General features: G+C 36.8%; 12 protein-coding genes and 2 long non-coding RNA genes across 30 annotated transcripts; 10 read left to right on the top strand and 4 right to left on the bottom strand.

Moving 5' to 3' along the window:
- Positions 1-20,922: 20,922 nt before the first annotated feature.
- On the bottom strand, positions 20,923-25,996 carry LOC126593160 (two-component response regulator-like APRR7). 4 transcript variants are annotated; one of them, XM_050259073.1, is made up of 10 exons: positions 25,731-25,996; positions 24,730-25,351; positions 24,205-24,366; positions 23,950-24,083; positions 23,463-23,630; positions 23,066-23,237; positions 22,676-22,900; positions 22,450-22,597; positions 21,536-22,343; positions 20,923-21,284 (listed from the first exon to the last, which is right to left on the bottom strand). In XM_050259073.1, the coding sequence occupies exons 2-10, from the start codon at positions 25,058-25,060 to the stop codon at positions 21,177-21,179; spliced, it is 2,256 nt and encodes a 751-aa protein (XP_050115030.1). In that variant the 5' UTR covers positions 25,061-25,351; positions 25,731-25,996; the 3' UTR covers positions 20,923-21,176. The 4 variants fall into 4 exon arrangements, with proteins under 4 accessions (XP_050115030.1, XP_050115029.1, XP_050115028.1 ...); XM_050259072.1 differs by having other exon boundaries at positions 22,450-22,900; positions 24,730-25,071; positions 25,200-25,351; positions 25,731-25,980; XM_050259071.1 differs by having other exon boundaries at positions 22,450-22,900; positions 24,730-25,071; positions 25,230-25,351; positions 25,731-25,980.
- Positions 25,997-37,341: 11,345 nt separating this feature from the next.
- LOC126593675 (adenylate kinase 1, chloroplastic-like) lies at positions 37,342-39,082 on the bottom strand. The gene is made up of 4 exons (XM_050259780.1): positions 38,675-39,082; positions 38,438-38,578; positions 37,942-38,214; positions 37,342-37,799 (listed from the first exon to the last, which is right to left on the bottom strand). The coding sequence occupies exons 1-4, from the start codon at positions 38,996-38,998 to the stop codon at positions 37,656-37,658; spliced, it is 882 nt and encodes a 293-aa protein (XP_050115737.1). The 5' UTR covers positions 38,999-39,082; the 3' UTR covers positions 37,342-37,655.
- Positions 39,083-39,203: 121 nt separating this feature from the next.
- On the top strand, positions 39,204-41,515 carry LOC126593676 (thioredoxin-like protein AAED1, chloroplastic). Its single transcript, XM_050259781.1, has 9 exons — positions 39,204-39,460; positions 39,550-39,691; positions 39,795-39,840; positions 40,115-40,174; positions 40,313-40,349; positions 40,436-40,515; positions 40,592-40,683; positions 40,767-40,827; positions 41,335-41,515. The coding sequence occupies exons 1-9, from the start codon at positions 39,256-39,258 to the stop codon at positions 41,395-41,397; spliced, it is 786 nt and encodes a 261-aa protein (XP_050115738.1). The 5' UTR covers positions 39,204-39,255; the 3' UTR covers positions 41,398-41,515.
- A 2,290-nt stretch (positions 41,516-43,805) lies between these two features.
- On the top strand, positions 43,806-50,516 carry LOC126592013 (putative disease resistance protein RGA3). Its single transcript, XM_050257763.1, has 3 exons — positions 43,806-44,991; positions 49,105-49,280; positions 49,679-50,516. Exons 1-3 carry the CDS (start codon positions 44,031-44,033, stop codon positions 50,513-50,515), a joined length of 1,974 nt encoding a protein of 657 aa, XP_050113720.1. The 5' UTR covers positions 43,806-44,030; the 3' UTR covers position 50,516.
- Positions 50,517-50,791: 275 nt separating this feature from the next.
- LOC126592014 (putative disease resistance protein RGA4) lies at positions 50,792-54,407 on the top strand. Of its 3 annotated transcripts, XM_050257765.1 has the most exons (7): positions 50,792-52,322; positions 52,550-52,655; positions 52,760-52,858; positions 52,932-53,075; positions 53,249-53,365; positions 53,459-53,550; positions 53,798-54,406. In XM_050257765.1, exons 1-2 carry the CDS (start codon positions 50,792-50,794, stop codon positions 52,567-52,569), a joined length of 1,551 nt encoding a protein of 516 aa, XP_050113722.1. In that variant the 3' UTR covers positions 52,570-52,655; positions 52,760-52,858; positions 52,932-53,075; positions 53,249-53,365; positions 53,459-53,550; positions 53,798-54,406. The 3 variants fall into 3 exon arrangements, with proteins under 3 accessions (XP_050113722.1, XP_050113721.1, XP_050113724.1); XM_050257764.1 differs by having other exon boundaries at positions 52,953-53,075; positions 53,249-53,550; positions 53,798-54,407; XM_050257767.1 differs by lacking the exon at positions 52,932-53,075 and having other exon boundaries at positions 53,249-53,550.
- A 3,422-nt stretch (positions 54,408-57,829) lies between these two features.
- Positions 57,830-58,350, top strand: LOC126592016 (uncharacterized). Its single transcript, XR_007612572.1, has 2 exons — positions 57,830-57,992; positions 58,198-58,350. It is a non-coding gene; the product is annotated as an uncharacterized LOC126592016 (long non-coding RNA).
- A 2,013-nt stretch (positions 58,351-60,363) lies between these two features.
- LOC126592015 (uncharacterized) lies at positions 60,364-64,598 on the top strand. 4 transcript variants are annotated; one of them, XR_007612570.1, is made up of 10 exons: positions 60,364-60,516; positions 60,653-60,714; positions 60,866-60,979; positions 61,399-61,462; positions 61,568-61,639; positions 62,438-62,506; positions 62,912-63,171; positions 63,370-63,473; positions 63,637-63,737; positions 64,466-64,598. It is a non-coding gene; the product is annotated as an uncharacterized LOC126592015 (long non-coding RNA). The 4 variants fall into 4 exon arrangements; XR_007612569.1 differs by lacking the exon at positions 62,912-63,171; XR_007612568.1 differs by lacking the exon at positions 62,912-63,171 and having other exon boundaries at positions 62,438-62,555.
- A 7,592-nt stretch (positions 64,599-72,190) lies between these two features.
- LOC126592010 (disease resistance protein RGA2-like) lies at positions 72,191-91,873 on the top strand. 6 transcript variants are annotated; one of them, XM_050257756.1, is made up of 21 exons: positions 72,191-73,382; positions 74,889-77,463; positions 78,128-78,213; positions 78,377-78,486; positions 78,585-78,666; positions 78,890-78,990; positions 79,137-79,264; positions 79,704-79,829; positions 80,090-80,161; positions 80,261-80,316; positions 80,551-80,699; positions 80,821-80,947; positions 81,121-81,210; positions 81,388-82,134; positions 82,344-82,408; positions 82,754-83,906; positions 84,064-84,111; positions 85,529-85,696; positions 90,883-90,945; positions 91,059-91,259; positions 91,353-91,873. In XM_050257756.1, exons 1-3 carry the CDS (start codon positions 72,249-72,251, stop codon positions 78,166-78,168), a joined length of 3,750 nt encoding a protein of 1,249 aa, XP_050113713.1. In that variant the 5' UTR covers positions 72,191-72,248; the 3' UTR covers positions 78,169-78,213; positions 78,377-78,486; positions 78,585-78,666; positions 78,890-78,990; positions 79,137-79,264; positions 79,704-79,829; positions 80,090-80,161; positions 80,261-80,316; positions 80,551-80,699; positions 80,821-80,947; positions 81,121-81,210; positions 81,388-82,134; positions 82,344-82,408; positions 82,754-83,906; positions 84,064-84,111; positions 85,529-85,696; positions 90,883-90,945; positions 91,059-91,259; positions 91,353-91,873. The 6 variants fall into 6 exon arrangements, with proteins under 6 accessions (XP_050113713.1, XP_050113714.1, XP_050113717.1 ...); XM_050257757.1 differs by lacking the exon at positions 81,388-82,134 and having other exon boundaries at positions 83,775-83,906; XM_050257760.1 differs by lacking the exon at positions 81,388-82,134 and having other exon boundaries at positions 83,775-83,990.
- Positions 91,874-91,980: 107 nt separating this feature from the next.
- Positions 91,981-97,258, bottom strand: LOC126592012 (pentatricopeptide repeat-containing protein At5g02830, chloroplastic). The gene is made up of 13 exons (XM_050257762.1): positions 96,606-97,258; positions 96,127-96,214; positions 95,736-95,940; positions 95,080-95,187; positions 94,739-94,903; positions 94,311-94,593; positions 94,030-94,214; positions 93,781-93,846; positions 93,561-93,641; positions 93,159-93,256; positions 92,882-93,092; positions 92,673-92,733; positions 91,981-92,512 (listed from the first exon to the last, which is right to left on the bottom strand). Exons 1-13 carry the CDS (start codon positions 97,168-97,170, stop codon positions 92,169-92,171), a joined length of 2,460 nt encoding a protein of 819 aa, XP_050113719.1. The 5' UTR covers positions 97,171-97,258; the 3' UTR covers positions 91,981-92,168.
- Positions 97,259-104,976: 7,718 nt separating this feature from the next.
- Positions 104,977-108,479, top strand: LOC126591882 (zinc finger CCCH domain-containing protein 21-like). Its single transcript, XM_050257590.1, has 8 exons — positions 104,977-105,271; positions 106,291-106,375; positions 106,477-106,617; positions 106,721-106,812; positions 106,954-107,142; positions 107,276-107,406; positions 107,586-107,688; positions 107,982-108,479. Exons 1-8 carry the CDS (start codon positions 105,101-105,103, stop codon positions 108,147-108,149), a joined length of 1,080 nt encoding a protein of 359 aa, XP_050113547.1. The 5' UTR covers positions 104,977-105,100; the 3' UTR covers positions 108,150-108,479.
- Positions 108,480-113,347: 4,868 nt separating this feature from the next.
- LOC126591739 (uncharacterized) lies at positions 113,348-114,883 on the bottom strand. Its single transcript, XM_050257423.1, has 2 exons — positions 114,599-114,883; positions 113,348-113,769 (listed from the first exon to the last, which is right to left on the bottom strand). Exons 1-2 carry the CDS (start codon positions 114,849-114,851, stop codon positions 113,486-113,488), a joined length of 537 nt encoding a protein of 178 aa, XP_050113380.1. The 5' UTR covers positions 114,852-114,883; the 3' UTR covers positions 113,348-113,485.
- Positions 114,884-119,628: 4,745 nt separating this feature from the next.
- On the top strand, positions 119,629-122,831 carry LOC126594302 (protein REVEILLE 8-like). 3 transcript variants are annotated; one of them, XM_050260545.1, is made up of 8 exons: positions 119,629-119,978; positions 120,436-120,493; positions 120,572-120,695; positions 120,790-120,948; positions 121,053-121,160; positions 121,269-121,331; positions 121,511-121,570; positions 122,291-122,326. In XM_050260545.1, the coding sequence occupies exons 1-7, from the start codon at positions 119,791-119,793 to the stop codon at positions 121,561-121,563; spliced, it is 753 nt and encodes a 250-aa protein (XP_050116502.1). In that variant the 5' UTR covers positions 119,629-119,790; the 3' UTR covers positions 121,564-121,570; positions 122,291-122,326. The 3 variants fall into 3 exon arrangements, with proteins under 3 accessions (XP_050116502.1, XP_050116501.1, XP_050116503.1); XM_050260544.1 differs by having other exon boundaries at positions 119,630-119,978; positions 121,269-121,378; positions 122,291-122,831; XM_050260546.1 differs by lacking the exon at positions 121,053-121,160 and having other exon boundaries at positions 119,630-119,978; positions 121,269-121,378; positions 122,291-122,831.
- Positions 122,832-123,911: 1,080 nt separating this feature from the next.
- LOC126593202 (60S ribosomal protein L4-like) lies at positions 123,912-125,903 on the top strand. Its single transcript, XM_050259139.1, has 2 exons — positions 123,912-125,078; positions 125,606-125,903. Exons 1-2 carry the CDS (start codon positions 123,975-123,977, stop codon positions 125,717-125,719), a joined length of 1,218 nt encoding a protein of 405 aa, XP_050115096.1. The 5' UTR covers positions 123,912-123,974; the 3' UTR covers positions 125,720-125,903.
- Positions 125,904-134,001: 8,098 nt separating this feature from the next.
- Positions 134,002-137,487, top strand: LOC126594374 (APETALA2-like protein 3). 2 transcript variants are annotated; one of them, XM_050260676.1, is made up of 10 exons: positions 134,002-134,793; positions 134,892-134,917; positions 135,011-135,041; positions 135,152-135,239; positions 135,336-135,481; positions 135,741-135,785; positions 135,893-135,996; positions 136,097-136,233; positions 136,373-136,489; positions 136,875-137,487. In XM_050260676.1, the coding sequence occupies exons 1-10, from the start codon at positions 134,330-134,332 to the stop codon at positions 137,148-137,150; spliced, it is 1,434 nt and encodes a 477-aa protein (XP_050116633.1). In that variant the 5' UTR covers positions 134,002-134,329; the 3' UTR covers positions 137,151-137,487. The 2 variants fall into 2 exon arrangements, with proteins under 2 accessions (XP_050116633.1, XP_050116634.1); XM_050260677.1 differs by lacking the exon at positions 135,741-135,785 and having other exon boundaries at positions 134,005-134,793.
- The last annotated feature ends 1,087 nt before the right edge of the window (positions 137,488-138,574 follow it).

Raw genomic sequence — 138,574 nt, 5'->3', positions numbered from 1 at the left:
TCAAAAATTCAGGATGAACTAACGGTTAAATATTTCCAGATCTTCGAAACATCACAACAGCTTCGAAATCTGCAAGAAGCCGACTATCATGTTTGGAGCTTCAACACTGTAATTTCCGTCACTCAAACAGAAATGGTTCCTTCTTGAAAGTTGTTCATATGCTCAAGAACTATAGGGTGTCTAAAATTCAGCTCCATTGGAGAAGAGCAGAGGTTGCAGAAATTTGATAGATGAAAGGAGGCGGAAGAGGGAGAGAGAGAAAAAGTCTCTTGGGTTGGATTTCTATTTTGGGGCAGATTCCAATTGTTGTAGCACCTTCATTATTGATGAATTGCTTGTACCATTATGAAACTTGGGACTTTGGCTTGTTGTTGGATCTATTATAATATGTTTGGGAACATATATAAGTGAATAAATAAGAAGGAAAATTTTGGACCCTTGTGGGTGTAAAACAAAAAATGTTTATGTTTACCCAAGTGTTTTTGTACAAGTTCAAGGGCATCTTGGGTTTTGTGAACAAAATTTGTTTATTTGGAGCAAGGTTTTGTGTTGAAGCTTTATAGGTGAAGCTTTGGTGTTGAAGCTTTCTAGGTGAAGCTTTGATGGTGAAGCTTTGTAGATGAAGCTTTGTAGATGAAGCTTTCTAGGTGAAGCTTTGATGGTGAAGCTTTGATGGTGAAAGTATGTAGAGGGAGCTTTCTAGGTGAAGCTTTTTTAGGTGAAGCTTTGTAGGTGAAGCTTTTTTAAGTGAAGCTTTTCGGGTGAAGTTTTTTTTTGGGTGAAGCTTTGTGGGTGAAGCTTTGGAGGTGAAGCTTTTCGGGTGAAGCTTTTTGGGTGAAGCTTTTTAGGTGAAGCTTTGTGGGTGAAGCTTTGGAGGTGAAGCTTTTCGGGTGAAGCTTTTTGGATGAAGCTGTTTTTTTTTTTTTTTTTTTTTTTTTTTTTTTTTTTTTTTTGGCGCTTGACACGGTCTTCATTTGCTTGTTTTGTAGTGACTGTGGAAGACGGATTGCTTTCTGATTGAGAAGGGTTCCGGCATCGCTTGCTATGAATGTAAAAGAGTGAGGGCTGAGTTGGCTAAATTACCTCTTTATTGAATTCATTGCCAAATGGCCTTCATTACATAGGATGCCGAACGGCTATAGCTCAACACTTGTACATCGTGAGTCTATTTGTAGTAGTACTTCAAGTGATCAGCGTTCCATGGATGGCCAAGGGTCTTGCCATTGGAGCTTCTAAGTGTGTAAGAGCCAGGGCGACTGATGCCAATGACTTCATACGGTCCATCCCAGTTTGGACTAAGTGTGCCTTCACTCGGGACTCTGTCGCAGAGTAATCTTTTCTTTAAGACCCAGTCTCCTATTTTGAAAGAACGAGGCTTGACCCTAGAGTTATAATAGTTGGAGATGCGCTGCTTGTAGGCGACATTCCTCAAGTGAGCTTGGTTTCTGTGTTCCTCGACTAAATCCAAGTTGAGGGTGAGTTGTTTGTCATTTTCACTTTGAATGTAGTTCTGGACTCGGAATGTTGCTTGCTCGAGCTCAACAGGGACAACCGCCTCTGTGCCAAAGGCAAGTGAGAATGGAGTTTCTCCTGTTGAAGTCCGATATGAAGTGCGATATGACCAAAGAACTTGGGGTACAAATTCTGGCCAACAGCCTTTAGCTTTGTCCAAGCTGGTTTTCAAAGTGCGCTTGATTATTTTGTTGATGGCCTCAACTTGTCCATTAGACTGGGGATGAGCTGGAGAGGCAAAGCATAAGTTGATGTTGAACTTAGAGCAGAACAACCTGAACCTCTTGTTGTCAAACTGTCGCCCATTGTCAGTGACTATCGCATTGGGAATGCCGAATCTACAAAGGATGTTCTTCCACACGAAGTCTTCTATCTTTGCCTCAGTAATGGTTGCCAAGGGTTCTACTTCGGCCCACTTTGTGAAGTAGTCCACTGCAACGACTGCGTAACAGACTTTGCCCTTCCCTGCCGGCATTGGGCCGATCAAATCAAGTCCCCACTGGGCGAAGGGCCAAGGGCTGATCATATGAGTAAGAGGCTCTGGAGGGGAATGAGGAATAGCCGCATATCGTTGACATTTGTCACATGAGCGGGATACTTTGATGGCATCCTGGTGGAGTGTTGGCCAGTAATATCCTTGGCGAAAAGTCTTGTGTGTTAGGGACCGAGATCCAGCATGATCTCCACAGACTCCCTCATGTATTTCCCGAATGACGATTTCCGCCTCGGCAGGCGTAAGACACCTTAAGTATGGCAGGCTAAAACCTCGCTTATAGAGTTGATCATTGATGATCAGGTAGCGGGTAGACTTGTATCGAATTTGCTTAGCCTGGACTTTATCATTTGGGAGGATGCCATGAGCAAGGAAATTATAGATCGGGGTGATCCAACTATCCCCCTGTTGTAAGTTGCATACTTCTGCGGCCATGGTGCTTGGTGTTGCCAACAGTTCGACATGAATTTTTCTTCCAATCTTGTCTTCCACAGCCGAGGCGAGGCGAGCCAGGGCGTCTGCATGACTGTTTGCCGCTCGAGGAACTTGGGTGATCTGGTAGTGGAAGTGCTTGAGCAAAAGTTGTGTTTGCGCAAGATATGCTGCCATGGAGCTGTCCTTAGCATCAAAGTTGTTGGTAACCTGGTTGACCACCAATTGGGAGTCACTGAAAATATCAATTTGTTTAACCCCGAGGTGTTTGGCCAAACGTAATCCTGCTAGAAGGGCTTCATACTCGGCCTCATTATTTGATGCCTTGAATTTGAAACGAAGAGCATACTCCATTGCTACTTTGTCGGGTGTAGTCAAGACTAGTCCCGCTCCACAGCCCTGTTGGTTGGATGAGCCATCAACATACAGACTCCATGCTGGGGTTGTTGGTTCTATCTTCTGAGCTTCCGGGGGTAATGAAGCCACTGCTTCAGGTGTAGAAGCAATGTCAACCGGATATGTGAAGTCGGCAATGAAGTCTGCCACTGCTTGGCCCTTCTCAGCTGGCTTTGGTTGGTAGGAGATGTCAAACTCACCCAACGCTATTGCCCATTTGATCATTCGCCCTGAAGTGTCAGGACTTTGGAGTATCTGTCGAAGAGGATAATTGGTAAGCACGATGATGGAGTGCGCTTGGAAGTAAGGGCGGAGTTTTCGAGCAGACATGACCAATGCCAGAGCCAATTTCTCAATGTTAGAGTACCGTGTCTCCGCATCTTGTAAGGCTTTGCTAGCGTAGTAGACAGGTCGCTCAATATTCCCATCCTTTCGAATGAGAACGGAACTTACGGCTGAAGCTGATACCGATAGGTAGATAATGAGAATGTCTCCTACCTCGGGCTTGGAGAGTAGAGGGGCTTTACTCATGTACTCCTTGAGGTTTTTGAATGCCTCGGCACATTCATCAGTCCATGTAATGTACTTCCTACTTCCCTTAAGTGCTTTAAAAAAGGGAGCACATTTGTCTGTGGCCTTAGAAATGAACCTGGTTAAGGCTGCCACCTTGCCAGTAAGGCTCTGGATGTCCTTTGAAGTTACCGGTTCCTTCATGTCGAGGATTGCTTTGATCTTCTCGGGATTAGCTTCAATGCCTCGTTGGCTAATCATGAAACCTAAGAATTTGCCAGAGCCTACGCCGAAGGCACATTTGTTGGGGTTTAACCTCATTCGATACCTCTTCAAAATAGTGAAAGTTTCAGATAGGTTGGTGATGTGTTGGTCAGCATGTTTGCTCTTGACTAACATATCATCAACGTAAACTTCCATGCTCTTCCCAATCTGCTCGGTGAACATTGAGTTGACTAGTCTCTGATAAGTCGCTCCTGCATTCTTTAGGCCGAAAGGCATGACTTTATAGCAGTATAGTCCTCTGTCGGTAGTGAAGGCTGTGTGTTCTTGATCCGAAGGGTTCATGAGGATTTGGTTGTATCCTGAGTAAGCATCCATGAAGCTCAGGAGTTCACACCCGGCCGTAGAGTCTATAAGTCTGTCAATAAGAGGAAGAGGGAAGCTATCTTTCGGACACCCTTTGTTTAGGTCGGTGTAGTCAACACACATTCTCCACAAGACCTTTTGAAGCAAAAGACTTTCTTTGGTCGGATTTTTCTTAACAAGGACCACATTTGCTACCCATGTCGGGTAATTGACTTCGCGGAAAAAGCCTATGCCTTTGAGTTTTTCAACTTCTGCTTTCATTGCCTCGTATCGTTCAGCGTCATAAGATCTTCGCTTCTGTCTTACCGGCTTGATCTTGGGGTCAATACTCAAACGATGACAGATGACATCGGGAGAGATGCCTGGCATGTCCTCGTATGACCAGGCGAAGACTTCAGTGTTCTCTTTCAAAAAAGATATCAATGCTAACCGAAGGGGTGGTGACAATGTGGTGCCAATCTTCACCATGCGATCTGGATAATCTCTTGAGATAGGTACCTTCTCCAACTCTTCAACAGGTTGGGCTTGCTGGGTGAAAGAGTCATCTCGAGGATCATCGGGTTGATTGTTGCTATCAGGAAGATCCAAGTTCGCTTCATCTTGGCTGGTCTTTGTGACTTGGTCATGTACAGACAGGGTTTCCTTGGGTCCGGGCAAGTGTTGTTGCTTAACTGAAGTGTTGTAACATGATCGTGCACTAAGCTGATCTCCTCTGATGTAGCCGTTGCCATGGGGGGTTGGAAATTTCATCAACAGCATATGCGTGGATACCATATCCTTGAGATCATTGATGCATGTGCGCCCAAAGATGACATTGTATGCCGTTGGGCAGTCAACCACTAGGAAGTTAGTGGTAATGGTAGCCGTGTAAGGGCCTGTACCAATAGTAAAGGGTAAATGTATGCTCCCTAAGGGTTGCACGATATCACCGGAGAAGCTTATCAGAGGAGAAATCGAGCGATCGAGCAAGTGTTCAGCTACACTGAGTGCCCTGAAAGCTTCGGCAAACATGATATTGACCGAAGCCCCTGTGTCTACGAGGATTCGTCGAACATCAAAGTTGGCTATGTGAGCCTCCACGATCAATGGGTCGTTATGAGGGTAGATGATGCCTCTTTCTTCCTCAGGGTAGAAACATATCGGATCCCAGTTAGGCTTTTGATACTTCCCTCCCCTGATGTCTTCCACGTGAAACACTTGGTGACCAGGCCTCAGAATTCGTTCACTGTTTTTCATGGCCCTATTGGAAGATTCAGATATGGGTGTGCCGCCGCTTATGGAATATATGACATTCACCTGGCGTTGGTTACGGTTATCCCTTTGAGGGTGAAGGAGGAATTGATCAATTTTTCCTTCTCATGCCAAAGCTTCAATACAATCACGGAGGATGATACATTTCTCGCTATCATGGCCGTTATGCTCATGGTAGCAACAAAACATGCCCGCGTTATTCGGGGGCGTGTAATCTGGGTGCCTCGGCTTTGGCTTTGGTATCAGGTGAGCTATGCTGGGGTAAATGGCCGCGCATGTGGCATTCAAGGGCGTGTATGTCTCATACCTTGGGGTAGGGGGTATCTTGACGCGGGTTTGACCCACTGCATTGACTGCCTGGGGGCGAGCGTTATTGTGGCGATACCCTTGGTTATCGGGATAGTGTCCCTTACTCTTTTTACTGAAATGAGAGTGGTGAGGATGGAAATCCTTCCTCTTGCCTTGAAATTGATATGTCTGTTGATTCGGCGAAGCATTATGCAAGGCATGGGGAGGTGCCACTGCTGTTTGGAAAGTCGAGGTCTTCTCATTTAGGTGAGTCTGGCTTCCACCTCCCACTTGTTGATAAAGGATGGTTGCAGGGGGTTTCTCCTGATATGTCTTTGCCTCGGCGGAGGCATGGTTATAAGCCTGCGCCATCACCTCAGAGTAAGTCTTCCAAGTATTGGCATTGATCATGTATTTAAAGAAACAATCACATAGGCCTGCCGTGAAGGCTTTGAGGGCAGTCTTGTCGTCTGCCTCGGCACACCGGGAGTATTCATGGCTGAAGCGGCCAGCATACATACGTAATGACTCGTCTGGCTTCTGGCGGATAGTGTACAGGTCATCTGCAGAGTGCAAGCGATCGGTTTGGAAAATGTGTTGGGAAACAAATAGTTTCCTCAATTCCTCAAATGAGTCTACCGTCTCAGGTGTAAGACGACAATACCAATTTAGAGCTCCGCCAGAGAGGGTGGAGGGGAAGAGAAGACATCGCTCTTCGTCGGTGTGCATCCGGTATGCCATGGTGGACTCAAAGAGGTTAAGGTGCTCAATCGGGTCCTCTTTTCCAGTATAAAGTTGCAAGCCAAGCTTTTGCTTTGTCTTTGCTTGAAGGGGGGTGTTGAGGATCCTCCTTGTAAGAGGGCCAGGCCTGGGTTGGTTCCAGTCAGGTATTTCAGCCTGACGTTCAGCCTTCAACTTGTTTACTTCCTCAAGAAGTTGTAGGACAAGGGGGTCCTGAGCGGAGTTATGTGCCACTGGAGCTTTCTTTCGTAAATCTCCATCTCCTCTTGGAATTAAGAAGGTTTGATCAAGGGCATGTGATTTTTCCCTGGACTCGTTGTACTGGCTTCCAGGGTATGTCTGTCGGAACACCTCTGAGTCCCCTGTACCCTCATGTCTCTCTAGGACTTGTTGCCCCTTCCCCAAATTGGTGGCCGGCTCGGGCCGTGGCAGGGGACCGAGTCTCTCAGAAATCCTTGGGTCATTGATCTTTGAGCTTATATGGATGGAATTCTCTCGACGTTGCTTCAAGAAATCCCGACAATCGCGAAAGACGGCTTTCGATCCTTCTGCTCCTTCAGCAAAGAGGTGTCTCCCTCCACTTCTCATGGTTCGGGTCGAAGCAACTGGGTTAAGAGAAGCCTCATGTTGATTATCAAGTCGAGGGGTAATCTGTTCCCTATCAGGGATATCTATGTCGAATGCATGTGACCCTCCATGTTGGAGGGCACCCAGTTGATGGTTGACTTCCACGGGGGCAACAAGCTCGCGTGTCTGAGCTTGCCTAGCTTCGTGGAGTGTCTCGAAGAGCTTCTCATATTGCTCCTGGAGGACCTCATTCCTCATTGCTATCTTGTTGTTCTGAGCTTCCAACTCATCGACTTTAGCTTGAAGAAGAACTCGTTTTCCTTCCTTCTTTCGTTGCTTCGCACTATGTGCAAGGGGGGTGTCATTCTGTGTGCTGTGGCTTCCTTCGCTTCCCATGTTGGAGAGGGATGCCTGGTCAAAAGAAAGTGTACGAATGATAGAAACCAGCTTGACACAGCTGAAGAGAGTAGGAATAAGTGTCGTTCCCACAGACGGCGCCAAATGTTGATGCACAAAACCGGGGTGGTCTTGGAACAACGTAAATCCGACCGTGAATCTGCATGAAATGTAAATGACACAAGATGTATCGTGGTTCACCCCAAGGTTTAGGCTACGTCCACATTGATTGTATTGTATTTCTTGAAGAGGGAGAGATAGAGCTTAGAGCTTAGGGGGTGTGAGGAACTTTGAGAGGGGGTGAGAGGCTTCAGAAATGGCCTCTGAGGGTGAGAATGAGCCTTCTCCCAATTGTGAGGGTGAGGGGTCCTTTTATAGAATAAGGACTCCTCACTTATTACATATTTGCCCCTTCCTTGATCCCATAATTACATTTAAGTCCCCCGAGTATTTGTACGAGATCTAAATACGAGGCCCTAAATATGGTATAAACAGAATGCGTAACTAATATTTTCCACTTTAGATACATTTATCCAAATTAGTAACTCAATTAACAGTAAAAGTCAAATGAAACTAGTTGGTTGATAATGTTTTAAATCCGTTTAACATTTCTCGATCCATTTAATGTTTTTACTCTCCGTTAATATCTTTTTCAATCAAATACAAATGAGAATTAAACCAGTTGATGAGAAGTAAGCTGACAAACCCTGTCCACCTAAAAAGAGAAAGTATAAATATAATAAGGGATTTTAGAACATTAGTCCTTGCAAAAGATTAAAATTAAGAAGAAAAAAAAAATTGGTGCTAGATTACATATTAAATTTAATCCTTTGAAGTGTACTTTTATTAAAATTTATATTCTATTTTTGTTATTTAATGAGTATTTTTATTTAATGTCTGTTGATGCACAAAATCAGTGACGACTTTGGTACAACAAAAAGTGTTAAGTTTGTGAACTTCGCTAGATTGTTCCGGTCACTAGTGTGGATAAGTATGTAAATGGATAGAGACACGGAAGCAAACACTAGATGTACGTGGTTCACCCAGATTGGTTACGTCCACGGAGTATAGGAGTTCTCATTAATTGTGAAGGGTTTACACAAGTACATAGGTTCAAGCTCTCATTTCGTGAGTACTAGTGAATGATTTAGTACAAATGACATTAGGAAATATTGTGAGAGAATGATCTCTATTTATAGAAGAAAGTTTCTAGTTTCATTCTGACATTGATACGTGTCATATTGTGATTGGCTTCTGATGTTGACATGTGTCGCGTTATGATTGGCTTCTGATGTCGACACGTGTTGCGCTGTGATTGGCCTCCTGGTTGGAGGGAAACTCTTCTGGGTCCTTGACGGTATAACGTTGACCGGTGCTTAGTAGTTTCGGGATTGGTCAAGTATGGTACAAACAATGTCTAAAATTATAATTTTATTAATATGCACATATTAGTTCTTTCAAATATAAACGAACATAAATGAGAAAATAATAAAAGAAATTAGTAACACAGAAATATGTAAATACATAAGTGTACATAAATGACTGTATTGAAATATATAAAATTGAAGTCTTTGTACCGAAATATATTATAATAAACCTAAATATATGTACTGAAATGTATTATATTGAATTAATATACCAAAATGTCAATACCGAAATGTATGTACCAAAATGTGTACTGAAAGGTATGTCCCAAAATGTATTATATTGAATTAACATACTTAAATGTCAATACTTAAATGTGTGTACCAAAATGTATCTACCAAAATATATTATATTGAATTAATGTACCTATATATTTGTATCGATGGATATACTGAAATATATCAAATTAGATAATGCTAAGGAAACTAAATTTGTAGACAACTTTTGTAAACTAAATAACATAGAAGTTGACGATTGGATTATTGCTTAAGCGTTGATAAACGTGCTCATTTCCTATTAGTAACACGTTATTTAGTTTGAAAATTTTGTCTATAAATTTTATCTCCCTAGCATTACCCTATCAAATTAATTAAGGCACCTAAATGAAGAACATACAAATTTTACCGGAATATATTATATAAAAAAAATTAGTTTACCAAAATGTAGACATCAAAATATATTATGATGAATAAAATGAAAATGAAAATGTAATTGGTTGACTCTTTTTTAAGGATTTGAAGATTTCGTGCCTTTGGAAAGTTAGTTGGGAAGAGGCACTGTGGACACGTGGGGGGAGTGCCCGCTCCTAGGCTTCCCAATTACACTAAAACTAGAATTCTACGGCCGTGACCGGTAGTTGTGTTTGCACAACGCACGTGTCAATCAGTTTATCATTTTCAAGACACAGCTACCAGTGAAACTTGTTCCATGCATGTATGATGTATTACACTGTTAGGGTTTTGCCATGAACGCAAGCGCTTATGATGATCTGGACGACTTTTAGCCGTTGATGTAATATGCATCATACATGCACGAACGGTTTTGAATTTATAGTTTTGTATTAAACTATAAATTGCTTAATGCTTACAACCAATTTTTCATAATAGATAGGGTAATGCTATAGAGAATAAATTTTTAGATCAAATTTTGTAACTAAATGAATGAAAGTTGATGATTTTATTACTTAAGTGTTGATTAGCGTGCTTATTCCTTATTGGTGACACATCATTTAATTTAGTATGCAATTTTAGCATACAAATGTTCATGGATATATATTTGTGTCAAGATGGATGACCTACCGTGTATGTGAATAATTTGAGGAAAATGTTAGGGAGATTACATGTTTATACTACATTTGTGTACCATCTGGATGTGGCAAGTAACATGTACATGTCACGCCATTTAATGAATTTATCTCATTAATTATTTTTATTTTTTTTAGGAAATCTCAACAGTACGAGAAAAAATTTATTGATAAAAAATAAGAGTACACCTAGTTAGAGAGGATATAAACCTAACCCCTCATAATAGAAGAAAAAAAGATTAAAAATACATGGAAAATGAGGGAGCTATAAATCTTACCCCTCTAGAAACAAAAACAATAAAGATACAAGGAAAAGAGGGAGGGACATGAAACCTAATCTCTCTAAAAGTGAACCTAAAGGTTTAAGCTTACAAAACAAAATAAGCAACATTACAAGGTTAAGAAAAAAACCAAAAAATAAGACAAACATATATACCATGATGCACATTAATTTGAGAAACGAAAACCAGGAAAGCTAACGTAGTCTTAATTTGATAGAAACCTTCCACCATTCGATGGCTTTGTAGTGCAATTCCTAATCAGGTATTTAGCATTTTCAATTGGTGCAATGTGACAAACTGTTTTAATTTTTGTCTTACCAAAAGAAAAATAGTGATTTCTATTTCGCATACACTTTAGTGATTCATCTTATCTTTAGCATAGCACTTTTTCAGCAAAACGTCCCATTTAAAAATGCCAAAATTTTCCTATAGTGGAAGCTGCAACTTGCAACACATGTACCTCTTTTTTTTTTGTTTTTTTGGTCAAATGCAACACTATGTACTTTGGACTTGCATATTGCGTGATGTGTACTTTCTTTGGTGATTTAAGTGAAACAAAATTACTATCCTAAAATTTCAATAAAGTTAATTAATATTTTTTGTAAGATATTATATTTGCATTTCTTCTTTGGAAATGAGTTCATTTCATTCCCCCATTTGCAAATAACAACTTTTTACCGTAGAAATTTTATATTCAGAAATGTTCAATGTCTTAATCTTCATTTAAAGATCATTCCTATAAAAAAACATTTGACTCGAAGATCATTTAATCATTCAAATGATTTTTGTAAGAATGATATTCAAATTAAGATTAAGACATTGAACAGTTTATCAAATTTTTACTGTGAAAATACTTTATTTGCAAGTGAAAGAATGAGCTCATCCCCTAGAAGGAAATGCAAGTATTATTCTTAGCATCCTAATATAATTATGGATTTATATATAAAGTTTGGCATCACATACTACAATCTAGTAATATGTTTCTCCATTTGTAAGTGGAAAATTTTATATTCAACTCTCTTGTATGATGCATTAGATACTAATTTAATATGATGAGTACAAATCTCAAATCCTCTTAGTGTAAATTACTAAAGGAAAACACAAAATTTGGCTTTATGCATGTGGATCATGACAATTTTAAGGTGGAGATCCTTCTATTATTATTGTCTGCATAAGACAATATATGTAGGGATTTCATGTTTGTTGAAAAACATGCATATTAGAGGCCAGACATTATATGCTTTACCTTCCAACTCTACAGCGCCATAGTCGGTAGGTTAAATTGAAGAACCGCCTGCCTCCAATGCTGACAATTTCTGCATGTGAGTGTGAGTGTGTGTGTGTTTTTTTTTTTCAATTTACAATATTACAGACAATAAAGAAGAAAAAAAAAACTCAAAGCGAGTTTCGTTTTACTTTTTAATCCTTTATCAAAAGTTATAAAAATCTTTAGAGGGAAGTCTTGAAATACACGGAAAGAATAAAAAATAAGACTTGGTAACAAAGTCATTGCAATTTGTAGTTAAAAAAAATAGATGACTACAGTTTTTTTCAACGATCAAATAGTTTCGGATTTAGATATTTTTGATAGAGATGATCTTTGAGGAAAGATTTAAAAAAATGAATGGTTGAATCGTTTAAATACAATGTGGAGTGAATCCTACAAATGACTCATCAATTAAGCTTATTTGAGAGATCATCTCAACAGAGTGGAAGGAGCATTTTCGCAATGGAACTTTTCACGCACATAATAAGGGACAAATGCCACTTTGGTTGTCTAGGATAATACCGTGGAGGAACGTTCGACTCAGTTGCCCATGCCCTAGTAGTATATGTACGTTAGGTAAGATCTCTTACTTGGGCACCATGACTAGAAACCAAGCTGACGTAGCACGAAGCTTAAAGGATTACAAAGGAAATCCTTGAAGAATTGAAAATCTGGAATCCACCAGTTTTTTAGAGAAATCCCAATGGTTTTTTATTTTATTAAAGACTGAATTGATGGGAAAGATGGTTACAATGGAAACAGCTAATGGATTAAATAATAAGATTACAACTCCTTATGACAACTCAAAGGTCTTCGGTAATTAAACGACATTAACCGGAAGGCAATCGAAATGTTTGAAATTTACTACCAACTTTATTTTGAGTTTTTGGAAGCGGCAACCAACGTTATACAATGAGTCTTATTCTGCTCGCGATTCTCTTCAAAACCACCATATTATACGCCTAATTCTGACACAAGAATATTTTTTGCTGCCTTTTCTGTCGCCATATTGATTCAATCCAATATTTTTCAACTTTAATTCTTCTTTTCCATATTTTGAAACATTTTATTTTCTTTATATTTCTTCGTCGAAGTTGACCCATATCTTGTTCTACATAGACTCTTCCGCTTGAAAGGAACTCGGCCTCGACTTTGTCTTAAAATTAACTATGAAGCTAGATAAGCACATATAATCTCTAACACGAGGAGCCAAAACTTCTTCAAAACTAGATGGTACAACCATTTAGTTGATTCCATAAATAAGATTTGAATATGTAGTTGATTCCATAAATAAGATTTGAATATGTAGTTGATTCATCTTGTTGTTTGCGCTCACATGCTTGGTAGTTTATGTTCGTGTTTGATAATGGCTTATATCCTACAACCATATCGACTACAATAGTAAGAGTTTTATCAATACCTTGTTCATCATGGATGCTAACTTGGTTGTCTTCTTCAATAATGGCTTTCTTCAATCATGACATCACTTTGAATTGGCAATTCAACTTCCTTTTCTTCAAAATTTTCCTCCATCTTTGTTAGGCATATGGAATTATCAAATAATTTTTCCTTCACTACTTTTTCTTTGAAAATAATATTTTCCACTATTAAAAGATACAAATCATATTCAAACGAAAACTATAGCTTTACAATAATTTTCTTCATACTACGCCAAGGTCAGATATGATTCTTTCCTTCTTTATTCCGTGCCTTTTGCAAACTATCCTGCCAAAAAGCAATATTTTCCTTTAGACAAAAAGCAACTATCTTGACCATGTTCTCCACTAGAATAATTATTTCTTAGAAGAATTGCTCTACAACTGAAACTTTATCAAGAAAATCGTCTATGCATTCACCACCCTCAAAACGAGGAATCTTCTCAACATCAAGTTGATGAGTTTGGCTTGAGGCAAATCCTTCATCGCATTCCCCATCAACAAAAGATTGTCTACAACCACCATAGAAGATCTTTGGTGTGCCTCAAATAGTCTTCCTCCCACAATCAACGTTGAAGAGACTTTTGCATCTTCCAATATCGATTGCCAATAGAATAGGGCAAATCCCTGCTCTAATACCAATTGATGCAGCACGATGCTTAAAGAATTACAAGCGTAAATCCTTGAAGAACCAAAAATCTGAAATCCACCAATTTTTTTAATCCCAAAGTTTGTGCTTGATTAATTGATTGAAGATGAGATTACAATGGGAACAACCAATGACTTAAATAAACAGATTACAACTCCCTAGAACAACTCAAAGGTCTTAGGTAATTAAACGACATTAAACGGAAAGCAACCGAAAAGATTGAAATTTATTACAAACTTTATTTTGTATTTTTGGAAGCCAAAACCATCATTTTTGGCCTTAAACTTGACCGGCTCATGGTATACGATGAGTTTTGTTCTGCTCACAATTCTCTTCATGCAAAGCCCTGACACCAAAATATTTTTTGCTGCCTTTTCTGTAACTATATCAATTGAATCCAATATTTTTCAACTATAATTCTTCTTTTCCGTAATTTAAAACATTTTATAGAGATGCTACCACATATATAGAATCATTGTAAGTTATATAGTTGCACCCACTATGAAAATCACCCCCAATTTTTTCCGCGAAAAGGTTTCATCTTAATCAAGTAAATTTAAACAAACAAATAAATACATAAATAAATGTTCACCAAAAAAAATAAATAAATACATAAATAAACAGATTCATGCTGATCAAAGAAACCTGTCACACAATCATATAATATACCTGTGGTAATGGTACGGGTTCCACATATCATAGCAATTAGCACGAGTGAAAATTATTAGAACCTGGGAATAGGAGCATATGTCAGTAATATATTTATAAAGTTTGAGTTATATGTCAGAAATCTCAACAGTACGAGAAAAAATTTATTGATAAAAAATAAGAGTACACCTAGTTAGAGAGGATATAAACCTAACCCCTCATAATAGAAGAAAAAAAGATTAAAAATACATGGAAAATGAGGGAGCTATAAATCTTACCCCTCTAGAAACAAAAACAATAAAGATACAAGGAAAAGAGGGAGGGACATGAAACCTAATCTCTCTAAAAGTGAACCTAAAGGTTTAAGCTTACAAAACAAAATAAGCAACATTACAAGGTTAAGAAAAAAACCAAAAAATAAGACAAACATATATACCATGATGCACATTAATTTGAGAAACGAAAACCAGGAAAGCTAACGTAGTCTTAATTTGATAGAAACCTTCCACCATTCGATGGCTTTGTAGTGCAATTCCTAATCAGGTATTTAGCATTTTCAATTGGTGCAATGTGACAAACTGTTTTAATTTTTGTCTTACCAAAAGAAAAATAGTGATTTCTATTTCGCATACACTTTAGTGATTCATCTTATCTTTAGCATAGCACTTTTTCAGCAAAACGTCCCATTTAAAAATGCCAAAATTTTCCTATAGTGGAAGCTGCAACTTGCAACACATGTACCTCTTTTTTTTTTGTTTTTTTGGTCAAATGCAACACTATGTACTTTGGACTTGCATATTGCGTGATGTGTACTTTCTTTGGTGATTTAAGTGAAACAAAATTACTATCCTAAAATTTCAATAAAGTTAATTAATATTTTTTGTAAGATATTATATTTGCATTTCTTCTTTGGAAATGAGTTCATTTCATTCCCCCATTTGCAAATAACAACTTTTTACCGTAGAAATTTTATATTCAGAAATGTTCAATGTCTTAATCTTCATTTAAAGATCATTCCTATAAAAAAACATTTGACTCGAAGATCATTTAATCATTCAAATGATTTTTGTAAGAATGATATTCAAATTAAGATTAAGACATTGAACAGTTTATCAAATTTTTACTGTGAAAATACTTTATTTGCAAGTGAAAGAATGAGCTCATCCCCTAGAAGGAAATGCAAGTATTATTCTTAGCATCCTAATATAATTATGGATTTATATATAAAGTTTGGCATCACATACTACAATCTAGTAATATGTTTCTCCATTTGTAAGTGGAAAATTTTATATTCAACTCTCTTGTATGATGCATTAGATACTAATTTAATATGATGAGTACAAATCTCAAATCCTCTTAGTGTAAATTACTAAAGGAAAACACAAAATTTGGCTTTATGCATGTGGATCATGACAATTTTAAGGTGGAGATCCTTCTATTATTATTGTCTGCATAAGACAATATATGTAGGGATTTCATGTTTGTTGAAAAACATGCATATTAGAGGCCAGACATTATATGCTTTACCTTCCAACTCTACAGCGCCATAGTCGGTAGGTTAAATTGAAGAACCGCCTGCCTCCAATGCTGACAATTTCTGCATGTGAGTGTGAGTGTGTGTGTGTTTTTTTTTTTCAATTTACAATATTACAGACAATAAAGAAGAAAAAAAAAACTCAAAGCGAGTTTCGTTTTACTTTTTAATCCTTTATCAAAAGTTATAAAAATCTTTAGAGGGAAGTCTTGAAATACACGGAAAGAATAAAAAATAAGACTTGGTAACAAAGTCATTGCAATTTGTAGTTAAAAAAAATAGATGACTACAGTTTTTTTCAACGATCAAATAGTTTCGGATTTAGATATTTTTGATAGAGATGATCTTTGAGGAAAGATTTAAAAAAATGAATGGTTGAATCGTTTAAATACAATGTGGAGTGAATCCTACAAATGACTCATCAATTAAGCTTATTTGAGAGATCATCTCAACAGAGTGGAAGGAGCATTTTCGCAATGGAACTTTTCACGCACATAATAAGGGACAAATGCCACTTTGGTTGTCTAGGATAATACCGTGGAGGAACGTTCGACTCAGTTGCCCATGCCCTAGTAGTATATGTACGTTAGGTAAGATCTCTTACTTGGGCACCATGACTAGAAACCAAGCTGACGTAGCACGAAGCTTAAAGGATTACAAAGGAAATCCTTGAAGAATTGAAAATCTGGAATCCACCAGTTTTTTAGAGAAATCCCAATGGTTTTTTATTTTATTAAAGACTGAATTGATGGGAAAGATGGTTACAATGGAAACAGCTAATGGATTAAATAATAAGATTACAACTCCTTATGACAACTCAAAGGTCTTCGGTAATTAAACGACATTAACCGGAAGGCAATCGAAATGTTTGAAATTTACTACCAACTTTATTTTGAGTTTTTGGAAGCGGCAACCAACGTTATACAATGAGTCTTATTCTGCTCGCGATTCTCTTCAAAACCACCATATTATACGCCTAATTCTGACACAAGAATATTTTTTGCTGCCTTTTCTGTCGCCATATTGATTCAATCCAATATTTTTCAACTTTAATTCTTCTTTTCCATATTTTGAAACATTTTATTTTCTTTATATTTCTTCGTCGAAGTTGACCCATATCTTGTTCTACATAGACTCTTCCGCTTGAAAGGAACTCGGCCTCGACTTTGTCTTAAAATTAACTATGAAGCTAGATAAGCACATATAATCTCTAACACGAGGAGCCAAAACTTCTTCAAAACTAGATGGTACAACCATTTAGTTGATTCCATAAATAAGATTTGAATATGTAGTTGATTCCATAAATAAGATTTGAATATGTAGTTGATTCATCTTGTTGTTTGCGCTCACATGCTTGGTAGTTTATGTTCGTGTTTGATAATGGCTTATATCCTACAACCATATCGACTACAATAGTAAGAGTTTTATCAATACCTTGTTCATCATGGATGCTAACTTGGTTGTCTTCTTCAATAATGGCTTTCTTCAATCATGACATCACTTTGAATTGGCAATTCAACTTCCTTTTCTTCAAAATTTTCCTCCATCTTTGTTAGGCATATGGAATTATCAAATAATTTTTCCTTCACTACTTTTTCTTTGAAAATAATATTTTCCACTATTAAAAGATACAAATCATATTCAAACGAAAACTATAGCTTTACAATAATTTTCTTCATACTACGCCAAGGTCAGATATGATTCTTTCCTTCTTTATTCCGTGCCTTTTGCAAACTATCCTGCCAAAAAGCAATATTTTCCTTTAGACAAAAAGCAACTATCTTGACCATGTTCTCCACTAGAATAATTATTTCTTAGAAGAATTGCTCTACAACTGAAACTTTATCAAGAAAATCGTCTATGCATTCACCACCCTCAAAACGAGGAATCTTCTCAACATCAAGTTGATGAGTTTGGCTTGAGGCAAATCCTTCATCGCATTCCCCATCAACAAAAGATTGTCTACAACCACCATAGAAGATCTTTGGTGTGCCTCAAATAGTCTTCCTCCCACAATCAACGTTGAAGAGACTTTTGCATCTTCCAATATCGATTGCCAATAGAATAGGGCAAATCCCTGCTCTAATACCAATTGATGCAGCACGATGCTTAAAGAATTACAAGCGTAAATCCTTGAAGAACCAAAAATCTGAAATCCACCAATTTTTTTAATCCCAAAGTTTGTGCTTGATTAATTGATTGAAGATGAGATTACAATGGGAACAACCAATGACTTAAATAAACAGATTACAACTCCCTAGAACAACTCAAAGGTCTTAGGTAATTAAACGACATTAAACGGAAAGCAACCGAAAAGATTGAAATTTATTACAAACTTTATTTTGTATTTTTGGAAGCCAAAACCATCATTTTTGGCCTTAAACTTGACCGGCTCATGGTATACGATGAGTTTTGTTCTGCTCACAATTCTCTTCATGCAAAGCCCTGACACCAAAATATTTTTTGCTGCCTTTTCTGTAACTATATCAATTGAATCCAATATTTTTCAACTATAATTCTTCTTTTCCGTAATTTAAAACATTTTATAGAGATGCTACCACATATATAGAATCATTGTAAGTTATATAGTTGCACCCACTATGAAAATCACCCCCAATTTTTTCCGCGAAAAGGTTTCATCTTAATCAAGTAAATTTAAACAAACAAATAAATACATAAATAAATGTTCACCAAAAAAAATAAATAAATACATAAATAAACAGATTCATGCTGATCAAAGAAACCTGTCACACAATCATATAATATACCTGTGGTAATGGTACGGGTTCCACATATCATAGCAATTAGCACGAGTGAAAATTATTAGAACCTGGGAATAGGAGCATATGTCAGTAATATATTTATAAAGTTTGAGTTATATTAAATAAGACATTGATTAGATTAATCTTCAACAGTTTATCAGTTCAATTCAATTAGATTAATGCTATAAAACACCCTCATACATGTAAGATGGTCGACTGAAGTATTCGTCCTATTCTTTATAGAAAACATTATCACCACTTTGCCGGTGGAGACAAAGAAGAAATTGAACACATAACTAGATACATAGATTGTTGAGTTGCAGTTGGATATCTTAATGGCCATGTATCTAATTCAAAGACCTAAGCGATTACTTAAACTAACTACTTATTAGATCATTCTTGCCATAAAAATGATATTAAAATTAAACCGTCTTGTTTGCATCAGAAATTCAGATATATACTATATAATCTATATATATACATATATATATATATGCTATGTGGATATATCACCAGAATTTCCACTAAGTAATGCTTCTGTTTGTTGAACTTTTATTCTCTTATCTTCTGTAAGCCCTTTTGTGACTTGTTTTTTAGCTGTTAGGGTTTCCTACGTTGGTTGTTTGTTGGTGTTGGCTTGCAGTTAATCTCCACTATATATAAGCTCATTGATTAGGCAGTACCGATATTGAATTATTTGATTAATTAATTTTATTCAAACTTTAATATTATTTAGATATAATCTGAAATATATGCTTTTTTCAGTACTAGCAAATACAGCAATGCGGTGGCCTTCTTTTTCTTTTGGATTTGTTCCAACTGAATCCGACCAATGAGCAGAATCTTTAAGACATTCCCAAATACAGGGAAGAACAAAACAAAGCCAAGCATATCGTGTTTGTCGCTTGGTTTTTACACATCCTCCACTCAAACAAATCAGAGAAAAATATAAAAATAAAGGGTAAAGTCTACATTTCACCTTATTTTGAAGAAACTCTTAAATGTATGCTAAAATCGATAAATACCGTCGATGTTTTTGACACATATGTTAAATAACGAATAAATTATTATATTTTTTCCAAATCAATGTTTGACAATTCCTAAAGTTTCATTTTAAATTTTATCATTTTCATCAAAAGCAATTGAGATCGATATCAATATTCGATATATTTGTCAATATTTTCACAAATTTGCATATCAATATTCCATCAATATTGATTCAAGGTGAAATTTAGATTTCACCCCCCATTTTCATATCTTTCTCTAATTCTTTGGATATTTCCATGAAAATTTTCACTGTATCAAAGAAATTTTAACCACTGACTATAGGAGATTAGGAGGTTGTTTCTTTTCCATTTTTTTTACTTGGATACAGTGGGATCCCAAGGGCCGAAAAACAAAAATTCTAAGCAGAGACAAACCTGGGCCCAACCCATATCCTGACCCTTCCATGTACCAACACAAAAGAAAAAAAAAAGCATATATATACAGATTGCTTAAGGAAAGGGATTTCTATTTTTTTGAAAAAAATGAGGATTAGGTGTGGGGCCCACTCCACATCAAATTTCAACGATTCGAACCGTCTATTTTGTTAGTCTCGATTCATAGATCATCCTTGCAAAATATTAGCTAAATCGGAAATGTTTAAGACATCTAATTGGGTTCAAGGAAATGAACGAATACTTTGTTATATAAGAAACAATAAAATTTGATCTTGATAATTAAATAGGCAAATGGTTTCGGATTGAATTAAATTTTTGTAAGGATGATCTATGAATTGAGACTAACAAAATAAACGGTTCAGATCGTTGAAATTCGATGTGGAGTGAATCCCACACCTAATCCCCATTTTTTTCAAAAAAATGGGGATCCCTTCCCTTAAGCTTATATATATATATATATATATATATATATATATATTGTAAGCAACCTCCTACCGCCTGCATTTTAAAAGAAATAGAAGTGATTTAGGCACTTTTTTTAATCATCGCTAATTTATTAGAAAAAGCGATGAGTGCACGAGATGGAAAAGAGAATGCAGAAATCGCTGGTTTGTGAGTAATCTCATAATTCTCATCCTAATGTTTCATCCATTCCGATTTTAACATAATAATTTCCATTGATTCATGTAATCTGTGCATGTATACATTGATCAAGAAATAGCGTTTTTCCTTCAACTACTCTAATGAAGAGAGAAATTTGAACTCAGATGCAAGATGGCCGGCAAACTGCCTTGGCCAACCGGCCTGCGGTAAAGAGATATACCAGAACTCACATTATTCTCCGGTGAAAACAACCTTACCTCAAGCGAAATGTTGGCCGCCTCACGGCCTAACACCGAGAGACCAAAGTCTAGGGAAGGAATTGAAAAAGCTTTCTTCTTTCAACAAGAAAACAAAAATTTCTAATTATTGGCAGGGGAATAAAATAACACCAGAACAAATAAAAACACTGAAAGCATAAAGCTGATGGCCTCTCGTCTAGAAGAAGCAATTTGAAATCCACATTAATCGAATGCGGTTTCAAGGTGTGGTCTGTCTGGAGTTTTCACGCCCTACACCTTCAAATCTCTCCACACAAATATTTACGTAGCGCCTTGCTCGTAGGAGTTGCAAGAAAATGTACATATACATTTAACTGATAACAGCTCACAAGTAATCACCAAATTTCAACCCTACGTTACCGGAAGTGTCAGAGTTAGATATCTGTTGTCCTGCTCGTGTTCTCACTCACTGTATGCCGCACAAACTGTCCTCGAATGCGAGGCCGTTGGTCTGCCAGTTTCTTTCTGTTCTGATACCGAACCTGAAAAACCAACCGAAAATCAAATTCAACAAGCTGTCTATATTTTCTCCTATTTTTCTGTTTTGATGAATTCGGCTCAAACCATCTAAAGGAAATCAAACATGCAAATTGCAATGAAAGAAAGGGCGCATTTAACAGATTGAAGTTAATCATTTAATATAAATGTTGCACATATAGGAGGAAAGCGCAAATTTTTCATAAGCACTTACTAAGATCTACTATATATATGCAAACAACTGAATGTTAGTTACCTTTTTCCGGAAGCATCTCTCTGTTCTTTTCTGACGGAACTTGGTCAAGGCAGCTTCTCTCTGCTTCTTGTTTTCATCTACTCTATTTCCACTCTGGTTTCCGCTACCATCACCACTTCCACTTTTCCCAGCAACTCCATAATCACTTTCTAGGTTTGTACCTCCAACATTATGTCCACCGCTGCCTCCGTTTTGCCCATTGCTCCCATGGTTACTGCCTGAACCACTCCCATTGATGCTATAATTTCCAGGATTGCCTTCAACAGGCCCAGTCCCATTGGATGATCCGCAATGTGGGGCAGCTGCAGCCAATTTCTTCAAAGATAAATCATTATTGTCACGAAGATGTTGCTCTTGCTTATTGTAGACAACATGGTGATGGACCCGATGCTGATCATAATCATGATGGAGGTTCTGAATTTGCAGTTGCTTCTGGGTGTCTCCTGATTGAATTCGTATTGCTGTTTCCACATCATTAGCATTATCTACTATAACATGTTCGGTAGCACTCTTAAGGTCCTTCACAGGATGGAAAGCAGATGATGGATGCAAAAGTTGGACTGTGGATGCTGCTGCTGCTGCTGACTTGTTTGCAACTTGAGATTTCGGAACATCGTTATTAGTAGTAGACCCCATATCGTTGATATTTCTGCCTCCAATCGAGCATTGATTGGGAGGGTTATCTCTTGAATGAGATCGAATGTCACAAGAGAATTCCTTTTTTGTAACTTCTCCACTATTATCATGTGGAGAGTTGCTTCCGACATGCCCAGAAGGACCCTTGTTAGCATTTGAGGCTGCATTATACCTGCACAGGAAGTAATATGCTAAAGGAAAATATAGAAAGTTCAAGTGAACGCAGATTCAAACTTACACAGATAATAATAATTTCTAGGTTTTTCTGTTCCTAATACCTTGAAAAGGCTGAATAGTCTGAACGTCTCAAGACATTGCGGTCATCTTGTACTGTTGTCTCGGTGCCTTCGACTCCTCTAAGCCTTTTCAAACTGAGCTCCACGGATGGTAGTTCATGAGTATCACTATTCGCCTTATTGTTAACATCTAAGGCGTTATAATGTCTGTTAGAAGCTTCAAATTGTGTGTTGTCCATCTGGGAATCAGTGGGATTAGTGACAACACCTGTTACAGTAGCACCATCATACTTTAGCATGCTTGAAGGACTCTCATGATTCAAATTCAGCTTGCCCTTATCAATTTTCTCGTCACGTTTACAGGAACCTGTCTCAAGCAGATTATTCTGTCTTGTTCCTGCTAGTTTTGTTGAAAAATCATTACGTTGCCCGTGCTGTAAATCTTTAGTACCGGTCAGGCATATCTCCAGATCTTTTCCCATTGCAAAGTTGTCTGGAAATAGAAAATACAGCCTAATCACGAAGAAAGTAAAACAAGTACATATGCACAAACTTAGGTGCGCCACGCGCACACACATCTATATATAGCAAAATTGCATAATAACATTTGAATTTAGGACACGCAGAACCACACAGGTTTAAATAATTCCAGGAATACCATTTTGTTCCTTCTGTTGCTGGCACTCCCTTGTTGCAGCTGCAGGAAGCAATTTGTTACCAAGTGATTCAGCATTTGAGTGAACTACTTGGGCACAAGTACTATCAGGATGGGGCCATGAATATGCATGTCGAGGACTGTCAACTTCTACAGCTTTTTTTGTCCACGAACTCTACAAAATGAAACGCATTGACACAGTGAGACTGCAGCGTACATTTCTATGATTCCAGGTCATTCTATGAATTTATTGTTTGATATTTCTTTACGGAGATGATCATAAAATTGGTACTGGGATCCTGTAACAAAAAAGGTATCAAGGTACAAAAAGAATCCATTGTCCTAAGTGTCCAATAGGTAGGTACCATCCAAGATCTTTAGTATCCAATAACAACCATACCTGAGTGCCACTCCCATTGTCACTTCCATCTCCAATATTCAAATCAGTGCTTACATTATCTTCCTCATCATTGCTTCCACTATTGTTCCTGGACTTTTCAACACTTTTTGATCTTATGGACCTTTGAGTTTGTGTGCCACTTTCACTTCCAGTACCACTGCCACTAGACTGAAAAAAAAATAAGAAGGTTTAGATACTAGTCATACAAAAAAAAATGCGACGCAATATAAACTGCAATATGAAACAAGCATCGAATCACCGTTTAGAAAAACATATTAAATATCATTATACAATTATAAAGCTCTTCTCATCAAAATTGGCGCTGTGCAATACCAATCTCAAGACAGGATATTACTCTATATTTCAGGAGAAATATTATATATCAGGAAGAGGTAAAAAAAAAAAACCACAAAAGAGAACTAAGCAGCACTTTACACGCTTGTGGACAAACATTTGAATACCAGATCAGAAAGTCTTGAGGACTTACACTATGGCATCTCCTCCAAATGTGCTGCCAGAGGTTCTTAAGCTCATTCTTTCGAATAGGCTTCACCAAAAAGTCAACAGCACCCTTTGACAAACACTTAAAGACGAGACCCATTGAATCATGAGACGACATCACTGCACACACATCTCAACCAAAGGCATAGTTAAGCATCTACTTTCTAAACTGCCTCAAACTCAACATAGATGACTGCTCAATACAGCTGTTAATGAGATGGTCATGGGGAAAATAACTTACTAATCACAGGAACATTTTTCCGGGTCTTATGGTTCATAATCTTGCTTAAAAGACCAACGCCAGATACGCACGGCATGACTACCTCAGTTAAGACTAGATCAACATGATTAGTCAAATCTTCAAGAATCTTCCATGCTTGCACTCCATTTGCTACCGGAATCACTGAAATTATGAAGATTTTAAATGTCAAATCCTCAATTCAAAAAATAAATAAAATATATAAAGAAGATGTGATTAATGCAAAAAAGTAGTACTTATCTTGTCTGCCGACACTCACAATGTATTTGCAATCACAAAAACTCTACTAACATTATTGATTTTCAAATGCAACAATATACACATTTATGCTATTCAGCAATAAAAGACATGGTAGCATACAGATGGTAGCATCCGCATTAGTCATGAAGAAAAAACTCAACCCCATAAAGTTGAAAATGCATCTGTTCAATTTTTTCATCAACAGCGGTGCCTACACATTGTCATGCATAAGTAAGCATTAGGCGTCTCAGTAGTCAGGTCACTAACCTTCATAACTGCAATTGCGAAGCAGTGCGGTGACAACATGGCGAGTGCAATCATCATATTCCACCAGCAAAACCTTAAGAGATCTTAGTGGTAGAAACCTCTCCCAGCATACCGTTGACCCTTGAGGCTGTTGCGTAACAGTCTGGGCTTGAACAGCCCCTCCTTGCCGACCTTTTACATCTCCAGCTCTTCCATTACTTTTCGACTCATCTTCCTCCACTAACCTCCTTTCCTCATCCTCCACTCCATTGTTACCCCTCTTCCCCTCACCCTCCCATGAGCGGTGGTCCAGTTCCAACAGTTGTTTGTCCTCATCACTATTAACACTCATCAGGACACTCCCTGTCAGTCACACAAAACACTAGTAGTAACACGGCCCAAGTTCAAAACGAAAAAAATATCTTCTTGAATCCGGGAAAAGAATAGTGCATCGCACTGATTTCAAAAACAAAACATCTGCAATTACAGACCCTTCTAAACCTAACACAAAGGGTATTCACCGGTTACAGAGTGATGCCGACAGCAAATGCATAACCAAATATATACAAAATTGATGCGGAATTAACGCCAATCGTTGTTAGCTGGCTAAAAACGGCTTGAAACCCAACAAATTGCTTTCACCCTGTAAGACCAAAGCATCATATCAGTCAAAATATCCACCGCAAAACATTAACAACATCAATTGTTCTTAAAGAAAACAAACACTTCACCAGAAATTACAACTATCAGTATGCAAAAAATTCCCAAAAAAGAGAAAATTTGGTACACCAAGAACTTGCAACTGTATATAATTATTAGATTAATCAACAAATTATTCAAATATACATAATATCAATAGAAAATTATGATTTTAGATTACTAACATCTCAATTAACAATTCTTTAACAACTGAAAATAATGAAGAGCTTCCAATGAACTAATTCAAAGTAGCTAAATAAAAATAAATATATAAATAAACGGAGAATTAAAAGATCAAAGAAGCAAAACATGGAAGAAATCACCTGCAAAGCTTCATTAATCGCCATAAGTGAGCGAGATCCAAACTGAAATTCTCAAATTTCAAAAATTAATAACGACGTCAGAGAATAATCCTGAAAATCTTAGTTTGGATCTTCAAAAATGTCTTGGTTCGGATACTTTCAGATAACTTTGTGTTTCCGACAACTTGACCGGAACAAGAAACATAAACTGTGTCAACAGCTACAGATGAGAGAGAGAGAGAGAGAGAGAGAGAGAGAGAGAGAGAGAGAGATAATCGCCGATCCTTTCGTCAGGGAAAGAGAAGAAAGAGGAGAGAGAGAGAAAGAGAAGGGGGGGGGAACATATGAGCTCCGAGAAGAGCTGAACGATTGATGACGTGGACAAAACAAGGGCTGGAGATGCAGTAGAGAGGTAGAACGACGCCACGCTGGATGGAAGATATTTCCAACTTGGCGGAAAATGGGGCCGAGGGGATGCTGAGGTGGACGAAATCTAAAGCGGTGAGCGCAAGGACTCGCTTGGCGGGTCTGAAGATTTCTTAGATCGGATTGCTGACACTTGTGTGAACTGGATGGCGAGTACAGCGGAGGGGAAACATCGTTGTCCTTAGGGATTGCCTACTCGCCGAATTATCAACCATGGTTGGTAGTTGGTACCGATTGAAGTGGACTGGTTACGTGTTAATTTTTTGAGTTGACAAAAATGTCCCCCCACACACGCTGTGTAAATTTTCTTCTCTTTTATTTATTTTATTTATTTTTAAGGATGAATTGTCAATTTAGTCACTGAATTATTATTTTAGTGAAAATTAAATCCCTAAACTATTTTTTTCAGAAAAATTAGTCTTTGAATTATAAAAATCTGCCAATTAAATCCCTAATTATATTCAAAGCTACTATATTCAAATTTCCGTCAATTTAAGTCACGTTACTTGCATGTGATACACATTAGAGGGTAGATTGGTAGTTTTTCATAAAAAAAATAGTTTATGGAGTTAACATTGGATGGTAAATTGGTAGTTTTTCATAAGAAATAGTGTAAGTTAACCTTGGAGGGTAAATTAGATGTTAGATTCGCAACCTATATGACATGTGAAGGGCTTATATGAGAGAAAATGACGGTATTACACTATATCGAAAAAATAATAGTAGGGATGAAATTGGACAAAATAGCTTTGAATATAATAGTAGGGATGAAATTAGCAATTTTTAATGAATTTAGGGACTTAATTTATCGAAAAATAATTCAGGGACCTAATTATCACTGAGGTAATAGTTCAGAGACTAAATCAGTACTTCACCCTATTTTTAAAGAAGATAGCTTAGATTTTAGATATTAGATTAAGGAGCTGACGGGGTTCGAATCTACGTTGAGATGCAATGGCATAACTACTTTCTACTGCTGTGGTAAATGGCTACTTACCTCTTTTGGGTTTGAATATTAACATGTTGTAACAACCCGTCCCTAATTTTAACAATTTTATAAATTTTAAAAGTGTGAATTGACCAAAATGGCCTTATAAGAGAGATTGTTGACTTTCGTTGACCATCTTTTCGTTACGCGTATGAGCTATTAAGCATAAATTCGAGGGAAATCCACTATGAATCTGCTCGCTAAGACGTTGTGAACTACACTGTTCGGCTACATGGTATGCTTGTCACTATTGTATCTCACAGTGATGCGTGTTTTACTTCCAAGTATTGGGAAGCCTTCTTGAAGGTCATGTGTATTAAGTTTTGTCACTTACCACATTTCACTCTCAGACTAACGGCCAATCTGAATGAATTATCTTAATCTTAGAGAACATGTTGCTTTTGTTGTTTTACAGTTTTGGCCGGTTATGATAGACACCTATCTTTATTTATGTTAAGTACAACGATAGTTATTATTCTGGTTTAACTATGGTACCGTTTGAGCTGTGGTATAGAGATTTTACTCACGGAACATGATTGATAGAAGAGTATTGCAAACAAGTATTCAAATGATCGAGATTATGATGTAGCATTTTTGTGTGCTATTGATGTTGTCACCCGAAATGGTAGTGCATGAACGCGACCGAGGCTTTCATTAGACGATTTAGGTGTATTTCCCAATGAGAGGCAAGATGGTAATATTGCACCATCGGGAATCTGTTACTTATCGGGACAATAATGAGTTGTCGGTATTACAGGTTGCAGACCGTAGTATCAATAACTTATTCGTTGGATTCGTTAAGTAAGTGGACAATTTGGGCTTGACCCAAGGATACTACACTTATTCTTGGAATACGTGACACTACGAGTGCGTAAGTGAAATTTTTCTAAGTTCAGTCTTGATTTCAGTACAACTAATTTAATCCTACGTTATTGTATTTACCTATTTTTTACCTCATGTTTTCATAAAGGTATTATTTTATACTATTGTACTGATGGAGAAGGAAAGTCAAGTTTGGAGGCATGAAAGAGGAATCATTGCAATCTGATCGAGACGGAATGACATTCTCTTTTATGCAACCGCTCTAACTTGACATCTTCTTGTTATATATATATATTTCTTCTATCCTTCACTATTTTACGTATAACGAGTTGTTTCAAATTTCGGGGACGAAATTTTTTTAAGGTGGATAAATTGTAACAATCCGTCCCTAATTTTATGATTTTATAAATTTTAAAAGCATGAATTAACCAAAATGCCATTAGAAGATAGATTGTTGACTTTTGTTGACCATTTTTGGTGATGCATATGAGCTATTTTTTTACCGTATTCTCGAAGTACTCAACGGTACGAATGCATAGGCGCAAGCGGAACTAAATTTGGAGTTACAACGAGGATTTTACAAACTACGAAGTGTGATGGGCGTTTTGGTAAATTCACGTTACGGGAGATATTTTTCTGTTTCTTCATTGGTGACTTTGAGTTGTGTGCCAAGTGGGGCCCACACCACTCATCCCCTCCCTCCCGTGTCTACTCTCAGTTTCTCTCCAACTCTTTCGGACCTCTATCCTTCTAACTCTCTCATCTTTCTCACTCTCTTATTATTTTCATTCTCTATTCCTTGTCACTCGCAAACTTTCCATTCCTCTCAAACTTTCCTCTATATGTGTACAACACTGAGAGGCCGAGATGCACACCCCTACCATACACCACCTTCCATCAACCCAGGCGAGTTCGACCTTTACAACCTCACTCCCTTATCTCTCAGTCCTCATTTTTCTCTGCAAACTCCAGTTGGGTGGTCTAACAATACCATCACCGCTGCTAACTTTGTTGCCTCGACGAGATCTACGAGCTTCTTTGCCCAAAAACTAAGACTTTAAGCTATGAACACAACCCAACCATGGAATCAGCATTGTACAGTGGCTGTATCACTGTTCATTCTCTTTCCCGACCATGGTGAGCCTCAAGACCTTCACATCCTTCTTATTTCGAAGCCTTATATTGTTCTTTTAACTAGGGTGATTTAGTGCAGAAAACAAGTCGGGGGAGATTTCCCCAGATTTTTTAAAGGAATGAACCGTGGCCATTGAGCAACTTTCAAACCACTTTTTCAGTGAACTCTGATTATGGCACAGCCTCAAATGGGTATAGATCGATTCCCTATATTCCTAACTTTAAATGGGTGCTTGATTCACTAAATTTGGTTGAGAATCAAGCTCGAAATGAGCTCGGGAAGTTGGCGGTTCAACCTACAAAACACAGGTCTTCGCAAAGAATGAGAGTACTGTGGTATTCGCGGAGCGTGGGAGCATGTGGGTGGTGCCACTGTGCTCGACGCGTGGGCGCATGGCTGCATGTGCAGCCACTTTGTGGCGGCGTGTGGAGGAGCCCGAGGTCCCTCCCTAGGTTTCTCGACATGCCGAACCCGAATCTGCCATCAATTCTTCGAAATTCGACCGTTTTAAAATAGTTTCTTTATTAGCCGTACTTTGTACAAAAAACGCGTTAATACATTATATATTAACGTAAGTGATTTCATTTCTAGGTGAAACGCATTGCAGGGATCATCAATGCCCGCGAGGCAGGTTCGACCCGATGACATGATTTGTGAGTGAGTCTTTGCTTTTAAATATTATATATTTATTTAGTTTCCACTTATATATCTTATAACGAATTTCCTATGCACATCTAGATTAGATTAACATTTATAAAAATTAATGCATCAACAGAATTCATGAAATTGTTCTACGTTATACGGGATGCATGGGTAAGCATACTATAATGAGATGCCTTAAATATATTTACGGTCATGAATAGTATTATGTTGACTAGAATTGTCGAATTACTATGGCATGACTATATTTATGTTATTTGCCCATCGTGTGCTACACTGATGTCAGTACTCGCCCAGGTCAGCGCCAAGCTTCACATGTATGTTCACAATGCACCGTACGCTCACTTTGGATCCATTGTAGGTGCCAACCCTGTCCTAGATTGCAATAGGCAATTAGGACTCGTATGTGATACGCATAATGCCAGTCTTCACGTAATTGTAGTACTAGAGTGTAACTCATTATTACACGCAGTCATGTTCATGTCATAATATCTTTGCATGAACTCATGTGTCAACATATGTCAATAAGCACTCGATATGATATGTTTATTTCTGCGAGATATTGTGATTACTAGAAGTATTATGCTTATTTACGAATTACTATGAAGTATTGCATTTTCAAGGTATTGTTGGCTACAGTAAGTATTTTCATTCTATATGTAGTATGTTATGTAGAAAATATACTTGTTTTACGGCGATGAGTTATTATGTTTTCAAAAAGGTTTTACAAAGCTTTATTTTCAGGCCCACTCACCCTTGTTTTTCTCCCCTCCAGGTTTTAGTGACTAAGCTTTCGTGTCAACGAGGATTCTTGGCAAATCTTGGTATATGTGGTTACCTTCAATGGTATAATTCCCATCCTACTTGACTGTACTTTACTTATGCTCTGACATCACGTGTGAAATGAGTTCATTCCCGCTCACAAGCACTCTTATATTTATGCACTTTTAGATTTAAATTTATTCACATTTTCCACATCACCACACTTTATGGTTTCATCACCTTCCTGATGTCAGCCATCACAGCTCGATTCGGAGTTCAAGTGGTATCCTGGGTCGGGGTGTGTCAAGGTCATATCACTAAAAATGTCCTGAAACATCTAAATGTTGCAATTCTTAATTGGTTAGGAATGTGATTGTATCACCAAATAAATCTTTATAGAATTCTATAATATTATTTAGATAGGTTTGAAGTTGTAATGTATTACTTGAAAGATAAAGATTCTCACTTCTTTTCTATTACAGATAAAGGCACAATGGTGTCAGAAAACACTCCACATACTTCACCAAATTCTTTCTTTTCTCTCTTCTTGCCGCCATCTCCATTTCTGCATAATTCTTTAGTAAAATAAACTTATAACATGTTATCAGTATTCTCTTGACGTTGCACTAAAGAGAGTTTGTCTATCTTCAATTAGGGGACTATTATGTTTCAATCATTCTTCTTATAATTAACCTTTTATTCTTCTTATAATTAACTTTTTTATTTTATTGAATTAATATACTTGTTATTGATTCAATTTCTTCTTTTATGTTGAAGGAGATAAAATGCATTAAAGATGGAAATCCGACATTGGAGAATGATCTTCTACAACTAGCATTCAAAGACTTTCTTTCGTTTCTAGCAAATTAAGTTCTTTTATAACACGAAATCAATATTTTATAGGACTCTGTTAGCATGAAAACATTCACCATGAACCATGAACCCCCACCAGTCTTCCTATAATATATATATATATATATATATATATATATATATATATATATTGTATATTGCATATATTATTCAATATACTTAAGCATACACACGTGCAACTAATATTTTCATATTTTAATTATTCGAATTATCCTATATGATGCTTGTAGACATCGAAATTTCGGTAAATAAATGTTGACCGATAAATCAAAGTGTCAACGCTCATGTATTACATAAATTTTACACGTAGCATGTGACTCAACGAAAATTGAAATGAGTTGGAAAAGTCATCAAATAGGACACGTGTCAACACCTGGCAGAAACGACTTATTTCATCTGGAATATTATATTCAAAATTAGGCCTTGGAAATTTCTATAAATACAAGCCCATTTCATTCATTTGGGGGGAACCAATTCATATTACACCTTGAAGCTCTGAAGCTCTGAAACTCTGAAGCTCTCAAGCATCCAGGTTCTCGAAGAATCAAGAAAGTGTTCTTTGTTATTCGTTCATCGTTCTTCCAAGATGAAGCCCCGACGGCCCTTGAAGAAAGTGTTATTCGTTCATCGTTCTTCCAAGATCAAGCCCCGACGGCCCTTGAATCAACCATCCACCAATTCAAGATCAAGCCCCGACGGCCCTTGAAGAAAGCACCATCGTTCATCATCCGTTCATCCAAGATCAAGCCCCAACGGCCATTTGGATCAACAAACGTCGACAAATCCACACATCCAACCGTTCTTCAAGATCAAGCCCAAAAGCCCTTGAAGATCCGTTCATCGCTGTTCTTCAAGATCAAGCCCAAAAGCCCTTGGAGATCCGTTCATCACTGTTCTTCAAAGATCAAGCCCAAAAGCCCCTTTGAAGATCCGCTCAAATCCACCTTCAAGATCAAGTCCACGGCCCTTGAAGAACGTTCATCCTTAGATCAAGCCCAACGGCCCTTTGGATCAATCACACATCCACAAATACACACCTTACGAAGATCGAATCAGATGATCAAAATAGAGAGAGATTGTAACCCAAAATCATCAAATACAAAATATTTGTTTGTGCACGTTGTTCTTGTCTCTTTCGTTTCAGGAATTTTCCGTGTTCACAATGCTATACTGCTATGTTGAACTATGTGAGTAAAAAAAAAAGAACTAAAAACAAGGGTTAGATTGTATATTGTATATTGTTGAACTATGTCGAACTGTTGACACATTTTGTTGTTTCAAAGCTACTCACACTTGGGCTCATAAATCAACCTCAAATTTACTACACTTGAATTGTATTATGTTTTCTTCTAGGTACCCCTTTTAGGAATTGGAAGTTCATCTAAATTGAACTTGAAGTTTCAAATTTAGTGTTTTGAAACCTAAAGTTTTCATAAAACACCCATGTATTTAACCTAAAGTTTTTCATGCAAATTAACTAAACCATGTCTTAAGACCTGAATGTTCTAACTTTGCTGCATATTGAGGTTTTATTTCTCATAGCTCTAACTACAATCGTGTTCCCTCCATTCTTTGGATTGTCGAATAGTCACAAGTTTGATTTCACTGATTTGGACGTTTCTGATGGAAACTACTTTATGTGGGTACAAGACGTGAAGATTCACTTGACTATGGAGAAGCTGAGAAACCATTAAAGTCATCACATGGCATGAATAAAGCTGAATAAGCCTCCGACATGATCTTCATTTGAAGACTTATGCCTGAAGCATTACAAACGGAAGTACCTCGCTAAAGAGGATTCCATGGCTATTTGGCTAGCTCTATGGACCGTTTAATCATAATAGCTGATCTTGCGTGAAGCAAAAAATGATTAAAACCTTTATGTCCATGAATAGGTACCATTTTGAAGTTTATAAAATCTAATCAAAACCAAAATTGTGGTAACCAAATCACATGCTTATCTAAAGTCGTGCGCCCCTTTTATTATGTAGAAATGAATCCTTCATTTACAAGCACATAGGAAAAATAAGAAAGAAAGCAGGGAGGAGCATTACTAAAGATGGACGCATGGTGTGGAACTTGGTCTAGGAAAAGAGAAATTTTGGGCAGTGTGCTCAAACATGCATCACTAGGCTCCTAGCCTCTGCAGTGTTATACCAAAAGGAAACTTGTAGCTACAGCCATGGAAAGATGAAGGAAAACTCAGCTGATTTAGAAGAGGAGAAGAAATCAAGAGATTCTCCAGCTGGAGCCTAGAAGGATCCCTGCTTCTATAAATACAATGCACTAGTACACTGTAAAAGGGGGGGGAGAGAATCACGCGAGGGAAGAAGAACGACAAAGGCAAGTATGCATTACACAGAGCAAGCTTCCTCTAAGTGCAGGAAACCTAGTTCTTTATAGATAAGCCTTCTTTTCATCCTGAGCCTTCCAATAATCTTCCTTAACTCCTGCAAAACCACCAAACCGTTAGAAAGCCTAGATTAGCTACTTTGAAACCACACGGCCAAGAACTACCTCTATCTCATGTTAAACTTCCACATTGCACATCATTCATGCAAGTTATAACTTATTATGACTACTCAGTTGTTTCCAGTGTTTGTTAGTTTAACAAATACTCCTTAAAGCTTCCAACAGTAGCGCCAAGGAAAACACTCCATCAACACTTAGGGAAACACTCCATCAACGCCCAAGGAGACACTTCATCGGCATGCACTCAGAGAAACACTCCATCAACTAGGATTGGAAAAAAATTCTGAATTACCCGAACATGACCGAAAAATCCTGAAAAGTTCGGTAACCCATACCAAAAAAATTCCAATATTTCAGTACGGGAATTGGGACATGGTCGCCAAAGTGTTCAGTAATCCCCAACCAATATATACACACACACACACACACACATACACACACACACACATATGTGTGTGTGTGTGTGTGTGTGTGTGTGTGTGTGTGTGTGTGTTATATTTATTAGCATAAATCGTAAGCATTGGATTTTGTTGATTAAATCTCAACCGTTGGGGTCAAAAACTCACTCTCTCTCATCTCTCAAATTAGGTTTGCACTCTCTCTCACTCAAACCTCTTGAATCTCTATGCACCCTCTCCTTTCCTCCTCCGCTCTGTCAACACTCAACGGACTCAACACATGATGGAAATTTGCTCAAAAACATGAAAATTTAAAATTATTTTTTAGGGAATGTCATATGAAGACACAACATACGTATGAATCAAGAATTAATGATTAGATATTGTGTAAACAATAAGTATGTGATATGTGAGAAGAAAAACTTCCTTCTAATGACAAGTAATAAGATAAAGCATTTCACTAGAAAGAATAAATTTTACATAAGTTAATTGAAATTTTTGTCATGAAAGCAATACAAGTTTTATTGAAGTAAACTAATACCATAAAGAAAGAAATTAAAAAAAATAAAGAATACATAGGGTCATGGATATTTCCTGCAAACTTTTTACAAATTGTCTGCAAACATTGAATATTTCCTAAAAATATCAAAAATATCGAGGAAAATGACTGATTTTCGGAAATATTGCGAATATGGGGTGAAGTTCCCTTCTTTCCATATCGTTTCCTGAATTTTTGGATATTTCTGTGGAAATATCGAGCATATCCAGGATATTTCAAACAATGGACTCAACACATCAGTCGTCGAGTCATTGACCACCACACCTTTACGGACTACGACTCCTCCATATTCCAGATCCAGACTTCTACAGTTCCCACTTCCATCTCCCACCACGATCTCCAATCGAAGCTTCTTTGATTTGAACGGTACCAAGATTCATAAAATCGATTTGGATTCTGAAATTGTGAATTATGGTTTTGAGCTTTCAATTTGGGGATTTAGAATTAAAATTAGGATTTCTGTTTTGAAAACACCTCATTTCAATTACTGCTTGATGTCTTTGTATTTGGTTCAATTTTTCTACTTTTGAATTTTGATTGAGGGCTTTCTTCGATCTGTGTAAATTTGGAATTTGGGGATTGCAAACTTGTGATTTTGATGCATTCATACGATCTTTCTAAATTGTGTTAGGATATGATTTTCCTAATCTTGAACCGAAAAATCAAAACAACTTCGGAATACTGAAATTTCGGTTTGGTTTCGAGTTTTGAAATCCCATCCGAAAAGGATCAGTTTGGGAATCGGGATTTGGGTTTCGGTTCGGGATCCTGACCCGAACAAGCCTCATCGAAACACACGTTAGCGCCCAGCGAAACACTCTGTCAGCATCGAGGGAAACACTCCATTAGTGCATAAGGAAACACTCCATCAGCACTAAGGTAAGCATCTCATCAGCGCTGGAAGCATTCAACATAACACCAAACCAATCATCTAGGAGTTGTTGGAAGATCAACAAAGCATTCCCTCAAACTTGCTTTTTCTTTAAGATGCTTTGGGCCTAGCACTCGCTAACTTAGAAATAGAAAACGTGAGGGTTTTAGCTCATCTCTTTGTAACACAAGCCCATCAAAACCCTTCAACACGAAAAACCCGCCAACACTCCGATTCTATTATTCTCACTCATTTTCAAAATTTTAATAATTATTATCTTGTTATCTTGGCCCCTCATGAAAATGTCATGACAAAGCCTACACATTGACTTGTGCACTTTGGTAGGCAGCATGCTCCAATTCCGTAGTGCTTACTTTTAATAAAATATATTTTTTGCAAACCCCACATATCTTCTTTTTGTAGATTTTGGGGCCCTACTACCCTTCCAGCCTTATCCAACACTGGAGAATTGAAGCTGCCAAAACCCTAAAAAAGATGAGAAATAAGAGGTGCAAGATTACGTGGAGGCAAAGAAAGCTATTGCCCGAGAGAGCTTGCTCATATTCTTCAGGAGATGCTTATTAGTGCTAAACCATGGATATGAATGATCAGGTTGAGGCGTTTCTCAGCCTTCATCGTCCCTAAACCGACCTCAGCGATTTCGGCGAGGCAGAGTAGAGGTGGATAAAGCACACCAGAACTGGTGAGTTATTGCGTGGATTGAAGATGATGAGCAACATACTTAAGAAGACTGAAAACCATAATCACAGTTAACCCTGATACAAAAACTGAAAGTCTGAAACCATCTGATGAACGAGTCGGGGTTGCCAAGGTTGCAGACTTTAAGCTGTAGGCATAAAAATTAAGACTTCTATATGATATCCAGAAAGTCAGGAAAAATAAATTGGATTACGAGGGAGGGAGGGAGCCTGGAAAACATTTGGAATGAGAGGAGCAAAGACGATCGAATATGCAAATCTCGTAAATAGTTTAAAGATGCGACTCCAACGACATGTACAATCTTTGTCACGGACTCACGGGCAGATTCGCACCGTTCAAGAACTACAACGTGCATGCAACGTAGCTATCACCGCCATAACCAAAAATAGAACAAAGAATCGAACATGAATCTTCTCTACAATCTGATTGTCATTATCAAAGTTTCAGCTGTGATTGAAAGAGACAGTATATCACCCACTAAATAGTTCAAAAACACACAATCATTTACAAGGCATAAAAACCCCATGAAGTCTAAGCACTAGGATTATAACTACGATCTAATTGTACGGGAAGTGTAAAAAGATTTTTTACGTAAAATGTACGGCACATTCTATCTTGAAACCGCTTCAACTTATGCAGTCAAGAGCTGGTATTGTGCCGATTCAATATCTGCAGCTGATAACTTGATGATTGGCAGTACTAGTGCCAATCAATTCGGCCAGTGCAAGAAAAATCTGAAGAAAAAAAAGGTCGAACGCAGCTATATAACAGCCAACGACCCTATCAGAATGAGCATGTATCATAACATCAGATATCTTAGCATAACTCATTCATCTGATACTAAACTATGGCACAGAAATTGTCATTGTCCAAAGAAGAAAATATAAACGATAAGTAAGAATATCATCACGTCCCAGAGAACAAATGGAAAACTCATAAGAACAGGTTTTACTTGAGGGGTATCAAAACCATTTATTGAGCCCCACAGGACGCAATGTCCTACATTAATCTATTATACGTTACAAGAATACAGTATGCTCAGCCTCCTTTACCGGGGCTTATTGCTGCCAAAATTGTTAGTAAATAAATCATCCCCTCAACTAAACAGTAATAATGGAAAGACTCGCTCCCAATGCAATATAACTGAATTCTCTCCATGAGAAAAACAGTCCAAAAAATTGAAATTGTCCAAAACCCTAGCTAGCACCTTACGCATCAAGAGAATGGCGTGTTCACCTTTTAAAGGTGCAATATAATAAGTTATGCAGCAGCAGACTGCTTCTCCTTGTAATCATCGAGATTAAGAGCTTCAAGCAACTTGGGCCAAGACTCCGGGATCCCTCCTGGCAAATCAAACTCCAACAGTTTCCCTCGACTGCGGTAAAACTCCTCTACAGGCCGACTCTGGGAGAACCATTAAAAATAAAATCATCAAAATGAAGTGAATATAACATTGAAAGGAAATGTTCTATTTTCATCACTCATAGCATTTAAAAATGTTATTCAAATGTGCCCCTGACTAATCATCAGGAAAATAAAGCAATACCTTCTCATTGTAAACGTGAATCCGATGTTTAATCACTTCTTCAGTGTCATCTGCTCGAGTAACAAGCTTTGACATACAATGTGCAGGGGGGAGAAGTGGAGCCATGCTAATTGCAGGATGTCCATTTGCGCCCTTGACATTAATGGACGCCACATTAAAATTTCCTCCGCACTGACTACAAGTTCTCCTCCCAAGGCATTTCTCGAGCAGCACATCTTCCCGGAGCTTCAGATTGAGCACCAAATCAATCTCTGTCACCCCTTCCAATATTTCCTACACATACATTGTTACACACAATCAATCCTCAAGCACATTTCCACCAATTCAATACAACGTAACATTAGCAATTCCAAGATATCTGCTTTCAATCAGTCAATTGCTCATCCAGATCAATCAAATTCGTTTAAATCGGATCACGACCACATTCAATTATAAATTTAAGATCTTTTATACTACTTTGAATCACATTATACCATTCGAATGCGGAAACACTTACCGCTTGTCGAATCGTTCGAGGAAAGCCATCGAGAATAAAACCCAGTTCCCCTTTAGCTCCCCCAGCCTCCAATCTCTTCGACAACAAGTTTATTATGATCTCATCAGACACCAACTTCCCCTGGTTCACGATCTCCGATAACTGCAACCCACAATAAAACAAGCACAGAAAATCAAAACCCAAAAAAAAAAAATGCAGATCTGATGAAAAAAGTAAGCAATCAGAAGAATGAAAAACCTCTTGGGAGAGAGGGCCGGAGGAAGCGAGCTCTTCGCGGACGAGATCACCGGTGGCGATGTGAGGAACGCCGAGGAGATTCGAGAGCCGACTGGCGTACGTGCCTTTTCCGACGCCCGGCGAGCCCAGGAAGACCCACTGCACGCTGCGGTCCTTGGTGTCCTTCACCGCGAGATTGGGCGTGGACCCCAAGCGCGGGCTGTAAGACGAGGCGCCGTGAGAGGAGGTATCCGGCGCGAAGCCTGAGTACAGGGACCGGCTTATGCGGGAGACGGAGGAGAGGGAGGAGAAGGAGGATTTTGATAGGCGGGTAAGGGCCGCCATTGAAATGGCGAAGTTTGCAGGGTGTGGAGGGGACTGAGAAAGTTGGCTGTTGGGAAAGCGTTCGTTTTTATGCCCGCTCAACCCTAATGACTGATGTCGTTTTTTAACCAATTTGTTAGGCTAAACGATTTGCCGTTCCTACACCCTTGGTAGGACGGAATGCTCAGGAATCGCCACGTGTGTTCTCATTTCCCACAAATAAAACCAACGGTCGAAAGGTCGCCACTTTCCCTCGACCGCTTCTTCTCTGAGAAACTATGGCGGTTACTCTCTCTGCAACGCTCTTCTCCAGCACCCTCCAGCTTAATCGGACCCCCAATCGCAGTACTCCACGTGTATTCCCCGCGCAATCATCGAATTTGAAGTCCAGCTTCGTCCTCAATCTCAACAGCTGCAACGGACTTGTCAAGTTCTCACCGCGCCAATCCGCGGTCGTAGCATCCGCCGTCTCTGGCTCCCCCGGCAAGTTTTCCCTTTTCTAATAATCTGTTTGGTTTCCAAGAAAATCTAGAAAATAGAAAACTATTATAATCCTGTGAGGACGTGAGCAGGGATCGACTCTTCTTTGAGCGGTGAAGATGCGGCGAGTTTATTGGAAACGGTGAAAGTGTTTGATTTGAACGGGAACGGGATTCCGATATCGGATTTGTGGAAGGACAGGACAGCTGTCGTCGCGTTTGCGCGCCATTTCGGGTGAGTTTCTATTACCAATTGAACTATTTCTTTCTGTACTGAGATTTGATTAGCAATCGTTAATCTGTATTTGTTGAGAATTAAAGCGTTGTTTAATTATCAGATGTGTCTTTTGCCGAAAGCGGGCTGACTATCTTGCATCAAAGAAGGTATTTACTCATTGATCATTATATATAATTTGCAGCTTCCTTGCCATAAAAGATTAGTACGTGTTAAATTTAATTGTTGAAGGGGAACTTTGCCATTTCCGCAAGGCATACACCGAAGCCTCCCCGAGGAGGAGGATGTGCGTAATTACCTTTGGGTAGCGATTTTCGCGCTCCTTAGTTTTTCGTCAATTGAATATTAGACGATTGTTTCTGCACTTGCATTGAAATCTCTTTGGTCGCAACACAATTTTGACATTTCTTTGTATGTTGACAGGATATAATGGATGCATCTGGTGTGGCGCTTGTTTTAATCGGACCTGGTAGTACTGATCAGGTTTGCCCTTAGAAACTGTATTTGATTCATCTGCCATCGGTTGAGAGTTAATTTTTTTCCGAGGTTTCGTTATCTATTCCTTGTTTTGATTTGTTAAGTGAAATGACCGTTTATAACCATGAGCGCTAATTCGTGTAGGCAAAAGCATTTTCTGAGCAAACAAAATTCAAGGGAGGTAAATCTCGAGAGAGCTTGTGTTTTCTACCTTGAAGGGTTCTTTTTTTTTTCTCCTCCTTAAGGCATCTCAGTATTGTATTTCAGAAGTTTACGCTGATCCTACTCACTCATCGTATGAAGCGTTAAGATTTGTTTCTGGGGTCACAACTACATTCACTCCCAAAGTAAGAAACATTTCATGTTCTTTTATAAAGGTAGCTAGTGGGACTTCTCATCTAAGTTGCTTCCACCACATTCTAGGCAGGTCTTAAGATAATAGAGTTGTACATGGAAGGTTATCGACAAGACTGGAAGCTTTCATTTGAACAGGACACTGTGGCCAGAGGCGGCTGGTATATACGTATATCCATATCTTACGACAAGTTATATATCATGAGAGGATTCACCTTTTGTTACGTTCTTGTTTATTTGGCAGGCAGCAAGGTGGAATAATAGTTGCAGGCCCTGGTAAAAGTAACATTTTGTACATTCACAAGGTTAGTCTTTCCGTCCTTCTGTCTGAATGGGAGTTAATCACGTGATAGTAATTGGTTCAGATTGAAACTTCACCATGAAATCTGGCAGTATTTGCTGATAAAACACTCCACTTTGATTAGGAGAACAGAAACGAGGGGATTTTCAAATGTTCCTCAAAGTAAAAATGAACCAATATTTACAATTAGATCCGTTAAAAGATTTCCTCTTTCCTTTCCCATTAAGACAGGAACTCTTGCTCATGGCATTTTCGGGCTTCTAGATTCTCATGCTAGGAATTTCATGTTAATAAACACCCTTTTTTCTCCCCCACTTGATAATATCACACTTTAGGCAAAAACACTGCAAACTCAATTGTTTAGAGATCACTGAACTATGTAACATGAAAAGGATTTCACAATTAAGAATCAATTAGAGAATGATAATGAGCTCTTAAATGTCGTCTTATAAAAGTTATAGTTGTCAGGTCGTTTTTCCTAATTTGTTATTTCTTTTTCCGGTTGGAGTAGGATAAAGAAGCTGGGGATGATCCAGATATCAAAGACATTCTCAAAGCATGTTGTGGTTCGTGAATTCTAGTAGTCTTTACCTTTGTCGAGTGATTGTGGATCCTATGTCAAGTCATTTCAAATTCCTCATCGAATCAGTGCATTCCTAACTAATTAGCCTAAATCCCGTGATACTTGCAAACCTCTGGTCCAAACATACGCAGGAAAATCGTGTTATAGCGAGCATTGTAATGTTGTACCGATCAGTCCATGAAGTAAGGATCTAATTCTAGAAAGATGACATTGTTCTTCTGGAACACAAATTAGAAAACAAAAACTTTAATGATGAACAAATAACGGAGCAACGTGGAATCAAGAACCCGGTCTCCTGATCGAAGGATTAATTTTCTTGAAGAATGTTGTTCTTTTGTTGGGGGAAAAAAGATGAGTGATACGTGTGAAGAGAAATGTTAGTTCTGAGCTTAGGTTAGGGTTTGTGGTGGGTGTAGACATTAAGGCTGTCCTAAGGTTTCAAGGAATATGTCCTCGGTAGCATTTTTCACACAAATAGGTTTTATTTTTATTCGAAGTGGATGAATTCAATGTCTAAATAGAATTTTATGCAACATTTTTGTAAGTTTAGGTTGACCATATAAACAAAGCTTATTAAAGGTTCGAGTTTGGGTGACCTGTTAAAAATGCAATTTGTGGTCCACACGTCATGAAAAACGAAGTAAACAATGCCCAACTAGGCGAACTTAGCACGATAATATTGAGTTTGACTTGGCTTGTTTACAACCATATTGCTCGTTGGTCATATGATCGTCATATTCAAAATCTGAACTTACAAAGCATCTTCCCTGAAGATTACCTTCTCTGATGTTGACTTTAGAAAAATATGTCATGTTGTGATAAGATATTGATGTAATACCAACTTATTTCTGCGTCAACTACACAATCATTTAAAATTTATCAGTTTTTTCCACTGTTCTAAAAATCCCTACCTAGTGCCGCCTAGGCCCCGATTAATGCCTAGGCCCCAGTCCACCGTCCCGATTAATGCCTAGGCCCCAGCCCACCGCCTAGACCACCTAGGCACCCGCCTAGGTTGCAACTCACTTAGACAGAAAATACATAACTTTCATTTTGCATTTTGTTTTTTTCCAATAAATTGTAAGAGACTTGGTGCATACTTGAATGAACAAACATTATATCCTTATTTCACATGTTTTCATTATGTTCCAATACTTCATGATATATATGCATTCTATTTTGTAGTTTATGATGAAATTATATATATTTCAAATAGAAACAGACACTTATTTACCTGAAATATGATAGATTTACTTAAATCCGCCTAGTCCATCTAGGCTCTCGCCTAGCCGCCTAGGCGCTAGGCCCCAGCCCGCCGTCCGACTAGCGCCTAGCGACTTTTAGAACATTGGTTTTTTCTATTCGTGTAATTATTGTATGTCACCGGAGCACGGCCAAGTATACTTATATAATATACGTGTTATAATATGTGTCGATGTTTTTCATTTTGAGGTAGTTATTTACTATAAAATAACAAATCACACATTACAGGGAAGCTTCCTGGATGTTTTCTTTATAACATGGTTCGAGAAAGTTTGGTAAGCTTTGAATAGAATATATACAGACAAACACTGCTCCTGAGCAATGTGACATGAAAGCAATGACAAATATTGCCAGATAAATCTATCTGCAATTATTCGAAAGTTTCAAACTTAGACTAGTTCTCTATGCATGTTTGTAATTTACTAACCCGGCAGCCTGTCTGCGATTCACCATATAAGTTTTGATTCAATAGTCTTCGGTCACTCAATTTAAGTCGTTGGATCATCTAACAATCAAATATGTGTCGACATTAAATGTTACTTACTAATGAAAAATCTATGCAAGAGACATCTATCAAATTACAAGAAAATTGAGGTTCTATCATAAGATAAATTAGTTATATATGAGTTAAGCACTTTTCTATGATGTGGGCATACTCTCAACATGTTCCCTCACGTGTGGCAAAATTTTAAACTTAGCATGTGGACAACACAAATTAGGTTACACGAAGCACGTGTGCCCATTGTGCTTTACACGTGGGACAACCTGTTATATTACCATAAAAAAAGTTGGGTTTCATCATAAAATAAATTGGTAATATGAGAAGTGGTCCAATCAATTAGAAGCATATGCAATGTCCTTATTTTTTTTCTTTTTTCTTTTTTTCCGATGTGGGATTCTTTCTAAACATGCTCCCTCACATGTGACACAATTTTAAGTCTAGCACCTAAATAATACAAATCGCGTGATGTGGGGCAAGTGTGGTTATTGTGCTTCACACGTAAAACAACATGTTATAATACCATAAAAAAAGTTGGATTCCATCATTAAATTAATTAATTATATGAAAAATAATCAAATTACTTATAAATGTAAACAAATTTTTATTCCTCCAATGAATGATTCACTCTCAACAATAATTCACGGACCACTTTTCCAAAAGAAAAAAGAAAATGGCATTGACCACATAGTCCAACTCCAACCTACATAAAAATATCAAAATAATGTATAAAAATCACTCACCACACATGGTCTAACGAGCCTTCAATCTGCTTCTGGGTTTCTCTTTTGTTGGTCAACTTCTTACTGGTTTCTCCACTAGTTACTCATTGTCTTCTTGTATCAGTAAACAAGAAGGAAGGATGGCAGAATTCCTTACTTTTGCTGCTGAGGGGATACTGAAGAGAGTCGCTTTACTTGCCGAACAAGAATTCAGTCTTCTCTGGGGTTTCAAAAAAGAACTCACAAGGCTTCGTGACTCACTATCCAAGATCCAAGCTATGCTACGGGATGCACAACAATCGCACGTTCGGGGCGAGACTGTGGAAATATGGGCGAAGGATCTTGAGGACATAGCTCTTGATGCTGACAATGTCTTAGATGAATACGAATATGAAGTTCTCCGGCACAAGGTAGAACTGCAAAACCATATGAAGAAAAAGGTGCTCAACTTCTTTTCACACAACAATCCTGTTGCATTTCGGCTCAAAATGGCACATAAAATTAAGAACATTATTGCATCGTTGGCAAATCTGAAGAACGAAGCAGCTAGTATTGGACTAGTTGCTAGGTCAACATTCGTTGATGCAACCTCTGATGATATGGGAGTGCTTGACAGGGAAACAGTCTCCGGCTTTGATCGAGATGAAAAGTACATTGTTGGAAGGGAGGAGGTTGTGTCTGAGATAGTTACAACCTTGATCAACTCAAGCAAAAATAAAGAGAATTATCTTTCGGTTATGGCCATCGTGGGGTTGGGGGGCTTGGGAAAGACAACCTTAGCTAAATCGATATATCATGAATATGAGATAGATAGACACTTAGATAAAAGAATATGGATATGTGTGTCCACCCCTTTCAAAGTCAAGTCGATTTTAAAAGGGATCTTGGAATATCTTAAACCAGAAAAGGCTGCAATACAGCATAAGGCAGCAATTTGTGAAAACCTCCAAGAAGATTTGAGAGGGAAGCGATATCTTCTGATTCTCGATGATGTTTGGAACGAGGATCCTCAGCAATGGGATAATTTGATGAGTTGTTTGTTAAACGTTAGAGATACTCAAGGAAGCATCATTGTTGTCACTACTCGCAGTGTCAATGTTGTTGAATTATAAGTCTCTAGCTGATTAGAAATAAGTTGTGATGTTAATATGTGTATGCACTTATGTTAAAATACTAAGTGAGAAGATATATAGATGTAAAGGCCATGAGTGCCATGTGTGATGATCTTATAGATTAGCTAAATGTGTGGCTGAGATCTGTTATTTTGAATGTCCTTGATCCAGCACAGGTTTTTTGTAAAGCTATATATCCTTTCTTGCACGTTGTGTGCAAGTAAGAGAGACATTTAATGAAAACATTATTCTGCTGAGTTATAGCAGAGAAAAGAACCTCCACCTTCTCTCTCTGTTTTTCTTCTTCTCTTTCGAATTTGCTCTCTCTAAAACACTAACATGGTATCAGAGCCAGGTTCGATCATTTGAGATCTGGGAGTAAACTATGAAGCAATTGAGCTACACTCGAGCTCGTTCCGGTTTAGGCGAAGTCGCCGAAATTCCATAGAATCCGATTTCGATTTGTGTTCGTTTCGTCTAAGCTAAGAGATGGCTGGATTTGGAAGTTCTGAGGTGAGAACTCCAATCTTCTCCGGTGAGAACTACGAGTTCTGGAGAATCAAGATGGTGACGATCTTCAAATCTCATGGGTTATGGAGATTAGTTGAAAAAGGGGTTACGATCTCAGAATCAAAGAAGAAGAAAGTTGAAGGAAGCTCAGAGGAAGAAGAAGACGATGAGAAAATGATCGCAGCATATATGCAAGATCGCAGCATATATGCAAGATGCAAATGCCAACTGGAGATCTTGTGAATGTAGCTGGAATGAGATCACTGGTGATAGACACAAATAAGGGCAGAAAATATGTGAGAGAGGTAATGTATTTGCCTGGTTTAAAAGAGAATCTGCTAAGTGTAGGTCAAATGGATGAGCACGGATATTTTCTTGTGTTTGGTGGTGGAGTGTGCAGTGTGTATGATGGTCCATCACTGGAATGTTTAATCATGAAAGTGAAGAAGAAAGTGAACAGGTGTTATCCACTGGTTTTATTATCTGAGAATCAAGTAGTCTTAAAGGCTAGTGTCACTCACTCCACTGAGATTTGGCATAAGAGATTTGGACATCTGCATCTTGATGGTCTCAAACAGTTGAGAGACAAGGATATGGTACACGGCTTACCTCAGCTTGAAGACTACAATGGAGTCTGTGCAGGTTGTCAATTTGGAAAACAACACAGAGAAGAGTTTCCAAGAAGTCAAGTACAGAGAGCAACTTCTCCACTTGAACTTATACATGTTGATCTGTGTGGACCCATGAAAAATGAGTCAATTGCAGGAAATAAATATTTCATGCTCTTGGTAGATGATATGACCAGGATGATATGGGTCTATTTTCTGCGATACAAATCTGATGCATTCAACTGTTTTAAAAAATTCAAAGCCATGGTAGAAGTACAAAGTGGTTTCAAGATCAAGTATCTGAGAAGTGATAGAGGATGGGAGTTCAAATCATTCGAATTTGACTCATTCTGTGAAAAAGCTGGAATTCAAAGGCAGTTTACCCTTGCATATACTCCACAGCAAAATGGAGTAGTAGAAAGGAAAAACAGGACTGTGGTTGAGATGGCTAAATCTATGTTGCATGAGAAGAGTTTACCATATTTTCTCTGGGCAGAGGCAGTTCACACATCTGTGTATGTTTTAAACAAATGTCCCACAAGGGTTTTGAAAAACATCACACCTTTTGAAGCCTACTCGGGAAGGAAACCAGGAATAGCTCATCTGAGAGTATTTGGTTCATCATGTTATGTTCATGTTCCAAGTGAGCACAGACATAAACTTGAGCCTAAAAGTTTCAAAGGGGTGTTTGTGGGATATGCAACTTGTGAAAAGGGATATAGGGTGTTTGATCCCATATCAAAGAAGTTGATATTATCAAGGGATATTGTTTTTGATGAAGAAGCTGTATGGAATTGGGAAGTGAACTCTGAGCAGCCTATCTCTACTACTGAAAACCTTGTTTATGATGAATTAAGAACAGGAAGAAATGAAGGAATGATGCAGACTCCTATCTCATCAACAGCATGCTCACCTAGGAATGTTCTTAGTATTGGAGATTCTGTCCAATCTAAGGGACTTACATCAGGTGAATCTGTAAACAACTCAAACTTGAGTGAAAAGGATACTCAAGCATTTGATCATACACCATTGAAGTGGAGAAAACTGGATGACGTCTTAGCACAATGTAATCTCTGTATTATGGATCCAGAGAAATATGAAGATGCCAAACAAGATGTGTCTTGGTTAAAAGCCATGGATGATGAGATGTTCATGATTGAAAAGAATGGCACCTGGATGCTTGTTGATAGACCAACGGAGAAACCTGTCATTGGGGTTAAATGGGTGTACAAAACCAAATTAAACCTTGATGGTTCAGTGTTGAAGAATAAAGCAAGGTTAGTTGCAAAGGGCTATGCTTAAAAGCCTGGTTTGGACTACAATGAGACCTATGCACCAGTTGCTAGGTTAGATACTATTAGAACTTTGATTGCCTTAGCTGCACACAAGAGTTGGAAGTTGTATCAGTTAGATGTGAAATCGGCTTTTTTGAATGGAGTTTTACAAGAAGAGGTCTATGTTGAACAGCCCGAAGGTTTTGTTGTTAAAGGCAAGGAAGAAAAAGTGTACAAACTTCATAAGGCTCTCTATGGTCTAAAACAAGCTCCACGAGCTTGGTATGGTGAAATTGATAACTATTTCACACAGTGTGATTTTGAGAAGAGCCTAAGTGAACCAACTCTATACATAAAGGCAAGGGGAGAAGATGTCTTGATTGTTTCCATCTATGTAGATGACATAGTCTACACTGGAAACTGTAAAACAATGCTAGAAGAATTCAAGGAAGATATGAAGATGAAATATGAGATGACAGATTTGGGATTGTTACATCACTTTCTTGGAATGGGGGTGATCCAAACCGACTCTAGCATCTTCATTCATCAGAAGAAGTATGCAAGTTCTTTACTAAGCAAGTTCGGTCTGAATGAGTGCAAATCTGTGATCACACCACTTGTGGCAACTGAGAAATTAACTAAAGATGATGGAAGTGAAGCAGTAAGTGAAGAGTTATACAGAAGCATTGTGGGAAGTCTTCTATATCTCACTGCTACTAGGCCATACATCATGTATGCATCTAGTTTACTTGCTAGATTTATGCACTGCCCTACTAGCAAGCATTTTGGAACTGCCAAACGTGTACTCAGGTACATCAAAGGGACTCTAGACTATGGTTTGGAGTATACAAAGGGCAAGAAAGCAATGTTGATTGGCTATTGCGACAGTGACTAGGGTGGATCATCAGATGATAGCAAAAGTACATCTGGATATGCATTTTCTTTTGGAAGTGGAGTTTTTTCTTGGGCTTCAGTTAAACAAAGTTGTGTGGCATTATCCACTGCAGAAGCAGAGTACATAAGTGCATCAAAGGCTACTACTCAAGCTATATGGCTGAGATTTGTCTTGGAAGATTTCGGAGAACTACAGACTGAAGCCACTCCTCTTCACTGTGACAACACTTCTGCCATTGCAATCACTAGGAATTCTGTCTTTCATCAAAAGACCAAACACATAGACAGAATGTATCATTTCATTAAAGATGCACTACAAGAAGGAATCATTGATTTGATTTATTGTCCCACTGAAGAGCAGATAGCAGATATTTTCACAAAACCTTTGGCCAAAGATCGGTTCAACTATCTCAGAAATTTGCTTGGAGTAAAATCAGCTTAAGACTTAAAGGGGAGTGTTGAATTATAAGTCTCTAGCTGATTAGAAATAAGTTGTGATGTTAATATGTGTATGCACTTATGTTAAAATACTAAGTGAGAAGATATATAGATGTAAAGGTCATGAGTGCCATGTGTGATGATCTTATAGATTAGCTAAATGTGTGGCTGAGATCTGTTATTTTGAATGTCCTTGATCCAGCACAGGTTTTTTGTAAAGCTATATATCCTTTCTTGCACGTTGTGTGCAAGTAAGAGAGACATTTAATGAAAACATTATTCTGCTGAGTCATAGCAGAGAAAAGAACCTCCACCTTCTCTCTCTGTTTTTCTTCTTCTCTTTCGAATTTGCTCTCTCTAAAACACTAACAAATGTTGCATCAGTCGTGCAAACACTTCCTAGGCATGATTTGGGAAAACTATCAGACGAAGAATGTTGGCTCGTATTGAAGGATAAAGCATTTGCAGATAGAAGTGCTTCTATTACCGAAGATCAAGAAAGAATTGGAAGGGAAATCGCTAAAAAATGTGCAGGTGTTCCATTAGTGGCAAAGGTATGCTTACTTGAACTTGTTACATGGTTTTTTTTCTTATTCTTATTTGTTGTTCATTAATAAACTCATACCTCATCACTAATTTTTTGAAATTTCCATCTCATTATAACTTTTTAAACATGAAAAGATTGGCATAATGAGTTCTTAGGGCTCCAACATGAATACCATTTTTTTTCTTTTCTCAGAAAAAGAAGAGAGTTTGAACGGAATACCATTTGATTTTCTTTTGTTCTTGGCATAGTCTTCATTTTCCTTGATAGTGGTTGGTTTGATCTTGTTTTGATGAAATTTTTATTTTCTTTTATCGAAAATGTTTATGATTGTTGTACATTGTTATTATTGCTTAGTTTTACCCAATCAATTGTCATTGAGTAAATATTCAACTCATGTACCATTAGGTTCTGGGAAATATGATGCGTTGTAGGAGTGATGGTTGGCAGTCAATTCAAGAAAGTACAACATGGGATATACCAGAAGGGGAAAAAAGAATTTTTTCGGTTTTGAAGTTGAGTTTTGATGAATTGAAATCACCGTTTTTGAAGCAATGTTTTGCATATTGCTCACTGTTCACCAACGATTTTGAAATTGAAAAGGATGAGTTGATCCAACTCTGGATGGCTCAAGGATTGCTTCATCCTTCTAACAAAAATAATCTAGAGATGGAGGATGTGGGAAATGAATATTTTAATATTCTCTTGGAGAACTCCTTCTTTGAAGATGTTACCATGGATAATTATACTACTACCACTATTACCCACTGCAAGATGCATGATCTTGTGCACGATCTTGCCATACTTGTATCAAAACCAAAAAGAGGCGACTGCAATGAAGTTCGACATATGGCGCAGGTTTCTACCTCAGTACTGCAGGGGATTCCAAAAGGAAATGCTCAAAAATTACGCTCAATATTTGTGAATGGTGAAATTCTGGGTAACATCTTATCAAGCTTTAAAGGCTTACGAGTCCTAAATTTATATTGGGCTGATATCAGTGAGTTGCCATATTCAATTGGAAAGTTGAAACACTTGAGGTATCTGGATGTTTCTAGAACAAGGATCAGAAGACTCCCCGAGTCTATTGGAAAGCTTTATCATCTACAAACGTTAAAAATGCGTGATCTCAAGCTTGAAGAGTTTCCAAAAGAACTGAAAATTTTGATCAACTTGAGACATGTTTATTTTGATCATGAGGATAAGATATATCCACTTGGGATTGGGCGTTTGGCTAATCTCTAATCACTATCTGTTTTCATCGGGGGTAAGGAAAAAGGTCGTGGAATAGAGGAGCTGGCTGGCTTAAAGCTACTGAAAGGTGACCTATGCATATATAATCTAGAGAATGTGAGAGATGAAGAAGAAGCGAAGAAAGCAAACTTAGTGGAGAAGAAAAACATCCGAAAACTAGGCTTTGACTGGAAGGCAGACAGGTCAAGAATCAGCGTTAACGATGAGGATGTACTAGAAGGCCTTCGACCACACCCTAAGTTGGAACTTTTAGGAATATACAACTTTATGGGTGATAAGTTTCCATCGTGGGTAACAAGTAGTTCATTTCCTGCATTGAAAGGATTACATATAGATAATGCAAGGAACTTAATTGAATGGATGGAAGCAGCAGAAAACATAGTGGTGTTTCCTTGCCTTGAGGAGCTATTTCTGAGGAATTGTGATCAGTTGAGAAGCGCCCCCAGTCATTTTCCATCTCTTAAAAGGTTAGAGATAGATTCCACGGTTAGTGGCATGCCAATAGCAAATATAAGCACCAACCTCAGCACTCTCACTTGTCTCACATTAAAGAAAATAAGGGGACTCGATTCTCTGCTAGAAGGGTTGTTGAAAAATAACAAGAATCTTGCATGTTTGGAGATAGAGGATTGTCCGGAGTTAACTTGTATTGCTACGGATGTATTTGGGTGTTGCACCTCTCTTGATTCATTGCGTATTTCTACATGTGATAATCTTAGATGTTTGCCTGATGGTCTTCACACTCTTCTATCTCTTACGAAGATAGCTATAGAGCGTTGCGATAGTCTAGAGTTCATTCCAGTTATACACGGTCTCACTTCTCTCTGCGAATTGTCTATTGTTGACTGTCCTCAGTTATCCAGTCTACCTGATGGGCTAGATTACTGCACCTCTCTTCAAACATTGGAAATACAAAACTGCTCCAAAATAACGACAATTCCAATCACACAAGGCCTCCCATCTCTCTGTGCATTGCATATTAGATATTGTCCTGAATTATCAAGCCTACCGAGTGGGTTGGAATATTGTACCTCTCTTCAAAAGCTGACAATATCGTCTTGCTATAAACTCACCTTGATTCAAATTCATAGCCTCCCATCTCTCCGGAAGTTGTCGATAAAGTATTGCAGGAGTCTAGAGTCGATTCCAAGTTCTTTACAAGGCTGCACATCCCTCCGTGAACTGCATATCAGTTGTTGTAACAGTTTGAAGCATTTTCCAGATGGGCTACAACCGTTTGCCTCTCTTGAGAATCTCACAATACGCAGTTGCTCAAATCTAGAAACTACTCCAAGTTTAGAAAGCCTCACGCACCTCCGTGAGTTGGTTATATATGATTGTGAAGGACTAAAAAGTTTACCTGGTGGGTTAGCAGCATCTTCGCAATGCAGCCTCGCCCACTTGAATGTATTGAAAATTGGTGGGTTCGGGAAGGAGCTCGATTCATTCCCTCCTTTTCAGGTTATGTCACAACTTGAAAGATTAAGCTTGTGGGGTTGGCCTAAGCTCAAGTCTCTACCAGAACAAGTTCAGCACTTCACTTCTTTAACACATTTGGTTATATATTCCTTTGACGGCTTGGAGGCTCTTCCTGAGTGGTTGGGTAACCTTGCATCTCTAAAGTTCCTGAGTACAGAGAGTTGCAAGAATCTGATGTATCTACCTGTCGCTGAAGCTATGCAACGTCTCACCAAATTAAATGAGATACACATTTTTGGTTGTCCCCTTCTAAAAGAGAGATGCAACAAGGAGAGCGGCCCAGAATGGCCCAAGATTTCACATATCGCAAAGATCACTGGTAGTTTTTTCTTTCCTCTTGCATTCTACTTTTTTTCTCTCGCATTTCAGTTTAGTTTACTACTTATTATCCGATATCGTGTCTCGTTTACTCAATTCCATTATACCTGATGTGCTCAACTCTGTTTTTCGTAGAATTTCCTTCCCCTCTACGATTTACTGCCTTGTCATATTTTTAAATCATATGATAACCTGATAATTAAGATATGCTCTCTTTGCTCATTTTAGTTGACTATCAACCACACTAGCCAGACACAAGACTTTGTCCCCAAATACTTCAAATTCGTGTGCATGGTTGATGTAAATCTTATTCAAGTCAGCCACTCTTTGAAAGGTACGACTTCTATTTTAAACTTTCAAGCATCTCCAAAATGAACAAAACATGATCATTTTCCCCCTCCGATATTGATCAAAGTTGTTTGTTGTTTCCCGAGACAGGTGCTGTTGGAGTTGAAGTTCTGTTTATGGAAAATTATGTTCATTTTAATTATAAGCGTACGAGCACTTCCCAATTACTTGAAGTTGCATGGCATCAGGGTAATCTTTTCACCTCCTGTACCTCTCCTCTAACTTCTCCCTGTTTAGGGGTTTCATAGTTTATAGCTTCAAGGGGCATCTTTTATTCTTTTAGCATAATTCGGAGGTGACTTTCTACGATGGATTTCATTCAACTAGAGGAACTGTTGTGCAATCGGTCCAAACAAGCTCAGATTTCAGGGGATCAGAATGTAATCTTAATTGTTGAATTTATAAGGTGGGTGATGATGCCGTGTCCTCAGATTTTTTATTAGCCTATGCATTCAATCTGCCATCTATGGACTAGCAGGGTAACTGTAAAAATTTGTTTGCCTTCTGCGAGATGTAATAATTAAGTTCTGCCTAAGGAAAAGTACTGAAGAACATTTCTTATCATTTTGATTTATGTAGCTTGTACCAGATTGTGAAGTAAGCTGGTTGGTTAAGGCTCAGTAGCAAATCCGAGGCAGTCACCGTATGAGGCATTAAGATTTGTTTCTCTGGGTCTCAACCACATTTACTCCAAAAGTATGTAAGAAACATTGTATGTTCTTTTTATTAATGTGACAATGCATAGAGAAAGTAGGACTTCTCATATAAGTTGCTTCCACCACATCCAAGGCAGGTCTACAGATAATGCAATTGTACATGGAGGGTTATCGACAAGACTGGAAGCTTTCTTTCGAACAGGACACTATGGCCAGAGGCGGCTGGTATATATATTCGTTTAGGGGTGTGTTATGCACACATCTCAAATTACTTTTCACATCCCTTGTTAATTTTTGTCCATTGATCTTTTTCAATTCATCCAATCTGACGGCCGAAAATTAGAAAGGTGTGTGAGAAGTAAAATGAGGTGTGTGGATATCACACCCCATTCGTTTAACCATCTTATTACTATGAGTATCATGTATGTATAATATTGAGATGTCCACAATTGTGACATTGTTTCTTTGGCAGGCAGCAAGGTGAAATTATAGGGACGCTGCTTCGCTGCTGAACATTTCAGCAGGAGCTGCTGAGCAGCCAAGTCTTTAGCAGCCAAGTCTTTTTCAAATTATAGTTGCGGGATGGGGGGGGGGAAAGTAATATCTTGTAGATTCAAAAGGTTAGTCTCCTGGGCATCTGTCTGAATGGGAATTAATAACCTTGTTCCGATTGATCATCATCTAGGAGTAACTAGTTCCAATTGAAGAGAATCCATTTTGATTAGGAAAACAGAATAGAGGGAAGTACATAGAGTTTTCCAAATCACAAATGACTTGATATGTCGTAGAGAATGAAAGATTTCTTCTTTCGCAATAGAAGTCAGGAACTTACTCGTGACTATTGCTAACTTGTAACATGGTGTTTTGTTTATCATTTGAAATGGACAAAGAAGCCGGAGATGATCCAGATATCAATGGCATCCTAAAAGCAGCATGGATTTTGAATTCTGTTTAGTCTTCGTTTATCTAGCTAAATGTGGATTCATACGAACACCCTTGTGCTTGTTTGAAGAGATATCCTTTTTGAAGATGTAAAAAAGGAGGGCTTGAGAACCTAGGATAATGTATACGAACGTGTAACTTTTTACCAAAAACTATAAAATAAAAGCATAATAAGAAGCTCTTGGAGTTGAAGACATTTTTTTTAGGGCATAGGTTTTTAATGTTTTCTTTTAACTTATTAAAAAAACCAAATCTGTTATTTTAAGAACCGAATTTGCTCAAGCAACTGATAGCATAGCATTATTATCTATTCTAAAAGGCTTTTTATATTAGCACCCCATAAAATGTTGAATGCACCCGACATTAAAATTTAATATTAAATAATTTATTTACCCCATGGTACAATGACAATTTTGACTTTATTAAGTTTTATATAAAAAAAAAATTCTAAATACACCCCAAATCACTTTTAACGTGGTGAATGCCGAGCTCTTCGAGAGCTAGCCAACTTAGTACAGTTCATACTTTGATCTCCGATAACTGGATCATCTATTCTTATACCGGACACTAATACTGGGTTACACCTGATGCTTATGCAGATGCTAATACTTGGCAACAGAGATGACATCGAAGAAATGTCAAATAGTAGCTCGGTTGTTCTTACAAACGTGCTCAAGCTCCTTGACAAGTATGATCTGTATGGGCAAGTGGCCTATCCTAAGCATCACAAGCAATTAGATGTACCTGGCATATATCTTCTAGCTGCAAAAACAAAGGTACATATATACTGTATGATACAGGCTTCAATTATGTCTTTAAAAATGAGCCCTGGTTGGCTTCACAAGGTCATTTTCAACACTTAAATTTCTAAGAGTAATAATTTACTGGGATTTCTATTGAAGGAGTTTTCATCAACCCAGCTCTCATGGAACCTTCACAATGAAGCCATTGCTGATGATTTGAAATCTTACGGCAAACTAAATGTTCAAATTGTTAGATTCAGTCTCTGAAAATTAAAAATGAGTGTTATAAGATTTGAGAAATGTGGGATGTATAGAAAATGTACAAAATATAAGGTGTATATTGAGAATGTGGGGTGTGGGGGTATTATGGAAAAATATGTGGGGTGTATTAAGATAATTTTTAAGTGAAAAAGTAAATGTAGGGTGTATTAAGTATGTGAGGTTTATTCAACAATTTGTATGATGTTAATATAATAAGCCTTCTAAAATTGAGGAATGAATTGGTTGTAGCTTAGCTACAGTCAATTGGTTGCCGCTCGATTTCACGCTATTTACAACAATACCAACCAAATGGCACTGGTTGGGAGGGAAATTATCAAAAGCTAGGAGGGTAATTTTGACGCTGAACAGATTTTGATATATTTACGATTTTGCCAATCTATTCTAAAATGGGCTCTGGATTTTGCATTATTTACATTTCTACCATTGTGTGTGGCTGTGCTTCAGACATAACTCACGGATTTGTGGAGGGATTTCAAGGAGAGAGGCGTGGGATGGCAGCCAGAACCCCAAAATTGAGCCCACTTCTACAATAGCATCGGCTCTTGCTTCCCAAAACCACACAAACCTTCCCTTCATTTCTGTAACAGGTCGCTGAAAGATATTCTTGGGGACGGAGAAGACGATGGTGGCACAACGGTTGGGTCATTTGTGCAGGTCACTGTTTTGGAGATTTACCATGAGGAGATTTATGATTTGTTGTCGAGCAATGGCGGCGGAGGATTTGGGTTTGGATGGCCAAAGAGCAATGGCTCCAATTCTAAGGTGATAATATTAACTGGGTCTCTCTTTTCTTTGTTGAATTCCTGCCGATTTATGGTTTTTCTGTAAAAAAAATTGTGTGTTTAGAACTGTAAATTTGGATTTGGAAAATGGGGTTTCTGTGCAAATTTCGATATTTGGATTTGGTTGGTTGTTGATTAAACTTCGGGGGAATACCTTCAATTCTAAGGTGATTAGACTAACTGGGTCTCTCTTTTCTTATTGAGTTCTTGATGATTTATGAGTTTTATGTCAAATTTAATTTTTGTTTAGAACTGTAAGTTTGGATTTGGAAATGGGTTTTATGCAAGTTTGAATTTTTAGATTTGGTTGTGTTTGCTCACTGTAAATTTGATTAAGTTGGTTGTGTTCCCTTAAATTCAAGAAAACTAATTATAACGTACTCTGAAGACTGTATATTTATAAGGATAAATTATTGTGGGCTCAATGTAGATTTGGTTAAGCGGCATGTGTTGGCTAAAATCGGAGGAAAGTTCTAAGGTGATTGTACATTAATGGGTTCTCTCTTTATTAATTCTTGATAATTTATGAGTTTTCTGTCTATTGCAGAGAGAGATGGGGGAGAGCATGGGGTAGGGGAGAGGATTCTCCGGGAGGGAGGTATGGATTTAGGGAGAAAAAGTAAGGGAGGAGTATGGGGGTAGGCTGTGCCATTTGGGGGTAGGTTTAAGGGGAACGCGTTTGCCATTCTTAATCGAGGTCATCAGGACTATATACCAACTGTGTTTGATATATTCAGTGCAAATGTTGTGGTTGAAGGCACCACTATGAACTTAGGCCTATGTGACAATGCTGGTAACTCTCTCCAACCCAAATTCTAATTTCATGTTATATAAATGTGTTCTCCGCCCATTGTTGAGTGATTTGGAGTTAGGGTTGAGTTGGGGTCCGTTTGGTTACCTGAAAAATTTGGGAAGGAAAATGGGGCCATGGGGTTTCTTGATTTGCTGTTGGATTTATGGGAATTGCAATTTCTGGTGGAATTTTTGTGTGTATTTTCTTAAGGGAAAAAAGTTCAATACTTTTTTTGGTTTCTTAGCCACCAAATTGGAAATATTTCATTTTCTTTTTATTTGTGTTTGTAGTGATGTAATGCAGGTACACCCATATCTATATCCCAATCGACTGTTTATATGTATCTATTGTTAGAGAAGGCTTCTGCCTTTTGGGTTCAATTTTATCTGCTCTCTGCATTGGATTTGATGTCTTCTCAGTCTGAATTTTTTTATTTAGCAATGGAGGTTGTATTATCGCTTGAGAAATTGGCAAATGAAAGCTGCTCCACTTGCACAGTCTTAAGACATTCTCAGTGGGTCTCTATTCTTCCAGGTACACCCGTATCTATATCCCAAGCGACTGTTTATATGTATCTATTGTCAGAGAAGGCTTCTGCCTTTTGGGTTCAATTTTATCTGCTCTCTGCATTGGATTTGATTTCTTCTCAGTCTGAATTTTTTTATTCAGCAATGGAGGTTGCATTATCGCTTGAGAAATTGGCAAATGAAAGTTGCTCCACTTGCATAGTGTAAGACATTCATTGTTATTGTATGATGTCTTCTTAACATAAGATGATTAGGTTTAGTAGATTATATTTTGTAACAGTAACATCAATTGGTTCGTGTTATGAATTAACAATCTTACTATACTATGTTCATCCTCGAATTTACGACTAATAGGTTGCTGAGAAGAACAAAGATGTGCAGTTAACAGATTTGTTGAAACTGAGTTTTTGGCTGAGCAGGTCAGCCTTGATATTTTCCTTTATTTTTCCTCAGTTGGAAAGGTTCTACAGGGACACTTGTGGTATGATTTTTGATGTTCTGCTTTTACCTTTGTAAGTGGAAGCCATCAAGAAAATATCTGAATATGTTGCTTAACTAAGGACAGCTCGCAAAGGCATGGTAGAAACCCATAATCCAAGTTCGTTGTCATTACTTTATCCGATTCCGTTTTCCATTTCTTAAAACCCAGGCGCTGCTCAATAGAATGTTGTTGCTACGTGATGATGTTTAAGCACCTTTTAAGTTATATTATGTTTTCTATTTAAAAAAAAATGTTATCTTCTGTCTTTTAGTATCAAAACCATCTATCTGTACATAATCGTTTCTTCATTGCTTCATTGTAGGTAAGAATATTATGCGAGAAAGCAAAGGAAATTCTAATGGGAGAAAGCAATGTTCAGGTGGAAATTTTGGTTTCTTTAGTCTCTTATTATATTTGTATTACATTACATATTTCACTGTTATTGTATTTTGTATGGGAAAAAAACATTATTATTGTCCTTCATTTTGAACTGGTAACACTAGTGTAGATCTTTCAAATTATATGGGTAGACACTTATTATTATTTATTTGCATGCCTGTAAAAAGGTCAGTGACAATTTGTGGCGATATTCATGGGCAATTTCATGACCTTGCAGAGCTTTTTTGAATTGGAGTGTTTTCTTGCTTGCAATTTTGAATTATTTCAAATTGAATGACTAAATTTTTTATTTACATCATTGTTGAGAATGAGTTTTGCTTAAGCTTTCGAGTTCTTAGTTTATATCAAGACGTTTGATATGGTTTCATTTATTTTGTGAAATTAGATACTTTTATATTTAGATTTCCCTTTGGAGTTCAATAAATTGATTGCTCCTTTGGCTGTAAATTTGACATTAGTAAATTCTGGACTTTAATTTCAATGATTACCCCGTATTAATTGGCTATTGATTAGCATTTGTTTTCTAGAATTTGGACTCTGAACAATTGAAAGGTTTTGGGAAAGAAGCGTTTTTTAATTAGGCCAATTGGGTCCTCCTGGCAATACAATGTCAAAAATTTTACGTACGAGTCCGATAGTTTTGGCAAGATGCAAATGGGTTGTGATTGGGAAGGTAACATCATCCTAATATATTTTTCGAAGCAATTTACGTATTTGCACTTTTCAGTTTTATGTGTCAAAGAGTTTTCAAGTGTTAATAAGGACCATGAAAAGGTTAATTAGTAGTGCTTTAGTGGTACAAAATGTAAACATCACTTTGAGTGATTAATATAAACTTTGTACGTTTTCGTTTTGAATGTTGAAGTTGAAAATTGCCTTGGTTAGGATACTAAATTACGAATGATCAGAAAATAACTTTGACTAAAATTATTTTTTGTTGTTTTCATATGCTGCTTTTGTGGTGGGTTTTGAAATTTCAATTGTGGATGTGAAATTCACTTCCCAAGATAGTTGCGATAATGCCTATTTTTCTCTCAAAGCTCTTTTAGCCGAGTTGCCAGAATCAGGGATTGAAGCTCTCCATGACGAGTCAGACATCGGCCTGGTACACAACTCTCACTCTTTCCTGCTTTTAATTTTGATTGTTTATGAACTGTGCTTTTTATTTGCAATTTGTTGCTGAATTTTATTTTGATAATTTGTGAATTTTGTTTTATTTTTTGTTCGACATCTTTTAGGGTTATTGCCCATAAATTCTCTTTAAGGCCAAACAATAAAGTTAGAAGAGCTACGGATTTCCTTTCGACTGGTTCCCCTCTGTTGAGTGCAAACGTATTCCTAATATACTTGAATTGATTCTATGTTAGTTTCTTTTCTGGGATTGTTTGTGCTCACATTTAAGAATGCGATTGTATTGCTACATCAATTTCAATTAATTTTTTCTGTGGATATTATTCATATAGGTTGTCGATTATGGTTTGAAAACTAGCAGCAAAGCGCAGGCATTCCTGCTAGTCTATTCTAAAGTTGGTGGGCAATTGGCCTGTTCATGGCTACAGTCAATTGTTTGCCCTCGATTTCACGTTATTTACAACAAAACCATCAGATATGGGCTGGGTTGGGAAGGTAATTCTTAAAAGTTAGGGGGTAATTGTGTCCGTAGGTTTGAGCCGAATTTCACTTTATTTACAAAATTGCCACCGCCTTTTCTTTCTCTCTTTCTGTCTTCCCGACTCTCTCTCGATAACCATCCATCAAATCCCCAATCCTTCCCTTTTCTCACTCTGTAAGCTCATTTCCTACAACCCTAGCACCGTTTCTCTCTCATTTCTCTCAACCTAGCCCCAGCGCTGCTCACCCCATTCCTCTTCATCATCCTAGTTAAATCCGTCAAACAATCACCCATGCACCTCCACACGAACCCATATTGAATTTTCCTCCTGCCCACGAACCAACCTCCATTTCGTGGATCCACCATCCTTGCAAGTCGCCGACACCCACAAATGAACTCAGATACTACGATCAAAAGTATGGCGGAGCTCTCGAAGATGTCAGATTTGAGAAGGGAAAAGGTAAAGTTTCGTACTTTAGTGTTTGATCCTGAAGTAGATTGAATTTTCACTCTCTCCGATCAAATTCTTCTCCTTCCCAAATTTTCTGCTCAAATCTCAAAAATTCCAGGAGCGGAGCAGAATTTAAAATGCGCGAGCTCTGCTTCCAGGCCTCCCCGAAACGCTTGCAGGTCAGTCGTCCGAACCGATTTCGTGCCCAGAAAACTCAGTGCTAAACATCCTTTTTTTTTGTAATTGATTAGAATTTGATAACATGGAATAAAGTTATTCTTATGATGGTTAATTTGGTTTTGTTTTCGATTTCAGGAGATCGGGTTTTTCGAGTTTGTGACTTTTCTTTGAAGTCTGCGAAGACCTCTGTGTTTAAGGTGAGTGGTTTTGACTTTTGAAATTACATATTTTTTTATTCTACTTGCAGCCTGAGGTGTGATTTTAGATCTGAAATTTCCAAGCTTTTTTATTAATCTTAACCCATATTAGTTAACTATAATTAAATTAATTTTTTTTCCGGTTATGTAGCTAAAGTAGCTAAAAAGTTAAGAAAGAACAATTGTGGGTTAAAGTCTTCATATTTGAAAGTTGAATCTCAGTTCGATTCTACCAACCACCGCAACCGTTCAGACTTTCCCAAAGGTAAATTCTTTTCTCTTCCTTACAAAATTTGATATTGATTTTGAAAATAGTGAAAACCCCCATAAAACAAACTTTCTCAACCGAAGATTATATATATGTTTCTAAGCGGTTTGCCTTTGGAAAGTAAAAAACAAACTGAGCAATTATAAGATTTGACCAAGTAAATGGTTTCGCATTTGATTATTTACGATAATTACATGCGTGAGGATTATTAAATGATATGTTTGATAAATACGTCTAATTTTAAAGTAGGAGCCTTTAGATTAGAACTCACTTGATGATTTTGCATTAGAAAACAATCTGTACTCAACTTCTTAAGCAAATCTGGAGGAAATCTGCTCTTAGTTGATGCTCTGTCTGTCTTTTTTGACTAATATTTCAATTAGTTGAATATATTTTTTAACTAATTTTAGTATCAGATTGTTTTGGGTATCTGAGTAAGATTGTGAAAGAAAAGGAGATTGTGGAACTTTCATGATTGAGGTTTGTGATTCTATGTATTAGTTAAATTCTAAATTTTTAATTAAGTTCACTCAATATATTCACATTCCTTTGTGCTTTTGTTTTCCCCAATTTTCTCCCATGTAGCCTTTACTCATGCTGTTCCAACTTTTCTACAAGCTCGATACTTTGAAATGAACCTTTCTGGTCAATAAAAAGGTATAATTTTTTCCCACTTTTGTGTATATTAGTGCTTTTTGTTATGATTTAATGAGTTTGTGCTTTTTGTTGCTTAAGTAACATGATAATATGTTTCTATTACCAACTATGGATTACAATCGACTATCATTTTTACATGTCTGTGCCTGTCCATGTGACTTTTTCAGTTGATTCAGCATGTTGTTATATATTATCTTCTTTCTTAGGTTCTTCAAGCATTTAGCTTCTTAAGGTCGTACTCAGTGCACAAGGCTCCCGCTTTACGCAGGGTCTGGGAGAGGTGAATGTCAGCTAGCCTTACCCCCATTTATGGAGAGGCTGCTCCCAAGTCTCGAACCCGAGACCTACCGCTCATGGGCGAAGGCATTTAGCTTCTTAGAATATTATTTTTCAGATGGTTCCCTTAACATGCTCTGCCTCAATTTTACAGAGCTCTTACATTAGTTTTTTCTTGCTCCTTTTTAACTCTTGACATGATTTCATCATGTTGGAAGAGCCCTTTTCGGAACAGATGTCGAGGGTCAACTAAAACTTAACAGATTTATATATTTATTATTAGCTAACTCTTAATTATGATGCCGTTGAAAAAAAATCAAGGATAAGTTGAAGGGTTTGAAAGAAACTAAAGTCGAATTAATTCGAACCAAACCATTCACTACAAAATGATATATTTTTAGGTGTATTCACAATAAAAATTACTATAATGACTGGTATATGTGGTTTATATTTGTTTACTTTTTCTTATAATCTCTTATGCCTTTATCTAATTACTTTCTTGAATTCGATTTGTTTTTGTAGAAACTTGGTTCTAAGGCAAGTTGGAAATGCACAAAAGTTTGATCGCATTCTATATAATTACCAGAGAAGGTCATCTCCATTTCATGCAAAATCAGATTTCTTTCTACACACAAAAACAGTGGGCACGCATTACCCTTATTTTGTTCATGATATAATTCTACTGTCTATAAATTTATTTCAATTTTTTTTTCCTCGCCAGAGATGCTTCCTTAATGACCAACATAGCAAAGAAATACTTTTAGTATTGCACTAAACAGCATTTCCCGTTAATGTTCTTAGACAGAAAACAATTTGTGTTTTTTCGTATCCAAAGAACTTCATAATATTTTTAATAGACAAAATAGGTTTCTCTTTTGATATTTAAATTTGTTTCATTCATGATGAAATTGTGTATAATTTGCATTCACATTGGTAACTCAGTTTTTCATTCAAACATTATTTATGAAAATTGAAATTGCATAATCTTTCATATAGTTTTCAATCCCGCAACAACTAGCGTGTACAAATTACCTATCCTCCAGCATATGTTTCCATCATGAGATCACCCAAAAAACAAAAACCCACCTTCATTGTCAGTTCATTTCCATACAAGTTATCTTGGATTGTTACAGCATTTAGCCCATGCTTAATATGAAAGACTAGACTACACTTGAAGGATTAAGAAGGGCTATCAATAAGGGGTTGATGTCTAAAGCGTATCGCTAATCTTATCCCCACTAATCCATTTAAAAATTGTTAGTAGACATATTGAAATTTTATGTATATAATTTTTTTTTTAATTTTTATAAGAACAGATGTAATTTAGAATCATACATGTGTCAACACCGTCGTGGTATATTATTGAATGAAACTAAAGATTAATTATGAACTTAGATTATATGCCGGAAAAAAAGTTGCTCATTACTTGCGTATAATATATTTTGTTTGTTCAGGGAAGAGCATGGTGGCATGTGCTTTGGATGGGAGTTTGGACCGTAGGAGAAGCTGTCGTACATTCTTGAAGCAGAACATCATGTGGAGAACATTCAGAGGATTGGTATGTATGTCTTTACCTCTTTTTAGATTAAATAAACCCTCTGTTTACATTAACAATGGCTTTTGGCTTCCTTATATATTCGTGAAACTAATATCTGCAGTTTTTCAATTCATCTAGCGTATTTGTTATTTTGAACGACACTAAAATTATTTATGGGTTATAGGAACCATGGGTTAAGAAAATGGGTCCAAATTCAGAACTGCGTTCTTCTTCCCTCAAAACAAGAAGAAAACACTTCCTCAGCACCATATTTCGGCACCTCAGGTATATTTGTGTTCTAAAACCTTCTACTTCTTTCAGTTTCTTCAGAGCTATTATTTTGCCCATATGTGGTTTGTAAACTGCAAGATTGGATTTCATGTCTTGAGTACTTATGGCTTTGTACAGTGCAAACTTTAGCTTATTGATCCAATTGGCTAGAATAGTATACTCAACCAATTTCATATCCTCTTGGCCAAAGAAGAGTATAATACTTGCCACTGAGAAAAAGACTTCATATAATAGCAATGTGTTGGTGTGTGGCATGCTCTAATTAGGGATATTTTTCTATTATAAGAAAGCCATAGAGAATCACATTTTTGTTTTTTTTTTTGCATTTGGTTAATGTTTCAATCCTAATCGTGATTACGCAATGAAAGCTGAGGACACACAAATAATACATTAAGTTTGGAATTTGTAAGTTATAAGCTCATGGAAAGTAAGCTTTAGTAATTGTCTAATGACATGGTCAAAAAGTTGTCCACCTTATGTTTACAATGGTCGTCAACGAACGCTGTAGTCTCATTCCATGGGAGAAATTTCAAAGTAAGATGTTAAATGTCTGAAATAAGCCTAATGTTGAAATTTATTTCATTGTATTGTTTTTGTATGAAAAAATATTTATTGTTCAAATTTTCTTGGTGCTTTGTTTTATAAAAGATTCAGCATGAGGATTATTTAGCTTTCATTGATTGGCATCGGGTTTTAAGTTTTGTCTATGCTTTTGTTTGTAGGATCAACTTGGGAAAGAACAGAACAAAGCAGAGCACAAGCATTATCAATTTATTTGCTAAAGTATTGTAGGCTTGCTGCTATCTGCACTACTGCAACGAGCCACACCAAGCTTACAACAGGTTTGTACACCTGTAAAGCTCCCTCTCCCTCTTTCCCTCCCTCCATTACAGGTTTGTACACCTGTAAAGCTCCCTCTCCCTCTTTCCCTCCCTCCATTTTTTTTCTTATAAGTTTCGTGCTAACATCAATCAATTTGTACATCGACGAAATAGGAGCAGCTAGATTTTGAACAACTATTTATATATATGTAGAGTTGTCAATAACTATTATATACATTTTATTAATACTTTGTACATATTTTGTGTAAATAGTTTTTACATATTTACACATAATGGTTACAACACATTTAGTTCCTCATTGTAACACATACGCGTATCATCAAGTTGACATTCCTGCGGCATCGCGCGGGCTAAATTTCTAGTGTTTACTAGGGGAAATGGCGTCTTCCGGCTCCCAAAATACAAAAAAAGGGAATTCGCTCAAGCAACTTATAGCATAGCATGTTTACTAAAGGGGAAATGACGTCTTCTGGCTCCCAAAATACAAAAAAGAAAAGAAAAAAAAAGAGGTCTCGGTTTGAGGCTCCAAGCTAGTGAGTTTGCTTGATTGTGGCCAGGGAGAGGTTGAAATGCCTCTGAGTCTTCCGGATCCCGGAATGAGTGGATAACCGTGGCTTGCCATTAGTTGTCCTCTTTTTTAAAAAATAAAAAAAGGAAAATGGCGTCAAATGACATGTTTAACTGCTATTAATCATTGAGTTACAGAATCACCTAACGTTTTTTTTTTTAATAAGTGATATTATCTACACTAAGAAGGTGGGGGAGTGCAGGATTTACTAGAATTTTTGCTTTGTTTCTAAAAATATTTTGACGTTCAGTTGTTTTAAAAGTATATCTAAATGAATTCATAGTAAATTTAGAATATATAATTAGATTTTTGAAGTACAATAACAATTTTTATAAAGTAAATGAATCGTTATATCTAGGGAGTTGCTTAGTCCTAATTAAATCACCTAGCCAAAAAAATGGGCCAAAGGATTGATTGTTTGAGTGTGCCGCTACTAGTTAAAGCTATAAAACAAGATGAATGCATCATCACGCCTTAAAAGGTATTGACTTTTAATCGAGCGGTTGTGCATTGAGTAGGAAAATAGCTCGATTTGGTTTTTTTTATGCCTTTAGTGATGTCAGAACTTAAGCAATTTTCTTACTCCAAGCAATTAAACCTTGATAAACAAGAACAACGGATTTTCCTTGTAAAAGAATATTTTGAGGAGGAAAAATCACAGAGCATCTTTTAATTAAAAATTACAGAGGGAAATGCTTTTTCTTTAACTTTTAACTTTATCTTGATTTATTAACTTTGTCTTTAACTTTAGCTTTAACTTTATTTATTTCCTTTTCAAACGCTATCTCTTAACTAAAGCAAAAGGGATGCTTTTCCTTTAGCTTTAACTTTAGTTTTAGCTTTTTATTTTTCTTTTGAAGATTATGACCATCTTTCAATAATAAGAAAAATGAAATGATTGAGTCATCTTTAGCTTTATTTTTTTCTGTATAGTTGATGAGCTGATAATTATATGATTCAAAATTTTGTGTCTGTGCTTTGAAAAAGAATATTCTACAAACCAAAAATCATTGCTGAAGGCTAAGACTCACCACAACCAAAAATTTATCATGAGAAGGAAGGAAATTTTATTTCGCATGTATCATTGTTGGGAGATTACAAAAAATTTCGTGAAGTGGCCGAACAAGGATAGTTTCCATCCTCTCCATTTCAAGCACGTCCATATAACGTCGGGGATGATGACGAATCAAGGACCGTTTCGATGATGAAACCATTATAATTACGTTTTTATGAAGAAAAAAATTTGGTGTCAAAATTTAAATTTTTTTTTTTTTGTCGAAATGTTTTACGTTATGATAAAAGTGTCCAAGGGTCTAAACATATCGTCTTTTTGCCAGAAACCTTCTTGTAGGACTTTCTCACACCGAAGATAAAATCACAGCCCAACGCCTCTGAACAGCGCCTCAGCTCTCTCAGCTCGGCGCCTCTGAGCCGGGCCCTGTACCACACCGTCCTGACGTCAGCCCAGCTGACAGCCCCCTACCTCCTGTGCTGACAACCCACGTGCTGGGGCCAACCCACAATTATTCAATGCAATAATTCCATGTTGTAATAATTCAGTGGACCAAGTACTCTAGCCTGTGGGGGGCCTGATGAAGCATGTGAGTCCACATAGTTGGTCAAGACTCGCTCGCAACAAAAAGCAGAGGCTACTGAAATTTTAAACAACCTTCAAGACTAAGGAACGTTTGGTTTTATTTGAAACGCAGTCTTTGGTTCTGGGCAGGAGGCGAACAAAGAAAGGTCTCAGATTTTCATCGGGAAGGTTACATCCTCTTGCGGCAGTTTAAAGAAGGAGTTTTAACGAAAAACATGTGGTACTGTTTATTTTAACAAAAAATTACATTTTTACACTAAAAAATTAAACCAGATACTATTCATTTTACCTTTTATTTTATCCTTATCTTTAAAACTTAAAGTTTTCAAATTAGTTTTCATTTTAAAGAAATACAATGGACTCAAACCAACTCTTCCTTATTCCTTTGCAGTAAGATTATGGGACAGAAGTTTTCGTAACATGTAGATTGCTTTTAAAACTGATTTTATAAAAAGTAGAGTTTAGTCTTTAATGAATATTTTCAATTCATGTAATACTCTCATGAGTTTTTTAAATTTTTAAATGACATTACTTATCATTCTACACATATTTTATCTCTTGGGAGAATAAAGTATTGTCACTACCTATCACTATATACATTAACCTTACACCATCACTGCCACCATCATTGTTGCCACCACCACTGTGAGAACAAATTTCACAGCTAATTGAATTGGAAAACAAAAAACTACACTAAAAAAAAAAAGACAAACAGAGTTAGACCAACACTAATATGGTGTTAGCCAAAGGGCCTCGACTCTGACGCCTAAAAGTCAGAAAGTAAGTATGATGTAATAAGAGTGTCCGGAGAGTATTGAGTACTAAAATAAGAGTGTTGGAATAGTTATTGATTACAAAGCAAATTTTAGCCATCAAAAGTAAGTTATCAGATAGCAACAGTCTGTAATATCTATAGGACGATATGAGGTCATCTCTAACCAAAAGATTCAGAGGGTCAGAGGGCCGAAAATAGCCCGAAAAATATCTCCAACCGAGGGCTAGGCCATAGGGCTTGTGGCCCCCATGGAATCTGAAAGGGCCAAAGGGCTATCCCAATCCAGTCAGCTAACCAGCCCGGGGCTGGCCAGAAATTCAAAAAATCCTGTCGGATATAACCGACAGGAATACTTAAACAAAAATTTGAATCCAACGGCTAGCTAACTAGCCGTTGTATTCAAAAAAAAATTTAATGAATTTAAACCTATTTTTTTCTTGTAAATACCTAAATCATTCATATACCATTTCTCACATAAGTTTCACCATTCCATACTATCTTACTTTATTCTATTTTTTTCCTATAACTTCTATTTTACAAAATTTGTTTCATATTTTTTTTAAATTACATTTTTTTTCCCTATAACTTCTATTTTACAAAATTTGTTTCATATTTTTTTTTAAATTCCATTTTTTTTCCTATAACTTTTATTTGACAAAATTTGTTTCATATTTTTTTTAAATTACATTTTTTTCCTATAACTTCTATTTTACAAAATTTGTTTCATATTTTTTTAAATTCTATTTTTTTCCTATAACTTCTATTTTACAAAATTTGTTTTTTTTTTTTTTTGAAATTCTATTTTTTTTTCCTATAACTTCCTAAGCCATTATACAACATTAAATTCAATTAAGTAACATGAAACAACATTAAACAATATGAAACAACATTAAATAACATTAACAAAAATAAAAATTATACAACATAAAAAAAAACATTTAACAACATGAAACTTAAACAACATTTTTAAAAATATTTAACAACATAAAACTTAAACGCCTACTCCATGCTTCTTTTGGCCCAAAGATGTGCAACAAGATCCTGTTATAGGTATTTGTTTGGCACGGGAACGTATCATTCTATAGCGCCTCATGTACTCATTTATAGAGATACTACCAGTTATTGGATTGAAAGGCAAATTAAGCCCATCATATATTTTTGCACGAGCCTTTCTTGACCTATTTGAATCTTCTTGGTCATCATCGGACTCTCCATCAATATACTCATCTCGCTTATCCTCCACTATCATATTGTGTAATATGATGCAAGACATCATGATGGAGTCCAAATTTTCTCGACTCCACCCTCTTGCCGGTTCGCTGATGATCTTCCACCGTGCTTGTAGAATATCGAAAGCTCTCTCAACATCTTTCTGGTATGCCTCTTGGTGTAAGGTAAACAACTTTTCTGCGTCATTCCTAGGGTTTGGAATTGCTTGGACAAGTGTCGCCCACTTTGGATAAATGCCATCTACCAAGTAATACCCTATATTGTATTGACGGTCGTTGATGTAGTAGTTAAGTTAAGGTGTTTTACCTTCCGTTAGGCGATTGAAGAGGGCTGAACGCCCAAGAACTGTAATGTCATTTTGGGATCCAGGGACTCCAAAGAAAGCATGTCAGATCCATGTGTCATATGAGGCAACCGCCTCTAACACAATAGTTGGCTTTCTTGACCTTCCGCTAAAGCCTCCTTGCCATCCGGTGGGACAATTCTTTCAATCCCAATACATGCAGTCTAATGACCCTATCATGCTTGGAAACCCACGGTCTTCAGCTTTGCGAATGAGCCGATTCAGATCTTCTTGATTTGGCTTGCGAATGTACTCGTCTTTATAAACCTGAACAATTGTGTCACATAATTGTTGAAAAGTATCAAGGCATGTAGACTCAGACATACCATGGGTTTCATCCATCGAATCAGCTGGGGAGCCATATGCGATCATTCGGAGTGCAACAGTAACCTTCTGATGAGGTGATAAACCAGGATGGCCTGCTCTGTCTCGCTTTTGTCGAAAGTATGGATTGACCTGTTGGACATCACAAAGTAAACGCTCGAAGACATGACGCCTCATCAAGAAGCGACGTCTGAAATCATCTTCTGTGTACGCTGAGTTGGGGTTGAAGTAGTTGTTCATCAGATTAGCATGCATCATCGCTCTGTTTCGTGGTTTGTAAGAGCGACCAGCAACATAGCCACCCCATTGAGGTTGTTCCTCAGTTGGCTGACACACTATGGCCGCAGCCATGGCTGCTGCTCTTTTTTATTTGTTGTGCCTTACTTGAACTTCTTCATTAGACTCCTCATCTTCTCGTCTCATTTGCGCCCATTTTTCTTCCAATGTGGAATTGGATGAGGACCCTTAGTTGGAATCCGAAGAGGATCCAAATTTGGAATTCATTGCAAACTTGAATCGAAAGAGATTGAATTCAAAGTTGTGTGAATTATAGCCCAATATCCATCTTATTTATAGCAAAAAAAATTCAAATTCAATGGCTAGCTGACATCACTTAGCCGTTGGATTTGAATTTAAGATGTGGTTTTTAAATAATAAATTATGTTTGGCCCTATGACCATTTGGCTCTCGGTTGGAGACGATTTTTTGTGACATGGCTAAAACGAGCCCTATGACCCTTTGGCCATCGGTTGGAGATGGAGGCAAATATGGCCCTGTATTATTCATTAAAATATTAATTTCTTGGAGGATCAGAGGGCTAAAACGAGCCCTCTGGCCAGCCCTCGGTTAAAGATGGCTTGAGATTCGAGGGATTAGTCTAGTGTTGAATGGAATCTTCAAGGTAGTCCAAGAGAATGTTTATGATTATTAACTTTTTCAAATATTTATGATTAATTTGAGTAATAAAAAAAGGATTTATAATATTTGAATAATTTTAAATTTTTTGATGGGGTAAAGGTTTGTTACGTCATTATGTAATAGAGAACCTAATAGATAGACTAATGGAAGTATGATTTTGAAAGCACATCATAATTTTAGGTATAAAAGCGAGACGAAAAAAATTAAAAGTGATCAAGTGCGAATTTCGCGATATTTGAGGACAATAAAGTGAGAATTACCGTAATTGTTTTGATTTTTGATATAAAGTAAAAGTTATCCTATATTTATCACTTTTGGGCGTGTAGTCCAATTGGGTATGAAGAGACTTTTCAATGTATCTGAAATACCAGACAGTACGTCATAATCTAATATGTTGATGCACAAAACCAGATGGGTCTTGGAACAACGTAAATCCGACCGTGAATCTGTAAGAAAGTAAATAACACAAGATGTATCGTGGTTCATCCCGTGGTTCACCCTAAGTATGGTACAAACATAATACATGTAAAGATTTTTTTTTAAGTGTTCCTCCACTTATATGATGACATATGATACATGTAAACTAAAAGATCTTTTATACAAAATGAAATCATCCCAAACTAAATACAAATAGGCGTGTAGCACGTCTTGGTAGAGCCTTGTTGGTTTCCTCTTAGGTCATCTTTAATGGAGAGGACTAAAGGTTCAAAAGTAAAAAAATAACCTGATTTGTCAAAAAATTCTTCTCCAACCGATGATTGTGCTATAATTCTATAGAGCCTATCATGCCATTATTTGGCTAAAAGAGCATAAGACTGGTCAAGTGTAACTTTCCACTTAACCTTTTTTTTTTGGAGTCCATCTCCTCAGTTGCAGCAATTGATTCAAATTTAAATGCTAGATTTGAAAACATCCAATAATAATTTAATTAAATTAACCAATAAATTTAAAATGTAAACTTAAAACTAATAAATTATTTAGGGGGCTATGTTTAACTCATTTAGTTGGAGATAATATATGAGTATGATCTGACATTGTTAATTTAAAATAATATTTAGCAGGGATATATTTTTGAACAGGACTATTTTCAGCCCTTTAAATTTATTTATTTTGTTGCTTTCTGGCCCATTGGCTGCCAGCGCGTGGACATGTATTGTGCATCAATTTTTCGTGTGTTGAGAAATATATTTTTTTATATTTTTAAATATATTTTTATATATTTTTTATGAGAAGAGTTATTTGTTTTTAGCAGTTGGCCAGCATCCCATAAAAGTAGAGGTTGGCAGTTAGGAAAGAGAAAGAAAGAGAGAATGAGTTGCGAGTGTGTTGATAAAGTGACATAACTGAGGTTCAAGAAAATAAAAAGTAAAAACTTGTTGGTATAAAATTACTTTAATGCCCATGTTGTTTAAAAATTTAGAAAATAATATTTAATTAACAACTGATTGAATCATATTATTACTAACCTAAAATACTAATTATTAAAAAAAAACTGTACAAAAAAATTAATTATTAAAAAAAATTAAAAAGACAAAAATACCCCTATTACATACATTTGATGCATTATTTTGAGTTGCTTTCGAAATGTTTTTGTTTAAGAAGTATTTTTGTTCAATTATTTTTTGTCAAACTTGTGAGATCAAAAAAATACTATTCATTGGCCCTTGGGTTTATGTATAAAGATTCTACTTATTTTGTTATTTTTGGTTCAGCTCGCGCCTCTGAGCCGCGCCCTGAGCCACACCTGCCTGACGTCAGCTCTGCCGACAGCCATATATGTACCAGCTAATAAAAATAAAACTCGTGGCTACAATTATTCAATGCAATAATTCCATGTTGTAATAATTCGTGGTTTTTCTCAACTGAGATTATTCAGTCTTCTTTGAGTTCAACAGTTTGTTAGGAAATATGGCAGAACTTGTTACTTTTGCTGCCGAGGGAATACTGACTAGGGTGGCTTCACTAGCCAAGCAAGAATTCAGTCTCCTCTGGGGATTCAAAGAAGAAGTCGCACAGCTGCGGCAATCATTGTCCATGATTCAAGCTATGCTGCGAGATGCGGCCCAGCATTCGCAGAATCGGGGCGAATCGGTGCAAATTTGGGTGAAGAAACTTGAAGAAGTAGCTCAAGCTGCTGATGAAGTGCTGGAGGAATACAGATACGAAGATCTCCGGCGTCAGGTGGAACTTGGAAACCGAATGGAGAAAAAGTTGCTCAACTTCTTTTCACACCACAATTCCATTGCATTTAGTCTCAAGATGGGACACAAAATTAAGAAAATCAATGCATCTTTGGTGAAACTGATGGATAAGGCAGCTGGTTGTGGGCTAGTTGAAACCAGGGATGCAACGTCTCATGATGGTATAAGAGTACCTGACAACAGGGTAACCGACTCTGTCTTTCATCGAGATGAGAAGTACATTGTTGGAAGGGAGGAGGCTGTGTCGGAGATAGCTACAACCCTGATAAATTCCCGCAACAAGAAGGAGAATTCTATTTCGGTTATGGCGATTGTGGGAATGGGAGGCCTGGGCAAGACAACTTTGGCTAAATCAGTTTATCATCATCCCGAGATAGGACGGTTCGATACAAAAATATGGATATGTGTATCTACTCCTTTCAATGTCACGGCGATTTTAAGCGGGATCTTAGAAAAGATTAAACCGGAAAAGGCTGGGATTAAGGGTAAAGCGACAATATGTGAAAATCTCCAAGAAGATTTGAAAGGAAAGCGATATCTTCTCGTTCTCGACGATGTCTGGAATGATGATTCTCATAAATGGGATGATTTGATGAGTTGTTTGTCAAGTGTTAAAGATACCCAAGGAAGCAGCATCCTTGTCACTACCCGCAGTGCTAGTGTTGCATCAATTGTCCAAACACTGTCCAGGCGTGATTTGGAAAAATTATCGGATGACGAATGTTGGCGCATATTAAAGGATAGGGCATTTCGGAATGGGAGTGCTTCCGTGACCGAAGATCAAGAGCGAATGGGAAGGGAAATCGCCAAAAAATGTGCAGGTGTACCATTGGTGGCAAAGGTATTTATGTTTATTAGTTTTTTGAAGTTGTTGCATGTTTTCTATTCTTATTCTTATTTGTTCATAAAATGAATGAAGTGAAAGCATAATATATATGAGCACTATCGAAACCAATAAAATCAACCATGCTACACTAGTAAAAAAATCTAGTCAGGAATAAACCCTAATTGATACCAGTTCGTACCTACAGAATTGAGTTCCAACTTTGGTCTTCTCTTCTCTGAGATCCTTACGATTTTGTTCTTAATAGGACGAACATATGAATAAACCTTGTTTTTTTTTTGGGCATTTTACTCCATGTCCAAAAAATTCAGCTGCTTTCAGATTAAGTCCAATTTCATTTTATTTTTAATTATGCCCGTTTTGTTTCTTAGAGTAAAAAATAAAAATATATTTAAATTCCTTAAATTTGAAGTTTCGAATGCCTTAATCTACCCACTTTCAAATAAAAAAACATTAACTCATATGATAACAAATATGATAAGTGTATGAAGATGAAAAAATAACTCTGAAAGAGATTAGTGAAGGAGGAGGAAAATAAAAAGATGGAATAGAGGAAGAAGAAGACATGCAAAATAGGCTAGTAGTACGGAATTTATTTGGGAGGAGATAATATTGTTTAAAACTAATCCCACAATTAAGTGATTACTTTTAATGATAAATAATCAATTATAATTAATTTCGTAATACAAGTAAATCTAGAATTAAAGGATAATGTTAATTGAGGGGTAATTTTGACAAACAAATGAAAATAATATGATGAGAACAATGATTTGCTGGACCTAAAGTTCAAACCCTGTGCACCTAAGGCTGCGGCCTCTCTTAAAACATGACAGCTGTCCACGCACTTAAACATCTTAACAGCGCTAAGTCCATGTTATCTCCGTTTTCTTCGAAAAGCCTCTCGATTTCTTCCACCCTTCTCCAAATCAAACCCAATTCCACTTTTCGTAATCATCCAAATCTTCAGGCTCCTCTCCTGGCAGTAAGTGCTAGGGTCACCTGAATCGCACGGACTCGGATTTGATCGATTCGGTCCTGATCATATCGCCGAAAATCCACACCCGTGTTTCCGGTCGGGTTGCAATTGACATGGGATCTGGGTCGGTGGGGACTAGGATCTGTGTGCTCTTGTTCTTGGTTGTTCCGAGACCCCATTTGGGATTCAAATTCGGTGGGGACTTCACAATTTAAAATGATTTCTTAATTATACTGTCTTCATAATATTTAATATTATTAAATATATTAAGTTTGATAATAATATATGTTCAATTATTGATATACCAAAATACATATATCCCAAATATAGTTTGACCTCATTCACATTAGAAGTAGAACACTTACATGGAGCTCCCACAAATCATTGCTAAGACCTCATTAGGCTCATTTGATGTTATTTCTATTTGTTTTTTTCTTTTCAGAATATGCTAGTGATCAGTTAAAATACTTATTTTATATAACCCATGAATTCTCAATTGATAGACATTCAAACTCGTGTACTAATAGGTATTGGGAAATATGATGCATTGTAAACTGAGTGATGGATGGCAGTCAATTCAAGACAGTGCAATATGGAATTTGCCAGAAGGAGAAAAAAGAATCTTTTCAGTTTTGAAGTTGAGCTTTGATGAACTGAGATCACCATCTTTGAAACAATGTTTTGCATACTGTTCAATGTTCGTCAAAGATAAGATTATTGATAAGGAGGATTTAATCCAACTTTGGATGGCTCAAGGATTGCTCCAATCTTGTCCCAACAAAAGGATGGAGGATGTAGGGAATGAATATTTTAATATTCTATTGGAGAACTCCTTTTTTCAAGATGTTGAAATGGAAGAAAATGCTGTTTATTGCAAGATGCACGATCTTGTCCATGATCTTGCTGAACATGTGTCAAAATCACCGAGCAAGGACTCTGATGAGATTCGACATGAGGCAAAGCTCTCTACCTCGGCACTGCATGCAATTCCAAACGGAGGTTTGAATGGTGAAATTCTTGGTGACATCTTATCAACATTTGAAGGTTTGCGTGTCTTAAAATTATGCGGTGCTGAAATTAGTAAGTTGCCAATTTCAATTGGTAAGTTGAAATACTTGAGGTATCTTGATGTTTCCTACACAAGGATCACAAAGCTCCCCAAATCTATCGGCAAGCTTTATAATCTACAGACGTTGAAGATCCAAAGTGTGTTCCAAGTCCCACGTATAAGTTTTCCAAGCGAAGTGCAAAATTTAATCAACTTGAGACATTTTGAGTTCGATCGTGAATGTGAGGGATATCCAATTGGGATTGGGCGTTTGACTAATCTCCAATCTTTATCTTATTTCGAGGTGGGTAAGGAGAGAGGTCGTGGAATAGAGGAGTTGGCTGGCTTAAAGGAATTGAAAGGCCGATTATCCATATTTAATCTAGGGCGTGTGAGAGATGGAGAGAAAGCAAAGAAAGCAAAACTAGCAGAGAAGACAAATCTGCGTGAATTAGACTTTAAATGGGGAAATGAGCAAAGGTCAAGCATTAATGATGAGGATGTACTAGAAGGCCTTGGACCAGCACACCCTAAATTGGAATTTTTAGGGATTGACAACTTTATGGGTGAGAAATTTGCATCCTGGATGATGGGGAGTCCCTTTCCTTCATTAAAAATATTACATATCGATAATCTTAAGAATCTAATTGAATGGAAGGAATCTGCAGAAAACGTTGTGCTCTTTCCATGCCTCGAGGAGCTGTCTCTGACCAACTGCGATCAATTGAGAAGTGCTCCCAGTCATTTTCCATCTCTGAAAAAGTTACAGATAAATTCCATGGGTAGCGGCATGCCAATAGCAAACATAAGCAGCAACCTGACCACTCTTACTTCTCTCACAATAAGAAATATAAATGGACTTGACTGTCTGCCAGAAGGGATGTTAAAAAACAACAAGAATCTTGCATATTTGGAGATAAGATATTGTCCGGATTTAACTTGTATTTCAACGGATCATGTATTTGGTTGTTGTGCTTCTCTTCGGTCCGTGAGTATTTCCAGGTGTGATAGTCTTAGGTGCCTGCCTGATGGGCTACAAACTCTTGTCTCTCTTAACAAGTTGAGTATAGAGAGTTGCAATAGTCTAGAGCTCATTCCAGACATGCACGGTCTCACCTCTCTTAACAAGTTGATCATAGAATATTGCTCCAAGCTGACGTCCATTCAATTTGAACAGGGCCTCCCATCTCTTTGTGATTTAATTATTGACAATTGTCCTGAATTATCAAGCCTGCCGAGTGGGTTAGAATATTGTACCTCTCTTCAGAATTTGAGAATATCTGGTTATGAACAGGGCCTCCCACCATCCCTCCACTCTCTGGAGATATCTGGTTGCAAGAGTCTAGAGTCCATTCCATTTGAACAGGGCCTCCCATCTCTCTGTAAATTATTTATTCGCAGTTGTCCTCAACTATCAAGCCTGCCGAGTGGGTTAGAATATTGTACTTCTCTTCAGCATTTGACAATATCTGATTGTGAAATGCTATCATCCATTGGGATTCACGGCCTCCCACCATCCCTCCACTCTCTGGACATAAATGGTTGCAACAGTCTAGAATCTATTCCTAGTTTAGAAAACCTCACACACCTCCGTGAGTTGGAGATAGTTAATTGTCATGGATTAAAAAACCTGCCCAGTGGATTAAAAACCCTCACCAGCTTGAAGAAATTGGAAATTGGTGGGTTTTGGAAGGAGCTCGATTCATTCCCTCCTTTTGAGGTTATTCCACAACTTGAATCATTGAAGTTGTGGGGTTGGCCTAAGCTTCGGTCTCTGCCTGAAAAAGTTCAACACTTGACTTCTCTAGCTCATTTGGAAATAAAAGACTTAGACGGAATGGAGTCTCTTCCGGAGTGGTTGGGGAACCTTGCATCTCTTCAGTCCCTACGGATATGGCGCTGCACGAATCTGAAGTATCTACCTACAGCTAAAGCTATGAAATGCCTCACCAAATTAGAAACAGTAATCATTTTAAATTGTCCCGTTCTAGAAGAGAGATGCAAAAAGGAGAGCGGCCCGGAATGGCACAAGATTTCTCATATTCCAAATACTGGTATGTTTTCCTTTTCCGGTTCTTAAATCAATTACGCACAATGTCTCCTATTTTCTTCTCTTACTTTTTCATTAAAGTGAATCACTTGTTATGTGGTATGTGTGTTTCTGTTTCATTTTCCTGAAACTACAATTTAATGTACATGGTAAATTTCAATCCCCAGTACAAAATTGTGATAAGATATATTTACATCATGATATGCATCTAGTTAAGTACCTATTCCAATCATGTTCTCACATCTCTTTTGATTGTTCTCTTCTCTTCCAACTTTAGTTAATCAGTTAGTTATTGAAATAAAGATATGATATAATTTTTAGTTCTAAAAAAAAAAGAAAAAAAATTCGTGTCTAAGTTTTGAAGTGTTCTTCATATTCAGACATGCGTATTTGTAACGTTTTTCAAGGTACTGTTTGTTATAGTCAATTAGTAGAAACTATGAGCAAGTGCTGACGTATTATGTTTAAATCTATAGTTTACTAAGTAATGTGAACCCAATTCAGTAATCTTATAAAGTATCTCTATATGAGTTGATTGTTAAATTATTCAACTCAAGTTAGTCACTTTTTTTCTTCCTAAACCTTGTAAGAAAAGAACTGATCTTTCTTAACATTTTTTGTGAACTCTGGCATTCAACAAAGTTGTTATTTTTTATTTGTCCCTTCAGACATCGGGGATTCTTTTGTGTTCGGGCCAGATCCATGGTGAGTAGCAATTCCCAATTGTTTGAAGTTGCATCGGACCAGATTCATGGTAAGCTTCTCTTTTTTGATTAGATTTATCCAGATGCGTATTACTTAAGTCTAAAGTTGGGATTGAAACTGAAGTATTCATATTGCTTATGAAATTGGGATACGAATTTGCATTAATTACGGTTGTGCCATCGTGTGTGTGGGCTGTGCTTCACCCAAAACAGGCGGGTTTGGCTGCTGCATTTGGGCCTGGGATCAGCTCTCACGTTTGTTGGGCTGGGTTTTGCATTAATTCCTCCCATCTCTCTCCGTCTCATATCTGCAAAACAGGCGGGTTGGGCTGCTGCACTCTAGCATATTTTTTTCAACGGATTAATGCAATCTCAAATTATTTTGTTGATTTTTTACTTACATTGTGGTTTGTGGATGAAGGGTTTAGGTGCTCCGAAAATGCCCGCCCTTTTTTTTTTTACACCAAGTGGAGATGGCAACCCAGGCAATGCAACTGGCCCAGGTACTTCAATTTTTTCAGTTTTTGGTAATTTTCGATAGCTGTTTGGTTGCTGAGAAAGAGAGGGAAAATAAGAGAAATCATCAAAGTTGATATATACCATTTGTTTTTAGTCGCATTGATTTTTATTGCGAGAAATTGTATGATTATAGTTTATAATTACATGTGGAATTGAATATTATTATCTGAAGCTCAAATTCCCTCTGTCTGTATATTTGCTGAGTAGATGAACTACAAACCTCAAATTCCCTCTGTCTGTATATTTGCGGTTGCTTTTCCGTATAAATCTTCAAACCCAGGAACATCTCCGACGCCTGGACCTCGCTGGTAAAGTGGATTCTCCCTTCTTTGTTGTTTGTCCCACTTAACTCATTATTTTCTTCCTTTTTTTTTTTTGTTTGTGATTGTAAATTAATTTGGTGGGTTATGACCAAATTTGAAATTATTAAATTTTCCTGCTTTTGTTTTTGCAGAGCAGTACCGGCCAAAAGCTTGAGGGTTCAGTTCGAGGGCCATGGCTCCAGCTGGGAAGGTTTCTGAGTTTTGCAGAGAAGGCAGTGACTGATAATCCCTCTCTCCTACACCAGTTTCATGAACACAAGTACAACACCTTTTCTTCTATTCTTCAATTCTCTAAAACTATTTTTATTTTTGGAACTGAATTTTGATTAATGTGTTGTTGAATTTATGACTCTTTAAGGCCAAATTCTGATTATATATGAGTATGAATTTGGTAGAGTTCTATTAATCAGTAATAAATAAAACCCATTGTGTTAAATTGTAAATTGTTTATCTCCTGGATTTGTAAACTCGATGAACAGTGATACAACCCCTTTTCTTCAAAACTTTAGTTCTCAGAGTTATTGTTTTTTATTGGGATTTAATGATAATATGATTATATTCAACCACAGCGGTCAATTGTATAATTGAAATCAGATAGAAGCTAAACCTTTTCTTATCTCCCGAGTGGTTGGGGAACTTTGCATCTCTTCAGTCCCTATGTATAGACAGATGCATGAATCTGAATTATTTTCCTACAGCTGAAGCTATGAAATGCCTCACCAAATTAAAAACAATAGACATTTGTAATTGTCCCGTTCTAAACGAGAGATGCAACCAGGAGAGCGGCCCGGAATGGCACAAGATTTCTCATATTCCAAATATTGGTATGTTTTTCCCTTTTTTCCAGTTCTTAAATCAATTACGCACAATTTATTCTATTTTCCTCTCTTACTATTTATTAAACTGAATTACTTGTTAATTTTTAGTTCAAAAAGAAAAAAAGAAAAAGACAATTCATCTCTGAGTTTGAATTGTTCTTTATATTCATACATCCGTATTTGTAATGTTTTTTAAAGTACCATTTGTTGTAGTCAATTAGTTAAAATTATGTGCAAGTTCTGACATATTATGTTTAAATCTGTAGTTCACTAAGAATGGTGGTGATGGGGTAGCTGATTATTACATTATTCAACTCAAATCAGTCATTCTTCTAAAGGTACTCTTTTATTCTTTCTAAACATTTTAAGAACAGAACTGGGCTTTTTATTCTTGTCACTTTTTCTGAACTCTGATCAAAGTTGTTATTTTGTATTAGTTCCTGGAGACTGGTGATGGCTGGGAGTCGGGACGTTGCATTGAAGCAGATTGCGGGTAAGCTTCTCTCTTTTGATTGGATTCAATCAGCTTTTCAATGGGTATCTATTACTTTTACTGTTTTACATAGGCTTCTGGTTTATCTTCCTACCAAACATAAATCTTATCAACTTTTTGGAAAATTTGAAAAATTTGATGCCTGAATATATTTTCCAGAAAGTTGTTAAAATTTATCAACTACAGTAATTTTGGGTTGATTTCACTTTGATTACTACTTTGCCATTCATTTAGAAATATACCTCCTAGCCCACGCGTCCATCATCATCGCTGCAGTTCGACTTCTTCTCCGCTTTTTCTGTGCTTTTCGATTCTCTTTCTTGCCATTCTCAGTTTCTGCTATTCTCCGCCTCCACTGTCACCTTCATTGCCATGTTCTCCAGGTACCCAATTTTCCAATTTACCAATTTCAAGAACTAGGGTTTAACCCAAGATTTTAATTTGGGTTCTTTTTTTGTGTCTTTAATTTGGGAATGTTGCTCTGTTTAATTTTTTCTTTCCAAGATGAAAATATTTAACAAAATGAATTCGGACTACAAAGTTAATTGAAGCTCTGGAAAATTTTGTGGTAAAAAAGGATGACAGATTATTGAAATCATTTATCGGTGGACGATTTTTACTCCAGTTTAGGGTAAGAGTATGTTAATTTTTCTAATTACTTTTTTTTTTCTTTATATCCAAAAATAACCTTTGATTTTCTTTGATTGTGCGTTTATTTTAATCTGTACCATTATAATCGTTCCCAGTATATTGGGATTAAATTGGGACTAAATTTATCATGATGCTCTTTCCTTTCCTTCTCAGTGTAAACATATACCAAAACAACAAGGCTGTGGTGAGGGGAATAATTGTTTAGGGTTTATGCTTTGTTTTCAAACACGTAAAGGATCAGAGGTAATCGTTTTTTTGCTGATTTGAGTTTCCTTGTGAATCCAAAAGTTAATAATTCCTTGTGATTTATCTCTTTTTTTTTTTTTTCGTTTCTCCCAATCGCCCCTACAGTGGGTAGTTTACATTTTTCGTTTCTCCCAATCGCCCCTACAGTGGGTAGTTTACATTTTTATCATGCAGATATATGACAAGAGAGGGAAAATCAAAATACACCAGAATTAATAGAAACTTAATTTATTAAGATGTATGGAGGAAAGGTTTGAGTCATTTAAAATTGGGTTACATTAAGGATGTTATGTAGTGATACTAATATGATGCTTGCTTGCCCTGCAATCAACTCAGTGTTTAAGGATGCTTGCTTGCCCTGTTTGTTGTCAAATAAGATAATGTTTATTTTTCTTCAAATTTTCGAATATATATATATGCATAAAATGTCAATGGAGTGGATGCATGCTCGGATGACACACCTCACACAGAGTCACTCACGTAGAGTCTGAAAATCTTATAAACTCTAATCTAATCTTCTGTTTGAGTGATGAGTGAGGAGTGTGAGTGCAAATTCGAGGTTATGGGGAAGCATTAGTATTTGGAGGCACAAATTCTTTTCTATCATTTCTTTCAAATGTCCTCTTAACTTATAGCCATTAATAATCTGTTTAACTACATGATTCCCCATGTACCTAATTTTTTCACTGATTTATAATTGGGGTAGAGATTTTTAAAATTAGATTTAGACCTACTATAATTAACACCTCATGCAAAAATTATTTAATTAAGCACCAAATTTTTTGCCCTATATGTCTTAGTCGGACAACCAATGTGGTTTATACATCACATATAGAGAAGTGGAAAGGAGAATGCCAACGCGTAGGTTGGACTTGGAGAGCATGGTCATCTTCTGTAAAAGTTTTCCATCACCAAATATAGGTTGTTGAGCATGGTCATTTTCTGTTTGCACATCACAATGTTTTGTTTTGAGTAATTCTCACGCCATTGAGGCACAAATTGTCTGCTTTCCAGGATTCATTTTTTTGGTTACCAGATGTCTCACTCCGTTTACGAGTGCTTTTTAGTAAACTGAAAGAACAATTTTCATTGTTCGGCTGAAAGAACGCTTTTCATTCTTCGGTTTTCAGGACTTCATTTACCATTTACAAGTCAACCCCACAATACCAAAGTACAAAAGAAGCGAAGATTTGAGGTAAGTTTTGCTCTTAACTTTTTTGGATTTTGTAGTCTGGGTTAATTATCACCCAGTTTCTGTTCCTAGATTTAGAATTGTAACTTGTTACCACTGCTGCCACCTGCCACTTGAGTTTTCACATCCTAATGGCACAAAATGGTAATTTTAAATTCTAGGTTATGGGGAAGAATTAGTATTTGGAGGCACAAATTCTTTTCTGCCTTTCTTTCAAATGTTCTCTGACTTGTAGGCATTAATGTTTCCGCTCATAATTCGTTTCTGCCATCTCAATTTCAATAACCTATCTGTACTTTAGTGACTCAAGTTTGTGATTTCTTTATGTTTAACATTTGGTACGAATAGGAATGGTTTAGGTGTGCTCAGTTTTGGCTTAAATGGTCATCGATTGGGGCCTAAATGTTTGTTTCAATTGTGATTGAACTCAAATTCGTTGGAAAGGTTTCCATTTTATGGAAAAATTGGCATTGATGTTTAAAGTTGGAAAAATTAGCATTGGTTGAAGTTAAATTGTGGGATTCACTTGGTTTTGTGATGGTTATGTATAAACCACATTTTAAACAAAATCCTTATGTCTCTTGATCTACTAATAATATCACGCAGTGCAATTTTATGTCATAAAGTTTTAGCTTGAATGGTTATCGAACGAGCCCTAAATGTTTGTTTCAGTTGTGATTGAACTCGATTTCGTTGGAAAGCTTTCTAATTTATGGAAAAGAAAGAAAGAAATACCATTGGCGTGTTCATAAGTCAAAACTGTCTTATTTATTCAATTAGGATGCTGAAAAGAATTATTGAATTGGAAGATATGGATCATTAGAGTTTCCAGGCAATGCCATTAATAATAATTTCTCTGCTGTTGTCCCTTGCTGACCATCGAAAGGCTTCAGGAACCTTCTGGTTTCATAAAGTGTATAGCTTTTATCATTTTTCTGTTGTGTGAAATATAATATAGAAAGAAAATTTGATAAGCCCCCTGAATGATCTAAAAATCTTCTAGTTTTGATTATGTTAACGGTGTACAAAAGAGAAAAGTACAAACAATTACTACTTACAGAACGTGAAAGTGAAAGCACAAGGATAATGATGAACGGATACTTTTTATCATTGTCGGCTAGGCTGAAATGTACTACTGCTTGAAGAGTCCTGATTGGTGGGAAGGAATTGAGACAGAAGTCAGTTTTGAACAAAAAATAATTGTTGCTTTAAAATCCATAATTTCCTTATTTGTATTCTATCCGCTCAACTTCGCTTTAGCCAAAATGTTGTGCTTTTCTACTGAGTTATCGTGTATTAGATGTTCAAAAATGTAATATTATGTTTTCCTACTGAGTTATCCATATTTGTGTTTCTCTGTTCAATCCAGCTTTCGTATAGAGAGTACATATGGGGTCCTGCAATTCCTGTGTTGAGCTTCCAGTGCACAGTTGAGAGACAAGGAAGTGTGAAGAGATCAAAGTTTAGGATTTTTGTTTGGCCACCAATGACGAAGTGAAAGGTAAGTCTTCCCGAATTTACTATTTGGGGTTTGAAAGGAATGACAAATGAAGTCAGTCATAGTATGTGTACTAGGCATACCAAGGTATACTATTATCAAAGTTAGTATGTGTTGGATTCCAAATATTTCTAAAATCTCATCTTTTTTGTATTTTCAGTGAGACCAAAAGAGAGAAGAGTTGGTTGAGAGAAAAAGAAGTCTCAGGGTGAGAGGCTACTTTCATTTATGATGTATTGCGAATGCTGTTTGTTGTTCCTTTATTTTCTTCAGTAGTCCTTTGAAGCTACAGTAATTGTTAACAACTGCTTCCATTTCTATATTCCCTGAACCCTCTCTGGAAATTAATTAAGATGATTTCTGGGTATATGCAATAAATGTTACAATTGTTCTATGTGAATTCATATCCTTTACTCCCAAACTTGGGATAATTACTTCATCCAAGTATTTGTAAGTTGGTCTGAAAAATCTCTTTTACATTAAGCACGTCTTTAGATGTTTGGTCCAAAGGGACTTGGAAACTCAAATGCTGTTTGTTATTCCTTTATTTTTTTAAGTATTCTTTTGAAGATCTGCATATCGATTGCATCTTTGAAATTCCGAATGCAAGACTTGCTAGCAATGGAAGTCTATCTGAAGAATGTATATGTAATATGGTTCAGATGAGTACGAAACAACCGTGCATCATCTCAAAGATGTACAATGACATTTCAGTATTTTACCTTAAAACTCATTTACTAACTAGTTATTATATACAAAGATGAAGAGTTAGGATAATACTCTTTTGTTTTATGGAGAAAAGGAAGAAAGGAAGAAAGGTTGTCATCAGGTAAGATGTTTAACAAACTGAGAATATCGAAAAAGTCTGGCTGGCTAGGATTAACATACGGCATCTGTTTGGCAGTTCCTCATTGGTTGCTTCTGCCATTTTTTTATTGCTCATGGTGGTGGAAAAGTGTGTGTGTGTGTATAATATATATTCCCGAAGCTGATTGTGAGAAACCAATGTTTTATATTTTGTTTTGAGTGTGCAAGGACTACATTTCTGGTTGGAACCTGAGAAACGGAATTGGTCTACGGAAATTAATTAAAATGATTTCTGGTATATGCTATATATGTTACAATTGTTCTAGGTGAATTCATATCCTTTACTTTCAAAATTGGGTAGTTCATCCAAATATTTGTTGATGCTGCCTTTTGAGTGAATTTTTCTTTGGATATTATTCATGATTATTGTCGTTATAGTTTGAAAACCCGCAATAGAGCGCAGACAGTTTTTCTAGTTTTGTCTAAACCCAAGATGAAAATAATTGAGGCAGTTAATTCATTTGAAACGCAGGCAGTCTTGATTCTGGGCAGGAAGTGAACAAAGAAAAGTATCAGATTATTAATCGCATTTTCCAATTTATTTGGGTGCCTCAAATTTTTATGTAACTTTTGGTCCTGTTATATCAATTACATTGCATATGATCTACCAAGCGAAAAAGGGATGCACCTATTTATGTATGGCAACACAAACAGCATGCAGTTCATTAAATATGGTTTTACCAGAATGTTAGTTTCCAACTTCCAGATTTAAGAATTGATGGTGAGCCTCAGACTAACTCTTCCTTATTCTTTTGCAGCAAGATTATGGAACAGGGTTTCGTATCAGGGAATTTTGGTGCTGTATTGCGGATTTGATTTTGTTGTAGACTACAAAGCAACTTTTAGCCATCAAAAGGAAGTAATCAAATCGATTTTAGGGCTCATGAATGGAGTCTTCAAGCCAGTCCAAGAAAATGTTGAAGCAGGTAGCTCTGTCTTTCTTTTGCAAGAGTAATAGCTTGGGGAATTTGGGTACTTCATGTTCTAGGCAGGTATTAAGTGTAAACCATCATAGGTTCTTGAAGAAGAAGATTATACAGATACAAGAAAGAATGAAGAAAGAAAGACAGAGAGAGAAGTAGAAGAATTAGAGTTTAGAGAGAGAAATCAGTTATTCAACTGTAATATTCTTTTCTTATTAGTTACAATGATTTGTTACAAGCTATTTATAATATCCCTTTGGTAGCTTACACTCTAAGTCACAACATAACCAACTCAACTAACTTCATACTCATTTGACACTTGTCCATTTCATAACCATTGGATCTTAGTACTCCTAACATCCCCCCTCAAGCTCAGGGGCAGAGAATTTGAGCCTGAGATTGGCACAATGAGTCTGAAAGAGAGGAGCAGACAAGCCTTTTGTCAGTATGTCAGCAAACTGCTCGGTTGAAGACACAAAATGAACCTGCAATTGCTGTGTGGCGACCCTCTCACGAACAAAATGCACATCAACCTCTATGTGTTTCGTTCGCTGATGTTGAACTGGATTTAAAGTCAGTGCTATAGCAGATAAATTGTCACAAAAGAGGACTGGCTTTTCTATAACTGGAATATGCAGAAAAGCCAACAATTGGTTGATCCAATCAAGTTCAGCAGCTGTAGTGGATAGAGCCCGATATTCAGCTTCTGTGGAGGAGCGAGAGACAGTATTTTGCTTCTTGGATGACCACGAAATAGGATTAGATCCCAAAAATACAACCATTCCAGTGGTTGACCGGCGATCATTAGGATCGCCAGCCCAGTCTGCATCACTATATGCAGTAATATCCAGGGAACCCTTGACATAATGAATACCACAACCTTGAGTAGCTCTTAAGTACCGAAGGATCCGTTTAACTGCCATGAAATGAGAGTCCATAGGGTGCTGCATAAACTGACAAACCTGATGTACTGCAAAAGCGATGTCAGGTCGAGTAAATGTCAAGTAGTGTAAAGCTCCAACTAAACTTCTATAAAGAGCCGGATTATTAAAAGGTTTCCCATCATCTTTGAGCAATCTGTTATATGGCAAACAGGGAGTGGCACATGGTTTAGACAACAGCATTTCAGACTTAGTTAACAAATCTGTAACATACTTAGCTAAGACTAACCGCACTGTTGTTGGTTTAACAACCGGACTAAAGGTTTCCCCATAGTCAATCCCTTCTTCTTGATTAAAGCCTTGAGCGACCAGTCGGGCCTTATACCTCCTAATTGACCCATCAACATTCTTTTTGATCTTAAACACCCATTTGGAACCAACTAAATTCTTATGTTTTGGTAGAGGAACCAAAGACCATGTACCCTGAGAGTGTAATGCAGCAATCTCCTCTTTCATAGCCTCATACCATACTGGAGTCTTTAAAGCAGATTTATAAGTGGCAGGTTCCACTTGAGTCAAGTCAACACCTCCATTGTCATAAACAGCCGCAAGAAGAGCAATCTTCTTAATAATACCACTTTTAGATCTTGTCTGCATGGGGTGGAGGTTAACAGGAGGTATGGAGAGAACCACTTGCAATTGGTCAGGTTGGAATTCAGGTACCACAGGGAGTATGGAAGACAAGGGCTGTGTTGGTGATGTAGCAATGGATTGACTGCAACCTGGAGATTCTGTATCTGAGCTTGAAACTGTCCCTGGATGGGTAGTAGACCCTTCTGAGATTGGAATAGGTACAGTATTTGGCATGACACTAGAAGAAGGATCAGACCTTAATGAGGGTGGACCAGATGAGGAATTCATATGATAGTTATGTTGTGGGAACACAAGAACATTATTGTGATTTGGAACTGGACTTGGGGTTTGAAGGACTGATGGCAGTGTTGAAGAAGTAGAGTGATGTGTAGTGTGAAGAAACCGATAAGGAAACTCTGTCTCATCAAAAATGACATGTCTAGATATATAGATTTTGTTTTTAGTCACATCATAGCAGATATACCCTTTATACTTAGATGCATACCCCAAAAATACACATTTGGTTGTTCTAGGGTCTAGTTTAGTGTTGGTGTAAGGTTTTAACCAAGGATAACAAGAACAACAAAAAACTTTCAGATGTTGGATCTTAGGTTTTGAATTATACAGCAATTGGAATGGAGACTGGTTGTGTAAAGAATGAGATGGCATCCTGTTAATTAAATACACTGAAGTTTGACAAGCAACTGACCAAAACAGGGATGGTAGAGATGCAGTTTGTAACAAAGTGATAGATGTTTCAATGATGTGTCTGTGTTTCCTTTCGGCAATGCCATTTTGTTCGGGTGTATGAGGACAAGACACTTGATGATGGATTCCTTTATCAGATAAGAATGTTTGAAATGCCTTACTAACATACTCACCACCACCATCACTTTGAAGAGTTTTAATGGAGACTTGAAACTGATTGAGAATAAAATTGTAAAAGGACCTAAAGATTCCAAACACATCACTTTTATTGCAGATAGGAAAAATCCAGGAATATTTTGTACAATGATCAATGAGAGTGACATAATATTTGAAACCTTCAAAAGAAATACAAGGAGCAGGCCCCCACACATCACTATGAACAATATCAAAAGGTTTGACAGACTTGACTAGGGAAGAAGAAAATGGCAATTTGCTAAATTTGCCCTCTAAACAGGTCTGACACAGAGATGGGTTTGAATCAGTAACACAGAAAACATTTGACGATGTAAGAACCTGAGAAACTATTGAATTTGAAGGGTGACCTAATCTCTTATGCCAAATACTGTGAGGAACTTGCTTTCCCAGAAAGGCTGCAGGATGTCCTGTGAAGCTTGCTGCATGAGATGTTGAAGAGATGATGGGGTACAATCCATTGTTACACAGCCCTTTGTAAAGTATCCTCCCTGTGACTTTGTCCTGAATCCAAAAAGAAAACGCATCAAAAATCAACCAACAATTATTATCTAGACAAATCCTATGCACAGACAACAGATTTTGAGACAATTTTGGTACATAAAGAACTGAAGTAAGTTTAATAGGCTGCTTTGAAGTTCTGAGAAGTGTAGAACCAATATGAGATATTGCTAAACCTTCACCATTCGCTGTCTGAATTGTCTCATGTGATGGATATGGAGTTGCCAAGGAGAGATTACTCAAATCTGAGGTCATGTGATTATTGGCACCAGAATCAGTAAGCCATACTTGTTGCTGGGATGGTGCAGATGGCACTGGCACTGTGAATGGAGAATATGGACCACTAGTTGTTGCAGCATGTAGAGCATTGAGTTGAGGTTTAGAATTCTTTTGAAAGCATGTGTCTGCACTGTGATATTGATTTCCACATAGAGTACAGCCAGAAGGAGCACCGGAGTTGCGAAATCTGCAAGTATCCGCAAAATGGTTGTTCTTTCCACAAATTTGACAACCCTGTACAGAGTTTGTATTACGAAAACGACATGTTGATGCCAAATGATTGTGTTTCCCACAGATTTGACAAGGTTGAGACAGAAATCCATAATTGTTTGATCTTGGTGGTGAATTACCGAGGATTCCAGGAGCAGGACTTGAATGAAAATTCTTGTAATTGCCATACGTGGGATTGAAGTTAGGAGTGAACTGATTCCTGCCTTTGTTGAAAGACTTGTATGCAGTCAAAGTAGGACTAGCATGGTTATTGTTACCATAATTCCCAGAAAAGACTGATTCTTGGAAGGTAAACCATTACTTTGAGCCATTAATGCAGACAACACAGGTGAATGAGAACAATTTTCAAGCAAAGTTTCTTCAGCAAGTAATTGAGATCGAAGATCTTTCAGTGATATCACACTCTCCCGACCTCTAATCACATACCTTATGGTATTGAATTCAGCAGGCAAACCATTTAATTTAGTGTAAGAATCACAATGTCATCATCATCAAAGAATACACCAGCATCAGACAACAAATCTCTTGCTTCCTTAATTTTCTGCAAATATAATGTGACAGAATCAGTACCCTTCTTTATTGTCTGAAGTTCGGATTTGAGTTGGAAAATACTCGTTCTTGTGACTGTAGAAAATTGATCTTTAAGACGAGTCCACAATTCTTTGGAGCTAGTACTTCCAATGACACAAGAAACTGCAGCAGAAGATAGAGTCGCAGTGATCAATTGCATTAATGCCTTATCATGCATCTTCCATATAGTGTAGTCATCAGAAGGAATCCTTGTAGACGAATCACCAGACAAAACTGCAGAAGTAGCAGAGGAATCTTGACTGAATTGAGCAGGACACGGCATTGAACCATCAACAAAACCAATGATGCTATGGCCTTCAAGAAGGAGCTGCATCTGAAAATGCCAAGCCAAATAGTTTGTCTCGTCCAATTTCACATTGACCGAACTGGAAACAGACGAAATCAACGAAGTAATCGGAGACTGTAAGATCTGTAACTGAGCTGCTGTTACCATTGTTGCAAATTGTAGAGAAATTCCAAAGAATCTTGACTGACACCAAATCACAAACAGGTGGTATGCACCCTTTAATGAGTGAAGAACCAGACGAAGATTTGCAGAAAAAACACCCCAATATATCAGAAACACGATCAACAATAAACCAATATTCCAGAAAACCAAAGCAAAAGAAAAGCAATCACAGTAGCGGAAGCAATCGAAACCAAGATCGACAAAACCGGCAAGCGTTTTACGCTTGTTCGGGCGATGATACCATGTAAACCATCATAGGTTCTTGAAGAAGAAGATTATACAGATACAAGAAAGAATGAAGAAAGAAAGACAGAGAGAGAAGTAGAAGAATTAGAGTTTAGAGAGAGAAATCAGTTATTCAACTGTAATATTCTTTTCTTATTAGTTACAATGATTTGTTACAAGCTATTTATAATATCCCTTTGGTAGCTTACACTCTAAGTCACAACATAACCAACTCAACTAACTTCATACTCATTTGACACTTGTCCATTTCATTAAGATGATACAGTTAGACAAGGAGGGTTATTGACAAAACTGAATCTTTCTTTTGAACATGATACTGTTTATCCTTCTTACTACAAGTACTATATGTTGTATGTAACATGTAACGTCACGAGAAATTTTACAAATAGTAATCAACTTCTGTTACTGTTTTTATGTTTTAGCTACAATTGTAGCACCAATTTTACGTATGCATGTGAAATTGTTTGTCTGACATGCAGCACGGTGGAATTGTAATCTAGTTGCAGGTCCTTGGTGAAAGGAACATCTTGTACGCTCACAAGGTATGTCTCTTATCCGCCTCAGCTAATTTTGAATCATTTTTTAGTATGGTATATGTTAAATACCTTTTTCATATTATAACATCTGAATTCAAATTGTGACTACTAATCACCAGATGAGAAGTACTAATTGAGGCAGCTATGTGATTTCAAGTGCATCAGCATGGTCTTAATTCGTGTCAGGAAGCGACTGAATCAAGTCTCAGATTTTCATTGCCAACGTCACAATGCACATGTCATCCTGGAGACATTCAATTGCCACAGTTTCCAACGAGCTTGAAGCCTTTCAATGATTTTGGTTGTCCTGAATTTCAAACGTAAACAATGGTATTCTTATATAAATTATTTTGCAGATTAAATTCAGGTTGAGCGATCTAGTTGAAAGTCATCTCTTCTTCTATCTATTGCAGGGGCAGTGCAGTTGATTAATGAATGGCCAGGGTTAGCAATTTTTTCATTTGGTCAGGAGTCTCTGGATGTAGAATGATGTGCAGAGTGGATGCATTGTTCATATTGTTGGTTGAGACGGAATGCTGCTTTTATTCGATTGTCTGAGGATCAGTTTTACAAAAGATTTCCATGTATTATCCTGACTGCAGAGGGGCAGCAGGATGTAGCCACCAGACTCTTTTTATGGAAGTTGAAGCTGGAATTGAAGCTAACCGGTGCTGGCTCTTGTGGACAGGGATCTGCACAGGCTAATTTTTTTATCAGTTTACGGCTGTGCTCGAAGAACATGTCATATGACAATGCGAATTTGACCACACCAGATATAAAATGGTTGGGGATACGGCCGAGTGATTTAGGCATTAGTTTGTAAAGATGTATTATCTTTTGAATTGCTTCAGTTGAAAGGAGAAGGAATGGAATGAAGTAACAGTGATTTTGTGACTTTGTTTCCCCCAGGATGATATGATATGCTCGTTTATCTCGTGGCCGTGTTGTTGTATCTATGAAGTTGAGTAATTATATCTTAGAAATGATCGACAAGATTTCTGTAGTTTAAGGACACGAAAAAACTAAAAGAATATAACAGAATGAACGATAATAAGCTTATTTTCGTTGCTTCTGCAGATTACATTTGCCCGTTGTGTATAATTTACATGTGATACATCATACCAGTACAATACAGGCTTATTCAGCGGTACCAGTATACACAATTAAAAAAGAATAATTATTGGTTGTTTAGGTAACATGTACAAGTTTGAATTCATACGTTGAAGCAGTCACCTTCTAGGGGCACTTCTTTTCCGCAGCCACTGTAGCAACGATCCCCTGGTTACCTTTAGCCTTTCTAGTGCAACGGGTCGTCTGGTGGAATATATCAAGTCAGTCGTTAATTCATTCCTACTTGTCATCTCTTCTGAATCTTGATCTGAATCAGTAATGTTCTCCGCTCCTATTGTCGTATCAAGTCCCGTTTTAGGTCCTGTTGCAAGAACCTTGAGCCCCAATTCATCCTGCAGAAGTTTCGTTATTGCATCTTTCACCTCTAAATTCTGTGTAGTTGAGCCTCCATCAACATCGTGGACTCCTACAACAATCAGCATGTCTTCTTTTACTGAATGCCCTGCAAATCATAAATAAGTCTTGGCATCAGCGTGCTGAAAATTCGAAACTCTGGGTCCTAAGTTTCTTCTTCCATTTCTCATTCACTAACGTAGTTCAAGTCTGATTTTTTACCCTTTCCAAAATCAGCAAGAATAAATGAATGCCCTATCCTCTCATACCTGAGCTGTAGTTCTCTTTGATCATTCGTAGAACTGCAAGAAGAACAATCCGAGCTTCAACCTGTCAACAATTATTGCAGCAATTTAAGAACGTATTAGCATGAGAACAAAGAAATGAATCCTATTTTAAAAAATGCACAAACGAAATCACATAATAACATGTTCACCGAGATTGCGAAGAATATAAATTGGCTGGTACATGAGAATACCTTTGTCAGTCCTTGAAGGTCAACTGCTAAGGTTTCGGCAGTATGCTTTTGCAAGTGTTCTGCAACTTTTTCAAGCAGCAGACTTCCAGGTCTCCCTATGTCAGTTTTGTCATGGGAACTGAACTCTCCTTGTTTGGCATTGCTGTCTTGTATAACTCCTTCACACCACTCCTCAATCAGTTGCTCTAGGAAACGATCGTTAGATTTGTAACTGCAAAATAAATCATAATTAGCAAAATGTACTTGTTCATGACAACCTAAACATGTGCTGGTATACCCCGCATTCCGCATGTCCCGGTATATAGCCAGGCATTGTTGCACTTCGCTCACAGAACCGTATCTACTACGAGCTCTCAGAATTGTATTATATGTCACCTGTTACACAGTGGACTTGTGATCATTTTGTTTGCATTGTCATTAGAATTATACGCAGAATCATGTCAAGACATGTATGGAATTTCTTGTATTGTATAAAATAAAGCAAAAAAATGACTTTGGCAACTATGTTTCATACATGTCGGAGCAGTTCCATCCTTATGGCAGGACTAGTCAAACATAACATGCTAAAGGGAAATCCAAAAGTACACCAATGGAATTATTTGTAAATCATGCTTATTTGTACGAAAACTTTCCTCAGAATGTGTTAGGATATATGATTGGAAATGTTCTTGGTACTCACAAAATTTGGGTGTATCTGATATTTTTTCATTTCTGCAAACAGCGACAATGCTAGCTCTAAACTTCCACCTTCCACACAGACCTATGAACCAAAGCACATGATGCATCAACATTTAGGGTGGAAACAAAAATAATGCAATTTTGCATCTAATTAATTAAGCACATGTAGGAAGAATAGTGGTTACAAACAAGATAAATCGCGAGACAGGAAAGCTTCAAACCTTGATAGCTGTTGTGTATGCAACAACATCAGGTTTCATCCCACCTGCACGCATATTTGTCAAAATCTGCACTGAACCAAAAATTTGTTATATTCATGTCCCTGACTTATTTTGTTTCATCGTGACTTTGTAAACTGAAAATGACATATTTTTCCTTGAATTTTGGTTCTAAATTAAAAGGAAAATTTGTACAATGACGCAGAAAGAACTATAAAATAATTAAGTTGATCAAATTAATTTATCTATTACCTGCAAAGCACCATCGACATTTCCTGAGCTTCCGCAGATATCAGCCAAAATCGACCAGCTTATTTGATTAGGATAAAGACCTATTGTTCTCATCTCATCCATTAGTGCTTGTGCATGGTAGTAGTCAGTACCACAGGCCTTCATCATAGTATTGTACGTTGTAGTTGTGGGTTTGAAAGAAAGCCCTTTAAAAAGTTCAGGTGAAATCAAATTAGAGGTGGAAAACCATACTCATGATGATGCAATGTAGATAACTATATGCTCCACACAAACTAATATACCTTTGTAGTTTTTGCTCTTCAAAGACTGGAAAAGCCGAAAAGCCCTATCGTACTGGCAAGCCTCGACGCAAGCATGTAGAAGGATGTTAAAACACTGTGAATTAGGTTCAGAGCCAGCCAGAAGCATCTCTTCAAACAATTGAATTGCCTTCTCAACAAGACCTGCATTTGCACAGGCGCTGATCAATGACGACCATGTAACTGTATTAGGCATAACACCTGCAGATAGCATGTCTTCTTTGACTTTTAGAGCCATGTGCCACAATTTTGCATCTGAAAAGACCTAAACGATTGATCATTAGTTATGGAGATCGTAAATGCCTCTCTATGGAAAATCCATTGATACTAAGAAAAATAGTATTCATGTACTTGTGCATATTACTATCAACAGTAAGAAAATAATATCTCGTAAGCAAATTAATATTTACCTTTACAATAGTGCTGTACGTGAAGACATCCAACTTCAACACTCCCGTTGATTCCAAATGCTGTACTTCTCTGTAAATATCCTGTGCCAAATCAACTCGCCCAGCAAGACAACATGCCTTTAAGAGGATATTATAACATGCCATATCTGCTCTGACGCCAAGATTCTGGAGAGAGAATAATATATTTAGATAATTGTAGCTTAATTCACAAGAAACCAATTATTTATTGCATAACATTGTCCAATGCAAACCAGAAGAACAATTTCTGTATTGAGTAAAATAGAAGAAAAATAATAGATGTCCGGGCTGTGTGCGTATGAAAGAGAGACAGACAGCATTACCTTCATACTCCTGTAAACATGGAATGTGTAGGTCAAATCATGTGCGTTTACATTCATGAGACTGTTGAAAACATAAATATTCGGAGTGACCTTCTGTTTGAGCAAGTCCTGCAGAAAAAATCATGGGGATGAAGATCCTGATTTGTAATCTCACTGACTGCATTAAAGTTATAGACATGTATAAGGATTCGTTTGGCAAATATGGTTATGTTTTGAATGAGATGAAGATGATAGAGAAAACAGATAAAGTATACAAAAACTACATTTTAAAATAAAAACTAAAAGCAATTCAGTAATTTTTAATATTTATTTTTGTTTATTCTCCCTTCGATCTTCATCCACTCTTCCATTCTTGTCTCTGCTCCTTTCTCTTCTTGTTATTAAAGAAAACAAAATAATAACAAACATTATCAAGATTCAAGGTGCTAATTAAACCATCAAATTTCTCAAGAAAAAAGGACCAAGTAAAGAAAAATTGATACTAAATAGTTTCACATGAAATACAAATGCTGAAAGAATTGAAGGGAAATGTCCCAGTTGGCACATACCACCACATAAGGAAAACATAGATAATAAAAGGAAAAATCAGTTTTGAGTTATGGAATAAAAAGAGTTAAACAGTTCCAAATAACGAAGGCAATCACGGTGGTAAATACCTCATAGATGTACCTAGATTTCATGTAGTCTTTGCAGACGCCACATACATCAATTATTGTGCGATGGACATACATATTAGAACCACTCAGGTTTTCCTTGGATGCTTCATATGCTGTCAAAGCAGACTCCAACGCCCTTCTCTTTCCAAATTCATTCATAATGTAGCAGAATAAAATATGCGCATGTGGAAAAATACAAGCATACCTGCAAAATGTAATGACCAAAGCATAATGAAGAAAGCAGTGCTATTGAAAAACAAGCAAAATTTCACATCCTTGGAAAGAGTATGAAGTCTTTCTAATCTAAACTTGCTAAAAGAAAATGTATGAGCAATGCAGAAGACATACGGGAAACCCTCAGACCGACTCATAAGAGAACAGTCAATTATACCTTATTGCCAATTTCGGGCAGCGTTTATCTACACAAACTTTGATAACTTCATATGGCTCCAGCAGTTCTTTGATCGGGAAATGAAAACCTGAACCAAGTATTATCTGTTACCAACCCAAACAGTCTCATGTTCTCAACCATGGCTCATCATATGCTCATTCTTCCAAGACAAAAATTCTCATGAAACATTAATTCTTCCCTTCCCATTCACATTACACTAACTCATGACAATAATTTCAACATTTTCGACCGCCCTTTTTCTAAATCCAGGATTTAGAAGCAACCAAACACATTACCAATACTAATTAAACTTCAAAAGTATTATATGCCAATGAATTCCAAAAGTTGGGTACTTAACCATTTCTCAAACAAGTTGAAATCTTTGAACATAAAACCATGACTGGCTTAATTATAAAACCAATGCAGGTTTATACTTCAATAAATTAAACAAATTAATCAAGAAATAATTTGAAAATTACCTTGAAGAACGTCCATGAGCTCAACAAGTTCCTGCACTTGCCCACATTTCAAAAGCCGGCGACACTGTCTCCCCAGCAACTCCATGGCGTACCCATCAAACAGCTTCAACGGTGGAACCCCGAGCTCATCAACCTTACTCAGCACATCAACAACGCCCCCCATCTTCCCCTCTTTCAAAAACCCCGAAATGCCCTTCGCCACCAGCTCAACCCTGAGCGCCGCCGTGAACTCGGATCCCCTGACGCCCGAAAGCACGACGCTTTCGACAATCATGGCGAAATCCTGAAGCTTTCCGTCACGGGCGAGTTTTGAGGCGAGGTCGGCGAAGTAGCAGAGGTGGGTTTTGTTGGGGTCCCAGTGGACGGCGGAGAGGGGAGGGGGGCGGGAATGGAGGGTGGAGATTGGAGGGGAGGATTTGGAGGGAGGGAGGGATAAGGGTTTGTTGGTGTTGTCTTTGTAGGGTCTGGTGGAGTGGTGGTTGTTGGCGGCATGGGGATTCGGAAGAGTGGCAATGGAGGAAGAAGAAGAATAAGAGAAGTAGCTGAGGATTATGAACTCTCTCATCCCTCTCACAGCAAAACAAACCGTTGTGCGTGTTTCTAATTTTTTATTTATTTATTAAGTTTTTGGGTGTAAGATGTTTGGGGTTTTTTAATGGGTTTTTGAGGATTGGATTTGAAGGGCCGGTATTTTCGTGGGAAATTTATCAATTTAAACGGTTTCTTCAAAAAATTATGAAAGACCCTCTCGAACACAGAGTAGATTCTCTCCCCTCGTTTTTTCCATCCCCTCCTCTCATCTTTTCTATTTTGTCTTTCTCTTCCTATACAAAATTAATATAGGATGTTGATATAGCTTAACCGTGACCGTTCAAATAGGAGGTGAGGGAAAAAAAAAGAGAAGATAATCCTACTCACAACATGCCATTCGTTACTAGCCAGAGATGTGATATTCGCACACTCTTTTCTACTTCTCTCACATCTTTTGTTAATTTATATCATTTAATCTTTTTCAATTCATCCAATTCAATGGTCAAAAATTAAAAATATGTATGAGAAGTAAACAGGGGTGTGTGGGTATCACACTCCTACTAGCAAAACGGTTACTGAGCTGTGTTTCAGAGTATATTTGAAGAGAAATTTTTTATGTTACCGAAACATGTTTTTGTGTTACCAGAAAATTATTTGGTATACCATCTGCCATAATATAAGATGAGAGAAAACTTTTTTTAGTTTTCCTTCATGTGTATTATAGCACATGGTGCACCTATACCGTATTCTGAAAATACTAAAAAAAATCTCATATTTGAAACATGTAATCATTTAGACCTGGAAGTTAGAATTTTTATATTTGACTGATGAGCGATTTTGATACTTAATTATGGGTAACTTTTTTTTGTAAAAGATCTTACTTTCTATTATCTTGAATAACAAATTTGCGACGTAACGAAAGATTATCCTAAAATGAACTCTATTCAAACCAATTAACTTGCTAAGAGCATGTCTATGTGTGAGAGGGATAGCGATGCTAATCTAAGATCCTTAATTCGAGGACGAGTGAGAACCAACTCTATCTCAATCGTAGAAATTTATTTAGTGGGATCTAGCGGCTCAAATTCTTTCACAAATTAAAACAAATTTTTTTAGTACATCAATATTTTTACACTAAAAGGAGGAGAGTTCAGTCAAACCACACAATATGCAACCTAATTTGGTTGATCGAACTTAAAAATGGCTATAAATAGGTTGTAAAAGAATATGAGCCATTAGATGTTATTGAATAAAATCGTAGGGCTGATATAGAGTTGGTCCTCAGATTTCCTCAAAATGAAAACTTGAGGTGAGCATATATCACTGGTCAGAGGGAAGGGGTTAGGGGCTAAAGCCGTTTTAGCCTCCTCAAATGACCATATCCCTGAATTAGCATCCAATGAGATATAAATCAACACTAAATGGAACAAAATCACTAAATAATGTGGCGGTTACAATCTTTTGCCACATCATGTGGTATGAATAGCATTTGTTCAATTTTTTCTGGTTTTAGAGGTGAGGAGCTCGGAGTTAAGAATTTTTAAAAGCAACCACTATGTGTCTTTTCTTGGTTGCATGGGCGAATCCAGGGGTTCCCTGGAATCCTATGAAGGTTGAGAAATATGGGGGAAGGGTCGCCCGAGGACTCTATGGCCATCTGGTATGGGTCTTGAAACTCAAACTCCCCACAATTTATCTGTTGAAATGCCTCTTTGGAAAATTTTGGTAGGCCTTGAGAAGTGATGCTCGACAAGCCTCGTCATCAAGCTTTGGAAGTTGCAAATTAGGACTTGGATTGTCTGCCCTCCCATTTCAGTGCCCTCCTCGTGCCCCCTGTTTGTGTGGTCACGGTTAAGTCACGTCAGCATTTTATATTACTATTTCTTTTTATTTTATTATTTTTATAAAAAAAATAATATAAAATGTTGACGTGGCTTAACCGTAAACACACAAAACAGGAGGGCATTGGAAGGGCACCAAAATGGGAGGGCAGACAATCCAAGTCCGACAAATTAGGCATAATGACATGCCCACCAATTGTTCGACTAAATAACTCAATGAAAAATTAAAAATAAATAAATAAATTGCATTGCGTGCACATGAATCGTTTACACCGTGATCCCACGGGATTAGAGTCTTAGATCTGCCATTAGTTGGTTGGTTGGCCAATTAATCGTTTTGACGCCTAGTTGTGTTTTACAAAGATATATTTATATTTAGGTGTGAAAATTTTGGGTTAACTCGCACAATAAACTAAGTCATTTGGGTGCACTATACATGACATGTACATCTGTGTGAGTTCTATGATGCGTAAATTTTACTAAGTATTCATCTTAATGGATAAGGTGTTAGATTTCTACCAATACATTTCGGATTTAAAACTTTCCATTCTAAAGTAATGTAATGGTTTTGAACTACCCTCCCTTAATCATCTATACTATTATTATGAGAACCCTCCTTGTCAACTTTTTGCCACCTTTTTTTTCTATTTTGCCCTCACTTTTGATACACATTATTGACAAAATGAGGGCAAAATAGTAATTTTGTACCTTTTGACAAAATGACAATCATATCCCTATTTTTCCAATTTTACCCTCTTTTTATACTTATTTTTCCAATTTTACCCTCACTTTTGATACACAATATTTACATAAGGATGACAAAACAATAATTATGTAATATTAAAAAAAATATGCACTTATTAAGAGAAATTGTTCACACACACAAAGTATGTGCTCTCTGCTAGTACTATTATTAAGAAAAGAGGCATCGTCAACCTCTTTCTCAAAATGGCAATCATATCTCTGTTTTTCTTCTTTTACCCTTATAACACACACTATTTACAATACGAGGACAAAACAATAATTATATACTATGTTAAAAAATAAAAAATTATCCCCACGGTAGAATAAACTACCTCATCATTGTCCCATTTTTCATAATAACTGAATTTTTCTTTTTTAGAATGTTAAAAGCTAATCATACTCCTTAATCAAAAATAAAAAATAAAATGAAATTTAAAAAATGATTTTAAGTCATAGCATTTCTATTTCTATGAAATGAAATGTTCATGAACGTCTTGACCGGTTATTTTATGGTAAAAACTCATGCTTTTTGTGTATATATGATTTTTACAATTGCCTACAGATTTTTAAGATACCTTCTTCTTTCTTTTTTCCTCCAAACATTGAATTTTTTTTTTTCAAACAACCATTAAGACATTGGAGTAAACTAAAATATATTTTAGGGTATAGATGCAGCTCCATACGTTATTGTTTTACTAAATCTATTTGCCATCAATTATGTTTTTTTTGGATGATTCTTGCTTGTAAGAAATGTGTTTTTTGAATCAATATAAAATTTGAGACTAGTTACCTTCTTTTCCAACGATTTGATTGGTCGGAATCGAGGTGAGAATTGGTTCTACCAATCATTGATTCAACAATGAGAAAACCTCCAACAAAGGAAACATGACAGGTGGAGGCTTGACGATTTTGCTATTTCGTACAGTTCATGGTTGAGTTCGGGGTGGTTATGATGCCACGGATTAGGATCGGTTTTTATATTACACCACTCCCGTGGTTTTGGCTTTTAGCATTTTTCCAATGTATTCCACAAACATTTTAGGGTTTACAAGGAAAATCGTTGCTTAAGTTTGACTGTATTTAGTTTCTTGAACTTTAATTCAAGTGGAGAAATTGTCCTTTAACTTTAACCCAATTGTAGCAATGATCCTTTCAATATAACTCGTTTTGACAAATTTTTTGACATAGTTGACAAAAAGAACCATAATTATATACTTTGATGAGTTAATGAACCCTAATTATATAAATGGTCATTCCAACATAACTTATTTTGACAAAATTTTGACAAAATTGATGAAAAGGACTATAGCTACACATTTTGATAAGTTGAGGGACCAATGGTAATGGATTTTTAGTTGAGGGACCATTGCTCCAATTTGATTAAAGTTGAGGGACCATTTGTACAATTTACTCTTAGCATCCAATGAGATATAAATCAACACTAAATGGAATAAAATCACTAAATAATGTGGCGGTTACAATCTTTTGCCACATCATGTGGTATGAATAGCATTTGTTCAATTTTTTCTTGTTTTAGAGGTGAGGAGCTCGGAGTTAAGAATTTTTAAAAGCAACCACTATGTGTCTTTTGTTGGTTGCATGGGCGAATCCAGGGCTTCCCTGGGATCCTATGAAGGTTGAGAAATATGGGGGAAGGGTCGCCCGAGGACTCTATGGCCATCTGGTATGGGTCTTGAAACTCAAACTCCCCACAATTTATCTGTTGAAATGCCTCTTTTGAAAATTTTGGTAGGCCTTGAGAAGTGATGCTCGACAAGCCTCGTCATCAAGCCTTCGAAGTTGTCGACAAATTTAGGCATAATGACATGCCCACCAATTGTTCAACTAAATAACTCAATGAAAAATTAAAAATAAATAAATAAATTACGTTGCGTGCACATGAATCGTTTACACTGTGATCCCACAGGATTAGAGTCTTAGATCTGCCATTAGTTGGTTGGTTGGCCAATTAATCGTTTTGACGCCTAGTTGTGTTTTACAAAGATATATTTATATTTAGGTGTGAAAATTTTGGGCTAACTCGCACAATAAACTAAGTCATTTGGGTGCACTATACATGACATGTACATCTGTGTGAGTTCTATGATGCGTAAATTTTACTAAGTATTCATCTTAATAGATAAGGTGTTAGATTTCTACCAATACATTTCGGATTTAAAACTTTCCATTCTAAAGTAATGTAATGGTTTTGAACTACCCTCCCTTAATCATCTATACTATTATTATGAGAACCCTCCTTGTCAACTTTTTGCCATCTTTTTTTTCCTATTTTGGCCTCACTTTTGATACACACTATTGACAAAAGGAGGGCAAAATAGTAATTTTGTACCTTTTGACAAAATGACAATCATATCCCTATTTTTCCTATTTTACCCTCTTTTTATACTTATTTTCCAATTTTACCCCCCCTTTTATACTTATTTTTCCAATTTTACCCTTACTTTTGATACACAATATTTACATAAAGATGACAAAACAATAATTATGTAATATTAAAAAAAATATGCACTTATTAAGAGAAATTGTTCACACACACAAAGTATGTGCTCTCTGCTAGTACTATTATTAAGAAAAGAGGCATCGTCAACCTCTTTCTCAAAATGGCAATCATATCTCTGTTTTTCTTCTTTTACCCTTATAACACACACTATTTACAATACGAGGACAAAACAGTAATTATATACTATGTTAAAAAAAAAAATTATCCCCACGGTAGAATAAACTGCCTCATCATTGTCCCATTTTTCATAATAACTGAATTTTTCTTTTTTAGAATGTTAAAAGCTAATCACACTCCTTAATCAAAAATAAAAAATAAAATGAAATTTAAAAAAGGATTTTAAGTCATAGCATTTCTATTTCTATGAAGTGAAATGTTCATGAACGTCTTGACCGGTTATTTTATGGTAAAAACTCATGCTTTTTGTGTATATATGATTTTTACAATTGCCTACAGATTTTTAAGATACCTTCTTCTTTCTTTTTTCCTCCAAACATTGAATTTTTTTTTTTTTTTCAAACAACCATTAAGACATTGGAGTAAACTAAAATATATTTTAGGGTATAGATGCAGCTCCATACGTTATTGTTTTACTAAATCTATTTGCCATCAATTATGTTTTTTTTGGATGATTCTTGCTTGTAAGAAATGTGTTTTTTGAATCAATATAAAATTTGAGACTAGTTACCTTCTTTTCCAACGATTTGATTGGTCGGAATCGAGGTGAGAATTGGTTCTACCAATCATTGATTCAACAATGAGAAAACCTCCAACAAAGGAAACATGACAGGTGGAGGCTTGACGATTTTGCTATTTCGTACAGTTCATGGTTGAGTTCGGGGTGGTTATGATGCCACGGATTAGGATCGGTTTTTATATTACACCACTCCCGTGGTTTTGGCTTTTAGCATTTTTCCAATGTATTCCACAAACATTTTAGGGTTTACAAGGAAAATCGTTGCTTAAGTTTGACTGTATTTAGTTTCCATGAAAATAATAGTTGAACTAGATATAAACATTCTAAATGATTGAATTTTAGATCAGGAAAGTATGCTGCATTGTTAAAAAATGTTTTAAAGGTTCAGAGGAGAAACATAATGATTTAGCTAAGTTTAACTCGTCATTATTTGAACATTTGACATCTCATTTATAAGTGAAAAGAAATATTACTAAACCATTATATAAAAGGAAAAAACTTATTTTTTTTACGTTGACCCTAGAAATTGAACTTAATCCCATTTTCTCATAAAACAAAAATATCACTGCTTACACTCTAAAACTCAAATTTTACTCTACTTTAACAATTTTCCATTTATTTCGTTAAACTAGCTGATGTGGCATCATATGACAAAAATGCAGTGGCTATTTCGATCAAATTCTACTTCTAACTATTCAATAATTAAAATTAAAAAAAAAAACTAAAAAGAAAATTCCCAACTCCCAACATTTATCCGCGCCCTCCCTCTTGACTTCTCTCCCCCTCCCCATCACCACCTCCATTTCCTACGGGACTGGCGATCGGCATGGTAATTACTGGATTTTTGTTGTGTTGCACGACCGAGTTTTCAACTTTAAAAATGGATAGCTGAAGAAGAAGATTGGTGGGGAAGGCCATGAGTTCCTCCGTGAACCAGTTTCGAATTTACTTATCTACATTTTTTAAAAATATTGCACACTCGAAACTGGTTCATGAAGGAACTCAAATGTACATTTGGATTTTGAACTTGCTGTGCTTTTGAGAAAAATGGAATTTAATAGGCACAATCCCAATTTTCCACGGCAAGAAAAATTCTGTGGAAATTCCATTAACAATTACAAGCACCCAGCAACATCAATGGGTCAACCATCTCACTTCTTCAACGCCACATGGCCGCTTCTGGTTGGTTGTTCTAACAGTTTTGTTGGTCCAGCAGTGCCAACTAGGACATACCTACTGTATTATCCTTACACGTCAACACACTTGACGCTAATTTTGATGAAATTAACGAAAAACTGTTGGTGTTAAATCGGATTCCAAGGTATACAATATTACAATTACGATGTTTTTGTTTTTGTTTTTTTTTTAATATGGTTAAGTTCGATTTTCAAAAGCATTACAAAAATAAGTCAGGGAAAAAAAAATCATGTCTTAATATTTTTTAAGACAAGTTAGTGTAAGCAGCATTAAAGTGATTGGTTGTCTATGAGATTCTGATGATCTTGATCTGATTACCCTCAAGTGAAATTACACAAAGCACGCTCTTAAATCCTCAGATTAGTAGGATTCTCCATCCACCATGATGATTGGGTAGCTAATAAAAACTTAATGTTTAGATTGAAAAAAATAAAAAAAAGGATTAGCGTAAGTTCTCAAAACGACATGTAGTGTATTGTAGGTAATGGTCCAACATTTTTCGAGTCCAACTCCTACATGGTGCCAATTAGTAAGTTAGAGGTTTAACGGTATTATTCTCTACTTGTAAGTGAGAAGTTACGTTCGATTCTCGTAAAAATTAAATTAAATTATGAGGTTAAGTTCACCCACCCTATTTAATGTAAATAATAGTGATCGTTAAAAATAAAAAGAAAAATGCCTTGTAAGCGCCGCCAATTGTGGCAAAGAGCGGGAGAATTACACGAGGGTAATAAGACCAACCAGCCCTACAACAATCCGCCACGTTGCGTATTTCCAGGGGCAAATCAGGAAATCCACATAGACGTCAAGCTTCTGGAGTGTCGCGTCCCGTTCATATCCCTTAACCAGATTGCCAGACCGGGTGGCAGCGACACATCATTTCGGAAATTGGGACGGAAGATCAAAACCAATCCGGAAATCGTCCGAAATTTAGGAAATCGGAAACTTTTGATGCCGATAAGGGATGCCGCCGAAGCAGCAATCGAAGGCCGATTTGGCGAAGAAGCAGAAGATCGTAGAGGACAAGACCTTCGGGCTCAAGAACAAGAACAAGAGCAAGAACGTGCAGAAGTATGTTCAGAGCCTCAAGCAATCTGTCGAGCCGAAACCCAATCCTTCCAAGACTGCCGTTAAGGTCCCATTTTTCTTCATTTTATAAGTTTCTTTGGCTAATCATTGATTGATTGGTTGATTGATTAACTTATATTTTTTAGAAGAAAAAAAAAAGTGAGAAATTTCGATTTATTGCACCCAACTTAGATTAGAATAAACATTGCAGACGTGGTTAGTCTAGGTGGGCCAAGACAAGTTATCAGCCCTTTGACCCCTGTTTGAATGCTACTCGTGTGCATAAAATAGTTTAGAATATCGTCTTCTGAAAAACCAAAGAATTGTCATAAGACCAGGAAATAAAATTTGCATGGTTATGGAAATTTTTTAATTTCACATAGATGAATTTGAGGCAACACTCCAGGACGCCACCGTCACCAATAACACGAAAACGTGTTCTCAAATTTCCCATGTGGCGTCACGTGATTGGTTTGGGACATATCCATCTTGGCATTCCCGTTTCATCCTAGTTCTTTTGAGTTTGAGACTTATTAGGAAATTATCATTTCATTTCTTAACTGAAATAATATTACACTTTGAGTACATATAGACAAGTCATTTACACATTTGTAATCATAGCTCACCTATTCTAACCAAAGCTAACAAACTTAGTAACAAACATAACAAACTCTAAGTATCGTCGTTTACAGATACATTTACAATATTAGCCTTAATAGCCCCCCTCAAACTGATCTGAGGCACTCGAAGAGAGAGTTTGTCGCGAAGAAGCAGAAATCTGTGCTTGGATAATGCTTTGGTACAAATGTCTGCAATCTGGTCCTGTGTGCAGACAAAGTGAACTGAAACCTCTTTAGCTAAAACCTTCTCTCTAATATAATGATAATCTATTTCAATGTGCTTAGTTCTAGCATGAAAGAGAGGGGTTTTAGCCAGAGATATAGTAGAAAGGCTATCACACCATATCTGTGGAATACATGGAAGTTTGAATCCAATGTCAACTAAGACTTTGGCTTTTTCAAGTGGTTATCTGTTTTGCTTCATATGGAACTTCTTTTATAGTAACTAAAATGATTCATATAACAGAAGAAGAAGGAGGAAGAGAAGGCCAAGGACAAGGAACTGAATGAATTATTTAAGGTTGCTATTAGTCAACCGAAAGTACCAGTTGGTAAGTGATTAATTTCTGTTTTAGTGCCGTGTTGATTGAAGTTTTTGTTGTCTATATGTAGTCGAAAATTCGATATGATATAATATTTGATATGTGTTTAGGTGTTGATCCCAAGTCTATACTATGTGAGTTCTATAAAGCGGGGCAGTGCGCAAAAGGTTTCAAGTGCAAGTTCTCACATGATTTGAATGTTCAGAGGAAAGGAGAAAAGATTGACATTTACAGTGATAAGCGTGATAATGGTACCGTATAGAATTTTTAACCTCAGTATGATGCCGATTGTCTACAATTTTGGATGTTTTTGTGGTTTATGTTGTTCTGAGTTTGATGTTATATCTTTTACAGAAGAAACAATGGAGGCCTGGGATCAAGAAACTTTGGAGAAGGTGGTGGAGTCGAAAAAAAATGAGTACAAGCAGAACAAACCAACTGATATTGTAAGTTTTCTCTCTCTGAGGCTTTTCGTACAATATGCATTCTAGTTCTCAACTTCTTACATGTGTATTTAATTCGAACCATCGATCTGCTTGGTAGACTTCAGAATGATTTTTCCTTTGTTGTTTTTAATACATGTGCAGGTCTGTAAATATTTTTTAGAAGCAGTGGAGAAGAAACAATATGGTTGGTTTTGGGTATGTCCCAATGGCGGTAAAAATTGCCATTACAGGCATGCTCTTCCTCCAGGATATGTTTTGAAGTCTCAGATGAAGGCTCTGTTAGAGGAAGAGAGTGAAAAGATACCCATTGAAGAGGAGATTGAAAATCAGGTTATTTGACAAGTCTTTACATCAAATTATAGCATGTCCAGTTTGAGGATCTAAATGCCTTGAGTTTCATTTCTATCTTTTTCTATTGTTTCCTGATATGTAACCTCACCAAACATTTGCCTTTTGCTTTTAGCGTGCTAAATTGACAACTTCAACTCCTATGACTCCTGAGTTGTTCATGCAATGGAGGAAGAAAAAGATCGCAGAAAGAGATGCTGGCTTGGCTGCGCAAACGGCAGAGCGGGCTAAGAATGACCGCATGAGGTGTCTTTTTTTCCACTTTCTCCAATATATGTTCACCCCCACCCTTTTGGAGGACGAAGAGTAAATGAAGAAGAAAATGGATACGACTCTTAACATTCTCACTTTAGAATGGAGGAAATGACTATATGAATTGAAGTTGCTAACATTGACTAATTGTGTTATTCTCTTCGCTCTTGCAGTGGCCGTGAACTATTTTTGTCAGATTCTAGCTTATTTGTGGATGATGCCGAGGCACACGGGAATTACCAAAGAGAGCAAGAACCTGCAGTTTCTGAAAAGAAGGTTAGTTCTGTTTTTTAATTTTCTTGGCGATGAACAGAAGGGTAGTTTCACTTATTAGCTGTCACCCTTTTATATTTGCCACATAAAAACTCTGTATTTTATTGCACTGGAGGCTGGTGTTATGAGATAGAAGTGCTTATGCCTGCTAAAGCTTATGATTATTGTTCTTGCATAGTTGACCGTAGATGCCAGTGCGGGATCTGGTTAATCTGTAGGATGCTAATATTGACTAGTACAGAATTGAATGGACTGTGTTAATTGTTTCACTAAACTTTTCTCCGGCCTAAATTCAGGCCAATGAAAACTCTAATGGACATGGACCAAGCGACTCAGCAACAGCTGGCGGTGATGCTGAAGTTACCAATGTCGATGACGACGACGAACTGGACATAGATGAGTTGAACGAGTTGGAAGCAAGCTTAACGAAGGTAACAATTCAAGAACCGGGTGCTCGTGCTTAGTCCAAGAGAGCTAACCTGAAGTCTGCATACTTCTTTAAGTTGCGTTCATCTTACTATCTGTAAGCTCATGGCCCCCTCAATGATGGCGACCTCTCACGGATGTTCTCCAAAAGCTTGTAATGTTCACCCGTGAGTGCTCGTACCATCTTTGGGGATCATTATGCGTGTTTGTGTAATTTATTGCCTTCTCTATAGCCGATTGTCTCTTGAGAAGGACACGGAAATAATAGTTGCATTGTAATTTACCTGAGCACCGTAAAACGCAAGTAATGTCTCTCCTTTCTATTTATGCTAGTTACCAATGGTGTAGAAAGTAACCAATGTTTCTCTTGTGATTTGGAGCAAACAGCGTGTGGTGTGGGCTACAATGCCTATAAAGTGACCAATATAGGGACCTATAAATCCAAATGCCCCTGCCTAACATAAAAGGATGTTCAATAACCATTAAGGGAACCAACAAACATTTCGTAGGGTTCCATCGAAGCCTAGCATGGTACATCAAGACAGAGACATCCCACATAAAAGGATATATAAATCCAAATAAAATTGCCTAACATAAAAGGATGAATTACCACTGAGGGAACCAACATACATTTTTTAGCGTAGTGTTCCTTCAAAGCCTAGCATGTTACATCAAGATGTGGGGGCAACTCAGCTTGCAAAACTAGTTAAGTGCATAAGCAATTGTACACTAGCGAGGACATCTTGACTTAGGCCGTGCATAAGCAAGCATGACGCCATAAAAATATGTCTAACTTGTACTTCTTAACTTCTTACGCATCCAATCTGTTACTAATAATATCTCAACTTAACTACTCGAGTTCAGCATAGGTCGATGAGATTATGCCCGATATTGTACCCAACTTACTTGTGGTGTGAAGTTATATCTCTATTGTAGATTGTTGTGACACTTTTTCAGTGGTAAATTAAGTACATTTGTGACTTGTATCGAACCATACACCCCTATATAACTAAGCGCGGTACGTCTAGACAGGGTACAATGACAGGCACTAATAGGATAAACCTAATTTCTATCTTGACGAGAGAAATTTTGTGTCAAACAGAGAGCTTTTTTGGATGCATTTGGAAAAACCTTTTGCACCTTTGAATTATAATTGCTGTCTTGCTGATACAAGTTTCTGAGTTTAGTGGAGGGGGCCATTACTGATAATTGAAGAAAAAATTTACACATCTTTATTTCCAACGTTGAGAAACCAAAACCAACAATTTCGTGTTTAGCTTTATAAATTAGTTTAGATTTCGTTTTCGCTCATTTTTCTTTATCCTCTTTCACCACCCTTCTTCATCTCTCAATTAATTTTGCTCGTATACTCTTTTTATATCTCAAACATACAAATTGAAAGTTAAAAACGAAGTAGTATAAAATGAAAACTATGCCCTTTTTAATGATAACTCTCAAGATAAATGATTATTCTTTTTTATTTTCTGATTTAGAGCTATATGATTATTGATTAGTAACAAACCAATTTTGACAGGGAATGGTGCTGCTTTGCTCCCAACAGTTAAAACTTTTTATATTGGAATTGATCAACAACAAAATGATGGTTTTGTCGGGTTCAACTTCAACAAAATTGTCATTCTTTATGGTCACGGTTGGAAATGGATATCTCTGGATCTCTTCCACCAAGTTCATCAAGGTCACAAATTCGGGCATTTGAAATTTAATTAAACGGTTAAATTTATTATAACTTTTAAAATGGATCCCTGTTTGTAGCTTTTGGATCAAATTTTAAAAATTCAGATTTATGACCTTAATGGACTAGGTGGAAGGGATCCGGAGCAGAGATGCATTATAGTATAAAAAGGGTTTCAAATTTGCACGACCGGATCAACTTTGTTGCCCATATGATTGCACAGTTTACAAAAATTTCAGAAACTCGTTGAGAAGATAAAAAGTGAATAAATGATAAAGAAAAACTCAGGTAAAATTAAGTAAACAAGTGGAGTTTTATACGAAAGGGCCTCCACTCAAAAGTATGAGAAACCACTCATGATAGAAGTTGTACTTTACTTGGCCTAATTGGATAAATAGTTTTGATAGTGATAAGGTATTCGGAAAATAGATCACGTAGTGTAGTTCGTTAAGACCATCTCCAACCCTGGGCTAAAAGCCAAATTACCCCCCCAAATTACCCCCCCAAACACTCTCCAATCCATGCTAAAATTTTAGGCTAAATGCCAAATGCTATTTCTGGGCCAAATACCCCCCAGCTTTCCCCCCGGGCTAAATGCGAAATGTTTATCGGAATTTAAATTTTTTTAGATTAAAATGTTCATAAAATTAATTTACAATAATCTAAATATTTATTTTTTAAAAAAAAATTGATTTAAGAAAAAAATTTAGGCTAATTTCATTCTTTAATAATTCCGGGCTAAAATTTTAGGGTAGAAGGGTTGGAGCAGAAAAGATGTTTCTGGGCTAAAAGCTAAATTTTCCGGGCTAAAAAATTTGGCTTTTAGCCCAAGTGTTGGAGATAGTCTAACAAATTTAGTAAATTTTTTTACTTAAATACAAGGGTAAAAAGTATTTTTATTTCACTCATTTCTTTTCACCTTCTCTCCATCTCTTTTTCCTCTGTCTGTAATTTGTATCTTCCACCTTCTTCACGCCTTACTCTCTATGTCCAACCATTTTTGTGGGTTTTCTATCCAAACCAAATTAGTAGAACAAAAAAAGGGAAAGTGGGTATAACTGATTTTTTTTGTTTCCTCAAATTCCCAGCCTTGATGCATCCAACCTTTTTTTAATATCATGAACAAGGCAAGAAATTTGTATAAATCACACCATTTACTTTCATAACTGCAACCATTAGACTCTTTGTTTTCTAGCGAACCATGAAATAAAGGCAAGAAATTTGTATAAATGGTCAAGTATTTTTTGTAAGAGAGAGAGTGAAATTACAAATTGGACCACAAGAGAGAAGAGAGTGAAATCATTTTTGATTAAATTTGTTAACGAACTACACAACAAGGGTTTAAATCCTTTTTTTTTAGCACATGAACTATCTTTCGAATACCATACCACGAGAACTATTTATAAGATTTACGACTTGGGACTTTACATTCTTCAAAAGTCATCCATTAAGACATCAACATTTTGATAAAGTTGACATCAGAAAAAACATTTTGACAAATTGAAACAAGGGTTTCTTGAATCAAATTAGGTATCTCTGTTGCATGAATCCAAAAGCACGGTTGAATCTGCAACCGGATAACAGATTGCGCGAAATTCGTGTTCGCTAAACACTGTTGAATTCCAAAAGCCATGCAGAACAACAAAGAGTTCGTCGTCGAGAAGAACAGAACAATATCCTTCTTCATTAGAATGTAAGAGTGAAGAAAAAGAAATGGTTTATTATGAATTTATGATAGAATCAGTACATGAAACCAAAAGCACACACAATTACAAACTTTCTCATGCAATCTCAAGAGCGCAGCTGCTCAACTCCTTATGTATATATATATATAATACTGCAGTACTGCTTCAACATTATGCAGCTACTTATAGACATCAATGCTCGTATGAACCATACGTTGTTAATTTGATCGCTCTCCAGCTGCATAGGCGCCTGAGCATCTTGTGTCGCCACCTTTATATGGTGGTTCAGCTGTCTCCCTGGCTTTCGAAGCTGCTCTCTCCCTGGCTTTCGAAACTATTCTCACCACCAACTTGACAAGTCTAGATACTATCTTAACTTTGATCTGGCCTCTCTTTGGAGGAAGCCTAGATAGAGTCATTGGTGTGGACTTTGGAGCACAAAGAAAATGGGAATGAGACAGCTTTTTATAATTTTGGTGTGGGAGCAGAGTGAGTAATGCAGACAGACTACTAAGTACTATAAGCTATTTATATATTATTTGCGGAAGAAAAAAACATGCACACGAGGAAAATGCACTATTTGATGGAATTATACTGTTGTGATGGCTGGTTAAAGACTCAAACCTAAGCAGTCAGTCAAGTCAATGATCCGCAAAACAAACAAGCTCAAAAAATTCTTGAACACAACAGTTAATTGCCCAATATCTTTGGGTAACTCTGGACCTGAACTCTCCACTGTCCCCTTTGAAAAGGACCCGAAGAAGCTCTTGCTGGTGCAACGCAGACAAACCCTAATAGATGTCATCTTCTGGTGAAGGGAACACAAACAAGTGGAAGTACAATAGGATAGGACAATAATAAGACACGAGGGTTTGCTTAGGCTAGTGGAAAACTTAGCGACGACTGCTGGGGTTTTCTGGTTCTGCCTTAGAGCTGATCCTTTAGACATGATGATTACCAAATCTATATGGTTTACACTGTGCTAACATGAGTTTATCTCTCTCAAAGACCAAACTATCACATCGTTCTCTTCGTCATCACCAACATTCGGGTTTTTTCTGTTCACCGCGTATGATATCAGTGGATTCTAACCTGTAATCCTAAATGAATGTGTTTGTTAATTTGTTTTGCACGTGTGCTGATCTCTTTCTGCTTTTTTGGCTGTAAAAAACTGTCAATAGCTAAGAGGGAGGCATATTTTGATATAATAGTGACCTTACATTCTTTTGTAATTGTGAATTACTCAAGGAGAAAATATCGGATGTCACTGAGTGCATATGCCTGCCTAATGAGTGAGATACTCATATTAGGTGTGTACATTAGGTGACGAGGCAGAATCTCTCAAAAGCAAAGGTATTGATAAAGTGTTTTTGTGATCTAGTCATCTGCTCAACGTATACGTACATACCATATAGTCCATTGCCTTTGATTGTGAACCGAGTCATTGAAAAACATTTGTTTGTATAATTACACTGGATTTGTCTTCAATCATACATCATTATTGCAAAATTTTAGACAAATAGGAAACCGTTAAGAGATTTTGGTTGCATGAAAAATAAATAAATAGATGAACACGTACAATATTTCAAGAAAACACTAAAATGAAACCATTTAATTAAAGTGGTTAGATGATTTTGGACTTGAGTACTTTTTCGCAACGATGATCTTTGAGGAAATACCAAAATAGACAGTTCGGATAATTGAAATACAATGCCAAGTGACTCTACATAAGTGTCCCTCTAATAAACTTATTTGAGAATCCTTGAATTGAAGCTCACTCATCAACTAGAATCTGATTCCTTACCAATATCAATGTAAAGTAATGCCAAATTGATAAACTACATATGCAAACCTGAGCTGAAGAAGTAAGAACTTTCATTTATTTATAATAATCATATTCAGAATTCCTTTTCCAACTAGCCATTTCCTCATAGGAAATCACAATCATATTTACAACATGAGCCCTGTGTTTGTCGTGTTTCTTGAAGAAGTGAAATTACTTAAGTGGATAAAGAATGGTGTATACCAAAAGGAAGGTGACAATAACAATGGCTCCTGCTAGGGTAAACCTTGGACTAGTCCATAGCATGAGGTTGGACCTTTCTGTCCTCTTGATTGGATCAACCTCCTCAGACAGTGGGTAATTGGACTGCCTAGGGTTCCAGCTCACGTACTTGTTTGGAGAAGAAAACCCTGAGAAGAAGCCACCCTTCTTTTTGTTTTTGCCTTGTTTCCTTATGTTTGCCCATGCCTTGTCCCAATCTGTTGAGAATTTATCACCTGAGGAGGTATTTGGATGATCGACATTCAACCATCATATGGTCAGTTTTATGGTTAGAAGCAGCTAAATCACCTTGAGAATTCAAACTTAAGAGGACTTCTTGTTCGCTGAGAAAAGAAATAGCAACGACTAAGAGCTAGTTGGTAACCACTTAATAGTGGCAAAGAACATGATATATTACCATTGAGATTGGGCCAAATTAAGAGGGTGGGTGGTTGTATAAGCCGCTCTCTCACATCTATCCATCGAATATTGCTTTTGAGTGATGAAGCGATTGTGAGAGTTGAGAGCGCATACATACTACCCACTGATGAAACTTTCTTTTAACCCTCTCTCTCCTTTAATTGCCTTTTAAAACAAGATCATTATATCATCCATATGCATAATGTTAAGACATGAATCTCACTGCCATCCCTAGTGTATTCTTTGGTTTAATTAGAATAGCATGCAACTCATTGTAACGACACTGTGAGAATGTGAAGAATTGTCTCAGGGACTTGAAACGAATTAAGTCACACTCCAAGTCCTGAATTTTTTGGTCGACCTCAACTTCCTTCAGAAACCCGAAAGATGAACAATGAATTAATAAGCTAATAATCTTAATTAAAACTGGTAAATCCAACTCATCCAAAATTCCAAACAGCACCAACGGTCAAGCGATGACCAAACCAAAACTTGATGGGAAATGCAAAATAATCAGAAGCACATCACACTTGAAGTAATTCTTACATCCAGAAACTGATAATTAACAAATACAAAAGTTAAGTTAACTAATAGTAATTAAAAGCTAATTATATCATTTAGTAAAGCTGCAGTTAGTAAGCATACCCTTGTTGTCACCGTTTTGTTGGGGCTCCTGAGAATCCCTTCTGGAACACAAGGGCTTCAATGGCGAGTAGCAAGAAGATGGACAAGAAGATGAAGAGTTATGTTTTCGAGAGGTCCGAAAGTTGTGAGAGGAGGATGATAAGCTTCCTATTCGAGCTTGAATATCCATTTGCAGCAGCACATCCCAGAAACCAAAAGAATATTCCAATCCAATGCAAACCTGCTGCAGGCTGATCATCTCATGGCTTAACATTTCCGTACCGTCTTATCACACTGGGAGATTTGCCAGCCTCCAATTCTCCCTTGCCGTCTTTCCCTTTGACACGTGTCCTAATTTTACATTGCTTTAAATTTGAAACTTCATAATTTCCCTAAACTTTTGAGCTTTCTTCTCTTTGGTCCTTCAATTTTTTTCTGTCTCAAATTGGTCCCTAAATCCTAAATCCTAAATCCGTACCCTTTTCACTATGCATTTAATAAGGGCATAAATTGAACTTCATTACAAAAGTTAACAACATAACACGTGACTACTTTTAAAGGCATTACTGTAAGAAAAATATACATTGTTCATCTACTAGCATGTGAATACTTATATTTAGAATTTAGGAGTAGGTAATATTGTTCGAACTAGAAAAAATATTTTTCACCTTAGGTAATAATCGATTTGATCAAATGGTATTTAGATATGTTTACACATGTCACAATCTAAGTGATCGTTTCGGTGTTACAGGGATGTGATGTCAAAGAGTTTTTTTTTTGTTGAAATAGTCGACCGCTAATCTTGGCAAATTATATAATTCACGAATTGTTGACCAACTTTGTACGGCAAGATTTTTGCGGACCAAAGTGAAATCACCACTAAAGCTTAGGGAATCAAATTAATTTGTAATGAACTCTTGCTATAAAAGTTTCTTCTATTTTGTGGTTACAATGGGTGGAAGCAAATTTTGTAACTACTCTGATCCTAACTCATCCCTCTTTCTTTGTACATGCTCTATTCTCATTTCAATGTGCTTTTTTATTTGTGGTTTCATTTTCTTTTTGATAAATTTTTTTGGTGTAACTATCATCGAAATACTGTCAAATAATGTTATTAATTTACTCATATCGCCATCATATGACTTATCAATCCACTCATATTATGTGTATGTGCATTGTTATATATTCATAGTAAGTAAGAGGCAGTCCCACGGTCACACTAATTAAAAATGATAATGAGAATAATATAGGGATGCTTCCAATACTGATTTTACCATCTTGTTTGGGAGTATTTGTTTATTCACTTTTGTTACAATTTTTAATCTAACTGTATTTGTTGTGAAACCTCTGAAATGTTGTGAATCTTGTGATGAGTGAGAGATAAATCAAATTAAGCGTCTCATTCATACCGTGACACTGAGAATAGTCAACATTTTTCTATTACTTATTATCTAGATTCTATTGTGGTAGTATCTAAAGTTAAAAACGCACTATCAAATAAAAAGTTAAAACACATTACAATATAAGATTGATTTGAAATACTTCCGCAATATCATCCCAAGCTTTGATATCTTTTATGAGGTACATTTTCTAGTGGAGTTCCTTAGCCCTTCTCTCTCAAATCCCCCTGCATATGACACTTTACTGCAATGGCTGACAGCAAATATGTTTAGACATTTAGGGTGTATTTGTTGCACTAGACTGTCTCGAACTGGACTGGCTTCAAGGACTAAGCTGGACTGACTTAGTGATGCGATGGTTGCAGTGTCGGACTAAGTCAAGAACTTTTTTTTTTATTAAATTCAATTGTTATTCAAAATTTTAATTCATATTTACTAATATTTTACTATTATTAATCTACAATTTTTTTTCTCACTCACTCTCTCTCCACTATGTATCTTTACTTTCATTTCTCATGTATCCCATCGTTTCCGTCAAATTGAACTCTGCTCCATCTCTGTCCTCTCTCTCTCCCTTTCATTTTTCTTCTCCCCATTTCAAGCTTAGTCAAACCTTCTCCTCCCCTTTCCACCTCTTGCCCTTCTCTTTGGGTGTTATGCAATTCCCAAATGTGGTATTTTTGCAATTCCCAGATTTGGGGTTTTTTTCAATTCTCATAGGCCTGGCGAGGTAAGCGGTTGGGAGTCGGGGTTTGTGGAGTTGGGGGAGTGAGAGACAACAGTGGCTTGGGGTTGGAACGCTTAGATTTCTTACGGGGCTGCAGGAACCTCTTCAAAGTCTGTCATGGCCGTTCCGACTTCACTCGTAGAAACGATGGCAATTTTTAGTGAAGAAATTCGAGACAAACTTGGATTTCTTAGATTTGTTTCTGTCAAACCCAGTTGAAGGTGAACGCAAGAGACGGTCGTAGTGGTCCGAAGCATTTTGGGGATCTCGCTAAGACCTCCTAGCAACGTCGTTAGTCCCTGCGAGTCCCACCTAATCTCATTAAAACTAGTCCCTGCCAGTACCAAACATGAGACTGGATTAAGTGTTAGTTCAGTCCAGTCCAATGATAATTAATGAGGGTAAACAAACGCACCCTTAACGATTCTTCTCTTCAAAACAACTAAACAAATTCTGAAAAGAAAGGAAGTGGTGAGTGGCAGTCGTACCCGGTGACATGGCGCAGCTGTCCCCACCAATGGCTCTCTCGGAATCACGCAATCATAGTTGTGGACAGGAGGGAGTTGCATGTAGCATCAGCACAAAATCGGCCACGATTAATATTTTTGCTCGATTTGAGGCCAACCAAGAATTCGTCTACACAGACGCTAGCAGACAATAATAATGTTACACGTGTTTATTTATACTATTTGATGTAAAACAATGTACTTTCTTTGTGGCTAATGTTTTACTATCCAATTAACTTGAACAACTTTTTCTTTAGAAGCTTTTTCATTTGTTATTTTTTAGAGGTTTTTGAACTTTAAGGAGACTAAAATTTAATAAAAACCTGATGCTAGATTAAATATTGATTTAGTCATTAATGTGTACTTAATTCAAATTCATATTATATTTTTGTTCTTATATTTAATAGATAACTTATTTAATGTTATTACTTTAAATTTTAAATTTATTATTATACACATTTTAATTCATTAATTTTATCTAACTTTCTCTAATTAGAGTACCTAAATGTCCGTATCATAATATATTTTACTAAATTAGTGTACCGAAATGCCCGTACCTAAATATATTGTAGTGAACTAGTGACACATAAGAAAATATGTAAAACCGTAAGTGTACCGAAAATTCCGTACCTAACTATATGATACTAAACTAGTGTACTGAAATGTCGGTACCTAAATATATTATACTAAACTAGTGTACCGAAATATATGTACCTAAACATATTTAACTAATCAATAGGCAGAAAGATTCGAATTTGAGTGTAAAGAGATTGAGCACAATGCTCTAACTAACTTGATTAAGCTAAGTATGTAGAGCCTACCATTTTCTTTGGTTATTATTAGTTTTCAAACCATCTGATCATTTGCCCAGACTTGATTCCATTCGTAATCGTGAAGTCATAACTCATGCTAAGCTCGCTGTCATACCCGCTATGATGCCTTGCTCTGGTACCATATAATAGAACCCTTAGGTGGAATTTGCCTTCTATATTTTTGTAAATGATGACCCTTTTGATTTTAGTATTGATTAGTGTAAATTACCGCTTGTAATAAAACATAAAAAATAGGAATATTTTGGATGCGGTCCCTAATTTTTAACATTCTTTGATTAAAATCTTAATAATATTCAAAGTTTGATCAATGTCCCTTGACTTTGTACACCTTATTATATTACTATTAATATTTATAGTTTTATAGTTTTGACATTAATTGTTTGATATTTTATGAGCTTTATAATCCTATAAATTTAAAATCCCTCATTATAATACTATTAAAAATGGTTACAAAATAAAACTAAAAAGAAAATACTACAAATTAAAAAAAAATGTTGCAAATTAAAAGTGGGTACAAACTAAAAATATAAATATATGATACAAAATTTAGGCATAAAATATAAATATACCATATGTAATTTTTCTATCATTGATTAAATGTCACGTGATGGTATACACATGGGTACAAATACAAATAAAATTTTACAAAAATATGGGCACAAAAAGAAACTAATATATGGGTACAAATTAAAAATGAAAAGAAAATTGGTACAAATTAAAAAATATTTGCAAATTAAAAATAGGTACAAACTAAAAATAAAAATATATGATAAAAATTTTAGCCATAAATATAAATATACTAATTGTAACATTTTTATCATTAAGGTCGTACCCAGTGCACAAGGCTCCCGCTTTACGCAGGGTCTGGGAGAGGTAAATGTCGGCTAGCCTTACCCCCATTTATGGAGAGGCTGCTCCCAAGTCTCGAACCCGAGACCTACCGCTCATGGACGAAGGCACTTTGATCAAAAATTTTGATAAAAAATTAATGATGTTATTAATACCCAAGAACTTTGATCAAAAATTGAAAATGAATAAGATTTTAATCAATAGAGTAACAAAAAGAAGGATGTGAACCTAATTTTCCCATAATATAATGATATTTAAACATGTAGAAGTTTGGATTAAACCATACAATGGGAGCTAAAATAATTTAATATAGAACTCGCCATTTGCATGAGTTGAACTTATAAGACATCTTACTTACCACTAAACTATAGTACTAATGGCGTTCATGTCAACCCAATTGGATAAAAATAAGAGTTTGTATACAATTTCATTTGTATAACGCTTATTGTCCCCATCACTCGTCGCATTTCTTATAGAAGTAAAATCTCTAGTAAAGTTGGAAAATTTTCATACGTGACTGTCACACACAATCATGTAATATTATTTAATTTACGTATCATAGACAAAATACGCGTGTTATAACGTGTATAGATTGGTAACACGGCGTACCTGTACTATTGTCTATCAATAGATAACTAACACGTGACAGTGATGGTGCCGTAAAGACTAAAAAGGTGTACCGAGGAAGTTTCAAACCAGTGCTATATACTTGTCCCCGCAGTAAAAACTTGTAAAAGCAAAGACGCGGGACGATTAATTGAGTGGAGGAAGAAGAGAAGACGGTGACCAAATAATTGGGCGGCCTCAATTCACTCGCTTGCCACCACCACGCATTTTGGAACACACAGTCCCTCAGAACCCCCGCGCGCCACAAACTCTCTCTCTCTCTCTCTCTCACATGCACATTCATTCATTCAGTCACATGAACTCCACTGCCTCCACCAACCCCCAATCGTCAATGGGCACGGTGTTGAAGACGTCCTCAGACGGGTCGGGGAAGAAGGTCCGGAAGCCATACACCATCACCAAGTCCAGAGAAAGCTGGACCGACGAAGAGCACGACAAGTTCCTCGAAGCTCTTCAACTGTCAGTCTTCCTCTATTCGTTGTCTTTTTACTTTCAAGCATTCAATTCTGTTTTCTTTGTTTTTGTCAATAAACGGTTGGATAATCTACACTAAATTCATCAAAACTACGGGAAAAGGAGGATTTGAACCCGAACGTAGTGGGTTGAAGAGGAAAGCCTTATTCACCACGGCAGTCCACCGCCTGCCTATTTCTGTTTCAGTTTACTTGATTGCTTATTGGCTTTAATTTCTTTTTGTGTAGCTGTTGTTGTGGTGTGCTTTAATTTCTTGTTTTGGGTTGTGGGTTTTATTTGAATTTTCCAAATTTCTGAACTTTAATATTCTTTTGCTCCAATTTAGTTCTCACTTTATTTTTAGAATCGTGAACAGAGTAATGTAATGGGAGATTTTAATGTGGAAAACTGTAGATTTTGTCATTTGATGTCAGTGTTATTGAAGTTTCGGTGGGATTTTCAGGTTTGATAGAGACTGGAAGAAAATCGAAGATTTTGTAGGTTCGAAAACGGTTATTCAGGTTTGGACCCAGTGTTTTTCTGCATTTTAGTTTGAAGTTAGTATGAATTGGGGGTTTATGAGAATTGGGGTTTTGCAGATTAGGAGTCACGCCCAGAAGTACTTCTTGAAAGTTCAAAAGAGCGGGACAACAGCACACGTGCCTCCTCCGCGGCCAAAGCGCAAGGCTGCTCATCCTTACCCGCAAAAGGCCTCCAAAAATGGTTCTCCATTGTTAAAAGATAGTGATATTGTGTCTTTCTAAAGCTTAAACCTTAATTGTTTTCACTTTTAATTGTTCAATATCGGAATTGGCAGGTTTACTTCCGTTGCAAGCATCCATTGCTTATCCTTCTTCAATGAACGCAATTGCATCTACCTATTCTCCTTGGGATGAAACTTCCATTTTGACAAACCCTGCATCCGACCAAATTCTGTTGTCACATGAAGAATTTACTAATCTTCATGGAACTGAAGGTATATTCTATTTTTCTAGTTGTTTTGCTTGATATGCTTACGGCAGAATAGCTTTGTCGAGAACTTTCCAGCGCTTATTATGGGGTTCGGCGTAACTGATTCAGCTGACATTGGATCAAAGGGGTTATCAAGGATTAACACATGCAGTCTTAGTGGCCCCCTGCCAAGTTCCGAGATACCAAATCAAGGGAAACAAGCTCCTGGGCATCATGGTGATCATCAGACTGCAACTGCTGACTATATCTGTTCTCGACTTTGAATTTCAAGAAAATTTATGGTGGAACATTCATGATATATGTATATGTTTTACTATTTTGCAGGTCTCCCTGATTTTGCCGAAGTTTATAGCTTCATCGGGAGTGTTTTTGATCCAGAAACAAAAGGTCATGCTCAGAAACTCAGGGAAATGAATCCCATTAATTTTGAAACTGTGAGTTGAATGAAATTACATCGCTTTTAGCAATTTGTTTCTTGACGGTTTCTAATATTAACAAGTAACAGTGGGATGAGAATAGTTACTACGAATCAATGCGCCTGTAGTTAAATTTTGTTACTTCTGCAGGTTATGTTGTTAATGAGGAATCTCAGCTTCAACTTGTCCAGTCCGGACTTTGAACCAATGGTAATTCTTACTATTTTGTGCTATTACAATAGTAGTGTCGTGTGATGTAACTTTTCTTCGCAGTTAGGCATACGTTTCTATTGTTTCTCAGTTATCCTTGTCAATTCCAATCTCCTTCTAGATTTAGGTATAAAAAGCAATGTGGATATTGTTTTTCTTTCACAAAAATTACCCATTTAACTAGTTATGTTTACATTACGACAAGAAAAACAATTCCAGTTTTGCTAGTTTACGCATTTGCTAGCTTTTGGATTGCTGATGTATTCTCTTTTTTATCGTAACAACAGAGTTTCGATCTCCCTGAACTGGATCTCTTTTCTCATGTTTAAATTTGTTATGAGAATCAAATAGTGCTGCTATCAGTAACGAGTGTAATGACCTTAACTATAAATTTCACATGTTATCTTAGAGAAAAATGATGCGTAAAATAAAGAGATTGGTGAAAGATGACACCGAAAATGCTCAAATTAGAAGTTTCAATAGAACTTTACATGCGTGACAAAAAAAAATGAAGCTTTCCGTGAGCTGTTCTTCCTGAGAAAACACTTCCAAATCTTGAGAGTTCGATTAACTCTTAATAAGCCTATCAGCATCCTCTCTTTATTCATCAAATGTCCCAACTTCTCATTTGGTTTGCCTTATTCCTTAAGATTTTAGTCTTTTTTAAAGCTTGTGATTTTCTTTAATTTTGACTAATTAATCATGTGTATTTTGGTTCAGAGGAAGGTCCTGGTATCACATGATGTCCTACGAAAACAGTAGCTGCAGGAATTGTCACCGCGAAGCTGAATAACCATCTGTCATGATGAACTTCTTCGTAGTTACACCCGCTGACTGGTGTGTGTTTTGGAGCAAAAGTGTAGTGGTTCTAGAACAGCAAATGCCAAATCCGATGTTAGGAATGTAGTTCTGCAGACACAATGCATACAGCGTTAGAGGAGTCTGAAAGGAAGAAACATTTGAACTGGTTTTCAAGCTGTGCAAAAGGATCTAAATTGTCTGGTGGCCTCAATGGATGATTTATTCGTATCCCCGATTTTGTCCAGGCCTTCCAGACAAGTATGCATATCGTGTAACATGTGTTTAGTTGTAGTTTTCTCTTCTTTCTTTCTCTCTTTTCTTTACGTTTTCTGTTAAGGAAACAACAATAGGTTTGCATCTTGTGCCATCAAACAAATTTAACTACGACAACGGAGAATCCGAATTCTTATAGCGAACATTGACAATTTAGTAACAAAAAGAAAAGATGTTAGAATCCAAATTCTTGAAGCTGAGCTCGCTAATAGCATTTATCAGTCTGACGTGATGTCTTGAGTTAAATTCCTTCCCCTTCAACATCGTTGTATCAAAATAATGGTACCATTGATCTTCTCCAGTATCGCATTCTCTTCAAAATCCCTAATGCATTAGAGGTAATATCATATCAATCAAATGGTCATTTCAATATTAAGAATGCCTTTGGTCAATATTTTCAATATCAAGACCTCATCAAGAAAATAACAGGGTTATTTAATTTTTTTTATATTTCAAATTGTGTTTGTTTATAGAGGAAATTGTAGCAATGGTTCCTCAATTTTAACCAAATTGGAGCAATAGTTCATCAACTAAAAATTCATGACTAATGGTCCTTGAACTCCTCAAAATGTGCAGTCATGATCAATTTCGTCAGTTTCGTCAGCACTTTCGTCAAAACGAGTCATGTTGGAAGAATCATTGCTACAATTGAGTTAAAGTTGTAAAACCATTGCTGCAATTGGATTAAGGTTGAGGGACCATTTCTTCAATTATATTAAAGTTGAAGGACCATTTCAACAATTAGTTTCCCATATTTGCCCCTTAATTCTGACTTCACGTGCATGGCGCGTGACTTCTTTTAATGGCAGTTTTAGTGAAATTGACGAAAAGGACCATAGCTATACATTTTTTTGAGTTAAGGGACCAATGGTTTTGAATTTTTAGTTGATTAACCATTGCTACAATTTTCTCATTTTCCTATCATAGTGTCACAAGGCCCACAAACATTATGAGGCCCAACTGCTCCAGCCTACCTGATCTGGCCCATTACATGCTATAACTTCAAAGAAAATTATTTATTTTTTTAACAAAAATTGATAATATTCAACAATTTTTTAGCATTTCACAAAATAAGAAGAATACAGAATTGAATGTAAGAATATAATTTATTGACCCAAAAACATATGTAAGAAATTCAAATTACCTTCATTTTATTTTCGAAATTACCAAAAAATTAGAACAAAAAAGAAAAAAAAAAAGAAAAAGGGGCGTCCAACCCTGAAAAAACCCTACGGCCCAAAACATTTTAGGTATAAAATCAAGTTTAAACTCATTTGTCACAACCCTAAACCCTCACACCGCATCTCTCACACTCCACCCACTCTTAGAAATGGCCGCCGCCGCTCGCCCCCTCGTCACTGTCCAAACCCTTGACGGCGACATGGCCACCGATCAGTGCCAGACCGTCGCCTTACCCGACGTCATGAAGGTGCCGATCCGCCCCGACGTCGTCACAGCCGTCCACTCCCAAATGTCGAACAACAGCCGCCAGCCCTACGCGGTTTCCAAGAAGGCCGGTCACCAGACCTCAGCCGAGTCCTGGGGAACTGGACGTGCCGTCTCGCGTATCCCTCGTGTTCCCGGTGGCGGGACCCACCGCGCCGGGCAGGGAGCCTTCGGAAACATGTGCCGTGGCGGGCGCATGTTCGCTCCTACCAAGATCTGGCGCCGCTGGCACCGAAGGATCAACGTGAACCAGAAGCGATACGCCATCGTTTCGGCGATTGCGGCTTCTGCCGTTCCCTCTCTGGTCATGGCCCGCGGTCACAAAATCGAGACCGTTCCGGAGCTTCCTCTTGTTGTCAGCGACTCGGCTGAGGGCGTGGAGAAGACTTCGGCTGCTCTGAAGCTTCTGAAGCAGATTGGGGCTTACGCCGACGCCGAGAAGGCAAAGGACAGCCACGCGATTCGCCCTGGAAAGGGTAAGATGAGGAACAGGAGGTACATCAACCGCAAGGGACCTCTGATTGTGTACGGAACTGAAGGGGCTAAGCTGGTGAAGGCCTTCAGGAACCTTCCTGGTGTCGAGATTATCAATGTGGAGAGGCTCAACCTGCTGAAGCTCGCTCCTGGTGGGCATTTGGGTCGGTTTGTGATCTGGACCAAGTCCGCTTTCGAGAAGCTCGACTCGATTTACGGGTCGTTTGACAAGCTCTCGGAGAAGAAGAAGGGATACGTGCTGCCGAGGTCGAAGATGTTGAATGCTGACTTGGCTAGGATCATAAATTCTGATGAGGTTCAGTCAGTCGTCAGGCCTATCAAGAAGGATGCCAAGAGGGCTCCGATGAAAAAGAACCCTCTCAAAAACCTGAACACTATGCTAAAGTTGAATCCTTATGCTAAAACCGCAAGGAGAATGTCTCTTTTGGCTGAGGAGCAGCGCGTGAAGGCTAAGAAGGAGAAGCTTGACAAGAAAAGAAAGCCCATTACTAAGGTAATCGATCCAGCTTGTTTCCATTTGAATTGCTTTTGATGATATGTTGTTCTTTATGAAATATGATTGTTAAACATAATTGTTGGTTTCGTTGTGAGGATAATTATTAAATATGATTGATTGGTTCACTCAGTTTTGTGTTTTAGAGGATTTTACAGGATGATTTGATTGCAAAATGATGTGCCTGCATTAGTAATTGTTGTTATCTGGTGTCTAATTATACTTGAAATGTGATAACGTTAAAAAGCTAATTCTACTTTAAATAGTACATGTAATTGTGTTGTAAAGATGTTTAAGCGTGCTACTGTAAAAGCAATGTTTTGTGTTTTTGTCGCTCTTATGTGAATCCTATTTCGTAAAAGCAATGTTTGTTCATGTGAAGTTTACATATACCAAGATTTTGTTTGATCATGTATGCTAACGTAGAATATCTGTTTATTTTGTCTAATACTTGTGGGAGTCTTGTTTACTTGTATACGATTGTAGGCTTGTGTGCTAATATACTTGTTGAATTTTATTTTGTACAGGAGGAGGCTACCGCCATCAAGGCAGCTGGAAAGGCTTGGTACAAAACCATGATCTCTGACAGCGATTACACCGAGTTCGACAACTTCACAAAGTGGCTCGGGGTTGCCCAGTGATTTAGTTTATTGCTTTAAACTCCTATAAGACATTGCTTTTGTTAGTCTATTTTGCTGTGGTGTTTATCTGTGCCTTTTGTTTACTTTTAGTCATGGATGAGAAGTTTATGGGAAATGAGTTTATTGAACAAGCAAGTTTTGATTTGTTATTCCTCCATTTGATCTGGTTGGAGATTTTCTATAACGTGCACTGGGCAGTGTAATATTTTTGTTACTTTTCCGCTATGCTTCGCTCTGATCATGTTAGGGTCATTTGGTTATATTACTGCTTGTTATGATTTGGTTGCTTTTGCTTTGTTGTGATTAGTTGGTTTTGTGACTCCTGGTTGTATAGCCAGTTTGCCGTTGGTCCGACGAGCATATTTATGATAGAATAGCCAGTTTGCGGGTTGGAACCCTTATTATCCAATGCAGTTAAGAGTCGCAATGTACTACTATTTTTTATGGTTTTTTTGAAGTACATAGGTGTTTTTACACTAAGAGAAGGGGGAGTTTGGTTAAACTTGACAATGGGTAATTTAATTTGATATCGAATTTATTATCTACGAGATTTGAATCTAATGTCTCTCACTTTTAAGTGAAGATGAATATCATTAGATTATAGTACTGAGTGGCGAGTCACAATGTATTATGATCAAAGCATATCCAATGTGTTCCCTAAATGAGCTTAATTTAGGAGGAATTTAGAAAATCTCATCTCCAGTCACGCTCTTGCTCTTAGGGAAGCAAAATTTGCTAGGAGTTCATAATCAAGGGAGTTAGAAAGGAAGGGCTCCTCGCATTAATTACTACTAGTCTTTATGCACGTGTTAACATGTGTGCAGAAGAGATTTTTTGAATCACGAAATGTTACACGTGATTTACACATTTTAAATTAGGGGTGGGCAAACGGGTACAGGAACCGCGGGTCGGGGTAGGTACATGCCGATTCCTGTTTTTTAATAGGGGAAACGGGGCAGGGCGGGCTGGGGCAATGACATGGGTGGGGCGGGCCGGTTCCAGATGTATAGAAAAAGGGGCCCCAGACCGGCCTGTTTGTAATTGAAATGGACGGCCCAGATTGAAAATAAACATACCTTCCAATCATGATCGTTGGTTTTTACCCTAGTATCTCTGAATCTGATCGAGTCTCTCTCGACCCTCGACCTCTCTGTCTCTAATGACCTCGTCCCCTTCCCTGAGCCTTTCCCTTCCACGGTTCCACCACCCACACTCCATCACTCCCCGTCAGTCATCTCCTTGCCCACCCCCGACATCACCGTCGTCGTGAGTCAGGGACCTGACGACCACCACTGCTGATCTTCTTCTCGATTGTTCTCCTCGACGACATCACCGCCGTTGCGACTTGCGATCACCAACACTCCACCGTCGCCAGTTCAGGTGAATTCTTTAACCTTTTTTTTTTATTTTAATTTTTTTATAGGTTTTTTAACCTCTGATGTTTGTAACTTTCTAGTTTGAACTTTGATCTATTGGGATGTTCATGTTTGTTCTTGTTGATTTGGTGGATTTTCTGAATTTTTTTAGCTTGTTTATTAGGTGTTTTCAGAGTTAATACTTAATTGAGTTGAATTTTCGTACCTGCAGAAGAAGCAGAATTTGTACTAAACTTTTACTCTAAAGGTTCATATTAAGGTTAACAGTGTTTTCATAAATTTTTATTGTCACAATTACGTTCATACAAACTCATGTATTGCTGATGAATTTGCGGGAACTGTGTTCTACTTTAATGGTAGTATGGTACCAATTATATATATACAGATGGTTCTCACTTGGGATCAGTTGTTGTGTAATGGTTGAGTTAATTATCATTGGATTTTGTTAGTGTCGTATTATAGATGGACCAGTCTTTGTGTGTGTGTGTGTGTGTGTGGTATGGTACCAATTATATATATGCAGATGGTTCTCAATTTGCCATATTCTTTAGTTTCAACATCACTGCTATATTTGGATTTTGTTGTTGCTATCTGGTTTTGTTCTTTAATTTTGTTTTTCTGGTCTATGCTTAGAAAGTTTAAGGTTTTATGGTTTGTTCTTTGGTCCTGTCCTTGTGTGTGTGTGTGTGTGTGTGATTAAGTGATTTGTTTCCTTTTTCATTCTTGGTGGTTTGTGTGTTCGTTCGATCATTTTTGTCTTGGTTTTGGTATGGATTGCAGGAGTAATGATATTATTTGTGCTTTTTTGAGGTATAGCAACTTGGGAAGGATCTTCTTTTTTGGCCAACATAGAGCGTTGTTTTCTATGGCTCTTGGTGATCAATAGGGTTAGGCTTGGTATCTATTTTAGTACAGTTGAGATTTAAATAATTAAAGATCCAGTTCATCATAAGAAGATAAAGATAAGAAGTAAATAATGAATGTTAAAAAAGTTCCAGTGGCTTGTTTATGTTCTAGCTGTGTTGGTTTGTTTTTATTTCATTGAATCTGAAATGTAAGATTTTCTGTATGGTGTTGTAGTTCGCAGTCACACAGTTTTGGGATTGGAAAGGTTGGCGCCAGATTCTTGAGGATAATATGATGTTGGACGTTAAAATGTCATGTTTATTCTATTTTTGCTTGCAGATTCAATGAGGATTGTTGTTGGAACTGGAACGTTGGATGTGGTTTTGGATGTTAATTTGGAATTTATTGCAGATGTCTTGGACTTTCGGATATTTTGTATGTTGATTTGATTTTTAGATGTTGGACGATGTAATATTATTATTTTGGATGTATTGTTAATCTATGAACTTGGATGGAATCATTTTGGATGTATTGTTTTTTGCAATCTGTGCAGTTTTTTTTTTTCAAACCAAAAAAAAATGGGACCCGTGGACCCAGCCCGACTCGGCCCGTTTCCTTTGAACCTAGGTCCGGTCCGGTCCCTTCTAAATTGGGCCTAGCCTGGCTCGTGCCCACACCTATTTTAAATGTATTTATATGCGTAAATTGACAAAAGAAAAGTCAAATATTTGAATTAAATGAATAATATTCGATCATGCTAGAAGAAACCCCTCATAAACCAATTAAAGCAGCTGAATTCACATAATAAAATCGGTTTTTATAGAATTTATATTAAGAATAGAGAAAATAATATTTAATAAACAATTGATTGAATCACATTATTGCTAACTCATTGTGAGGCTAAGTCCACTATTCACTTTAGTGTAGATAATATCGTTTATTAAAAAAAAAAAAAACAATCATTTGAAAACTAATTTAATCACATTATTATCCGCATGTGAAATACCTTTTTTATTCTATAAAAAAAAAAGAAATATTTTTTTATAACCGGCATTACACGCCTCTTAAGATGTTTTGAACGTTTCTAAAAATAGAGAAAATAATATTTAATAAACAACTGATTTAATCACATTATTGCTAGCATATTGTGAGGTTAAACCCACCTCCCTCCCCCCTTAGTGTAGATAATATTGTTTGTTTAAAAAAAATCATTTGACAATTAATTTAATCACATTATTATTCGTGTGCGAAAGACATTTTTTTATAACCGGCATTACATGCCTCTTAAGATGTTTTGAACATGTTTAAAAATAGAGAAATTGAATAACATTATTGCTCGCCTGTTGTTAAGCACTAATTAAAGAAAAGCACAAATTAATTATTAAAAACAAACACTATTAAGATGACGAAAATGCATTTGTGTTATTTGATGAATTATTTTGGGATGCATTTAAAGTTTTTTTGTCTTGGGGGAAATTTTGACCAAATATTTTTATTGAAGCTTGGTGACACCAAAAACACTATTTACCCTTTGTGTTCTCTTTATATATAGACTAGCCTTCATGCACACACTCACGCACGTGCAGAAGACATTTTTTGAATTACGGCGTGCTACGCGTGATTTACACGTTTTAAATGTATTTATATGGGTAAATTGACAAAAGGAAAGTCAAATATTTGAAGTAAATGAATAATCTTATATTATGCTAGAAGAAACCGCTCATAAACTAATTAAAGCGGTTGAATTCACATAATCAAATCGCTCTATAGAATTTACATTAAGAATAGAGAAAATAATATTTAATAAAATTGATTGAATCACATTATTGCTAGCTCATTGTAAGGCTAAACCCACCTCACTTCCCCTTAGTGTAGATAATATCGTTTGTTAAAAAAAAACAATCATTTGACAACTAATTTAATCACATTATTATCCGCGTGCGAAATACATTTTTTATAACAGGCATTACATGCCTCTTAAGATGTTTTGAATGTGTTTAAAAATATAAAAAATAATATTTAATAAACAACTTATTGAATCACATTATTGCTAGCCCATTGTGAGGCTAAGCCCATCTTCATCATCCTTAGTGTAGATAATATCTTTTGTTAAAAAACAACAATCATTTGACAACTAATTTAATCACATTATTATCCTCATGCAAATAACTTTTTTTTTATAACCGGCATTACACGCCTCTTAAGATATTTTAAACGTATTTAAAAATAGAGAAATTGAATCACATTATTGCTAGCTTATTTTGAGGTACTAATTTAAAAAAATAAAATAAAATAAAACCACAAAAAAATAATTATTAAAAAATACTGTTAAAATTACAAAAATGCCCCTGTATTATTTGGTGCATTATTTTGGGATGCTTTTGAAGTTTTTTTTTATCTTGGGAGCATTTTTGTTCCGCATGCGAATGACTTTTTTAATAACCGGCATTATACGCCTTTTAAGATGTTTTGAACATGTTTAAAAATAGAGAAATTGAATCACATTATTTCTAGGCTATTGTGAGGTACTACTTAAAAAAAACCACAAAAAATTTATTATTAAAAAAAAATTATTAAAATGATGAAAATGCCCTTACTTTATTTGATGCATTATTTTGGGATGCCTTTGAAGTTTTTTTTGTCTTAGGGGTATTTTTGTCCAAATATTTTTGTTGAAGCTTGGTGACACCAAAATCACTATTCACATTTTCCAACATTTTTTATAACCAGCATTACACGCCTCTTAAGATGTTTTAAACTTGTTTTAAAATATAAAAATTGAATCACATTATTCTTAGCCTATTGTGAGGGGCTAATTAAAAAAAACACAAAAAATTAATTATTAAAAAAATACTATTAAAATGATAAAAATACCCCTGCCTGATTTGATGCATTATTTTGGGATGCCTTTAAAGTTTTTTGTCTTGGGGGCATTTTTGTTCAATTTTTTTTTTGTTGAAGCTTGATGACACTAAAATCACTATTCATCTTTTCCATTAGCTTTATATATAGAAGATTGTTTTAATTTGTTAAAGAAAAAAACTCTGTTTCTACTGATATTATTTATTTTGACTTACTAAATTAGAAAGTATGGTTGGAGGAGAGATGTTTAGGGTGCTTCTAGACTTTTTAGCTAAAATTTAACTAAAATAATAGAGGGTAGGATTGAAGGTTCCTAAGTCTCATAGTTATTAAAATGAACCAAAATGGATTAAAAGCATTGTCGGCAGAAAAACCAAAAGTTAAAACACAATCATAAAAGGCGATTTTCAAAACATATGTTAAAGCGAGTACGTCTTACTTTGTTTTAGTTAAACTTAAAACTCGATAGTTGCATCTGCATATTTTGTTATTATTATTCTTTTTCGATTTTGTTTTGTTTCCTTTTCAACTAGTTTATTAGGTTGCAGGACACGTCGAGTATTCCGATCTTTTAAACTATAACGAATTAAACGACGAATCAGTAGAGGTAGCTGTGTTATTTAGTTTGAGTGACATAAGGCAAAAATTTTGTACTACTACTTAAGAGAAGAGCCTTACTCAGCCTCTTTTCTAAAATTCCAATTACGTCCTCATTTTTCTAATTTTACCCAACAACAAAACATATGTTAAAGCGAGGACATCTTGCTTTGTTTCAGTTAAACTTAAAACTCGAAACGGTAGTTGCATCTGCATATTTTGTTATTATTATTCTTTTTCAATTTTGTCTTTTTTCCTTTTCAACTAGTTTATTAGGTTGCAGGACACGTCGAGTATTCCGATCTTTTCAACTATAACGAATTAAACGACGAAGTAGTGGTAGCTGTGTTATTTAGTATGAGTCACATAAGGCAAATATTTTGTACTGCTACTTAAGAGAAGAGCCTTACTCAGCCCCTTTTATAAAATTCCAATTACGTCCTCATTTTTCCAATTTTACCCAACAACAATTTTAATCATCAGGGATGTTGATGTACTTTGCATTAAGAGTTGTCGGTTGGGCCCATGTCATATGGCTTGGTCTACTAGTTATGGCTTCATGCTAATTTTAGGTACTTTGAGAACGTGTATGAATACTGCCCTACCCAACTTAAAAATGCATAACATATCGAGTAGTAAGAATATACTACATTTATGTATTATGTTTACACCTTTCATTTTGAGTACAATACATGTCCGTTAAGGTTAATACTTGTAAGGAGTTTATAACTCAATTGGATTAGAATAACAGAATATTATTATTGTATATGAAATTTCGAGTTTGATTCACCTCTCTTCCAATATCCTTGTACAAAATCAATCATGGACGATTCGATATTATTAATAATATTTACAAATTTATAGACGGCATATCCGCGTTTAGACAAAATGTAGTTAATTGATCTTTGGTATGGTTGGTAAATAGGGGCCAAATCATTTTATCTTAACATGCTTTGCTTGGTCTAATGAGTTCATTCAATATCTTACCTGTCCTACCTAATTCCAATGTTTGATTCACTCATATGTTGTCACTTCATAAGCAAACATAAAAAAGAGAGAAAAAAGAAGAATGGTGTGATCAACTCACCTTTTTTTTATCGTTCACAAACTATTCGTTAATTTTTGTTATTTGATATTCTTTAATTCATTGGATTCGACCATCAAAAATTAAAAAGGTATGCGAAAGATAAAAAAAAAAGGTATAGATAACATCGACTAAAAAGAAAATTGCATAAAGTGTGCCCTCCCCCAATTAGTCCCAACAAATAAAATCACAAAATTATAATGTTTTGGATGGAGTTTTTAATTATTGATATATATATATATATATATATATATATATATATATATATATTCTATTGAGAAAAGAGGGATTGTCAACTTTTTGTCCATGTTTCTTTCAATTTTGCCCTTACTTTTGAATACACAATGTTGACATGAGGAGGGCAAAATAGTAATTTTGCATCTTTTGAACTTTTTGCTTTTTTTTCCTATTTTGCCCTCACTTTTGATACACAATATTTATATAAGGAAGACAAAATATTTACATAAGATAAAAAATATGCACTTATTAAGAGAAATTGTTTCACCATCATTTTTTCATACAGGTAAGTGAAATCATGATGTTTTTTAGATAGTTTGAATGAATTGAAACGGTTACGCTTGAGGAGAATGTGGAAGAAAATGGACGGTTGTTTACACACATAGAGTATGTGCTCATCTGCTAGTCTCTATATATATAGATGGCTAACTGTCAGCCAAATGAAAGGGATGTCTAATTCACGCCCACATAAATAAGATGTGACAACCCTTCCCACTCCTCTTTGAATAAATACAACATTCATCCTTATTAGCGAATGTTCTCTTGTATAATTACAAGTTAATGATTGTTCTCTAATCAAGTATCTTGTACTTGCATTTCTTAGCACAATTCGGTGAATCGTTCGAACGCTCGTAGAATTCTTAATCCTAGAGTAATTAGGTAAATTATATCAGCAGTTAAAGTGGATGAACGATTGACTGTAGCATTCTTTTTAGCAATTCTAGTAAGTTAACGGCAATGTTTCCCTACAAAACACCATTTTTGGTTTGAGCTGTGGTGTGGTCAGCCATTTAAACGTTGTGTAGTCTATTTCTAACCGTTGATGTACGTAGATCCCACGCTTCATTAATCTTGTTTCATAAGTTTACCCAAAGGTCAAAGTGTTGTGCATTGTGAAAGAAGCAAAGCTACACACGCCAAAAACAAAAAGGAGAAAAAATAGACCGGTACACGATATGTCATTATACAAATTGTAGGATATGTACGTAAAAATTTAATAACTTAAAAAATAAAATTTTTTACCACTTATATGAAGTCACATGGTGTACCGGTGTTCTGAATACAATGAAAAATTAGGGAACTTTAACGAAAAGCACCCGGTACTGTTCACTTTAACGAAAAACCACATTTTTACACTAAAAAGTCAATCCTGTTACTATTCACTTTATCCTTTATTTTGTCCTTATCATTAAAACTCAAAGTTTTCAAACCTTTTCATTAGTTTTCTGAAAAATTACTCATGAGTCTCCTCTTTGTTCTTTCCTCCATCACCAAGCAGTCAATCTAATCTTTCACTCTCCTCTCTCTCTAACAGCTTCTTTATTAACTCCTCTGTTTCTTGTAGGTATGCATGAATGAAAGAGAGAGACTCGGTGACTCTCTCAATCACGCGGCCGGCCTCCGCCTCCCTATGATCCTCCCCCGCCGGCGCCTCTTCCACAATCTACTCCTCTAATTCTCTCTCCCTACTTTCATCAAACACGTTCAAAACAAAGCAGCTCCATGACTCCCTCCCTTCTCCTCCTCCTCCTCCCTCATTTTCCCCACCCCACCTCCTCCTCCTCCACCGCCTTCTGAATCAACTTCCCAATTCCAAAACCGCCAGCAATGCTAGATCTCAACCTCGGGTTCGTCTCCCACGACGTCGTTCCCGATTCCCACCACAAGCTTCTCTCCACCACCCCTATCGAAAGCTCCGAAAGCTTCAACTCCTCCTCCAACCTCACCCTCGCCGGCGACGACGACGATAACTCCGCTACTCTCAACTTCCTTGCTCTGAACGACGACGTATCCGCTGATCACTACGACGGTCGGAGGACCATCCAGCTCTTCCCGCTCGCCCAATCCGTACGCTCTTCTTCGTCGTCGTCGTCGGCTTCTAAGAAGCAGTGGCTGGGACTATCGTCCGGTTCCAGATTGGAGCTGGAGCCGATTTACTATGCTCCTGCGAAGCAATGGATTGCGCCTCCGCAGCAAGTGAAGAAGAGCCGGAGAGGGCCCCGGTCCCGGAGCTCGCAGTATCGGGGCGTTACGTTTTATCGAAGAACCGGGAGATGGGAATCCCATATTTGGTTAGTGTTTGATTACGGGGATAATGCTGTACTATTACTCTGTTTGGATACTCTGATTCTGTACTGAATTTGAGCTCTCTGGCTTTCTATTTTTGTAGGGATTGCGGGAAACAAGTGTACTTGGGTAAGAAAAATGAATCAAAACCCACCATTTAATCGTTTTTATTTTATTTTATATTTTGGGCTGATTATTTTTTAATTTTTTGAAATTTTTTAGGAGGATTTGACACTGCCCAATCTGCTGCTAGGTAAGAACTAAGAAACTGAGAAGGGTTAACAGTAAATATTTCAATGTAAAATTTGGTTCCAATTAGTAAATTGTTTGGGTAATTTTGGGTTTGTGGTAAAATGATGTTAGGGCGTATGATCGAGCTGCGATCAAATTCCGTGGAACTGAGGCTGATATTAACTTCAGTGTCAGTGATTATGAGGATGATATTAAGCAGGTTGGATTTTGGAGTGTAATATGTATGTAATGTGCAGGTTTTTGATTGTTTGTTTCTTTTCTTTCGATTTGGGTTTTGATTTCGATTGTAATGCAGATGAGTAATTTTACAAAGGAAGAATTTGTGCATATTCTGCGCCGCCAGAGTACCGGGTTCTCTAGAGGAAGGTCGAAATTCAGGGGAGTCACATTGCACAAATGTGGCCGCTGGGAAGCTCGTATGGGCCAGTTTATGGGCAGGAAGTAAGAACCCGTTTCTTTTTCACTGTTCTTATTTGAAGTATCAGTTTGTCCCTTAAATTTCGTAACATGGATGTTTAGTATTCATTTATGTATGTGGTCTTGACTCTTAAGTGATTATGATATGTGAACAAGAGAACGACACAAAGAATTGTGTTCATTGAGGACCGATAAATAGTTGGGGCTTGGTTTCATGTAAATTGTTTGCATGAGTTGAGAAATTGTTTTTCATTGGGTACGGTATTTCATTGGTTGCCTGCAGGTATATATACCTTGGCCTATTTGATAGCGAGATTGAAGCTGCAAGGTCTTTACGATATTGTATAGGCAGCATTTTACTCGATATCTAAACTTTGAGATCTTACTGACCTTGGGATTCATTTAAGTCAGTATGGTGTTACTCTTTGAAACCAGGGCATATGACCAGGCTGCCATTGAGTGCAATGGAAGAGAAGCAGTCACCAACTTCGATTCAAGCTCATATGATGGGGTGTTAATGTCTGAGGCCAATAACAAAGGTAGTATTGTTGGTAGAGAACATCAATTCAAAAGATACCAAATCGAACCGTTCTTTTATTTTTGTCAGTAAATCATGTATCTAAAATTTTCTTGGTGCAGGCAGCCACCAAAATCTTGATCTGAACTTGGGAATTGCTCCCCCCTTCGTTTCTGAAATCCAAAAGGAGAATATCAATTTGAGCAGCTTTCCTTTTCAGCTAGGCTGTGACGGCATTCCTATTCACACAAGAGCAAGGGTAATGTTGCGATCAAATTATGAATACCCCTATCAGTTCAATTCGCCTTTCTGTTCTGTAGAAATTCTTGATCTTGTATCTATGTCTACAATGCAACTTAAGCTACTCCGTTTTTAGCAGTTCGTTGTTCTTTTTACAGAATGAGAACTCTGTTCCAGCACCTATGAGGTCTCAACTTTCTCATGGCTCAATGGTGGCGTCTGAGGTGCATCCTATAATGAGCAACATGAATTCCATTTTCTTTCCCATTCATATGGTAATTTACCATCACTTCTAGTCATTATAATTTCATTTTTTTTTTCAGATTTTCAGATAGGAAGTTACAAAACCTTAGTTCTTGTGCCTTAATTAGTTATTGTCGACCTTTGCAATATTTCATTTGATTACGTTACTTGTTGCAGTTAAGCTTTTATGTTAAATCTTCAGTGAAATTTTACTATTCGGGTTTAAATTTCTTTCTGTTGTTAAACATTATTGGTCCTTTCTTTCTTAACTTGTGGAAGAAGCATCGCAAGCTTCCCTACGCTAATGTGAACAAATTCTTTGATTCCAAAGAGGATTTATTTCCTGTTTATTGCCATTTACTGACAATTCTCGGGTTACAGTGTCCGTTAACAATTCAATGTCTTTGTTGTTTTCAGGAAAGAGCTATGGAGAAGAGTATGGATGTTAGCTCATTTCCCAGTTGGGCTTCGCAATTCCAAGACCTGAATGGCGGGCCAACTTCCATGCCACTCTTATCTATTGCAGCATCATCAGGATTCCCTTCTTCAACAGCCACTTCATCGTCATCAGCTGTCACTCAACTTCATTTCCCTAACAAGGCGATTCTCCGCCACCATTTTTCACCGTCATTCACCAACAACATCCCCCATTTTGCAGAGGCTGAAAACCAGAAGCAGGTCACGATCGGATAGTAATTGAGTGGAGAATGTTGTCTCGGACTCTTTTCGAGGCAATGTAACAAGGAAAGATAAAAGAAGTTTAGTTATCAACTTTATTTTGCTTGCATTACATAAAGCTTATGAAATCGAGCATCGCGGTCTAGTGGCATGGAAAAATTGCGGTAGCTTTGCCTTCGGCCGGCGACGATCATAAATTTGCGGTCGCATTGTTCTCCATGCTTCAGTTGAGGGTGTAGCAAAATGTGCTTTTGGCAGCTTACAATAGTTCAATTTCACATCTTTTTATACTTATGAAGCGTTTGTACTTTGTAGTAACTTTAGCATGAATGCGAATCCTTTATATATTTTTCTGATATCCCACATTGGGGGCATCTGCACTCAAGTTCAAAAAAAAAAAAATTCCCGCAAAAATGTAAGAGGAGGGGATGTTAAGCATAGATTATCACTTGTACAAAAATGTATCGTTACATGGGCTTAATAATATTAAAATTCAAATATAAATTTTATTTTAAACTAATTGAAAATATAGGGAAGAGTTTCGAATGAGTTTCGAATGAGAGAAACTCATTTGCAAGTTGCAATCAATATATAATATTAGCCACTCTTCTAAAAATTCCCGCCTAGCCCCAATTAGATGCTAGGTGGTTGACCACTTTCCTGATTAATTTCTAGGCGTTTGAAAATTGATAAAGGGCTTATAGACTTGCTTAGGCGTCCGCCTAGCCCGCTTAGACCCACCTAGGTCGCGACTCTCACTTAGACAAAAAATTGATAACCTTCGTTTTCATTTTTTTTATAATAAATGTAAGAGACTCGTTGAATATTTGGATGAACAATCATTATATGTTTGTTTTCCATGTTTTCAATATGTTCTAACACCTTATAATCTATGTCTTTTTTTTTTGTAATTTATGTATTCCAATACAATTATGTATTTTTTTAGGTATAAGAAGACACTTTTTTATACGATATAAACTAAACTTATTTAAATTGCCTAGGCGCTAGATCCCTGCCCGTTGTCCAATTAGCGCCTAATGTCTTTTAGAACCTTGGTATTAGTACTAAACTTATTTAAATTGCCTAGGCGCTAGATCCGTGCCCGTTGTCCAACTAGGGCCTAATGTCTTTTAGAACCTTGGTATTAGTACTACTGACATAGATGATTATCATGTATTTAAATCGAGTGCAATTAAATAGTTGTCACATAGTGAGAATCTCTTCTTATGATGATATGGAGGGAGAATTTTTGTGCTGGGGTTTCAGAGTTAAAGTAAAAAGTGTCCGCATTCTCGGCTTTAAGGAGCTGATACAGATCTGCCTGCAGTGCAAAAGGATCAAAGGATAGATTGGATCCTCGTCCAGTCTGTAAAAATGTAAAAAATTAAAAATAATAATATGGCGTAATTATTTTGAGTAATTACTTTGTGCTTGTGATT

Source organism: Malus sylvestris, chromosome 12 (genome assembly GCF_916048215.2).
Source record: "Malus sylvestris chromosome 12, drMalSylv7.2, whole genome shotgun sequence".
NCBI lineage: Eukaryota > Viridiplantae > Streptophyta > Magnoliopsida > Rosales > Rosaceae > Malus > Malus sylvestris.
This window is presented reverse-complemented; position numbering and strand designations above follow the sequence as displayed.

Bases quoted from the DNA above. Each gene is read 5' to 3' on its own strand.
- LOC126593160 (XM_050259070.1), bottom strand. From the start codon at position 25,060: ATGAGTGTTAATAGTGATGAGGACAAACAACTGTTGGAACTGGACCAC. The intron at 23,238-23,462 runs GTATGGTTGTTA...TTCATTTTGTAG, and splicing joins ACAATGGGAGTGGCACTCAG to AGTTCGTGGACAAAAAAAGC. The intron at 22,344-22,449 runs GTATTAGGAACA...CTTCCTGTGCAG, and splicing joins GACTATTCAGCCTTTTCAAG to GTATAATGCAGCCTCAAATG.
- LOC126593675 (XM_050259780.1), bottom strand. From the start codon at position 38,998: ATGGCGGCCCTTACCCGCCTATCAAAATCCTCCTTCTCCTCCCTCTCC. The intron at 38,215-38,437 runs GTAAGTGTTTCC...ATGTATGTGTAG, and splicing joins CTCGAACGATTCGACAAGCG to GAAATATTGGAAGGGGTGAC. The intron at 37,800-37,941 runs GTATTGCTTTAT...TGGTTCTCCCAG, and splicing joins TTCACGTTTACAATGAGAAG to AGTCGGCCTGTAGAGGAGTT.
- LOC126593676 (XM_050259781.1), top strand. From the start codon at position 39,256: ATGGCGGTTACTCTCTCTGCAACGCTCTTCTCCAGCACCCTCCAGCTT. The intron at 39,461-39,549 runs GCAAGTTTTCCC...GGACGTGAGCAG, and splicing joins CGCCGTCTCTGGCTCCCCCG to GGATCGACTCTTCTTTGAGC. The intron at 39,841-40,114 runs GTATTTACTCAT...GTATGTTGACAG, and splicing joins ACTATCTTGCATCAAAGAAG to GATATAATGGATGCATCTGG.
- LOC126592013 (XM_050257763.1), top strand. From the start codon at position 44,031: ATGGCAGAATTCCTTACTTTTGCTGCTGAGGGGATACTGAAGAGAGTC. The intron at 44,992-49,104 runs TTGAATTATAAG...TAACAAATGTTG, and splicing joins TACTCGCAGTGTCAATGTTG to CATCAGTCGTGCAAACACTT. The intron at 49,281-49,678 runs GTATGCTTACTT...ATGTACCATTAG, and splicing joins GTGTTCCATTAGTGGCAAAG to GTTCTGGGAAATATGATGCG.
- LOC126592014 (XM_050257764.1), top strand. From the start codon at position 50,792: ATGGGTGATAAGTTTCCATCGTGGGTAACAAGTAGTTCATTTCCTGCA. The intron at 52,323-52,549 runs GTAGTTTTTTCT...TGCTCATTTTAG, and splicing joins ACATATCGCAAAGATCACTG to TTGACTATCAACCACACTAG.
- LOC126592010 (XM_050257759.1), top strand. From the start codon at position 72,249: ATGGCAGAACTTGTTACTTTTGCTGCCGAGGGAATACTGACTAGGGTG. The intron at 73,383-74,888 runs GTATTTATGTTT...GTGTACTAATAG, and splicing joins GTGTACCATTGGTGGCAAAG to GTATTGGGAAATATGATGCA. The intron at 77,464-78,127 runs GTATGTTTTCCT...TTGTCCCTTCAG, and splicing joins TTCTCATATTCCAAATACTG to ACATCGGGGATTCTTTTGTG.
- LOC126592012 (XM_050257762.1), bottom strand. From the start codon at position 97,170: ATGAGAGAGTTCATAATCCTCAGCTACTTCTCTTATTCTTCTTCTTCC. The intron at 94,215-94,310 runs GTATATTAGTTT...AACTTTTTAAAG, and splicing joins GAAGAGCAAAAACTACAAAG to GGCTTTCTTTCAAACCCACA. The intron at 93,093-93,158 runs GTATACCAGCAC...TTTATTTTGCAG, and splicing joins CGGGACATGCGGAATGCGGG to TTACAAATCTAACGATCGTT.
- LOC126591882 (XM_050257590.1), top strand. From the start codon at position 105,101: ATGCCGCCGAAGCAGCAATCGAAGGCCGATTTGGCGAAGAAGCAGAAG. The intron at 106,813-106,953 runs GTAAGTTTTCTC...ATACATGTGCAG, and splicing joins AGAACAAACCAACTGATATT to GTCTGTAAATATTTTTTAGA. The intron at 107,143-107,275 runs GTTATTTGACAA...TTTTGCTTTTAG, and splicing joins AAGAGGAGATTGAAAATCAG to CGTGCTAAATTGACAACTTC.
- LOC126591739 (XM_050257423.1), bottom strand. From the start codon at position 114,851: ATGTTAAGCCATGAGATGATCAGCCTGCAGCAGGTTTGCATTGGATTG. The intron at 113,770-114,598 runs GTATGCTTACTA...ATACCTCCTCAG, and splicing joins ACAAAACGGTGACAACAAGG to GTGATAAATTCTCAACAGAT.
- LOC126594302 (XM_050260544.1), top strand. From the start codon at position 119,791: ATGCACATTCATTCATTCAGTCACATGAACTCCACTGCCTCCACCAAC. The intron at 121,161-121,268 runs GTGATCATCAGA...ACTATTTTGCAG, and splicing joins ACAAGCTCCTGGGCATCATG to GTCTCCCTGATTTTGCCGAA. The intron at 121,379-121,510 runs GTGAGTTGAATG...TTACTTCTGCAG, and splicing joins ATCCCATTAATTTTGAAACT to GTTATGTTGTTAATGAGGAA.
- LOC126593202 (XM_050259139.1), top strand. From the start codon at position 123,975: ATGGCCGCCGCCGCTCGCCCCCTCGTCACTGTCCAAACCCTTGACGGC. The intron at 125,079-125,605 runs GTAATCGATCCA...TATTTTGTACAG, and splicing joins AAAGAAAGCCCATTACTAAG to GAGGAGGCTACCGCCATCAA.
- LOC126594374 (XM_050260676.1), top strand. From the start codon at position 134,330: ATGCTAGATCTCAACCTCGGGTTCGTCTCCCACGACGTCGTTCCCGAT. The intron at 135,482-135,740 runs GTAAGAACCCGT...GGTTGCCTGCAG, and splicing joins GGCCAGTTTATGGGCAGGAA to GTATATATACCTTGGCCTAT. The intron at 135,997-136,096 runs GTAGTATTGTTG...TTCTTGGTGCAG, and splicing joins GTCTGAGGCCAATAACAAAG to GCAGCCACCAAAATCTTGAT.